This window comes from Dermochelys coriacea, chromosome 1 (genome assembly GCF_009764565.3).
Source record: "Dermochelys coriacea isolate rDerCor1 chromosome 1, rDerCor1.pri.v4, whole genome shotgun sequence".
Classification (NCBI taxonomy): domain Eukaryota; kingdom Metazoa; phylum Chordata; order Testudines; family Dermochelyidae; genus Dermochelys; species Dermochelys coriacea.
Genome location: NC_050068.2, coordinates 160581913 through 160726091, shown reverse-complemented (window position 1 = coordinate 160726091; position 144179 = coordinate 160581913). Strand labels below are relative to the sequence as shown.

At 42.3% G+C, this 144179-nt stretch overlaps 1 protein-coding gene and 1 long non-coding RNA gene across 7 annotated transcripts; both read right to left on the bottom strand.

The window, feature by feature from the left end:
- Positions 1-33132: 33132 nt before the first annotated feature.
- On the bottom strand, positions 33133-108415 carry LOC119844149. 5 transcript variants are annotated; one of them, XR_006278625.1, is made up of 6 exons: positions 106289-108415; positions 58560-58749; positions 39595-39717; positions 38767-38900; positions 36061-36109; positions 33133-34192 (listed from the first exon to the last, which is right to left on the bottom strand). It is a non-coding gene; the product is annotated as an uncharacterized LOC119844149 (long non-coding RNA). The 5 variants fall into 5 exon arrangements; XR_006278620.1 differs by having other exon boundaries at positions 33133-36109; XR_006278626.1 differs by lacking the exon at positions 39595-39717 and having other exon boundaries at positions 33133-36109.
- A 10665-nt stretch (positions 108416-119080) lies between these two features.
- PSMG1 (proteasome assembly chaperone 1) lies at positions 119081-142050 on the bottom strand. 2 transcript variants are annotated; one of them, XM_038414723.2, is made up of 7 exons: positions 141645-142050; positions 138826-138935; positions 134925-135076; positions 134244-134306; positions 130081-130279; positions 129327-129463; positions 119081-119293 (listed from the first exon to the last, which is right to left on the bottom strand). In XM_038414723.2, the coding sequence occupies exons 1-7, from the start codon at positions 141770-141772 to the stop codon at positions 119219-119221; spliced, it is 864 nt and encodes a 287-aa protein (XP_038270651.1). In that variant the 5' UTR covers positions 141773-142050; the 3' UTR covers positions 119081-119218. The 2 variants fall into 2 exon arrangements, with proteins under 2 accessions (XP_038270651.1, XP_038270661.1); XM_038414733.2 differs by lacking the exon at positions 141645-142050 and adding an exon at positions 141342-141498.
- Positions 142051-144179: the final 2129 nt, after the last annotated feature.

Below are 144179 nucleotides of genomic sequence, written 5' to 3'. Positions count from 1 at the left end.
TCCCTGTGCTACCCCTGGCTACACTGCTACTTTTAGCGTGCACGTGTCTGTCTGTCGACCTGTGCTGGGCACAGGGTGACCAGATGTCCTGATTTCATAGGGACAGTCCTGATTTTGGGGGCTTTTTCTTATATAGGCACCCATTACCCACCACTCTCGTCCCGAGTTTTTACACTTGCTGTCTGGTCACCCTAGCTGGGAAGCACATTGCAAGCTGCAATGTAGACATGCCCAGAGAGTCATTTCAAATCAAAACAAAATGGACAAATTACATAAAGGAGTGCAACAAAGAGAAGCACAGTCCAGATGTTAGATAAACTGTCACTTTAACAAAACAAAAACAAAACACACAACATTTTTCAAGGAACATTTTGTAGGCAACCTCGTTGGGCGTCCCAACAGAGAGGCCAAATGCTGAATGGGCCTTGGAGACTGAATGGCCATTAATGGCCATCAGAGGTCAAGGCTCAGGCAAACTAATGGTTTTACTAGACCACACACTCACACTTCATGCTTTGGAAGACCCACCACAAGCCAAAAACGTTAACTGCTTCAAGATTCAGCAAGGAGTATAACCCATCTACACTCAGCCCTTCCCCTTACTTAAAATTCCAGATTAATAAGCACCTCCACAGAAAGGGGGGAATTTTACTTTGACTCACAGGGTAATTATTATTGTTTATAAGACACACCTACTAATTTTAGACTGGATACAGGCATACATGAATCATGGGCATGGGACAAATTTGGACACAATGAATGGAGCACATAGCGAATCTTGAAAATTGCAAAGAAATTTATTGTTAATTATTCATTTCCACCCCTAGGTATGTGATTAAACTGTTACTCAAAACTAAAAGAGGATACTGGAAAGGTTTACAATAGTTCCCTTTTTAAAGGGGTAACCTATAAAGAAGTAGAATGTTTTGAAGCCACTGAATACAGTAACTCCTCACTTAACATTGTAGTTATGTTCCTGAAAAATGCAACTTTAAGTGAAACAATGTTAAATGAATCCAATTTTCCCATAAGATTCAATATAAATGCAGGGGGTTAGGTTCCAAGGAAATTTTTTTGGGCATTATATATTGTATTATTATTATTATTATTAATATTATTATATAATATTATTATATAATATTATTATTAATAATATTATATACAATATTATTGTATATAAAAGGCATTATATATTGTACTGTATTGTGGTTGCGAAGTATCCCTGGCTTACCCCACACAGGCACAGCCCGCTGCAGGCAAGGACACTAGGAAGCACCTTCGCAGCAGCAGTGCCAGCTTATCCAGAGAAGAACAGGCACCAACTTTGCCAGGGAATGCTCCAGGCCCACCTCTTCCCATCCTTGCTCCACTCCAGGCCCACCTCTTCCCACCCCCACTCCACCTCCTCTCCGGAGCATGCTGCATCCCTGCTCCTTCCCCCCCACCCAAGTCCTAAGCACCGCCAAACAGCTGTTTGGTGGGCTTAGGACTTTCTGGGAAGGAGGGGGAGGAGCAGAGACGCGGTGCTTCCCTGCTCCTCCCCCTCCCTACCAGAAAGTGCTAAGCGCTGCCAAACAGTTGTTTGGCAGTGGGGGAAGCACTGTGAGGGAGGGGAGGAGGCGGAGAAGAGGAACTTGTGCAGTGCTCCCTTGTAAAGTTGCTGCTCTTCCACAAAATCTTACATGCAGTGGACAGAGCAGACAGCCAAACGACGTTATAAGGGAGCATTGCACAACTTTAAAATGAGCATGTTCCCTAATTGAGCAGCAACGTAACTTTGAAACAACATTAAGCGGCAGGACTTTAAGTGATGAATTACTGTACTGAGGATCCAGACGCTGCCCTCAATCAATGCATGCAAATACTTATGAAATCAGTAGGAGTTTGACAGCAGATGAAAATACATAAGGGCCTTACGCTGTAAAAAACAAAAAACAAAAAAAAACAAGCAGTAAAAGTAAGTTTCACCTGACATTTTGTATCATGTTTTTCATCCAGCATGATCTCAGAGCACACTTCAAGTTGCTTCAAAACTACACAAACATGCACAGGAATCCCTGAAAATACAGCCACATATGATGTTAAATATAATAGACCTGATTCTCACTCACTCATTCTTACTCAACACTCTGGCAGTGCAAAGATGCCTTAGAGTGTGTGTGAATGCTTACACTAACTGTAGGAGGTAGATAACCAGAAAGTTGAAAGCAGAAAGCCAATGGGAATTTGGCCAGGACATCGGGGCTAATACTAACGATATTGTCATCTCCCAGCGCTCAACAATCATGAGATTTTTATTTTATTTTTTTAAATAATAAAAGAGGGTGTTTTTCTTTGCCTTCTGGATGCACCTGGCCACAATTCTGAGCTTTTCTTTGCAACCATGAGATCTAGACATTTACTTTTTCTTCTTAATGAAAGCCAAGATTCTCCCATAATCACTTGACTATAGGAGCCGGGGCTACAAGGAAAACATTAAATATCATGAGACTTACAATAGAATTGTGAGAGTTGGCAACACTTGTTCCCTTGCCAGAAATAGCACAATAATACAATTGGTCTCTCTTATTTTTCCTCCAAAAGATGGGCACTCCCCACAGCAGCTCTGCTCTCTCCGCTACAACACTGGTTCAGCATTGCCTCAAATGGAACAGTGTCACCAGCACTTCTTGCAGCACCCTGAATTTTCCTTGAAGGTGCTTCTTCAAGGTATTCACCAGGCCTTTCCCTGCTTAGCCTATGAAAGCCGGTGAGATCACAGCCCACAGTAGTATGGTCACCTGCAAATTAAGATTATTGTAGTACCTAAAGACAGACCAAGAATGAGACCCCATTGTGTTAGTCACTGTACAGACATTTCAGGGTAGCAGCCGTGTTAGTCTGTATTCGCAAAAAGAAAAGGAGTACTTGTGGCACCTTAGAGACTAACAAATTTATTAGAGCATAAGCTTTTGTGAGCTACAGCTCACTTCATCTGAAAAAGTGAGCTGTAGCTCACGAAAGCTTATGCTCTAATAATTTGTTAATCTCTAAGGTGCCACAAGTACTCTTTTTCTTTTTGTACAGACACAGTAGTAGATGGTCCCTGCCCTGAATAGCTGACAAGCTAAATAGACAAGACAGACACAGGGGAGGGTGCCAGGCTATAACATACAAGCAGAGAGAACAATGTGATGTTAGGGCCATGTCTATTTAATTTTTGGGGTGAGATTTTGTTGAGAGGGAATGGACTAAACAGAGAGACAAAGGAAGGGAGAGGCAACATTGAAGGGATGGGGTGAGGAGACAAGACAGAGGACAAAAAGGAGGGAGGAGAAATGGGGAGCATAGACGGCAGATGGAGGTGAAGAAACTATCGGGGGGATGGAGCAAACAGCCAATCAGCATAGAGGAGAGAAAATCCAGAGTCAGAACTAGGACATCATCTGTGCTTGGGTCCTTGCTGAGGCTGCTCCTCTGTCTGCTCCCACCAGCTCCAGTATCTTTGGTCCTTGGTGTTGGCTCCTCCCTAGAATTTCTTTCTTCCAAGCCCATGTGGCTCAGGGGAGGGGGCACCATTTGCATCCTAATGTCCCTGAAGGGGAAGAGGGTCATTCCTGCACATTTCTAGGCCCTGCACATTCCTAGGGAGTGCATGGGAAGGGGGGAGTGGTAGTCCCAGCTTGGCCCCATCTAATGAAATTGTTATCCTCAATAAGGGAATTGCTTTTACAAATGGTGAATGACTAATATTTAAAAGGAAGAAAATAAGGGAGATAACGTATGGTTAAGTACAATGGAACCTGTCACCGCCCAGTGGCAACACTTCATCTCAAGCAATGTAAAACAGGTTATTTGTTGCTTTATCTCCATTAAATGTCCACTCGTTGGCCACTGAGTGGCCTGAGGAGCGGTTCATTTCAAGCAGATTTCTGTTATTTGGAATTCATCAGCATGGAGGTGGCAATGCTATTTGTCCCCGATGGGGAAGAAGCCATGGCAGTTAGCTCTAGTACAGCCAGTCAATATTTTTCAAATACAAAGGTTTTTTCATTAAAAATAGGTGTCCTTTCTTCAGACATCTTTTCTTTTCAACAAAAAAGTCAATCTTGTCAAAAAACTGAAAAATGGCATGCTCTTTTTTAAAAAAAATTTTTAAACCCAGTTTTTTTGAGAAAAAAGAATAAATTCCAATAACCATTTTGATAACACTTTTCAGAGTAGCAGCCGTGTTAGTCTGTATTCGCAAAAAGAAAAAGAGTATTTGTGGCACCGTAGAGACTAACAAATTTATCTGAGCATAAGCTTTCGTGAGCTACAGCTCACTTCATCCAAAAGCTTATGCTCAAATAAATTTGTTAGTCTCCAAAATGCCACAAGTACTCCTTTTCTTTTTGATAACATTTTTGATCAAATTAAGAATATTATCTATATGAAAAAATGGGTCAGTTCTGAATACTCCAGAACACAAAAACATTGAAAATTTTCCCATGAAAATAATTTTTTCACCCACTCTAGTCTCTAAGATGCCACAAGCACTCCTTTTCTAATGACCAGCCATTCTGTGTTTATGGAGCAGGAAAGAAAGAAAAGCTATCAATACTGGATCTGTCTAATTCTGTGGGTTGGAGGGCTAGAGAAAGAAAGTATTGCTGCCTGATGTTCTTCTCATGGTCCCCACACTATCCTGCTTCTCTGGGGGTAGGAAGGAGAAGGAATAAGCAGTGGCTGCCTGATTTTCCTAACTCCAAATTCACCACCAGTCAATTTTCTTCTTAAATCTTTAATAAAAAGATCTCTATGTTTGTTGAGGCACTGGATTAGTTATAGGGTTCACTGTATTTTATAACTGGTATTTTAAAGAGAAATGTTTTAATTTGGCTTTATTTTAAAGTCAGTTTGTTGGTATGGAAAAGGGCCCATTGAATTAGAAGCATGTTTATTTCTATAGAAGCAAAGAACATCCCTGCTGAAAATGCCTCCTTTAACACATCTGAAAACAAACATCCGATCACCAGCCATTCAACCCTCTCTATTCTCTGGCATCGTAACAGGAGCAGGAGACAACACAGTTAATGGCATACAGGCAGATTCAGAACAGCATGTAATGCATATTGACTGGGTATGATTCATTTTACAGGCTATGAACCACGCTAAATAGGAAGAGGAACTGGATTGGTTCATCAGAGTTTGGAGTTATGAGGACAGCCAAAACAACAGGTCATGGGTCAACCAGACACACTCCTCTTGTTTTTATAAAAACAGTGACACACACCACACATTACTTTGGTAATTACAGGCACCTGGCCATCACCCAATGCATCCATGATAACCACACAACTCCGCCAGTGTTGTGTTAGTCAATTGATCCTCCCACCAGTTGACTGTCCAACTGCCAGATTAAAAGATTAACATTTTAAAGAGCTAAATACTGAACTGGATTCTGATCTCTGTGGGACTCCAAATGCAGAGCCCCTGGTTGTTTGAGGGGGAGAGCAGGAGGACATAATACTCTAACAAATATCTGAAGGGTGTAAATGTTGGATCATATTAAAGAAGTTCTGTATTAAAATCACAAATGAGTTTGATTCCCCATAGTTTAAATTCCAAGGTATTACTAATTAAGAGGTTTCTTGGGTTTTGGTACTGTTTCTCTCCCTGTGTGTGTGAAACTTGCAAGCTGCTCATTGTGTTAGTGCATTCTAAGACAGAGTCTGTTCTCAAAGCAATTCTTTGCAACAACAACTACTCACACAGAGAGAGACTCAAAGCAATACTCGGTAACAACAGAAACAGCACCCAGAGACTCCCCGCCCTTTTGTTGTATTCATCTTGCTTTGTTAAGAATTGTGATTAAAATAGAGATAGAGGATGGATGTGGATGGATGCTTGGTGTGGATAATAACTGAATGATCAGGGAGGTGCCAGCCTAAGAATCCAGTGTCCATCGGCTGAAGAAGGCGTCAAGTGGAAATAACCCAAGGACCCCCAGAGGGCAGACTGGAATCCACCCAACAGCCTCAAGAGTGGGAGAACCAAAGAACAAGATAACATCTGGCAGCACGGAACCATCAGGAATATGCCATCTGCTGATTGATTCAGCAACAGCATGATGAAGCAATTCCCATAGACTGGCATAGGAAGAAATTCCTATAAAAATGGACTCTAGAAAGTGAGAACTTTGGGATCTGATTCTGCAAACCAACTTCCAGGAGCATCAGATGAGCATCTGACAAGGCCCTGCTCCCTCCTCATGTCCAGGCCACCTGGCCAGTGGCTTGGCATGAGCAACTCTAAGGCTGGTAACTATGATAACAACCTTGCAAAACCTGTGTGTGTGTGTGTGTGTGTGTGTGTATGAATGTGTGAATAAATATGAGATTGAATGGAATGTTATAGCTATGACTAACTGCTTACTATGATTCTTTCTGTATTCACAATAAATGTGGTATTTTGCCTTTTCCCTTTTAATAAGATCCTGCTGGTTTTTATTTTATTGGTATAACAAACACACAGGATTGACAGCAATTAGTTAGAGTTGTAGGAAGCATAAATTTAAGAGCAGTAGGATGGCATTAAGAAAAGGAAAATTTAAAATGAACATCCGGGAAAGCATTCTGAAAGGGAACTTGAATTAATAGTAGAATAGTCTCCTAGGAAAAACAGTGGAAGCCCCCATGCTTGGGATATTTAACATTAGACAGGACAAATGTACAAGAGGGAACTCACAGTGGCAGGAATCAGAATGTAGTGTACGAGTCTTTTCCATCTCTAATTTCTAGGAGACAGGTTCTCAGTAAATCAGCACAACTCCACTTACATCAATTGATATACACCAGCTGAGAATCTGCCCTATGATTCGCTATATTGCGACTGCCTGAGGGGGGGGCAAAATACCATGTTCAGCTGTGCCAAATCAGAATGGCAGGAAACAGATTTTTTTTTTTAATTCCATGCGAGGCTGAGTAATTAAATAAATAAATAAATAAAGGGGACAACAGTTCCTCAACAGACATTCAGCTACCTCTGCATGTAGATATATATTGTCAAAACATTTCTTATAAGGCATTTCCTACTTGTATGCCTTTTATTCTGAGATACCCTCCCCTTCTTCTTCCCCTGGGCTCTTATCTCCTTGCACATGTTCTGCCTCACAAGAAATAACCATAACAAACTGTGATTTATAGCCAACTTGGAAAATGTGATGACGTCCAGGGTTCCATTTGAATTCCTTTATGCTTGCAAAGTTTAGACACTGTCCTAAAAGCTGCCAAAGCATTCTTAGCAGGAAGTCAGCAGAAAAGGAAAGATAAGGGTATTGCTGGGGCTTGGATACATTCCTTGCCATGTGTTTTGTTTTCTTCCCTTTCATGCTTTAATATTCAACTAGAAAAGAATCTTCCCTAACTTAAGCTTCCTGTTCTTCCCCTCCACTTTCCCCAAAACAAAAAACAAAACCAAGCAGTCTCAAATATGTTTTCTTAACCAAAGCTAGACCAGGGTTAGGGAGGTGTTCAGAGAGCACCAGGGGTGATGATCCAATATGGAATTTTTTAAATGGTCATTTAAAGAAAACTTGTACATGATTTGGAACTATTAAGCTGCACACACGGTTAGGTTATACCATCATGTGATACTGCTACTGTTAATCTCGTGCTCAGTTGCCCCCACCTTTCCCTCCTACTTGCTGTTCTGCTGACTCGTTATATCATGTCTTGAATTAGATTGTAATGTTTTTGGGGTAGGGACTAAAACTGGTAGGGAATTTTTTTGTCAAATCCTTATTTCAGCCAAACCAAAACTGTAAAACAGAGTCCGGTTTGACAAATTTCCCCGAGTGGAACAGGTCAAGAAAAAAACTTGATACTTTCAAAACAAAATGTGCAAATGTCCAGTTCAACGTAACTTTTTGTTTCAAAATGTAAACTAAATTGACTGGGGGAAAAAAGGGTTTTTTGGAAAAAAAAAAGGTTGAAACTGGAATGAAACATTTTATTTTAGAAATTGCAAAATGTTTTGATTGACCAGAAACCAAAAAGGTTTTCAGTTGGTTACTATTTTTGAGATTTCGGCCTTTCCTCCCAACTCATGATGGAAAAACATTTTCAACTCTCAGAACTATTCCCAGGATGTGAAAACTATTTCCTGACCAGCTCTAGAAGATCCACCAAATGAACTTGTATTGCACAGTGGGGCCCCTCTCCTGGTTGTGTGCCACTGTAGTTATAAAATACTTGAGACACAAGGTGGGTAAGGTCATATGTTTTATGGAAGGTTGGTGAAAGAGATGCTTTTGAGCTACACAGAGCTCTTCTTCAGGATCTCATCTCTTTCACCAACAGAAGTAGGTCCAATAACAGATATTACCAAAGCCACCAGCTAATATCCTGGGATCAACAAAGCTACAACACCACTGCAAAATAAAATATTTATCTAAGAATCATCTTGGGCCAGATAGCCCAGTGCAGTGAGGCTTCTTTCCACTGCACCACTTACCTAAATTGGCCCAGAAGCTGATATAACTAGCTGGTATAACTAGCTAGTATAACAGGAAGAATCTCCCAAGCAAGAGAGTGATCTTCCAGTGGCACAGAGATGATATATGGGGTGCATATGCCACATCCCCTTCTTTATTAGAGGCTTGGAAAGGGAAAAGGGTATGATCGGAGGAAAGAGGACGTGGACAGGATGCCCCTGTGCATCATAGGAGCATAGGACTGGAATGAACATCCTAGGTCATATAGTCCATCCCCCATTCTCGCAGAAAACCCCGTCATATAATCCCCTCATAAACATATCATGTTCGTTCTTAAAGCTAATTAAGTTGTTTGCCCCCCCAATACTCATATTGAGATGCTGTTCTAGAACCTCATCCCTCTGATGGTTAGAAGCCTTTTCATTTCCAGCCTCAATTTATTCATGGCCAGTTTATATCCAATATACATTATTCTTGTACAAATATTTTCCTTTGACTTAATTAGCTCTTCTCCCTCTATGGTAGTTACATCTCTGCTGTATTTAGAGAGTGCAATCATGTCCCCTCTCAACTTTCCTTTTGCTAGAATAACCAAGCCACACTCTTTTAGACTCTTCTTTTAGACCCCAGTCCCACAACTTGCACCCTGCCGAGTTCAGCCATAGCCATGGATCTGGACCACTGAGAACAACAAAGTCACCCACCAGTGAAGAGAAAGATTTAAAATGTCTTCAATTTACTCTTCTCCCCATTGCCACCTGAATAAAACTTGCAAAACCTGACTCTGGTTACCACTAAAGTTGCCTTTCCTTTTCACACCTACATTTGGTGGCACAAATAATTTCTGTCACTCTCTTGTGCCCTAGTACGTGTGGCCTCATTTTTGTTCCTGCCATGACTCCTGGATGCAATCTACGCCATTTAGATGTCCAAATACCTTACTAAGAAACCCAAGTGACAGTAAACTCACCTGCAATTATCTGAGCTCACAATTGTGTGGGTACAAACAGGGAGGCTCAGTGAAGATCTTACTGATTCTTTGGCCTACAGAAACTAGTGCACTCAGGCTGCTAACTTATGCTTACACTTGTACATATTGTGCAAAGCATGTTGATATGTTCCTCTCACTTACATAACAATCTTTCTGCCCCCACACAACCATCAAGTACAGTAGGTTACTTGTAGAACACCGTCAATACTGCCAAAAGAGATGAGGAGTATCCATTCAAACAAACAGCCCTAATTTGCCACAACCCTTTAATTTTCCACAAACTGTTGCATGAGCACATTTGTCTTCATAAAATCATCTGCAGAAACAGAAAGCATTGCAAATGCCCACCACAAATATGTATTTGTACAAATGTCATTGGTGGAAGTGTTCATGTAGCTGTCCTTAAAGTTTTTTGCAGGTGTGACAAAAATCACACCATAGGAACCATGAATACACAGACAATAGTCATGCTGCAGAGTAGAGCTGAGCTCAGTAAGGTTCGGGACTATTTAGAAAAGCTGGATGAGCACAAGTCCATGGGGCTGGATGCGCTGCATCCAAGAGTGCTAAAGGAGTTGGCAGATGTGATTGCAGAGCCATTGGCCATTATCATTGAAAACTCATGGCGATCGGGGGAAGTCCCGGACGACTGGAAAAAGGCTAATGTAGTGCCCATCTTTAAAAAAAGGGAAGGAGGAGGATCTGGGGAACTACAGGCCAGTCAGCCTCACCTCTGTCCCTGGAAAAATCATGGCGCAGGTCCTCATGGAATCAATTCTGAAGCACTTAGAGGAGAGGAAAGCCATCAAGAACAGTCAGCGTGGATTCACCAAGGGCAAGTCATGCCTGACTAATCTAATTGCCTTCTATGACGAGATAACTGGCTCTGTGGATGAGGGGAAAGCAGTGGACGTGTTGTCCCTTGACTTTAGCAAAGCTTTTGACATGGTCTCCCACAGTATTCTTGCCAGCAAGTTGAAGTATGGGCTGGATGAATGAACTATAAAGTGGATAGGTTTCAGAGTAGCAGCCGTGTTAGTCTGTATTCACAAAAAGAAAAGGAGTACTTGTGGCACCTTAGAGACTAACAAATTTATTAGAGCATAAGCTTTCGTGAGCTACAGCTCACTTCATCGGATGCATTTGGTGGAAAAAACAGAGGAGAGATTTATATACACACACACAGAGAACATGAAACAATGGGTTTATCATACACACTGTAAGGAGAGTGATCACTTAAGATAAGCCATCACTAGCAGCAGGGGGGGGAAGGAGGAAAACCTTTCATGGTGACAAGCAAGGTAGGCTAATTCCAGCAGTTAACAAGAATATCAGAGGAACAGTGGGGGGTGGAATTAGAATTAATTTGCAAACTGGATACAATTAACTTAGGCTTGAATAGAGACTGGGAATGGATGAGTCATTACACAAAGTAAAACTATTTCCCCATGATATTTCTCCTCCCCACCCCACCCCCCACAGTTCCTCTGATATTCTTGTTAACTGCTGGAATTAGCCTACCTTGCTTGTCACCATGAAAGGTTTTCCTCCTTCCCCCCCCTGCTGCTAGTGATGGCTTATTTTAAGTGATCACTCTCCTTACAGTGTGTATGATAAACCCATTGTTTCATGTTCTCTGTGTGTGTGTGTGTGTGTGTGTGTGTGTGTGTGTGTGTGTATAAATCTCTCCTCTGTTTTTTCCACCAAATGCATCCGATGAAGTGAGCTGTAGCTCACGAAAGCTTATGCTCTAATAAATTTGTTAGTCTCTAAGGTGCCACAAGTACTCCTTTTTTTTTTTTATAAAGTGGATAGAAAGTTGGCTAGATTGTCGGGCTCAACGGGTATTGATCAATGGCTCCATGTCTAGTTGGCAGCCGGTATCAAGTGGAGTGCCCCTAGGGTCGATCCTCGGGCCAGTTTTGTTCAATACCTTCATTAATGATCTGGAGGATGGTGTGGATTGCACCCTCAGCAAGTTTGCAGATGACACTAAACTGGGAGGAGAGGTAGATACGCTGGAGGGTAGGGATAGGATACAGAGGGATCTAGACAAATTAGAGGATTGGGCCAAAAGAAATCTGATGAGGTTCAACAAGGACAAGTGCAGAGTTCTGCACTTAGGACGGAAGAATCCCATTCACCGCTACAGACTAGGGACCGAATGGCTCGGCAGCAGTTCTGCAGAAAAGAACCTAGGGGTTACAGTGGACAAGAAGCTGGATATGAGTCAACAGTGTGCCCTTGTTGCCAAGAAAGCCAATGGCATTTTGGGATGTATAAGTAGGGGCATTGCCATCAGACCGAGGGACATGATCGTTCCGCTCTATTCGACATTAGTGAGGCCTCATCTGGAGTACTGTGTCCAGTTTTGGGCCCCACACTACAAGAAGGATGTGGAAAAATTGGAAAACGTCCAGCGGAGGGCAACAAAAATTATTAGGGGACTGGAACACATGACTTATGAGGAGAGACTGAGGGAACTGGGATTGTTTAGTCTGCGGAAGAGAAGAATGAGGGGGGATTTGATAGGCGCTTTCAACTACCTGAAAGGGGGTTCCAAAGAGGATGGATCTAGACTGTTCTCAGTGGTAGCAGATGACAGAACAAGGAGTAATGGTCTCAAGTTGCAGTGGGGGAGGTTTAGGTTGGATATTAGGAAAAACTTTTTCACTAGGAGGGTGGTAAAACACTGGAATGCGTTACCTAGGGATGTGGTGGAATCTCCTTCCTTAGAAATTTTTAAGGTCAGGCTTGACAAAGCCCTGGCTGGGATGATTTAGTTGGGGATTGGTCCTGCTTTGAGCAGGGGGTTGGATTAGATGACCTCCTGAGGTCCCTTCCAACCCTGATATTCTATGAAATACTTGATCTTTTGGTTCAGCGGCTGAAATGGCTTTTTTCCCCAAAAAATGGTTAATTTCAAACAAACTACTTTTTGTGTATGTTTTTCTTCACAAAATTTGTTCAGGTCACATTAAACAAAACAGTTTGTTTCCACATGAAACGTCAAAATGATTCATGTAGAAAATGTCAAAATGAAGTATTTTGACTTTGACAAAAGAATTCCACATTTTATTTTCAAACAAAATTAGTTGCCAAATTCAACCTGAATTCAAGAATAGTTTCAGTCACCCCAAAACAGAAACTTACTAGTTCTTTGAAAAAGTTTCACCCAGATATTTTGAATAATGGGGTCAGCAACCCAGACGCTGAAATGCATTCACAAATATATTCAGCTAACAAATAAATTGGTCAGAATTGAAGCCTGCTCCTGGATAATTTGTGAAGAAAGGGGTTAAATATGTCACATAAATTACTTGCTAAAAATAGATCCCCCAGCTTTAGTCATTTCCATTTGTCTCTGTGCTGCTAGTAATATTGGCACAAAAGACAGCAGAAGCTTTTGTTTATTCTTCCTGCTTCTAGTCCTCCAGATGTTCAAGTCAAGTTCATTTTCTTTAAAGTTTTATTTACATATTTGATGAAATCTCAGCCGAATGCCTAAACTGACTAGAGTTACTGTCATACTGTAAGATGACCATCTAGGTCCTGAGAGTTCTAAACATGCCCAGCACATCTTTCCAGCCATCAAGTACATAAATAACTCATTCTATTCAGTAATGTTATGCCAAAGAAAAGGCTCCCACAAAAATGTCCTCCCACTCCCAACCAGTGGCAAACACCACCTACCAGAATTCAACTGCTTGCAGAGGAGGAACTAAATCATTTGTTTTCCTAGTTAAAGAGTGCTTAAATCAGAACCAACGAGGAAGGCTGCACCATTTAGCAAACAAGCTTATATTAAATGGACTTGCTGGAAATGCTTTTACTTGATTTCTGGAAAAAAAAAACAGATGAAGTATATATCACAAATAGCACATGGTTCAACTTGTGTCATTGGAATTGGGGCTGGGGTTCGACATTTGCAGGGAGAAGCAGAGTCCTATCCTCCAGTGTGATTTGCTTTTAAATACCTTATCTTTTCTGCAATCCAGTCTATTCCAAAGATGAAAATGAGCCCTTCAAATATATTGTCAGAGCCCCAAGAATAAGACAGCATGGGGGAGGAGGGGATGATTTAACAATTCCCAAAGAGTGGGTGATCTCCATTAGCTCCATAAGAAACAGAGATTTCACCCCAACATTTTCTATGAAAGCAAGCACCAGCACAATGCAATCCTGTCATGTTAACCCTTGAGTTTCTAGCAAATAAGTGGAAATTGCATCAGCTGTAGACTTCTTCCCAACAGCAGAGAGTCAAAGCCTTTTCTGTGGGTGAGAGATGGGAATGGAGAGTAGACGTTTACAGATTGCAGGTGGAATGGATAGCAGAAAAAGGACAGCCAGAGAACTGGAACCCTGGATCAAAGACGTAATAGGTTATTACTATACAGCATTCAACCCTGTTTGGTGGACAAAGCTGTCATCACCACAATACATTGTGCTGTTGAATGGCTCTCAACTGCTACTAGTTACCATCTCTTCTGTAGTTCCCTTAAATAGAAATATATTAGTCCCCAGCTCTATGGTTCAATAATTATACCCCAGTGGCAGGGCTGGATTAACTCTCCTGTGGGCTGGGGCTATTAGATTTTGTGGGAGCCCTGTATACAAGTCTTTTTTCTGGGAGGGATTTTGGTGAGGGAGGGGACTGTGGCAGGGGATTGCGGTGCAGGAGCAGGTGTGGAGTCTGGGAGGGAGTTTTGGTGCAGGGGATTGGGGTGCAGGAGAGGGTGCAAGGCGCAGGCTCCGGGCGGGAGGCGCTTACCCCAGTCGGCTCCCAGCCAGTGGCACAGCAGGGCTCAAGCTGCCTGCCAGCCTGCCATAGCCCCATGCTGGTCCTAGAAGCGGCTGGCTGCTAGCACGTCTGTGCGGCCCCTGGGGGGAGGAAGGCAGCAGGTCTCCGTGCACTGCTTGTGCCCACAAGTGCCACCCCCGTTGCTCCCATTGGCTGGGAACTGGCCAATGGGAGCTGTGGGGACAGTGCTTGGGCAGTGCACAGAGGCACCTCCCCCTGCCAGGGGCCACAGAGACATGCTAGCAGCCAGCTGCTTCTGGGACCAGCATTGGGCCATGGCATGCAGGCAGCCTGCCTGAGCGCCCCTTTCAGTGGCCCAGAGATTGCTGCTTGGGATTTATTTTTGCAGGGCCCCGGGCTGCAGCCCCTAAAGCCCGTGGCTTAATCTGGCCCTGCCCAGTGGAATGGTAGGGAAAATGAACTGTGCATTTCAAGCCTGTTAGGAACATGTTGACCAGATTTCCAGTGAAAGTTACCCTTTCCCTCACTGGAAACATCAGGAAATTATTCTTTATTAGTAGTATGACAATAGAGCCTAGAGGCTTCAACCAAGAGAGGCAACGCTGAAGCCTCCCTCCCCCAGGCCCGCAGATTTAATGATTGCTGGTCTGCCATTATCTTTACTATTACCAAGTGCTTTCTACTGCCCACTTCTGTTGCACCTCACAAGCTAATGGAGTCCTCCACAGTTGTCCCATGATTTCCTACAGGTTGTTGCCCACTTAGTGTGATTAATAAACAAGGTGTCAATAGCGGCTGCAATTCAAACAGTTGAATCTTACATGCTGGTTACTGGGCTTGTGAAATGGAAATAATACTTCTTTTGCCTGTTCTTCAGAATGGAAGCCCTTTGGAGCAGCGACTGCCTGTTGCTACATGCCTGTGCAATGCCAAGCACAATGACCCCTTGAGCGCAGTGAGATTGCGGGACACAGCTCACGGTTGATGTGAGCACTACACCATCATTGCTTATCAGGCACTTCCATGACATTCTCCCACTGGATGTGGAGCCATGCTCATTTTACATCTAGTGGCCCTGCACTAATGAGGCCTTTGTGACTGTAGGAATGGCCTGCTTATCTATGTGCTATCTTTGAGTTTAATTAGATCTGTTCCCTGCAATTCATTTTCAGCCTGTTACACAAAAACATCACAGGCTGAGGACTGCCCCAGATGGTTTTCACACTGGTCCACAGTTTATCTTGCTGGAGCTTGGCCTGTTTCTCAGTTCTAGAATGCTACCATATCGCCCTTTCATCGGGACAGCAACCGAGCAGCTGCAACAGTTTAAAAGAATTGCGGGCGTATTTTGTCTCAGGGGTCTCAATGCTGCTGAGTGAACTCTACTTCAGTACTCCAGGGTAGTTTCTGAATCAATGCCTGGCACCTTGCCAACATTGCAAATGACTGGCCAGAAGTTTCCTTTAGCACTGACTCAATTAGCAGTCTCAGAGCTAGGATGAGATGGGCAGCTCCTGGTGTAAGCCACATATCCATGGCCAACAAGAGTTTGTCGCAAGATATGCTGATGTTCATCCCCATCTCAGACCCTTTAAATCCAAGGCCATATGGGGGCCCTTGGCAGAGCCCCAGTCTGGGGCTTGTGTTGTCCACAGCTTTTCAGATTGGAAAAAGTGAAAACCTTGCGACATTCTGTCTGTTTCTAATAATTTTTAATTGAATCTCATCAAAATGTTTCTGCAATGTCAGCTCACGTTTTGTCTAGTGAGTCACACTGATATGCCAGCTAGCTGCTATGCTGGGTGGGGACAGAAGGACTAGCTACCCTCAGAACTTTGTATTTATGGGGCCTGATTCTCTCCTGCCTTTCACCTCACATCATCAACACCTATGCAAAGCAGTTGTAAAATATTACCTTTCCGACGTCGGAGCATCTACACCAACTACGCAGAGGTGCAAAAGCCTATACAAGGTGCAGAGTAGGGGAGAATCGGGTTCATGATTGATAAAGGTGCAGCCTCCTGCAATTTTTTTGAATATATTTGTTGGATATTCATTCTGAAATTCCAGTGCAATGTACGAGGGGGCTAGATCCAACTCCCATTGAAGTCAGGGTGAGCTGACCTCAAAAGGGAGCTAGATTAGGTGTGAGTTGCTTGTATTGCTATATTTCTATTGACATGTGCATGTATTTGTACCTTAATAGGTACTTAAAATACATTCTAGAATGTACTTAAAATGAAGCCATTGGTCTTAAGAAGAATTCTTGCTGGATCTCATTAAAACTTTCATAGCACCATATTTAAAAATAAAGAACAGTCCTCAAGGGAAAGCTCTTTTCTCGAAAAGAAAAGATCAAATAAACCACACTTACTTACCAGCTACTACATAAAGTGATTCTCACTTCTTAAAATACCAGAGTACATGCCTAATTAGATAATAAATGACATCAATAATTATTCCAGATAACGAGATAGAGGAAGGGAGAACAGAGAATTTCACACACAGACATGGCTTGATTTCTCTGGAAAGTTCACTACATTCTTCCACTTATGTCATGTCCTAGTAGAAAGTAAACATGACTATACGTAGCTCTAAGGCAATATAAAAAGAGTGGATTCTTTTTTAATAGACTTACAGTTAACTTACTCTACCAAGAAGCATTTTCCATAAAGTGCTTTGAAGGTTGTTACTTATGATTTGTCTATAATACAGCAAACTGAAAGAAGCAAAAATACAGTGTTTACTTCCTGCTTCCCCCAAAAGAAACTATTGATAACTACACACTTCATTAACATAAACAACTTTTCCTGCCTCTTCTCAACAAATTTCCTCAGTTCTTTGAGGCTTCTGGAAGTATGTTTGGCTTATATCTTTGTAAACATGACTAGACCAAATATTCTTCTCTTACGCAATTCACTTTTCCTTTTCTTCTACTTATGGCATGTGGAACACACTTGGGCTGATATTCACCCCTGGGCAGAAGGCCTGAACAGGGCATGCTTGGGACTGAAGTGAAACTTAATGGTGCATAGACTTTGTTTTGGCCCTTTGCCCAGCAATGAATAGAGCCCTTTGTGAGTATATACAAAGAAAGCACCCTGAGGTCCTGTCTACACTAGGAAATGGTTTGCCAGTGTAACTAGCAGAGACACAGTTTATACCAGCAAAGACTTCTTTGGCAGCATAGCTTACACCAGGTCCCCAAACAAAATAAGTAATACCAGTAAAAGCACTTTTTTGGCTGTCATAACTGCATCTACAGTCAGGATTTTGCTAGCATAGCTTTGATGGTTACACATATGATATATTTCTCACACACACACACACACATCTATGCTGGCAAAACTTTTAAGTGTAGATCAGGCCTTAGTAATACTAATTTTTGTTACGTGGCAAATATATGTACACCTTTATCTAGCCCAAAAGGCGAGCAAAGCTTCCACTTAGTCAACCTTCCTCAAGGTTAAAGAGAGGCCCATCAATGCCAATATTCTCAGCCCCCAAAATTGACCTAGTCTGAAAGTTGCCCCATAGGGCAATTACTAACCTAAAGATTCTAGTTGTGTGTGTGCACATGTATGCGTATATGAGAACGCTCTGGGTGGGAATGTTAAGCCCATCTTTGCATCAGCACAAAACAAAACAAACAACAGAAAATGAACATCTGAGTTACTATGCTATTCAATGAAAGAAAATTGATGCACATGTTGTGATAAAAGATAACACAATGTACATTGATTTTGTTCCAATGAGATGCACGAGTTTGTTCTTGGTCTTTGGATTTCATGCTGCAGAGAAGACTTGTTTAAAAAAACAACTGAAATTCTTAAAGGTAGATCTGATGAGATGCATCAGTTGTTGGATTGTGTGCAGTAAATGAGAAAAAACAGACATGCCACTGCTTGGGATGCTCTCTACTACGGCAGGGAAATACAGAATCTGGAGGTCAGATATCGCAAGTAAGAAGGAAATAATTTGCAACTATTGTTTTCAAATGTATTAAAATATAGACATTACAAATACAAAAATATTCTGCTAATCATTTGTAATCAATATTTCTGTCTTTCCAAATTTTTTCATTCTGCATTAAAGTGGGATCTATGGGGCCACATCTTGAAACAGCATTATAAACTGTCCTTTACTTGGGTTGTTTACTTTTTCACACTCAATATACCGAGTTGCATAGTTTGTGTGGGCTACCACTTGTGCATGCCACTGCTAGCATTTATGCCCACAAAACCCATTTCCTCTGCATTTTGCATGTGCAAGTGGGTTTGCAAATTCTGTTAATTCCTAGTGATTGCTTTAAAAAAAAACAAACCACAAAACAGGGAAGACAAGACTTTGACATTTTTAAAGATAAAAGACAACAAACAAGTTTTGTTTGTTTGTTTTTTTAAAACCCGCAATAGTACACAACCCAAGCAGAAACCAGCTAAGGCCTTCTTTATACCTCAAAGAAGCATAAAAAAGGGCACAGATCCAGTTCTTCCTCCCCCCACAAAATGAAGGCCATGTTCTGAAGATTTGGTCGCCAGAGGCCAAATCTTTATACCTTACCATAAAAATAGAACTCTACTGAAAGATCCTTTAAAAACCGGTTTGAAATAAGAGCTAGGAGTGGCGAGCACTTCTAATCCTATTCTCATACATTGTTGCTATCTATCATTTTCCTTAACACCAGATAAATAAATGCCATTTTGAACCCAATAGTGTTCCTTTCACCCCCTCAGTGGAATGCCTGCATCAGGCTCAGATAAAGCAATTCTCTGTGTTTTGCATAGCTTCAGTCTCTCTTGTACCACAAAGCTCTAATTATATGTTGCAATAATAATAAAATATGTAATAAGAAGAAGGATGTTGGTAAATTGGAGAGGGCTCAGAAAAGAGCCACAAGAATGATTTAAGGATTAGAAAACATGCCTTATAGTGATAGACAGACTCAAAGAACTCAATCTAGTTTACCAAATGAGTAGGGGCAGGAGTGAGTTGATTACAGTCTATAGGTATCTACATGGAGAACAAATATTTAATAATTGGCTCTTCAATCTATCAGAGAAAGGTACAGCATGATCCAACGGCTGGAAGTTGAAGCTAGAAAAAAAAAATAGACTGGAAATAAGGCATAATTTTTTTTGGACAGTGACAGTAATTAACCATTAGAACAATTTACCCAGGGTCATAGTGGATTCTCCCTGTTACTGAAGTAAGGCACAGAAGCTGCACTTTACTTTTTCCTGTTTTCACTCTGCCTTACTACAGGACTCCACATTGTACCCCGACCTCAAAATCAAAGAGACGAGGCAAGGCCAGCAGGTGAGTGGTGCATTGGTTTCAGCAAAGGGACACTTTCCAGGCTAAACTTAAACAATAAATTAAGCTGGGGAGGGTTATATGTCCCTCTCCATCAAGTCATCTCTCATTCACATATTGCATGCTAATCAGAGACACACCCTCTCTGCATCCCTACCACTGCTAAACTATCCCCTCTTCCAGCCATCTCTAGTTAATGTGTTCCCTCCTCCCCCATCCCAAGGACAATTTCCCACACCTCAAGTTTGCTAGCCTAACAGTTTGGTATTCAAATTATTGTATTCAAAAGCTGAAGTCTTTGAATGGTAATGTCAATGAGTTCTTGAAGCCCTAGATATGTACTTATGAGCACATTTCACCTCAGGTCCCATGGAAACAGTTCCTACAGCATCAGAATGAATCCTCCTATATGAGTTTATAGCAGGGAACAACAAACAATTTAACTCTCTTGTACATTCAGAATGTATTCTCACTCCACATCTCACATATATATCATGTCATGTACAGACACAGTCCCAAGGCACAAAGCTTGGATCCAAATTCAGATCCAAACTCAACAAGAAATGGATTCAGACCAAAACCCTTGCAGTGTCCCACTTCAGAAACAACATGAAGTCCACTAGGGACTTGGCTATTGGTGTTGATTTTACATGGAAGGCATTCAGCTACTATGGTAATGGGCAGTAGTATAAAACAGAGAGAAAGACACACAGATGTGCATCAATTTTCAGGTATGAGATAAGAAGTATATCTGGCAGTGTCCTATACCTGGATGCTTCAGAGCAAGGCAGACATGACCTCCTTAATTCCCCTCCCCAAAAAATGTGCATGGACAATTTTGAAATACATTATATGGGGCCTAGGGGCCTTCCTTCCTGGCCCCAGTTTACAGCTATGCACCCTCTGGTTGTGCATAAAGACTGTACTTCAAATACTGTTTAAATATGAATATACATAGAGCAGTAAATACCAGTTATTCTACCTATTTTGTTCCTTTGCACTGCTCACTACTGCATCTTGGAAATGCCACCTTGAATTTCACTGCAATAACATTTGGGTGGGGCCTGGGGAGGGGAGGAGAGGCTCTTCTAGTATGATACTTCAGCCAACCACTGTCTTATGTGGACAGGACACAGCCGCCTCCAGAAATAACAGCTTTTCCTATTCTATAGAAAAAATTTTACACTCATCCTAAAGCAATGTAGGACAGTGTGGCATATTTCTGGCCTATCTCTGTAGTTCCAATCTGACACTTAAGTAGGAGCATAAAATGTAAGCACTTTGATAGGATGACTCTTTTGACCTCAATGGGACTACTCTCAGCTTAAAGTAATTCACATGCTTAAGACAACACAGAAATGGGGCCTATATTTGCAAAGCTACATGACCTAACTATTCCTTTAAAATAATGTATGTGTGATACTGAGCAGGCTGACTGACAGAAGAATGGTCTGCGGCAGTGTGTTAGCACACAAATATTGAGTTTTCTTACATCTGATTGACACACCACCTCTTCACATCCTATGTCGGTTGAAATCACTGTCATGTAAAATTAAAAAAAAAACAAACCATCACCACCACCACCACCAACAAAACCTAGAAAGCTTTCAAAAAAATGTTCTGATTCAAAATCAGTGGAAACAATTAATATACCAATGTTGTCACTGGATGTTTCCCTTTGAAATAAACCAAAACCATCTAAATCACAAAGCCAGGTCTAGGAGAGAAAAGTTGTAGTGATCATTAAAATATAGGGGAGGACGGGAATTCTCAAGTAAGTGAAAACCTTCCTTTAGAACATCCAGGACGAAAACAAAGATTCAAAGAAAGGTAGCAGTGTTTCATCTCATACAAACACCCACCCAAATGGAAACAAGTAGTTATCATAACATGTCTCATTACACACTCACTGTGACCACTTCAGCTGATATGTTGCTGCCATAGAAAACAGGTATGCAAAGTACTTTACAAGATTGCGCAACCTGGACTGAGCAAGTAGCTATAAACCTCAGAGAAACAGCTGGGTGGGACTTTTAATATCAAATTTGCATAGAGGTCAAAAAGAACCAACTCTAACTTGTCCCTAATTTTGAAATCTCTTTATTATCTCCGCTGATTCATTTGTTCTGTTACTTATTTAGAAAGTAACAAGCTGCATGCTGAAACTCTGCATCCAAACATTATAAGCACACAGAAGTACTGTTTTGATTAACAGCATTATAAATATTTTCCAGCAAGAAGAAAAGTTTCACAACATGACATATTCTGCAAGATGATCACAGCAGAATATGTATTATATTAATCACATGTTCCTGTGATGCCTTCATGGCTTACAGGGTTAGTAACTGGATACAGAGCTTTTCAACTACTAAGTCACTGCTTAAAACTCAGCCCAGATGACTATTTACAGATATGAGTTGATGATCTCCATCTAGTTTCCAGCAGAAAGAAAACATTCAAACCACAAAAATCAACAGCTTCTTGTTCCTTTGTGGTCAGTTACAATAAGCTCTTTGAAGAGGGACTGTCTTTTAGTGCTCTTTGTACCGCACCTAGTACCATGTGGTCCTAGCACATGCTTGGGGCTTCTATGCAAACAGCTATAATAATGATACTAATAAAGTATGGACATGGAAATGATTTCTTATTATAATAGGTCTGAGTTTCAACCCATAGTTGAAAGGTCTCAGAAAGTTATGAGCAATTGGAAACAGTTAGCTCTGTCATGTAAGTACACGAACATGGAGACATTTCTATGACAACGTTAGCAAGAGCTCTGCAAGGTATTCTGTTTATCTGGCTGGAACTACATGTTGATTGAATCAAACTAATATTTTGATAAAAGAAGTTAGTTCAGATTCTGTAACCTCTGTGTAACCCTCAGACCTTTGTAGGACATAATAGGCCTTGTTGTCAAAAAGTCAGACATGCCACTGTATTCCTAACTTATACCTGCAAATATTGCCATTGTATGTGCAAATCTAGTACAGGTGTCCACATAGCGCAAGTTAGACACATAATTGCTATTGGCATGGAAAACTGCGGTAAGTGCACAGTTTTGCGCATATAATTGGGCACAAAGGGAGCAGATCAGATGATATTGATCTTCAGTGTGTGTCATATGTCCCCACCAGGCCCAAGCCACAAAGCTGGTGACAGTCTGTTACAGGCTCGGGCTAGAGACTTTGTCTCTTTCACTCAAGCTATAGAGAGTCTCATGCTTTCAGGTCTGAAGACTGTGGCCCTGTCCAAAGTGGCACCCACTACAGAAGCAGCACATTCTAGCATCCTTTGCTGGCCAGTACAGCTAATCAGCACATAGGGAAGGCAGAACGATGGCTCAGCCTCATTAACAGTGACTAACACCCAAGGAGGGTACTAGCGTGGAGGAATCCTCATGGTCAAACAAATGCAAAGACTGCAGGTGTGTCCAGGCTGCACAGGGGAAGCCTGGCGGATGTGGGCATGGGAAATCTGCCATGAATAAGGAAAATGATTAGACACATGGACAGAGACAGACACCCCACCCTCAGAAAAATGGGCAATTATTGACAGAAATATAGGATGAGAAGGGACCTTGAGTCATCAAGTCCAGCCCCCTGAGCTGAGGCAGTACCAAGTAACACTCCACCTTCCCTGGCCAGTGTTTACCCAACATTTTCTTAAAAATCTCCAGTGAGGGGGACTCCTCAGCCTCCCAGAGAAGCCTGTTACAGAGCTTAGCGATGCTTATAGTTAAGAAGTTTGTCCTAATATCCAACCTATCTCTTCCTTGCAGCAGATTAAGCCCATTACTGCTTGTCCTACCTCCAGTGGACACAGAGAACAAGGGATCACAGTTCTCTTTATAACAGCCCTTTATCTCTCTGAAGAGGTGTCAGGTCCTCCCTCGGTCTTCTCAAGACTAAACATGTCCAGTTTCTTTCGCTTTTCCTCCTAGGTTAGATTTTCTAACCGTATCATTTCTGTTGCTCTCCTCTGGACTTTCTCTAATCTGTCCCCACCTTTTCTGAAGCATGGCACCCAGATATGGCCATAGTCCTCCAGCTGAGGCCTCATCAGTGCCGAGTAGAGCAAGACAGTTACCTACCATGTCTTATGTACAACATCCTGTTAATGTCCCCAAAAATGATTAGTCTTTTTCACAACTGCATCACATCACCCACTCATTCAATTTGTGATCCACTATAAACTCCAGGTCCTGTTCAGCAGTACTACCACCTAGCCAGTTATTCAGGAAAGAGGAAGAGATTTCAGATACGACAGATCTATAGGTTAGCAGTGGGATTTGTCCCAGCGAATGAATCTAAGACAATACATTTATAATGAGATTAGCATTGCAGAAGTAAAAATCAGTGTTGCACAGTTAAGAACTTTAAAAATTGCTTTGCCTGTTCCCCATAGGTTCTATTTCCAGTCACCACTTCTTTTTAGACCTTCAGTTTGTTTGCGTTGGTTGTCATGGAGAGATAGCATTACAAAGACTTACTGGAGAAAAGTCATTTCAGCAACCAATACAGCAAAGATAAACAGAGCCCAGTAGGAAAATTAATTCTTTTTCTTGCAATTCAAAGAGAGAGAGACCGATTGCTATAGGATTTCTGAATTAATTTATCTGTGCACAATGTATTTACAACATCACGATAAACCCACTCCTTATAAATTTGTTGCTGTTTTAAATTAAATGTTATGGTTAGACAGAGTGCAAACACATAACATTAACAAATTAATAAAGCACTCAGTGTACCAGGTGACATTTACCTAATAAAGTAGCTGTCTCCACTAAATTACACTGAGCAGGAGAAGAATGCGACTACGTGAGGAGGCTGGATGCGTACATTTTCTGGTTTTAGCTCTTCTGAAAGCAGAATTGGGCCCAGCATGTTTAACATGGAAGCCAGGCGAGGAGAACTTTTCCATAATGAGTACAGAGAAAGAGGTTCTGGAGAATGCCCGGCAGCTGGACCTGGTTTTGGGAAGGAGCTACTGAGCCTGGCGAACTGTAGAATCTGGGAAATGGGGATTTTGATTTGAGTTAACACTGAACTATTATTTCAATACACCAGAACCCCAAGGAGGGGATGACTCAAAGGACAAATCTATATGCTATTATTGGGGACCCCAGGAGAGAGAAACTGAAGCAACAGCAAGGTATGATACTGGATTAGGCTAGGCCCTGCTGTGACAACCACCAGAGAATTCCCCTGGTGTAAAGCTGGTGGGAGGGACTACTGCACCAGTCTCTCCCAACCCCAAGCTAAGAAGGAGCAAAAGGGAGTGACACAGTGGTGCTTCTCTGCACCAGTCTTCCTTCCATGGGCATAAGATGGAACAGTCAAGGGCTGCACCAACTCTCACCACGCTGAGGCAGACCAACCCTCAGGATCGGGGATCTGTAACCCACACCCTCCCCTCTCTCCTGTGCAAACAAAGGCTGAGGTCCAATGTGTTTGAGATGCCTTCCCACCCCCAGTATTAAAAAATGACTTTGGCAATGCTCTAGGTAGTCTGGCTTTCTATTATATCTTGTAAATTAACATTATGTTGTTTAAATCAAGGAACACTCTCTCCCACCTGAATTTCCTTTTTCACAATAGCAGTAGAAACCTGGACTTCCAAAAGTATGTTGTGGGAAGAGTTGGATTTGGGATTTCCCATAAACCAGAATGAGAATAGGATGTTTGACACCTTTTGGCTGTTAACAAAAATGGAGCTGCCCACATGGTGATAGGGCCCCATCCCACTGAAACCAATAGTAATTTGTCCTTTAACTCCAGTGGCAGTTGGATTGAGTGTTCAAAGTGCACCAGAAGTGTCTAGGAAGTGCTGTTTGTTTTCCATAATACTATCCCGTCTTACCATGGAAAAGTTCTGATGTGTCAGTTATTTGCTCTCTTTTTTAATCTTCTCTTTTGAGTCATTCATTTTCAATAGTTTAAATAAAAAAAAAACACGTTACATATTCCTGAAGATACCATATGGAAAAACAAACACATTTCCCCATTTCAAAGTGACATTCTGAAAGTGAGCAATATGCCCTGTGAGAACTAACAGGAACTTCCTACTGTTTTCAGTTATGAAAACATACTAATTATGGGTACCACTGAGCAAATGCTGGGACTTCCTCATTTTTTAAGCTTGAAAACCATAGGGACTGACTTTGCTATCAGAATCAAGCTTTTATCCACTATTCAGAAGTTTTACACAGCTGTAACTCCATTGTCATCAGTGGATTTACTCCTGATTTATAACTGGGTGAGATCCAAATTAGGCCCAGAAGGAATCTTGACACTTCAACCCTGGGAACCTTCTACAGGCTTCAGTAGCAGCTCCTAACATGAAACCTAACATGAATAAAGAAACTAGTTACCTGATTGTGAGATGGGGAATCAGATGTATTGAATTCATAGGGACTGCACTAAGCATGATCAGAAAGAACTGGGACATCCTCAGAGTCTAGGGGTAGGGCTTTCAGAGGTAAACTGGTCACACTTCCATCGTTTACCACACTTAAAGGGAAACAAATGTTTCTTGCATATGCCTGATAAGAGCATTGACAGTTATTTGCAGGCTCTTGACAGTCAGCGCTCACTTTTGTCACTCTAATTCTATTCATAGCCTGTTTGTGGATACAGATTAACCTTCTGGGATCTCTCCTTCACCTCTGTGCTGCATCATCAGCATTTGGTGCCTAAATACTACGGTTATGCATTACAGATGCAATAGATTACACAGATTAGCTTTATGTTTGTCTGTCACATGGTGTCTTTGGTTAGCAGGGTCATACTTTTATAGATTATAGACTGCATACAACCTCCTAATAAATACATTGTGGAAGTCCATTTGTTCATGAGTTTAAAAATTCTTCTTGGCAATAAACCTATCTTGTTAGACTCAGTACAGTCCAAACACCATAATTCCCTTTTCTTCAGTGGTCAGATAAATTTTCTTGGCACATAAATGAAATACTTAACATTTCTGTTGGACTTTGTGTATTCAGAAGTACTGTAGAGCAAAGCTGGGGAAACAGGATTTTTCTGTTTATTGGCAATTTTAAAATCATTTCAAGTAAAACCAAAAATGAACATTTTAACTGAACCAAAGAGTCAAAAAAAAAAACCACCACATTTTAGGTCAAAGTAAGTGTCTCATTTCCTTTTTGAATAATTTATAGTTCTGAATTTTTTAAAGAAAAAATTTAAGAAAATTTTAAAGTGAAAAGTCATTTCAAAGCAAAAATCAAAATCAAAACCAAAACATTGCAAAAATGTCTAAAATGAAACATTTTGTGAATTCACATCAGTTTCACTGAATCGTTCATATTGAATAAACACACACAAAATTTGGAAAAATCAAAATGTTTCAGTGTCACCAAATCTTCACTTTTTACTGAAAAAAAACTTTTGGCTGAAAAACATCACCCAGCTCTACTGTACAGATAGACATTCATTAAATTATCCCCACACTCCTAGCAGATAAGTGAGTAAACAATATTCCACTTTTTCTGATGTGAAAACTGATACCAAACATTAAGTGACATGTCTAAGGCCACAAAGTGCATCAGTAACAGAACTGAGATTTCACATTTGGGGACAATGTATACCTTCAAATCAGCGGCACTGTGATGGGTACCCACATGGCCCCACAGTATGCCAACATTTTTATGGCTGACTTAGAACAACGCTTCCTCAGCTCTCGCCCTCTAATGCCCCTACTCTACTTGCAGTACATTGATGACACCATCATCATCTGGACCCATGGAAAAGAAGCCCTTGAGAATTCCACCATGATTTCAACAATTTCCATCCCACTATCAACCTCAGCCTGGACCAGTCCACCCAAGAGATCCACTTCCTGGACACTACGTTGCTAATAAGTGATGGTCACATAAACACCACCCTATATCGGAAACCTACTGACCGCTATTCCTACCTACATGCCTCTAGCTTTCATCCAGATCATACCACACGATCCATTGTCTACAGCCAAGCTCTACGATATAACCACATTTGCTCCAACCCCTCAGACAGAGACAAACAGCTACAAGATCTCTATCAAGCATTCTTACAACTACAATACCCACCTGTTGAAGTGAAGAAACAGGTTGACAGAGCCAGAAGAGTACCCAGAAGTCACCTACTACAGGACAGGCCCAACAAAGAAAATAACAGAACGCCACTAGCCATCACCTTCAGCCCCCAACTAAAACCTCTCCAACGCATCATCAAGGATCTACAACCTATCCTGAAGGATGACCCATCACTCTCACAGATCTTGGGAGACAGGCCAGTCCTTGCTTACAGACAGCCCCCCAACCTGAAGAAAACACTCACCAGCAACCACACACCACACAACAGAACCACTAACCCAGGAACCTATCCTTGCAACAAAGCCCGTTGCCAACTCTGTCCACATATCTATTCAGGGGATACCATCAGAGGGCCTAATCACATCAGCCACACTATCAGAGGCTCGTTCACCTGCGCATCTACCAATGTGATATATGCCATCATGTGCCAGCAACGCCCCTCTGCCATGTACATTGGTCAAACTGGACAGTCTCTACGTAAAAGAATGAATGGACACAAATCGGACGTCAAGAATTATAACATTCAAAAACCAGTTGGAGAACACTTCAATCTCTCCGGTCACTCGATTACAGACCTGAGGGTGGCTATCCTTCAACAAAAAAGCTTCAAAAACAGACTCCAACGAGAGACTGCTGAATTGGAATTAATTTGCAAACTGGATACAATTAACTTAGGCTTGAATAGAGATTGTGAATGGATGAGTCATTACACAAAGTAAAACTATTTCCCCATGTTATTTCTCCCCTCCACCCCACCCCCCACTGTTCCTCAGATGTTCTTGTTAACTGCTGGAAATAGCCTACCTTGCTTGAGCATAAGCTTTCGTGAGCTACAGCACACTTCATTGGATGCATTCAGTGGAAAATACAGTGGGGAGATGTATATACACAGAATGGGGCCTAGGTCAGAAGTGACTAAAAGTCTTCTTCACTGGATAATTGTTCGGTGGCTTTTGTTAAATGGGCAAATGGTCTCATCCAGTTCCAAGTAGGCAACTATCCACCCCAGAAGTGGGACTATGTGGCCATCCGAGCAGAGAGGTAGAGGACTGAATGGGCACAGAAAAACTGTTCTTGTCTCCCTGGAGGTATTCTCTCAGGTCAGGTTTGACATACATTAGCAGTACAGAATGGGGAAACTTGCATTGCTGTGCAGTGATTAAAGCAAGTGAATGGAAATGGGGTTCTATTCCCGACTCCAGTGTTGATTCACTGTGTGACCACAGACAAGTCCCTTACACTAGCTGGGTGAGAGTGTTGTTCCCTCACCTCTGAGAGGGGGATAACCACCAACACTTCCATTAAGCACTTTGAGATTCTCAGGAAAAGGAGCTATAAGCGCACTGCCTGTTCTTTAGCAGTTGCAGGGATAAATAGTGGGCTTCGGTCTCCAGGGGTGTGAATCCAGCACCTTCCACAAGCATTATATTCAGTCAGTAAAATGGGGGGTGGGGAGAATACAGAGCAGTGGCAGAGGAGAGAGACAGACAGAGACAGAGAATGATTCTCTCTACAAAAGAAAACTAGGAAAGTTACAGAATACAATGCGGATGCACCAAGGACTGAAGACACTGACCAGGAAAAGAGGAAATTTACAATAAAAGGGTGAAACTAAAAGGGGTGAGTTTGTCTTGGCAGTAAAGAACTATGGGGTAAAGGGCCAAATTGTGGTTGGTCCCTGTAGGCTGTGCTGGGAGAGAGGGAGTAAAGAGTACAGTCCCTCACCCACCCCATCCTCTCAACACAGGTAGGGCATAGTCACCTGAACACAAGCATCACTTTTGATTAGGACATCTAAATGCCCTATGAGAGATGGGGAGGGAAGGGAGAAAGCAGGGCTGCAGCCCACCCTCATGCACATCCACCAGCTGAGCTCCAGCACCAGAGGGGACCCTCTCTGAGAGTGGCGCTTTGGCTACACTCTCCAGGAGAAGCATTGTGCACAATTGCTCCTGGAACTCTCCTTGGAGCAATGAGCTCCGCACTACCTCCAAAGCAGGGCTGTGGCTAATGCTACTGTTTAGCTCAGAAGGAGAGTGAAAAATAAATTATTAACTAAGGGATTTTTTTTTATAAATCTAGCTATATATAGTGTGGGTAAAAGGACTATGAAGGCACGTGTAGGACCCTGATGAAGGAGGTAAGAGTTCAGATAGCAGAAGGTAGGGGAACAACTGAAATATTCAACAATTGTTGCAGTCTTCAGCACACAGATAGAGGAAGCAGCAGGAGACCTGGTGAGATAAATGCTTGAGTGGATCTGGGAATAGCAGGAATTAGAATGAAATAAGATACAAGTGAAAACATACTTTGCTGATTTACAAACATTAAAATCAGTGGAGTCAGATGACAGTTATTAAGGAATGGGTTAAAAAGTATCACAACCATTTGTCATCAGTTACCTTTGAGCAGTTATGGAGAGCAGGTGAGGTAATAGAATTGGAGAAGGATAAATTTAATATAAGCCCAGAGGGGAGAAAGTATATGATATGAGAAATCACAGGCCAATTAATACGAGCTAAATAGTAAGAAGCATTTTGAGGAAAAAGAAACAGCATGTTCAGCACCCTGGTGCTTATCTTTATCTGATCCCTTGCTTCTCTAGCTTCCACACACCCGCCCTCCCCCCCACACCCCATTTTGCCTTCACATTAATTTTAAGATTCTGGTTCTCATTCTAAATCTTTCCATGCTACTGGCCCACCCCATCTGCAATCCCTTATAATTGAAGATGAACATATATTTCACAACAAATTTAGCCAATGATACCATCTGTTTCTGTTAATGAAATATTCAACAGCACATCAGTTTCCAAACATGATTTCATTATTCAAAAGTTAAACATTTTTTGTTTGCCAATTTTTGTGCGTGGTTGTTCATAAACCATTCTGTGTGAGTATTTTTATTTGCTAGATCAGTTGTGTTAGTCAGGATTGGTCACATAAGTCGCGTTGTATTGTTTCTATTTCCTGATTGGATGAAAGTGCAAACAATTTGGGTGCAAATATTCACATATGAAATATGCTCTTGTTTCTACAAATACTTGTACCTGCAACTTTGAAATACTCTTTCCATGAATGTTCATGCCAGTAAAAGGTGATTGTACTAATGTTCACAGGGAGCAAATGCAAAAGGGATGCAAGCATGGCTAAGCAAATTCATTGAAACATTTGTGCAAATACTCATGGATTACCCCCCCCCCACAGTATTTACCCAGCTCTATCATCATCCCTTATCTTTCTTCCTCTCTGCTCTGAAATCAGTTTTCTTCCAGCATTTTCTTTCCCGAACAGTTTCTTTCTATGTTGGTTTTCTTTCCCCCCACCCCCCTCTTTGCCCATAAACAGTTTCCACTTTCAATTCATTCCTCTACTTTATTTTTTCTTGACAATCGTTTAGCCAAAACTTTCTTTGTTCCTTACCCTACTCTTACTTATAGCTTAATCTTTTCCTTAGAATGTTTGTTCAAGATTGAAAACAAATAAGAAAAAAGATCAAACTTTTTTATTGTAACATTTTAAAATAATATTTATAAAAGATGTTGACCAAATCCTCTCAAAAATGTAACCCCAACAATACATAATAGAGAGCAGGGGTTATTAAAAAGCAAAATCATATCAACACAACTTTTTTAAATGTAATCTACCACATTTATTAAACAGGCGAGTATAATGGCAAACCTGGTGGCTGAACTTTGTAACTTTGTCCTCACCCATAACTATTTCACATTTGGGGACAATGTATATCTTCAAATCAGCAGCACTGCTATGGATATCCGCATGGCCCTACAGTATGTCAACATTTTTATGGCTGACTTAGAACAACGCTTCCTCAGCTTTCGTCCCCTAATGCCCCTACTTTACTTGCGCTACATTGATGACACCTTCATCATCTGGACCCATGGCAAAGAAGAAGCCCTTGAGGAATTCCACCATGATTTCAACAATTTCCATCCCACTATCAACCTCAGCCTGGACCAGTCCACACAAGAGATCCACTTCCTGGACACTACAGTGCTAATAAGTGATGGTCACATAAACACCACCCTTTACCGGAAACCTACTGACTGCTATTCCTCCAGCTTTCATCCAGATCATACCACACGATCCATTGTCTACAGCCAAGCTCTACAATACAACCGCATTTGCTCCAACCCCTCAGACAGAGACAAACACCTACAAGATCTCTATCAAGCATTCTTACAACTACAGTACCCACCTGCTGAAGTGAAGAAACAGATTGACAGAGCCAGAAAAGTATCCCTATTACAGGACAGGCCCAACAAAGAAAATAACAGCACATCACTAGCCATCACCTTCAGCCTCCAACTAAAACCTCTCCAACACATCATCAAGGATCTATAACCTATCCTGAAGGACGATCCATCACTCTCACAGATCTTGGGAGACAGGCCAGTCCTTGCTTACAGACAACCCCCCAACCTGAAGCAAATACTCACCAACAACACCACACAACAGAACCACTAACGCAAGGATAGGTTCCTGGAACAAAGCCCGTTGGGACAGTCTCTACGTAAAAGAATAAATGGACACAAATCAGACGTCAAGAATTATAACATTCAAAAACCAGTTGGAGAACACTTCAGTCTCTCTGGTCACTTGATTACAGACCTAAGAGTGGCTATACTTCAACAAAAAACCTTCAAAAACAGACTCCAACGAGAGACTGCTGAATTGGAATTAATTTGCAAACTGAATACAATTAACTTAGGCTTGAATAGAGACTGGGAGTGGACGGGTCATTACACAAAGTAAAACTATTTCTCCATTTTTATCCCCCACTCCCACCCCCCACTGTTCCTCAGACATTCTTGCCAACTGCTGGAAATGGCCCACCTTGATTATTACTACAAAAGGTTCTCCCTCCTCCCCCACACTGGTAATAGCTCACCTTAAGTGATCCTTCTGGTTACAGGTGTATGGTAATACCCATTGTTTCGTGTTCTCTATATATATAAATCTCCCCACTGCATTTTCCACTGAATGCATCTGATTAAGTGAGCTGTAGCTCATGAAAGCTTATGCTCTAATAAATTTGTTAGTCTCTAAGGTGCCACAAGTCCTCCTTTTCTTTTTCCTCAAGTAAAGCATCCACTCTCCACCAATTGAGAAGCAGAGATTTTGCCCAGATACTGTTTTTTCTCTAGGGTAGCAGAGATTGCTGTGAACCAAGAAACCCTTTTAAAACATTGCTGTTAAGCTTTACAATCTGACAAAGAGAGTGATTCTTAAGTTTTAAAGCTCATCACATTCTCCTATTAAATAGTGAAAAATGTCCTACATACCCACCTCCTTTGCACTCTAGCCCTTTGTGGTATTGGAAGTAATGAAAACAAACACAGCTCATATTTTCATTGGTTCTGAACTTTTCATTTTGTATTAATTTTTTTTTTTAACAAGAGGTAAACACAACAAAATACCGTTCATTTAGAGCATAGATTCTATCTCTTAAATAAAGTTGGAGAATCATGACAAAAATTGGACAATTTTTTGAAATTTTTTATTAAGGCAATGTTATGTTAAATGTTAACATACTACAATGTACATTATTTATTCAGGATCAGTTTAATATACAAAGAACCTGGCTAAAGATTCTGGCTTGCTGGCTGAGGAGCCCTCTTCCTCTGAGGACACTCAAAAGGGTGGCCAAACTCCTAAATATCTATTGTCTTTTTAGTGCTTTTCTTGTGTACAGAATTGGTATGAAAACTTTTCAGTTACAAGAACATTCCAGATTTTACTATATCACCAAGAACATTCCATATTTTATTACTATTTCATAGGCAGAAGTGACATTTTCCCCAGTAATGTGTAATAAAGAGTCTAGCTGCTAACAATAAAAAATAAATTAGTCATTCTGTTTAAAACATAGATCTTTTACTGGAGCATTGAATAAGCAGATCAGAAGATCTCTAGACATCTGGCATTTTGTAATATGATGAATTTCTTTAACACTTTCCTCCTAAAACCATCCAATTCTTGGACACTACCACCACATGTGCAAGTATGTTCCCCTCTCCTCTCAACCCCACTAATAGAGCACCTCCCTAGTAACAAATATATGATGGATCTTAACTGGAGTCAAATGCAATCTGCACAATAAATTAACAAAAAAAAATTATGACCTACACATATTGATGATGAACTTCCCCCTTCCCATAACCAGACCCACTCGTTCAGATCCTTTTTCTCCCCAAATCTCTCCCCCATCATTTCGCCTGGATTGTTTTCTTGTCAACATCTTTTTCGAACAAAATTCTTATTTATATATAATCTTAGAAATTAAGCCTTTTGTTCCAGCTGGCTCTTGGGTAAGGACAATACCATAGGCTTACAGAACTCATATAGTAGTTATTAGACGTGTTTTTAATTTATTGTTCTTGTTTACTGTTCTCTGTAGAGATGCCTGGTTTGGAATCAGCTGTGTGATTAGCTAGTTGAATGAAAGAATATATCCAGCTAGGTCATATATTTGCCTTTGTGCAGTTCACTCAAATTGCCTGACAGATTTTTCCATTGTATCTACCTCTATACGTGTGGTCAGGTCATCTAGCAGTCTCTGGACAGACAGGGAGTAAGAGACAGGAATGAATATAGTCTTTAACTTCAGCATTAATCTCCCTTCTTTTCGAATATCCAACTATTTTTTTAAAACCAGAAAAGTACTGATAAATCCACAATTGTTTACATAATATTCAAAGAGTGTAAAATAACCATCTTCCACCACAATGACTTTTTATTTTCAAAATTAAAACAGATGCCATTTAAAAAAATAAATTAATGAACAAAACCACCAATAAATCTTCAGGTCTGATCACCCTCCCGGTTACACTGGTTTAACAGTGCAGTCAATGGAATTATACTGGTGCAAAGCATGTAACAGAGTGAAGAATCAGGTCCTTTATTTCAAATAGAAAAGAAGAGGGTGGGGAGGACTTTCCAAGTTACATGTTATATAAAGGGAACGTCTGCTTTGCTAATGAAAGGTGTGAGCTGTAGAACGAATGCCCTTCAGATAAAATGTATGATGAGTCTTCCTGAAATGCCCCACCCTGGTGTTATACTGTCAGAAAACTGAATGGCAAGTGAGAGCATGCATGATATAGTCTTTTTCATTCATGTGAAACACCATCAAGGTAACTTTATGAGCCAAGTAGTACTCTGGTAGCCCCACTGAAGCAGAAAATATAGCTACTCATGCACAAGAAAAAAAAAACTTCATTGTGAAATGGCTCAGGTTGCCACACACCTGACATAACTGACAACCAAAAAAGCAAGGAAAAGAAAGTTAAGCTAACAGTCCATATCCTCTACTACTTCACTTACAGGCGTGCACCTTACCTCAGCTACTGACCACCACTCACCACAAGCTTGACTCTTCCCCCCCAGGAATGCTAGCCCACACTCCTCATATTTTGCAATACGTGTCACTTTACAGAGAGCGCTGTCTGTCAGACCAGAGTAAAATATAAGGTAATGAAGTATTCACAGGAAAATAGCATGCCTCACTTTCATGGCATCTGCATGTATAAGAAACTTTTTCATAATTTTGAGACTCTGAGGACCATGCTAAATGAATTGTGTGTGAACACTGTGTGAAATTTCACTCCCCACCCCACTCTAAAAAAATATTTTGCCAATTTTGACCATCCCTAATTCAAATGTACATATTCTGAGTTTCTTGTATTTAGGGGCTTAAGTGGAGGGTATCTTTTAATTATATTTTATTAATATTTTGAAGACAACATATTGTTATCTGTACTTGAACATTCTTACTGAAATCATGTTTGTGAATATACCACCATCTATATTTACAGCACATTTCTCTCACACACCCACACACCAATATTCAGATGTAAGCTAATAAGAGTACACACACACACACACACACACACACACATACACACACAAAGTTGCTTGGATTTACCTAAATTGGTTTAAAATAATACTGTTAAATTGGTGTGACTTCCATGTTTAAAGAAGGTCTTGCGTTAATGTATTCAGTTATCTCAAATATGACATACTGTGATGTCTCCCACCAAAAGTTTAACTTCTCATCCACAAGTGTGTTTGCGGTAACCACATCTATTTAGTACCAGTGGCATGTCATGGAGTTAACCTCATCAACTACTTTTATAGAGTTAAGATTTAACCAAGCTTCTGCTATCAACAGCAGCAAAGATCCACAAGATTCTGTATTTCTCTCTTACAGACAGACAAACAAACTTCTTAGTCAATAAAAAGAAAAGTCCAGTTTATAGTTCTTAGCAGAACTGTTAGGTAGTTGTGGATTTAACAGCTTGCAGGATCAGCTAGTACAATACTTAAGAGAAACCACAAAAAGCCTCATTTTCATAATCCACCATCACTTTTACCACTTGCATTTAAAAGTAATACTGCACTTCTGTGCAGTATTTGGAAACTTACCAAGTGTCAATCCATTTACTTTTCTGTACTTTTCATGGTCCGTTTCCTTCTGAAAAAAAAAATCAATAAAATTTAGTCACCAAAAAAAGCAATACAGCTTCATTTTATTTCTTGAAAGGTCAGTAATGAGACTTTGGACAGTCCAGCATTTTTATTTATTTTTTATTTCTCCTCTTCAATTCTCTTCTGCAGAACCTCCCCTCCTCCCCCCCCCCCCACCTGCCCAAGGTCCTGGCAGTGGCCCTAACTTTGTCACTTCAATAAAACTCTGCTGCTAGGGAGCTGACTGGCGGGTGCTGGGGGCTATAGTCAGTGAGCAGGCACAACTAGGACCACTATATGGTTAGCTCTGAAGTTCACCAGGCCTGGGGATCGTCCCCAAGGTCTTATCCACAGAAGTAAATTCTGTCCTCCCTGCTTGTAAGTGCCTCTCTTTACACATGCATTGTCATTTACAGGCACAAATCACGTGAACACGAAGCGAACGATTCACATATACAAGTTTCCCTATTTGCACACACTAAGACCTGTTTGTTTCAGGCCAATGGAGGACTCTGCATGTGCTCAGAAGCACTTAAATACTGTTCACGCCATTATTTATTGTTATTCCCCTATGAGAATCTGGTACCTAAATTGTTCTGTGTACAGTGCCTAGCACAATGGGATCCTGGTCCCTCACTGAGGCTCCTAAATACTACAGTATTACAAATAATATTAGTAACTAGAGCGCTTTCCCTTTGATTCTATTCTTTCAGCACTTTGCGTTTTTCATTCTTACAAATGAGGAAACCCACTCTATTCTGCTGTGATGCTGTATGGTGACATCATACCATAGGGTTGTACATGGTGACCTCGCTTATGATACTGCATCAAGTCACCATCATTCCCTATATGTCACCTTATGCACGGGACACAAATGCATTTCTTGAGCATAGTGACAAAATGAACAGAGAACAAAGAATGACATTTCCTTTATTTTATTTACCATTCTTTTATCCAGGTAATCTCCAGCTCAGACTACTAGCATCCACCCCTCTCCCCCACACACATCTTCCCCCAAAAAATTACCATTCTCCTGCCTTATTCCTAGCAGCATATATCTCAGTTCCCAGCCATCTTTACCTTTGAGTTAGTTAGTCATCCTTTATTCTTCCTTTAGTAAAGCTCACCACACATCCACAGAAGTCCTAATTAACAGTTACCTGTGGAACTCATTGCCAGAAGATGTGATAGTCAAAAGTATAACTAGGTTAAAAAAAAACAACCTAGTAAAATGCAAGGAGGATACATCCAGTAATGGCTATTAGCCAAGATGGCCAGGGATGCAACGCCATGGTCAGGGTGACCCTAAACCTCTGATTGCCAGACAGGGAAGAGCAGGGTGGATCTCTCCAATGGCCCTGTCCTGTACACTCCTGCTGAAGCTCTGGTATGGGCCACCATTGGAGACAGGATACTGGGCCAGATGAACCATTGGTCTGACTCAGCATTGCAGTTCTTATGTTCTAATACACAAAAGTACACAGCAGACAAGATACTTTTTGTTTACTGCCCCCATGATTTAAAGAAAGCTGGTGCGTTTTAGGATTCAGCTCTCTGAATAAGCTTACCCCACCAAGAAATCATTCTGACACCTGTATGATCAGGTCTCCCAGATCTAGAATAGAGACCATAGTCCTCAAGGTTATGGCATTCTACATGTTATGACCACAGCCTTTACACAGCCCCTCACAGCAGGGAACCCCATACACCAGCAGACTAGCGTCAGGTGGGGAAGCCTTTAAAAGCTGCTTCGCTGTTGAGTGCCAGCTACTGCCAAGCTCCTTCCCTCACTTTCACAAAATTTAAAAGGGACAAGAGCCAGAGACTCTATGGAGTTCACTAAGGCCTTTGGCCCAGATCCTCAACAGGTGTTTAGGCACCTAACTCCCATTGAAACCAACCTACTTTATGTGAAAAGTGCTCAGATAGGCAACAGTACAAATCCCTAGGAAACCCAATGCATAAGTACAACATGCCTCCCTGGTGTAAGGAGTTCCACACTGCTAGCACAAGTGATGTCTCTGAAATAAAAGCTACAGATATAAATAAATCAGCAATTCTGAGGGAAAATTTTAAAGGCACAAAGGGCAGCTAGGCACCCAGCTCCCATTGGCTTTCAACTCTATTCCTTACCGAAATATAGCATATTTCAAGTATATACCGACCTGCTTGCAATATACTAGCATGTTAATTCTTTGCTCTTATGGAAAAAGTTTGATTCAGGATTCATAACAGAATGTACTCAAAAGCAACAAATCCAAGGATGCAAGAAAGATACACAAGCTGCTTATGAAAATCATTTTATTGTGAAAAGTGTTAAAGGCATCTTTAAATTGCTCCTTCCTGGCAGGGTGCACTAGCAATTTGCTTCCATCCACCACATTTCAGGTCAGGCTACTGTAATTTTTGCAAATCAGTTTTTAAACATTTTTTTTTATTTAAATGGTGTCTCACACTTTGTTTTGAATTCTGTGTGCACCCTAAAAGTGGCTTTCTGGATCCTTTTCCAACTTGGCTTCTGCAGCAAAGTGTGGAACATACAGTATTTAACTTCATGAGACTGTAATTATTAAAGGACCACTGCCACACGCTGGCAAACTCTGAAATATATGTTCTCCTGAAGCCTTACTAACTTCTATTTCTTTGCCCCTCTTTACTGCTTACCAAAGTATTTGTGTGGAAACAGAAGGTCTCTGTTTTCAAATCTGATTTCTCTTTCTGCCTGATTCATTCAGTGATGTTGTACTAGCCCGTTTGTGACATCAGCATTCATCATCCCAAAAGCAGCTGTAGTGTCACTAAAACGAGAGTGGCTAAGTCAGGCAAAAAGAAGGCTTGTTATGTAAAACCAAACCTAAATGGTTATACCATGAATATCTTCATAATAAGTCAGCAATGAGTGGAAAAATAACACAGAACAACTGAATTTAATGGGATTTTGATGTTCTAAAGATCCTTTGGTGTGCAGCTGTGGTTCTTCAATGACTCATTAGCTTCTGAAAAAGTTCCCTTGCCATTTTATGAGGATAGGTTTCAGAGTAGCAGCCGTGTTAGTCTGTATTCGCAAAAAGAAAAGGAGTACTTGTGGCACCTTAGAGACTAACAAATTTATTAGAGCATAAGCTTTCGTGAGCTACAGCTCACTTCATCGGATGCATTTGGTGGAAAAAACAGAGGAGAGATTTATATACACACACGCAGAGAACATGAAACAATGGGTTTATCATACACACTGTAAGGAGAGTGATCACTTAAGATAAGCCATCACCAACAGCAGGGGGGGGGGAAGGAGGAAAACCTTTCATGGTGGTTAGTCTCTTTCATTTGTTAGTCTCTAAGGTGCCACAAGTACTCCTTTTCTTTTTATGAGGATAGTAACTGTTCAGGGATAGTTAGCTACAGAAACCTCCTCAAGGAACTTCACTTTGTCTCAGTGGTACCCTTTCTGATTATGTGATTAAACAGGTCTTGAAGAAATAGCTGCAGTCTCACCTTTGTTAGTATGAGAAATGTCATCTGATTAACTCCAGCTTGGATTTACACCACATGGACATTGGAGCAGAGCGCCCTCTGTGTTCTCTGTCATTAGTGACACTCTGGCATAAAATTTCTTATCTAAAGAGAAAGGTCTCATCTCAGTCATTCTGCTCTCCTACTAGAGTCTGAATGACCAGTGATATCAAGGTTCAAGCCATAGATGTGAATCTAAGGTGAATTTTGGTATCAGTTTTAACAGCTTTTGGGCAGATCTTTACACTCATAGTTTATATAATTTGTTTTACTTGATTACAGGACCTCAAGGGTCCTACTTCAATGGCATTACTTTGCTTTTCTATCTTTCCCTGCTACCTACTAGCTCCCCCCACTCCCCCCCCACACACACCCCACTTTTTTTTAAAAAAAGTGTAAATACTCATTAGCCTTTGTCTTGATTACACACTTCCCCAGAGCTATCTTTTGGGTTTCCTACATGCTGCAGTAAGGGCCTGATCCAAAGCCAATTTATGTCAATGGGGAGTCTAGTGACCTGGATCAGGTTTTAACTATGCTTGTTTGGCACCTACTTTTGAACAGTATTAAATTCATTTTTAGTTTTTTTGAGGTAACCAAGAATAATTTCATTCTCAGATCTGTTTGAAGCAGCCATCGTTCTTTATCATGTTTGGGTCCTGTTTAGGTCAAAAGTCAGAAAAACTTCATCAACTCCAGGCTGTATCTTATTGTGAAACACCAACCCTATAAATGGGGGAGAGGGGTTAAATACAGATGAAAAAGCAGTCTGGAAGATTGCTTGCCCAAATCCTCTAAAATCTGCCACTGATTCAAAGTTTTAGTTAGTGGTATAATTAGTATCTCTTCTACTACTACCACCATGTATTTAAGAATGTTAATAACAGATGACAAATGGTGCAAAAGTGTCAGAATTTTTAAATGAATTAATTTCAGCTGTTCATGATCACTTTGTCTTCACTGTCTGCAAATATAGTAAAACAATTAACTAACAGGAATGTTCAACAAGACAGCTAATTACAAGCCGGAAATGAAAAATACATGGAAAATAAATTTTTATAAATTTATAGTCAGGAGTGCTGGCACCAGAAACCTGGTTGTGAGTGTTGTGCTCATCCAATCAGGTAAAAGAATCAGATCATGGGTCCTGGATACCTAAGCAAAACAGTTCAACTCTTTGAAATTCAAACATCCACAATGAAGTGCTTCCAAATAAGCTACAGCCCAAACTTTATATGGTGCATAATTCTGAACAAATGAATTAGAGAAAACAGTGATCTGTTTGAGGACGACTTACAAATAATTCATTTGGTTCCACCTCATCTCAGTTACGTTCTCTGCAGTAGGGTTGGAACAAAACCATAATTGTGCCCGAGAGGGCTCATAAAACCTACAAATGCTGCTGCTATTGTAGAAGTATCTGAACACATTAGGTTTTTTCCAGCATATTCCTCCCCCTCTGCATCCATTTCCCTAGTTTTCTGTTTAGTGCAATATGGTCTTTTCTGACTAACCCTCTTAAGGCTTACTTGTTCTTGTTCCTGGTTCATATGCAAACCCATGAAATAACGTCCACAAAGTCAGAGTCCTCCTGTTCATAAAAGATGTCACTTTCAAAGCAAAAGGAAATTGCTGCCCGCCTCTGGTTGTTCTTGGAGACTGAAGAATGCTTTATATATAAACACTGCGGTTATATCTCAACATTTATTCATCCCTGAATATTATCATAAGATTTGAGTGCCTTTAGACACTGATTTTCTCCTGGGTAACACATTTACCTAAATAAGAAATGCAACATATTTAGAAAGTTGCAAATCTAGACTCAGTGGACCGATTCTTTGCCACCTGGCACTTTGTGGAGACATTACACCTGTGCAAAGTGGGTCCAAAGTGCTACCATATGAGAACGATTGGATTCTCCCTGCACTGTGCGCAGGTGAGAAGGAAGGATGAGGAGAGCGCGAGGGGAAAAAGCCTCGAACTTGGGAGGCAAGAGTGCAATTTCCTACTCAATGGCCAGCTTCCTGTGTGACTCTGGGCAAGCCACAGTCTTTGTGCCTCAGTTCCCTGTCTGTATAAGGGGAACAACAGCACTACCTTACCCCAGAGGGTGTTGTGAGGATAACTACACTTATGATTGTGAGGTTCTCAGATACTATGGTGACGAAGGCCTACGAGTGCAAGTTGCTACACGAGCTGCAAAACAGTGGAAAACTAGGGCCTCAAAAATATTGTGTTTTGCCTCTGTGCTTATTTTAAAAGCTGCTGTTAAAAAGGATCCTGTAATACCTGGCAAATTACAAGCTTGCATTTTTATTCAAGGAGTCAGAACACCAAAGATCCACTCCTCAATAGAGACCCTCTCATGGGCTTGTGTCTCACTGGGTTTGTTGGTAAGTCTCCCTGGGTTCAAGTTAGGACATGGTGTATCATGGATGGGGAAGTGCCTGCCAAAGCTAGAAGGAGCAGGGTTTTTACTATTAATCTCTAAAGCCTTATGATGGAGCGTTCCTTTCAGCTGAGAACCTGGTGCTTGTGCCGTCATTCCAAGCTCTCCTTTCATTTGTGTTTTTCACCCAATGTTTACAGCAACTCGCCCTCCAAAGTTCTTCCCTGAACACAACCCATCAAGTCACTGCTCGTGCGCCCTTTGTGCAGGACTTTTAGGCCAGAGCTCCACTAGAAACACACAGATAGCACAGTGTCAGTTAGGGCTATGACTTCCTCCAACATTTCTCCACTGGCAAAAGCCTATCATAGGTGCAGTTACACTGGCATAAAAGTGCTTTTAGGGGCAGCATATGTTATTTCACTTGCCGGAATGGTAGAAGCTATACCCCCCAGAAGCACTTTTTTGCCAGTCTAAGCTGAATACGCAAGGATGGTATTGGTGATGTAGCTACAGTAGTGAAACTTAAATATAGACAAGGCCTAAGAACTTCAGCTCCCACTAGGAGTTGGTAGAAATCAATGGAATTTGTGCTCCTAAATCTTGTAAGCATTTTTGAAAGTCCCTCCTAGAAGCATTACAGAAATTACATTTCTCTCTCTCTGCCACATTTGTAAAAGCCATCAAGCAATTCCTCGCTGAAGATTAAAAAAATCAAAGGGGAAAAAATGGTAATTTGTGGGAAGAGGAGGACAGGTTCCTTTTTTCTTCTGTGTCAGGCTGAAATCCTACAATGTGCAGTCTGCTGTATGTTTTGTTAAATCCAGTTTTACTTTTTTTTTTTTTTGTAACTTCTGGAAAATTGCAGACCTCTTATACTAAGCAGCTACTATTTTGAGAAGCTTAAATTATTTTTGTAAGGATTTTATGAGATATTTTCTTTTTTTCAATGTCAATGGCACAGTCGCTCTTTATGGAGCTTGGCGTACGCACCAACGAGTTCTTTGATGGCTGCTGAGTCCAACGCGCAAGTGACAGTCCCATGCACAGGTAGGGCACACCTATGCACTAGCAATATTCTGAATCCAAGCAGCAGACTCTTTCCTCCTCAGATGCCGGCCATCATAAAGCTTGATCCAGTCTACCTTGCAATGCCTTGCTCCATCTGCAAGTGGACTCCGCCAACCAGAGCAGCATTCTGTACTCCTTTCCCAATCATCCACAGAGATTCTAAACAGGATACTAAGTCATCCTTGCAAGCATCCCAAAACCTGTGCAGCAGTCTGCCTCTTTCTAGACCATTCATGAGCTTCAGAGTACAACACACTTTTAGGGATCCTGTAATCTGGCATTCTCTTGACATGTCCAAGCCACCTGAGTCTTTGATTAATCAACGTTCCCATGAAACACATACTAGCACAATTTAAACATTTCCACATTTGTCACCCTGTCTTGCCATCTTATTCGAAGAATTTTACACAAGCATCGGATATGAAAGCAGTTTAGTCTTTTGATATGTTTGACGCAAGTGGTTCATGTTTCTGAACCATATAGAAAAGAGTGGATAAAAATCACATCTCATAAATACGGATTTTCACTTTAGTTGACAATTAATTATTGTTCCAGGCTCTGTCTTGCAAAAGAGCCAAGTTCCTGGCTGCTTTACTGACTGTACATGCTAGTTCAGCATCAAGATCTACATTGCTGATAACAGAGCCAAGGTGGAAAAATTGGTCAACAACATCCAGATGAATACTGTAAGGTGATATCTGGAATTGGTTCCGAAAAGCCTTGGTGCATGATAACAGTCTTCAAGCTTATTTCTAGCCCAAAGATTTTGCATAAATTAGAACTGGCTACTATGTTGTAGGGCATCAAGACAGTGAGCCACAAGGGCCAAATCATCCACAAACAGATCCCTTATGATGATCTCCTTCACCTTTGTCTTAGCTCTGAACCTTGCAATGTGAAGCAAACCTCCATGATGTCTAAAGTGCTAAGATAGGCACCCTCTTGAACATCACAGAACACATATTGAAGCAGGAATGAGAAATGTTAAACAATGTAGGAGTCAATACACAACCCTGCTTCACTATATTGTTGATGTTAAAGGAATCAGACTCTTGGGTTCTCATACATTGCCGTTGCGTTCATGCTGTCGTGTAAAGATTTCACTGGGTTTAGCAATATGGGTGAACAACCTAGCTTCTTCAGAACAATGTAAAGCCCTGTCCAACTGCGTCAAAGCTTTTGTTAAATCTATAAAAGCCACATACAATGAAATGTTTCCCTCTGCACTTTTACTGCAATTTTCTTACAGAAAGGACCATATCTATGGTGGACCTTCCCAAGCAGAAGCCACACTGGCTCTCAAGATAGATTCTCCCAGCTAGAGTTTGAAGTCTAGGTAAAAGAATACAGTTTAAGATTTTTTCCCCCCACAACATTAAGAAATCTCTCTCTGTGGTTATTACAATCACTTCTGTCTTTGTTTTTATAGAGTTAGATGAAACAAGCATCCTTAAAATCTTGCGGAACAGTTTCTCTGTTCCAACAGAATAGCAATACCTCGTGCAATCTTTGCAGCAAGTCTTTGCACATTTTGTAGAGTTCAGCCAGTAAACAGTCAGATCCTGAATCTTTGTTGTTGGAAAACTTTTTGATGCGTTGTTCAAGTTCCTCTAATGTAGGTTCAGTGGAGTCATAACTTCAAACCCAGGCAATTTGCCTAACATACTTGGTCTACTATAGATTCCCCTGAGTATATCATTCCATAGTGTTCAATCCACCTCTCCAGTTGCTTCCCTTTATCAGTTATGATATTGCCATCTAGATCTTTCAGCAGAGCTGTCTTGTTCTTTAATCAGCCCAATGGCCTTTCTAATGCCCTCATACAAACTTCTGCTGTCACCTGCACCATCCACCCGCTGGATATGGTCAGATACCCAGCCAAAAATTCTTCACCACACCTCCTGGAAGCTATTTGAACAATCTTACAAGCTTCTCTTAGGTTATTGAGGGAATCAGTAGTAGGTGATCAGGGCAGATCTTTTCCTCTCAATGAGTGGCAGCAGTATGTCCAAACGGTCTATTAACTGTCAACATTTTTTCCTAGTACTCTTTCAAAAAAAAAAAAAAATCTTGATTGACACATTGTTGATACTTGTCTTCAAGACTTCCCATGCATCTGAAGCAGTTTAATTCATTTCAGCTGTCTTTGCCATTTCATTAAAAAGCCATTTCTTGACAGGATCATTGATTTGGCACAAGACAACATGAGATTGTACAGCAGGTTGATTACGTTGGATCGTCTTTGCTGCAAAATGAAATTTCAAGCTGACAAGAGTGTCATCTGTGTCATAGTCTGCACTTTGGAAGGATCATGTATTCAAGAGATCTTTCAAATATGTATGTCTTGTCTGTACTAAGTCCAGATAATGCCAGTGCTTGGACCTCAGATGTCTCCACGATGTTCTTCTGATGTTACCAGCAAAGAATGTGTTGGTCACCAATAAGCCTTGCCTGGCACAGAGCTCAAGAACTCTCTGACCCTTCCCAGGTCAGATCTCAGCATTGGACCCAATTCTTGCATCGAAGTCTCCAAGTAATAGGATGGGTTCATTCTGTGGAATCCAGACAATCAGTTCTTCCAGCTGTTGGTAAAAGCTATCCTTCTCCTCGTCACTAGCCTGTAGAGTTGGAGCATAGACACTGACGAGGTTGATGAATCCCTTCTGTAGACTAACTCAAAGTGTCATGATACGTATGAACACTGCAATTGGAGCTTCACACAATGACATACAATCATTTCTGATAGCAAAACCTATTACCGTACTCTCCCCTTATGCCTTCAGGTTTCTCATGCCAGTAAATAGCGTAGTCTGTCCCCCTTACGAAGCCTGTGTCTGAGAGGCGAGTTTCCGAAAGAGCTGCAATCTCAGTTCTGAAGCATGCAAGCTCGTTACTCAACACAGCCATTTTCCTCAAATCCAAATTCAGATCAAAGTCATATCCAAGGGTCCAAATATTCCAGCAATTCTGTTTATTAAAAAACAGTTGAGCCAGGATGTAAAACAATGAGGCAGGGCTTGTTTGACCTACCTTTTCTAGGGCCACCCTCACATGAGGTAAGCAGGCCATCCCAAAACAGGGCTGCTTGGAAATCTCGGTACCTGCCCCAGGGCCCTTTAATCCTCTCACAGATTCCTACGACCATCTTGCCAAGACCTGCAGCACACACACAGCTAGGCAAAGTTATGGAGGAGCGGAGGCTGCCATAGACCTGTTGTCATCCCCCTTTAGACCACTGAGCCAGAATCCAAAGGCCAGAGTGAGTCTGAATGTCCAATGGCACAGAGGTCATAGCTTCTGCCAGAGAGCAACCTAGATATGTAGGTGTGACATAATTAGGCCTCTTAAATAAGTTTTAAGAGCTTCTCAGCAAAATTAATGGGTGTGCATATGCATGCGCACACTTCATTTATTTCAGAGTGCCATTTAATCTTCTATGCCAATTTATTGATAAAGTATTTATCATGTAGCATCTGGTTGATAAAGGTCCAATTTCCTCTATTAGCACAGACTGAATTCATAATACAACTGCAGTCCAGGTGCTAATGAATGATGCTCGTAAGCATCCATTGCTAAAACCAGTGAAATATTCATTCAATGAAGGTACTGTATACTTGCTGATCCCTTTAATTTCATTAAGAGCTACAGGGGCTCAGCACCTCTGTAAATCAGCCTAAAAGTGTATTGGTTCTATAACCAGTTCATTCTCTTAAGCATTTTCTTCATGATAAGAAAACAGTAATATACTTGAGAAGTGTTGGGTTTTTGATTATTTGGACAACGCTAGTGGAAGAGAATTCTTCAGATGCATTAATGCTCCAATTATGTAACATTTAAGTATCTGCTGAAATCTTTAGACTTTGTCACAAATCAAACGATCTGATTCGAGCTTATCCTAGAGAATTTCAGTTTTCTTGTTTCCTAACATCCATAAATTTGTGAACCCTGTTGATTCCAGAATAGTTTTTACAAAGCAGAATCTAATAAAGCATGTTAATGTAATGACCTTCAACCCAGGTCATCAGCAGGATATGAACCTCAGAGCTTTAGCACTGAAGCACAGACCTTTACTAGCTTAGATAAAGGAGTCACTCCCTTAACAGCCAGCTAATAGGCAGTTACCTCCCTGTAGTGGCAGGTCCACATAGAGGATATGACATACACTTTCGAAGCATATTACATGATTGTTATTATTTGAATATTAAATTCTAGGTTAGTTTATCCTGATACTATATTTAATGATAAATACTCCATAGTTTGATAGGACCTCAATTTGAGGTGGCCCAATATCCTAGACTGTTGTAGTTTTGACTCGTTATCTGAAAAGTTTCAACTTTCTAACTATGAAAATTCATAACTTTATAACAACTGATGTTCTTACAATTTGACTCATTTCATTCATCATATTGAGACTAAAAAGGAAAAGCCAAATCTGAAGACCATAGCTGCATTGTTCCTTACTGTATGTACGACTGTGTAAGAAATTATTCCACAAATTGCGCTATTACATTGAATTGCTTGACAAATGTATAGTAATAGCAAGACACTAAAATAAAGTATAAGTGGACAAATTTAGCATTTGCTTTCCAGCTCCATTCTGTGTGCTTTATTCCTTATACTTAATGTTGCAGTCATACTATTTTTATGTAGCATTGCCTTCTTTAAATAAAAGTAAGTGAAGGGCCAATGGAGCTTTTAAGTTTTATTATCTGGATCTGTTTGGCTTAATGCCCTCAACCTGGAACTCAGCTGCCCTAATTTGTGGACGAAAATTTAATTCCAAAGCTAAAAGTACTTCAGAGTCCCATTCCTTCTCTCTAACTTCAGAGATCAATCAATTTTTTTTAAACAAGATGAGCAAATTCTACTCAGCTTGGACAAAAGAATTAAATGCTCAGACATTTCAAATGACTATTGTTTTACTTAAAACTTGGCTTACTCCTTAGCTCTCAATGAGATCTAGAAAACAAGTAGATTGAACAAAATCACTTCAGCCATTATTGAATCTGCCAGAGCAAAATTTCTCAATGGAATATGGGTGGGGAAGAGGTTTTTTAGGCTCATTCACCTGCCAAAGCAAACATTTTCTTCACACAATGCCAGTTTAGCCTGTGGAAGCCACACTGCAAGATGCACTTGAGGCCAAGAGCTTAGCAAGATTCAATAAAAGGGTTACCTAGTTAGTTAGATGGATAAGATCATCCCTAATTACAATACTAAAATTTTGAAAAGCTTTAGAGGGGACACAAACTGCAAAGCTTCAACTCATAAGCCAGCCTCTAATTCTTAGGAGTGAGAAAAACTTCCCCTGGGGGCAGACTATCCCACTTAATGAAATAAAAGCAAGAAAAAAATGTATTTGCTTAAACAGTCTCATCCCCAGAATTTTGCATGATGGGTTTTTCACCCTGTCCATCTGTCATAAATATAAAGGGAAGGGTAACCATCTTTCTGTATACAGTGCTATAAAATCCCTCCTGGCCAGAGGCAAAACCCTTTCACCTGTAAAGGGTTAAGAAGCTAAGATAACCTCGCTGGCACCTGACCAAAATGACCAATGAAGGGACTTTCAAATCTGGAGGGGAAGGGGTAACAAAGGGTTCTGTCTGTGAGATGCTTTTTCCAGGAGCAGATCAGGAATGCAGCCTTACAACTCCTGGTAAGTTAGTAAGTAATCTAGCTAGAAATGTGTTAGATTTCCTTTTTTGTTTAATGGCTGGTAAAATAGCTGTGCTGGATAGAATGTATATTCCTGCTTTTGTGTCTTTTTGTAACTTAAGGTTTTGCCTAAAGGGATTCTCTATGTTTTGAATCTGATTACCCTGTAAGGTAGTTACGATCCTGATTTTACAGAGGTGATTCTCTTACCTTTTCTTTAATTAAAATTCTTATTTTAAGAACCATATTGTTTTTTCATTGTTCTTAAGATCCCAGGGTTTGGGTCTGTGTTCACCTATGCAAATTGGTGAGGATTTTTATCAAGCCTTCCCCAGGAAAGGGAGTGTAGGGCTTGGGGGGGATATTTTGGGGGAAGACATCTCCAAATGGGTTTTTTCCCTGTTCTTTGTTTAAAAAACACTTGGTGGTGGCAGCATACGGTTCAAGGACAAAGCAAAGTTTATACCTTGGGGAAGGTTTTAATCTAAGCTGGTAAGAATAAGCTTAGGGGGGTCTTTCATGCAGGTCCCCACATCTGTACCCTAGAGTTCAGAGTGGGGAAGGAACCTTGACACCATCTAACAGCTCTAAGAAGAGATATCCCCATAGCTGATCTCAGCTCAGATTACTTTGCCATAGATGGTCAGACTCTCTCTTCTAATCTCATCAAAAAAGTCTATCTTGTCCCTGGCCTATACTTCTTAATTTCTCTCATTTACTTCTGCAAAGCATTTTGCAATGCCATTTGTGTGAAAGTCATTATGCAAAGTAAAGTTGTATTGCATATAGTTTCCCCCTCCCCCAAGCATTAAAATTTCATTGAGAACAACGGGAGTCCTGTGCATGCAGGAAGGGTAGATACTGGAGCTGAAATCCAGATCCAAATGCAGAATTTTCTCAAAGACTCCCCAGATCCTCTGGGAGGTGGCAGGGGGAAGAGACATTTACACGTGACTGTTTCCTTCTGGGCTTTATTTCATTATAACTTTTAATTTCTGTGTGCTATAAAGTAGCAAAAGATCCCTAGATAGGCAGTTTGACTGAATTCCTCCTTCCATCTCAAAATGTTGTTATACAATATTTTGATGGTCCTTCTGTTTTTACTAGAGCGTACATGATTCACAATTCAGTTACGAATAGATCACTTGGCTTTACTTCTCAGTCTGAATTCCATAGCAGACCTCCTCCAACGCAAATAGAGATACTCGTAGAGATCTGTATTTATGAAACCATAAGTATGCATAAACCAAAATAAGGAGAGAGACATAAGTGTATTAACCCACCAGCAGTATTTGCACATTATATGTTTAATATGGCTGTTGCTTATATCTGGAAGTTTTCAATAGAAAAGATTACTGCACACTGCTACAAGTCTAACCTTTACAAATCAAATAAAAAATATGGTGGAATTTAGAGAGGTTTGGCAGACTGGAAAAAAAAAAATCTAAAGTTTTGACTTGTTCCCTGGTATGAGAACTTGGCATTTTGAAGAGACAAAAAAAAAAAAATCAAGAAAATCCTGGAATAGAACTGAGGGTTTAAAGAAAGCACAGCTGAAAGTTTTAAGATTTAAATGCTGTGAATAGGAAATTAGTCTCCAAAAGGAGGTATATGCTTTTTTTAAAAAGTCATGTAAACTTATTTTCTGATTATAAAGTTCTGAACTGAAAAGCCATGGCTCCTGGTAGGAGAATCATCAATGAATGCCTTTTAATGTTCTCCCTCATTACTAACTGTAGCAACACTGCAAGAGTTTACAAAGTAGTTGAACTCACACAACTATGTGCCAGCAGTGCTTCAACATGCTTAGCTGCAGCCCACAGGCTAAATGGAAACCAGACTGGAAGCTCTCCAGCCCCACAGGGCTTGCCTTCCAGAGGGTCTGCAATTAATTAAGACCGAAGGGGAGCTCTGAATAACCCTCTTGTGGAGCAAAATACACACAGTCAAAACCCAGCTGACAAACACAACAAAATTGACTTCATGGTTTCTTATGAGAAAACCATTAAATGGTTTGAGAAATGAAGAAACACTTTGTTCAAGTCACTAGTGTGAATGCAATATATTCAGATTACAAAGCAGTACTACCTGGTTATAAATATCATATTGCTTTATCCCTGGATAACCAGGTGTATAAAAGCCAGTAATAACACATTAGGTTTTAAGTTAGCATACAGTACCTACTATTATATTTTCACAGAGTTCACTTATTCTTTTTTGTAAGGGCTCAGATATTAGAAAATCTTTCCAATTCAGCAGGCACCAAGGAAAGTCTCATCACCTGATACACTGCTACAGTGCATTGAGTTCTTTACTCATGTTATTCGGTTATGTAAATGGGTATTTTTAAATGAATACAAAAGTTTAACAAAGGAATGTGTCCCCTTTGCACTGATGAAATGCCTTCTCTCTTCCAGAGTCAGAAGAGCATGTTGAAGGGGAAAATAAATCAAATCACAGGTTGGTTAAACATTCCAGCATTAAGACACAGAAAATGTGCCACATTTGGGGTTTAAGAAGAGTGAAATTTAAAACTCTTCCCTAAAGCTAGAAAAATCTAGCTAGGAGAGGAAAAATCTAGTTAGGAGAATCCCAGTCCTAACTCTGAGTGAAATTCTATGGCCTGTGTTACGCAGGAAATCAGACTACATGGTCCTAATGGTCTCTTCTGGCCTTAAAGTCTTCAACCTATAATACACTTACTGTGACACGGCATTTTAGATTGCTTCTCAGTCAGAGCCTGCAAGAAGGTCAGATGAATGTAAGCCTATCTATTATGCACAGCCCATGCCTGTTGATAAAGGACTCTGAAAAGGCTGATTCGAGAGTTACTATGGTGTTCATGAAAGTGATACTGTTAATGCTGGCTGGAGCAAGCAGGATGCAGGCAGCACATAAAGGCCTGGCCCAAAGTCCATGAAAGTCAATGAAAAGCCTTAGGAATCTCAGTGGGTTTGGGTTTCCTACTGTGTAACCTCTCTCTTAGAGCCTGATCCAAAGCCCACTGAAGTCAGCAAGAGTTGTCTGGATCAGGCCCTCAGCTCTGTCAATGTGCCCTAACCCATTGTGCAGCTCCCTTGAGATGAGACCATGAATTTAGTTGTCACTTGTGACCTAATGCAGCATTTGAACAGAGGACTCCACAGGGGAAAGACTGCCACTGACAAGAAATGTTGCTGGCCCCCTCTAAGCAGCCTGAATTAATACCATTGCTAACATCCAACATGCAGGAAATATAAAACTATATTATATGAAAGCATAAACAGCACAGTAATTTTCCATGCATGTGTGTCAGTTCTCAAACCAAATAAATTCTTGTGAACATACTGTACCTTCTCTGGGATCTCAAAACAACGGTACCTTATTTTCCTTCGTATTTGGACCGTAGCTATGATGGACTTTTCCAAATTCAGCTCCATCCTCCTCAAAATCTGCGCATCAGGCATGTTAAATCTTTTACAAATTCTACCAAATAACTTCCTCACTTCCAGAACAAATAATTTAAAAGAAAAAAAAATCTCTTGCAGCCTAAAGGAAAACTAAAGCCTTGTCTCACAGTTATTAACCCTCCGCAATTCTGAAATCTAGCTTGCCAGGGAGATGAAAGTGCAAATTCAGTATTAGGTTCTGTGGGTTGCATGCAAAATAACCAGCCATAGTTTAACAAATATTGTATAAGCCACCCTGGGAAGGTTTGCACTTGTCTTCACTTTCAAAGGCCCTTCTTGGTCCATCACCACCATATCTCTCATTTGGCATCGAGCTTTCAGTGCTCATCTCCGATCAGCCTAAGATGCTGGCCTCCACTGCCCACTTGTTAATTTTTTCAAGCAAGTACCTTCATGCTTCCTCCTCCCATGCTGCCCTTCACACTTGGGAGGCACTCCCCATAAACATCCACAAAGCTACCTCATTATCCCCCTTTAAAAAAAATTTCTCCTTCCCCATGACAAAATGTAACTTCTGTCAGCAGCTAAAAGAGCTGGCTTCAGTTTTCGAGGGGATCCCTCTAAAGACTAACACAGGCTCAAGCCTTCACCCAGACACCTGGGAAATGATAGATGGCACCCTGGGTGGGCAGTACCACCCCACTCACAAGCACAGAGTCCTGAGATTTAAAACAGAAGTTGACTGGAGGGGAGGGGGCAGATAGGACAAACAGAACAAACTTGGAAAAGCCAGCAACCAAACACATTAACGATATTAGGTAAGACTCCCACCCTATGAAAGTGTCTTAACTATAGTCCCATCCTCAGTCCTACTGGTACTTGAGTGGCTAACACATTCTAACCACTTCCTTGCTCCTCCAATCACAATTGGTTGTTCTGGGTTTCTGGAGTCCAAGGATTCTGGAAGGTCAAGTGGTGACTAGGGACTCTCTTGTCTGATCCAGCTGAAGTGATTTCAGCTTTAATTGCTGGGTAGGGAGGCCCACACCAAAATCCCTGCCATAGGTGCTGGAACTAGTGGTCTGGGGGTTGCTGCTGAAGTGGTTCCCATTATATACAGGGATTACAGTTTAGTTCAATGGCTCTCAGTATCCCCACTGTACCAATTGTTCCAGCACCCCTGATCCCTGGTGCTGTCTCCACATCTTCAGTCCAAGCCAACTCAGCTCCTCGCTCTCCACAGTTTTATGGTTGGCTTGACTGGGCTCAGCTATTTAGAGAGGGATCAGTGATATTCAGGACCCTAAAGTGAATCTTTACCACCAGAATAGCACTCCCAGTGCCAGCAGTCTTCTTCCCCCCACCCCACCCTCCATCCTACCCTTCTCTACTTTTAACTCTGTCCAGGCTCCCTTACCCAACCGGTCCGGACTGCAATCTCGGTTAGGATGACCCCAGGCACATTCGGTGTTCCTTTCTTGTCCCTTCATTTCATTTCATTGCCTGCAAACTCAAAACTTAACTGTATTTTAACCAAGATGCCCCACAGCATCACAGAACAAATGCACATGAGGCCTGGCCAATTCAGGTTGTCTACACTAGAAGCACTACAATTGTGCCACTGTAGTGTTTCCAAAGGGATCTTCCAACACTGTAGTAAATCCACCCCCTTAGGAAGTGGTAGCTGGATCACTGGAAGAATTCTTCCATCAACCTAGTGCTGTCTGCGCTGGGGCTTAGGTCGGCTTAACAATGTCTCAGAGGTGTGAATTTTTCATACCACTGAATGATGTAGCTGGGTTGACCTGACTTTCCAGGATAGGCCAGCCCCTTGCTCCGCAACCAATGCCATCAGAGAGCACTGTCCCCTGTGGAGTGCTCAAGCAACTCTGGGCTGCTCTTTTCCCATTTCACCAACGGATGTCCACAGTAAGGTCTACTCCCTATGGCTTCAGGCCATAGGATCCACACAAATCCTAGTAATGGTTAGGCTGCTGATGAGCTGCCTGTTATGCTGACCAATTGTCTCATTGTTTCTTTGTACTCCCTGCCTATGTCCTTGGGACAGGGGCTATCCTTTTGTTCTGTGACTGTACAGCACCTAGCACAATGGAGTCCTGTTTTGTGACTAGGGCTCCTAGATGTTATAATAAATAATGGAGTAATTAACCTCCAAGAAGAAAGGTAAGGCCTAACTCTTCACGATGTCCTGCCCACCTTACAAAGCCACAACAATCTCCATCTATCTGTATACTGAAAAGACGGTATGTTCTTAGCATCCCACATTGTCAATATATACAATATGACCAGATGCTCAGATACCATAGTGATGAGTTAAGTGTAAGGGTCTCAGAGGGATTTGTTATTTTCCTTCCCAAACGTACATTTAGGGCAGGGTCTGGCTTAGTATCGGTCTCGTACAGTACTGAGTTCCCTGTTGATGCTTTACGAATACCGGTATTGATAAATTATGCTACTGCAAGTATCAACGAGTCACTAGTAAAGACGACTTCTCCCTCCCCCACCGTTCCACTTACAAGATTTCTTACTTTCTGAGTTTCATTTACTTGGTCTATGGAGACAACGAAGCAGAATAGTATTTCATGTGCAAACACATTTATACTTTTTAAATAGACTGATATTTTTGTCTTCCTGAAGAAGACCGGATGGCTGGAGTTGCTGTAAAGAATCCAATAAGTCAAAGTCTGAATTACAGAAAGTGTGGCTAATTCATATTATCATTAAGGATGAGATCTATCTTCCATTCTAATCTTCCTTTCTTTTCCTCCAGTTGCTCATAACTCTGTCATACTAGTTCATTTTGGGCTGTTGTTCTTGTTCTATATGGGGGAGAGCAGAGGGAAATATTAATCAGGAAACTTTGCACATGTATAGTTGAGACTCCAAAAGGCAAAAATATCACTCTTGGCTTATTTTGCAAAGATCATTGAGATCTGCAGCCAAGTTGGAAGAAAATCAGGTCAGTAGTTTTTTCTTTAAAGTTATGAGCACATAAGTATGGCAGATGTTGTGATCCTACCTCTCCTATTGAACTCACCCTGCAAGCAAGAGTTGTATCACCGCATAGAAATGCGGAGTAAGTTTTTATCCACTAGCATATAAAAGAGAGGCTGTTATGAGCCTCTGGCTGGGTGGAGTTAGGGGCAGAGACATGGGAGACCTGAGAGAAATCCTACAAACAGCAAGGTTTAGGGAGAAATCTTTGAATGAGATTCATGTTTGATTTACCTATAAAACCACATCCCAGGGGGAAAAAAGGAACTTTGGGGCTTTGAATAGCATGTGTTTAGTATTGGGAGCAATGGGGTAGTGCCACCTGACTCTCCTCTGATGTTCTGACGCATTGCTTTGATGTTAGGCAGTTAGAGAGGGCAGCACTAGTCAAGAGACCTTTGGAAAAAGAACGGGATCACGTTCAGATGAATAATTATACACACATTCATTAATGAAGGCTAAACCAACACAAGAATGGACTAGTACCTAAATAATTTTATTGGAGAAAAGTGGGGCATATATTGGCCTCAAACGTTCAAAAGGCACAAGTGATTTTGGGTGCCCAATCTAAGACACTGTAAGGGGGCCCATTTTCAGTGGTGAGTGCTAAGCACTCTCTGATAAATCAGGGTCTTTTAAAGGTGTCTCAAATTGGGCATCCAAAAGTCACTTGCAAACTTGGTATGGTGCACAGGCAAAGTTTTAGTAAACAGGTTCTCCCAGCTGATTTCTGCATGGTGCCTCCCTCAACTATTTTTAAAAAATTAAAGACAGCACACTCACCCACACATCACTCGGTCCAAACTATGCCGAGTCCCTTTAAAAAGGATGAATTCAAACTGGAGCAGGTACAGAGAAGGGCTACTAGGATGATCTGAGGAATGGAAAACTTGTCTTATGAAAGGAGACTCAAGGAGCTTGGCTTGTTTAGCCTAACTAAAAGAAGGTTGAGGGGAGATATGATTGCTCTCTATAAAATATATCAGAGGGATAAATATAGGAGAGGGAGAGGAATTATTTAAGCTCAGCACCAATGTGGACACAAGAACAAATGGGTATAAACTGGCCACCAGGAAGTTTAGACTTGAAATCAGACGAAGATTTTTAACCATCAGAGGAGTGAAGTTTTGGAATAGCCTTCCAAGGGAAGCAGTGGGGGCAAAAGATCGATCTGGTTTTAAGATTCTACTTGATAAGTTTATGGAGGAGATGGGATAATGGGATTTTGGTAAGTAATTGATCTTTAAATATTCAGGGTAAATAGGCCAAATCCCCTGAGATGGGATATTAGATGGATGGGATCTGAGTTACTATAGAAAATTCTTTCCTGGCTGGTATATCTTGCCCATATGCTCAGGGTTTAGCTGATTGCCATATTTGGGGTTGGGAAGGAATTTTCCTCCAGGGCAGATTGGAGAGGCCCTGGAGGTTTTTTGCCTTCCTCTGTGGGGCATGGGGCATGGTTGACTTGAGGGAGGCTTCTCTGCTCCTTGAAGTCTTTGAACCATGATTTAAGGACTTCAATAGCTCAGACATGGGTGAGGTTTTTCATAGGAGTGGGTGGGTGAGATTCTGTGGCCTGCGCTGTGCAGGAGGTCGGACTAGATGATCAGAATGGTCCCTTCTGACCTTAGTATCTATGAATCTATGAATCTATGGACCCATGGAAAAGAAGCCCTTGAGGAATTCCACCAGCATTTCAACAATTTCCATCCCACCATCAATCTCAGCCTGGACCAGTCCACACAAGAGATCCACTTCCTGGACACTACGGTGCTAATAAGCGATGGTCACATAACCACCACCCAATACTGGAAATCTACTGACTGTTATTCCTACCTACATACCTCCAGCTTTCATCCAGACCACACCACACAATCCATTGTCTACAGCCAAACTCTACAATACAACCGCATTTGCTCCAATCCCTCAGGCAGAGACAAACACCTACAAGATCTCTATCAAGCATTCTTACAACTACAATACCCACCTGCTGAAGTGAAGAAACAGATTGACAGAGCCAGAAGAGTACCCAGAAGTCACTTACTACAGGACAGGCCCAACAAAAAAATAACAGCACGCCACTAGCCATCACCTTCAGTCTCCAACTAAAACCTCTCCAATGCATCCTCAAGGATCTACAACCTATCCTGAAGGATGACCCATCACTCTCACAGATCTTGGGAGACAGGCCAGTCCTTGCTTACAGACAGCCCCCCAACCTGAAGCAAATACTCACCAGCAACCACACACCACACAACAGAACCACTAACCCAGGAACCTATCCTTGCAACAAAGCCCATTGCCAACTCTGTCCACATATCTATTCAGGGGACACCATCATAGGGCCTAATCACATCAGCCACACTATCAGAGGCTCGTTCACCTGCGCATCTACCAATGTGATATATGCTATCATGTGCCAGCAATGCCCCTCTGCCATGTTCATTGGCCAAACTGGACAGTCTCTACGTAAAAGAATGAATGGACACAAATCAAACGTCAAGAATTATAACATTCAAAAACCAGTTGGAGAACACTTCAATCTCTCTGGTCACTCGATTACAGACCTAAAAGTTGCAATTCTTCAACAAAAAAGCTTCAGAAACAGACTCCAATGAGAGACTGCTGAATTGGAATTAATTTGCAAACTGGATACAATTAACTTAGACTTGAATAGAGACTGGGAGTGGATGGGTCATTACGCAAAGTAAAACTATTTCCCCATGTTTATTCCCCACCAGCACCCCCCACTGTTCCTCAGATGATCCTGTCAACTGCTGGAAATGGCCCACCTTGATTATCACTACAAAAGGTTTTTTCCCGCCTCCGCTCTCCTGGTGGTAATAGCTCACCTTAAGTTATCACTCTTGTTACAGTGTGTATGGTAACACCCATTGTTTCGTGTTCTCTATGTATATAAATCATCTCCCCACTGTATTTTCCACTGAATGCATCCGATGAAGTGAGCTGTAGCTCACGAAAGCTTATGCTCAAATAAATTTGTTAGTCTCTATGGTGCCACAAGTACTCCTTTTCTTTTTGCGAATACAGACTAACACGGCTGCTACTCTGAAACCTTTCATCTTGTGATTACTCATCATTGGGGCACAGTAACCTGGAGCATGGACTGCAGTGAATGTGCAGCTTACAAGCAAGAAAGAGATGGAAGTTAAAAGCAAAAGAAGTGTCCAACACTGTAGAAAAATGCCTAGTAAAAGAACTCACACGCCTGCTTATTTTGGCCATAGTTTTGCATGGGAGTTCAACACAATGTACTGGTGTCTCTTTAGCGAAAGGCTTTCGTGGAACATACATTCAGTTCTGCACATTGCATAACCTGTTCTGTTCTAGTTAAAATTAAACCCACCTTTAGAGGATGACAAATTAAAACGTTAATATGTAGTTCTTTTAAAGCAACTGACCTCATTCTTCCTTTGTCTTCTGTTGTGCAATCAAGTGCTGACCAAAGTGCGTTGCGGAACACAGTTCCTTCCAAGGAACAAAGCTTACAGATTCACATCCTATTTCTGAGGCTTCTAGATATCTCAGCCACAGAGACTGTAGTGTTTTGTCATCTGTCTGTAATTGGCTTTCACAAGAAGCATAAGCATCCTAAGAAAAGCAAACAGAAGAGAGGTTGTAAACAACACTAAACAATTAATATACAGTAAGTGAGAATGGCACCTATAGTATACATACAAAGCATACCTATAGCATTATTATTAAAACAGGAAGCAATGTGGTCTAGTGATTAGAGCATGGAACAGGATTCAGGAGACCTGGGTTCCTGGCTCTGACACTGGCCTGCTTGGCCTTGGCCAAGTCACTTCACTCCGACTCAGTTTCCCCATTTGTAAAATGGGGATGATGACACTGAAAAGCAGTTTAAGCCCTACTGATGAAAAGCACACTATAAGAGCCAGGTATAATCATCACCCTTGCCAGCCAGGGACACACAAGGTTTGTATTTTACAGATTAAATCAAATCCGTTTTGTAATGCACCTAGAGCACAGAGTTTGAATCTGGAGGTGAACTCTGTGCAAGTTATCCTTTGACTAAAATATCTATTCCTTTTTCTTAATTATATGATCTAGGACACAAGATGTGAAAAACTGGCTAAGCTACTATCAAAACTTCTCGTTCCTTATTTTCTAAAAGGAAAAATATTTTTCCTATCTATACCACTATATATTTTCATTGACTCCTTCTAGCATCAAAAATCTTTTACTAAACGGAACATAGTATAAAAAGAATCTAATGCTACTGGTTCAAATTCAGCTCAGGTCTTATGACTGGCAGTTGTTGCCATCTGATGATTGGTTGATGACTTATGTGAAATGAGTTTGGTGGCCTCCATCAAGTTCCCAGTGGACATGTGTACACATGACAAAAATAATCAACACTAATTAACAACATCAGTGGCAAACTGAGCAGAGAAGCCAAGAAAACTGAGCTGCCTACACATCTTCCATGGCCAGAGCTGGTCACGGATAAAGTGGCAGAGACAAATTTGCAGTGCCATTGTCCTATGCTATCTCCATAGGCAGAGCACTGCAGTCTCCAGGGAGGTCAAGCTGGCACCTTTCAGGAACGGGAAATTCACATAAAATATAATGGCAGCCAGGTTAGTCTTTTTATAGGATTCAATCATCTGCTAATCCAAAATCAAATCTGCCTGCTCCAGCCTCCATCAAATAGTACTGGTCATTTCCCAGAGCTACTACAGCCCCCTAATTGAGATCTCTGAGTTACCTCCTCTCAATTCTAGAGCCAAATATTTGAAAACAAGTGAGAGTGAAGTTGTTGTCTGTAAATATTGCATAAGCCTATCAGTGGAGCTCATGTTTCTATTACCTGAATGCACCGCTTGCTTGTGCTGTGTGTGAACTGAACAACTGAAGTAAAAAAGGGACTATTGTATGTCAGTTAGCCCATAAGAAAAAAGTGAAGGATCAGAGGTCATCACAAGAGGAAATCTGGGCTAAGCACTCTAGGTTTTCCCCCCTCTCTGCAGGAAGGGGCATGATCCCAGAGCGCCATGAAGTCTTGTTTAACCTTTGACCTTATCAACCAACACTCAACAAGCACTTAGATCAATTTTCTCCCATGTTACCAGAGGAAGAGAGGCAGAGAAGCTGCCTCCTCTAACTTCATGTAACATTTTAAGATCGAGGTAGTTTTTTCACATTTTTTTGTTTTTCAGCCTGATTCTGTTTGAAAGAGACGTCTACATGTTTGTAGCTCAGATTTTTACTGTGATTCTATTAAATCAGCATCAATAAAATGAATTACACTGACCAAGCCCATAAACTCAAACTTAGAAATGCATAGTGAATCCGGTTCATCTACTCAGAAATACATGCTGTTTCTTTGTGCAGGGATAAAAAAGTGTCCAAATGATCAAACACATTCATTACAATTCTGTTATTTTGTAAATTTGGGACCAAAGATTTCTCATTCCCTCCAAGAGACTATTCTGCCAGACGTCTGTCTGTGGATGGTATAATTCACAGGGTTTGATAATCATTACATTTACAGTAAGAAACTTACTAAAACAAAGTTGCACCAGGGAAGGACTAGTGAAGAGTGGCAGACTGTTTCATGCCTTCCTTTGCTTTATAGTGATGGGTAAATGCGTTTTCTCCCATGTACTATCCTAATATTGTTCTGCAGATGGAAAAGAAATATTTACCCTCTTTTTATTTATTATCGATAAAGAAAAGACACACCACAATTGGAAAAATTTATATTACTGTAGAGATGGTGGGTGAAATCCCATCCCCATTAACTTTAAAATGGTGCCAGGATTTCACCCAGCATTTCAGAGCTAGAATGTGGCTTTAGGCCATAGCTCGTGTTGTGGGAGGCATAAGGATGGCCCACTCATGAGGAATTCCAGCGGATTCAGCAGTTGCTCTTTATAGGATTTTCTGGTAGAGGGAATGCTGGAGAAGCAGCTCTGCACCTTTTCATGGCTATAACCTGCACCCTCCAACCCCACCTATGCTAGGACTGCTACAGTGGCCAAGGGTCCTCATCGTGTCTCCCTGCCCCCTTTGGATAGACTAGTACTATCTGCTAACACTAATATTCAGAAGAATTAGAGTAATACTGAATAGCACTGACTTCCCTGCATTCAGCAGTGATTGTGATGGAAATAAAAATTAAATGCTTAAGCAATCAGAGGCTCATGAGCTAGTTTTCAGGTACACTGGGGATTAGGGCAAGGGAAGGAAATTAGCAGGAGATGTAGAACCAGTCAAGAAGTTTGTTCACCAATCCCATAGTCTCTGAAGCAGAAACCTTAGCCTACTGCTGTTCAAATCACTGGACGTTTCCCCGTTCACTTCAATAGGAGCAGAATCCGGTCCAGATGATTAAGTGGCTGAGATGGAGAAGTTATTTTCATTGTGCACTAGCCATACTCATCAACAGGCTACTTTTGCCCACAGGGATAGCAAGACTAAATGCAGCAAGTGACAGGTACAAATAGAAATGTTTGTTTCACACATGGGAGCATTCCTGGGACATCACTCAACTCAGAGCCAGCAGCTAATTTATTGTTACAGATACGCTTGCAAAGAGAATCTAAAGATGCTTTGACAGTTGTCTGGCTGTTAAGAGCCTTGGAAATAAAAAGGGTGGTTATTGTATTAGACTCATTTTCCTATACATGCACAAGAGAAAAATGTACCCTGCTCTTGATACATGGTTTATAGAGAAAGCTTGCTGACTGCAGTTTTCCATAGTCTGTAATTGGATAACACGAACGTGTGAATGGGATCCATGACTAAACTTATATAAATCAATGGTTTGGGGGTCAAAATGAAGGTTATACAAGGAAGCCAAGAGAGGAGAGCCAGAAAAAAAAAAGAATTGGAAACTAAGGGTCAAATTCTGCTTGCAGTTACACCAGTGAAAGGTGTAACTGGCAGTAAGAGCTAGCCAAAAGTGAATGTTAAGAATTAAAGAAACAAAAACATACATGATTCAAAGGTCTGAATAAAAATAAGTTTGCCATAAAGGAGGTTGACCAATATATTCTGGCTAGCATAATATGTTATATGCATTATGTTCATCATATGTACATTAGTATGCATTAAGCACAAATAGTATGGCAGGCTAAATTGGGCTATCCCTTTACTGGTTTCAGAGTAGCAGCCGTGTTAGTCTGTATTCGCAAAAAGAAAAGGAGTACTTGTGGCACCTTAAAGACTAACAAATTTATTAGAGCATAAGCTTTCGTGAGCTACAGCTCACTTCATCGGATGCATTTGGTGGAAAAAACAGAGGAGAGATTTATATACACACACACAGAGAACATGAAACAATGGGTTTATCATACACACTGTAAGGAGACCCAAGATCCATAAACCTGGAAATCCTGGACGCCCCATCATCTCAGGCATTGGCACCCTGACAGCAGGATTGTCTGGCTATGTAGACTCCCTCCTCAGGCCCTTCGTTACCAGCACTCCCAGCTATCTTCGAGACACCACCGATTTCCTGAGGAAACTACAGTCCATTGGTGATCTTCCTAAAAACACCATCCTAGCCACTATGGATGTAGAAGCCCTCTACACCAACATTCCACACAAAGATGGACTACAAGCCGTCAGGAACAGTATCCCCGATACTGTCACGGCTAACCTGGTGGCAGAACTTTGTGACTTTGTCCTGACCCATAACTATTTCACATTTGGTGACAATGTATACCTTCAAATCAGCGGCACTGCGATGGGTACCCGCATGGCCCCACAGTATGCCAACATTTTTATGGCTGACTTAGAACAACGCTTCCTCAGCTCTCGTTCCCTAATGCCCCTACTCTACTTGCGCTACATTGATGACATCTTCATCATCTGGACCCATGGAAAAGAAGCTCTTGAGGAATTCCACCATGATTTCAACAATTTCCATCCCACCATCAACCTCAGCCTGGACCAGTCCACACAAGAGATCCACTTCCTGGACACTACGGTGCTAATAAGCGATGGTCACATAAACACCACCCTATATCGGAAACCTACTGACCGCTATTCCTACCTACATGCCTCTAGCTTTCATCCAGATCATACCACTCGATCCATTGTCTACAGCCAAGCGCTACGATATAACCGCATTTGCTCCAACCCCTCAGACAGAGACAAACACCTACAAGATCTCTATCATGCATTCCTACAACTACAGTACCCACCTGCTGAAGTGAAGAAACAGATTGACAGAGCCAGAAGAGTACCCAGAAGTCACCTACTACAGGACAGGCCCAACAAAGAAAACAACAGAACGCCACTAGCCATCACCTTCAGCCCCCAACTAAAACCCCTCCAACGCATCATCAAGGATCTACAACCTATCCTGAAGGACGAGCCATCGCTCTCTCAGATCTTGGGAGACAGACCAGTCCTTGCTTACAGACAGCCCCCCAATCTGAAGCAAATACTCACCAGCAACCACACACCACACAACAGAACCACTAACCCAGGAACCTATCCTTGCAACAAAGCCCGTTGCCAACTCTGTCCACATATCTATTCAGGGGATACCATCATAGGGCCTAATCACATCAGCCACACTATCAAAGGCTCGTTCACCTGCGCATCTACCAATGTGATATATGCCATCATGTGCCAGCAATGCCCCTCTGCCATGTACATTGGCCAAACTGGACAGTCTCTACGTAAAAGAATGAATGGACACAAATCAGACGTCAAGAATTATAACATTCAAAAACCAGTTGGAGAACACTTCAATCTCTCTGGTCACTCGATCACAGACCTAAGAGTGGCTATACTTCAACAAAAAAAGCTTCAAAAACAGACTCCAACGAGAGACTGCTGAATTGGAATTAATTTGCAAACTGGATACAATTAACTTAGGCTTGAATAGAGACTGGGAATGGATGAGTCATTACACAAAGTAAAACTATTTCCCCATGGTATTTCTCCCTCCCACCCCACTCCCCACTGTTCCTCTGATATTCTTGTTAACTGCTGGAATTAGCCTACCTGCTTGTCACCATGAAAGGTTTTCCTCCTTCCCCCCCCTGCTGTTGGTGATGGCTTATCTTAAGTAATCACTCTCCTTACAGTGTGTATGATAAACCCATTGTTTCATGTTCTCTGTGTGTGTGTATATATAAATCTCTCCTCTGTTTTTTCCACCAAATGCATCCGATGAAGTGAGCTGTAGCTCACGAAAGCTTATGCTCTAATAAATTTGTTAGTCTTTAAGGTGCCACAAGTACTCCTTTTCTTTTATCCCTTTACTATAATTCTGCTCTCTTATGTTAAGTATCCCATAACACCTTACATTAGCTGAAGCAAGCATTTGGCATAAGCAAATAGGAAACTTGTAAAAAAAAAAAAAAAATGAAGATACATTCCTTCTACGTCTTAGTACAAGCTAGGGGAGGTACCTAAATGGACCAGTACCTGGAATGCTAGTATCCAAAACAAAGATAAGGAAGGAAGAGAACAATAAGTTAGGAAATTGGGACAAAACTGATGTGTTCGATTTTAGTGACATGTAAATAGACATATAACTTGAAAATCATCATGTAAATACCACCACATGAAACGTGCAACTTCGGGAGCACATTTTCAGTGTAAGGTGAGCGTAACATCACTGCATGAGATGGCTTCCCAGAGACTGGTATCATATAGTACAGGAAAAAAGTCCTGTATTATTGACTTACAGCAATAAACCTGACAGACATTGGTTATTTGATCTCTTGAGTATAATGAGCCATCAATGTATCAGCAACAAGGACAATGGTTAAAAATACAGCTCTGCACTTTTTAAGATACATATGGTTTGATTCAATGAGTAACACAGACAAGGGTGTGAAGTTTAAAATTTGTCAGGAACAAGGCCCTGATCCTGCAACCACTTACACAAGTCCTTTACTGAAGTGGGTAGTCTCATTCACGCTACACTTTTCTTCTCAGTCACTTTGCCTCTCATCACACATCCAATGCCTACACAGTTTGAGATCCCCTCAGGGCAGGGATTTTGTCTTCTCATCTTTATATAGAGTGCCTAGAACACTTCAGATGGAATCTGAAGACGCATCACCCAGCATGAGTAGAGAGCTGTGAATTGCACTTCCCCGTAAGGAACTTGAAAGCAAGTGAGAGAAGGAAGCTGCCCCAAAACAATGTTGCCTTGAGAAAGAGAACTGGAGAGTGCATGTAGCACTGGAACCCCTGCCCTTCCCATGGTTTGCTTCCATTCATCTCTGCAGAGGTGGCACTCAACCCCTGCATACCCAGGGATGCTGGAACAATTTTTATAGCAGGGGTGTTGAAAGCCATTGCATAAAACTGTATACCTTCTATATGGTTGAAGCCATGCATTCGGCTCCTATTATTACATGAAATCATGGGGTGCTACCATACCTCCAGCACTCCTAGGTCAAGCACCCCTGTGCATACCACTCCCATCACTGATTTAACAGAACTATGCTGGTTTCACTCCTGGGGGGTGCAGGGAAAAAAGGGGGAGCTCTGTCACTAAGTGCTGGTTTTACCTCTTTCAGAGTTATGTCACTAAAACAATAAGAAATTTTATGAAAGGTTATACAATTACACTTTAGCCATTTGTAAAGACAAACCACTTCAGAAATCAGTCCATAAAACCAAAGGCAAGGTGGTTTCATCTTTCAAGACTAGCATTTCACAGATATGGCGCCAAATAGTCCTGGAGAAGCATCTTACCTGCCCCAGCATCAGAATGCATCCATTACCTCAGTTTCCCTTTGAAAGCCAGTAGCATGATTTGCAATTTAGTCCTCTGGACAAGTCAAAGAGAGTCCTCACCTCCTGGGATAAATAGAGTGGGGGGAGGGGGGAGAACCCCCACCCTGCAATTCATTCTTGGCACTACCCAGGCTATAGCCTTCACCATGCAGTGCAGGGCTCCAGGAGTCACTGTTGATCCTCTTCAGGGCAAACAGATCAATATTCCTTTGCCCCTCAGCGCAGGGATCACACGGTTCTTCACCCAAGTTTCACAGGGATTTCCAAAACCACCTCTGTAGGTGGCACTGTAGGGGGGCCCTCCCTCTATGGCAGCTGTCCCTGGTACTCTAAGCTATGTCAGTCCTCCACCCAAAAAGGAATATTACCCTTATAGTAACTGGAGTTCTTGAAGATGTGGGGTCTGTACGGGTATGCACTCTGCATGTGCTTTATGTGCCTAGGACCAGAAATTCTTCTATAGCAGTGTGCATTGGTCTGCACCTGTGCCCTTACACCTCCTTGTGCTGCAAACCTAGGGCATTAGTAGTGACGCAGACCAACCACCTTTCCAGTTCCTACTCTACCACAAATCACGTGAGGGTCCAAGCAGTGTGGAAGGAGGATGAGTCACATAACATCAACAGGAACATACATCTCAAAGAACCTCCTTGGACTATGAAGGAAGGAAGGTTACTTACCTTTAAGTGCTTGTCCCTATGGGCAGTGGGTTTATCAGGCAGCAGGTTTAAAAAACAGACAAAAGGAAGTATTTCTTCACACAGTGCACAGTCAGCCTGTGGAACTCTTTGCCAGAGGATGTTGTGAAGGTCAAGACTAACAGAGTACAAAAAAGAACTAGATAAATTCATGGAGGATAGGTCCATCAATGGCTATTAGCCAGGATGGACAGGGATGGTGTCCCTAGTCTCCTGTTTGCCAGAAGCTGGGAATGGGCAAAAGGGGATGGATCACTTGATGATTACCTGTTCTGTTCATTCCCTCTGAGGCACCTTGCACTGGCCACTGTTGGAAGACAAGATACTAGGCTAGATGAAACTTTGGTCTCATCCAGTATGGCCGTTCTTATGATGTTCTTCTTGTGGGTATTATAAGGAGGTGGGTGAGGAAGAGCTCTGTACTACAGTTTGGAGGATTGCTGACCTGAAAGAAGCATCCTGCACGGAGGTTTGAATCAACAAATAATGCCTGGTACATGTGTGGATGGAACTCTAGGTTGCTACTATACAGATCTCATTGTAGGACCCCCTGCAGGAATGCCATTTGGGGCCACCAATGGTGCTTGTGAAATGAGCCCTGAAGGATGGAGGATGAGCTCCAACCTTTTTATAAAACAGAGTAGGATGCAACTAGAAACCCATTTTGAAAGCCTCTGGAGGATACTGCCTCCCTGCTATGGAGATGAAGCCTTCATCTCCATGTTCCATCAGGGGATGGAAGAGACACAGCAACCTTCTAAAAGCCTGTGTCCTACCTGGCTAGAAAACCAGAGCGCTATGCACATCTAGGGAGTGGAACTTCACGTCTTCCTTGTGAGCCATCAGGTAAAATGCTGATAGACGACGCTCCGATTTAAATAAAAAACAATATTAGAGAACACCTTGGGAATGAACTTGGGATGCAGTCTCAGGCATGCTTTGTCTCTGTGAAAGATGGTATAAGATGGATCTGCCCTACGGCCTAAGTTTGCCTTACAGCCAAGGTACTATCAGTGTAGATATTCTTCCTCGTGGCCAAGTGCAATAGGGAGCAGGAGGCCAAGGGCTTAAGTGGTGGTTTAACTAAGGCAGAGAGCACCAGGTTGAGAGCCCAGGCTGGCACCAGTCTTGGCACACACCTGGGAAGGGTCTCACTGTGACTTTTAAAGAATTTTACTGCTGTGGCATGGACGAAAATTGAGCCAGTTGGTCCATCAGGCAGTGGAATGTACTAGCTGCTAAACACACCCACAATTAACTGAGAGGCTTGAAAATTTCAACAAGAGGAGAGATAGTCCAGGATAAAGGGAATTCTAGCCCCCTCTGGATGCTCATGGCATCACAGGGAAAAGTGCTTCTATCTGGCAGCATAACTCCTCCTTGTAGAGGGCTTCCTGCAATTAAAGGATGGCTTGGACTGCCTTCAAGCAGGATTTCACTAAGTCTACTGCCCATCCAAAAAATCCAGGCTCTCAGATTGAGGGTGCCAGGTTGGGATGCTTGATTATGCCTGTTCTGTGACAGTAGGTTTGGAGATGTCTGGTAGTGAATGCATGGATGGGCGGCCATCTGTAGAGCCAGCGGGAACCAGAACTGTGTTGGCCATCAAGGAACCATTGATATTATTGTCACCTAACCCATCTTGATCTTTGAGGGTGCGCGGTAGGAGGGAAACCATACATCAACAAGTCTGACCATTTCACTAGGAAGCCACTCACTCTGGAGCAGCATCCGTGCGTGTCCCAAGAGCAGTGAGCCAGGTGCTTGCTGTTTGCATGAGTGACAGAGAAGGTCCCAAGATGGGAATCCCCATTGATAAATATCTTCTGAATCACTGACAAATGGTGCTCCCATTCTCAGCCGTCATGAAAATGCTTGCTGAGGCTGTTTGCTTGAAAGTTAAATTACCCCCGGTATGTGCACTGCAAAGAGGGTGATCTGATGTTGGATGCACCAATTGCGAAGTTTTATCACCTCCTTGCAGAGACTTGCTCCCTTCTATTTGTTTAGATAAACAGTGGACATGTTATGCAACCTGACCTGGACAGGAGGGATCAGTTGAAAGGCAAGAATTGTTCGCATGCTCTGTGTATGGCTCGAAACTCAAGGAGATGGATGTGGAGCATAGACTGCTGTGGAGTCCAGGAAACCTGAGCTACATGTTTATTCAGTGTGCTTCCCAGCCTAGAAGGAATCTGTGACGAGGGTTCTTGTGGGCGTGATGGGTACAAAGAGAACCCCACACAAACATTGTCTCTCTTCTCCCATCAGGGGAGAGATGCCCAGATGTTAGGCGGAAGTGAGACTCTCTTGTCCAAAGAGTACACATTTAGGATGAAGGCCTTTCTCAGCCAAGCCTGGAGGCTGCTCAGGTTAAGTCTGGTGAAAGGGGGGGGAGGGGTCACATATGTGCACAATACCATGTGGCCTAGGACCACCAAGCAGGACCAGAATGTCATTTTAGGGCTGAGTCTAAGATGGATGCTGAGTTCTTTCATCGCTAGGAATCTGTGCTGAGGGAACCAGGCCCTGGCCACCCTTGAGTCCAGGACTGCTCCTATAAATTGTATAGTCACTGGGAGGAAGGGGGGCGGAGGGGGGGTGAAGTGGACTTTCCTGAGTTTACTTGAAGACTTAAGGAGTGGCAAAGGTTGAGCAGCATAGTGAATGTATCAAGAAGTGTAGGGAGCAATTGACCAGAAAAGGTAAACAGTAGTTCTGATGGCACAGGCGTGTTGTGACTATAACAATGACCCCTCTGTAAAAGGCCTTGGCGCTATGGAAAGACTAAAAGGGAGCACTCTATACTGAAAGTGCTCTAAACAAACCCACCATAAAATGAAGAGATGTCCTATGCACCAGGTGGATATCTGTATGAAAATAAACATCCTTTAAAATCAAGATGACTGCAAACCAGTCATCAACAATCAGGGAGGGAATTAGAACTGGGGTCAACAAATGAAATTAATAGGCAGCAGATTTAAAACAAACAAAAGAAAGTATTTTTTCCACACAATGCACAGACAACCTGTGGAACTCCTTGTAAGATGATGTTGAAGGCCAACACTATAACAGGGTTCAAAAAAGAACTAGATAAGTTCCTGGAGACCAATGGCTATTAGCCAGGATGGACAGGGATGGTCCCCTAGCCCTCTGTTTGCCAGAAGCAGGGAATGGGTGATGGGATCGATCACTTGATAATTGCCTGTTCTGTTCATTCCCTCTGGGGCACCTGACATTGGCCATTGTCGGAAGACAGGATACTGGTCTGACCCAATATGGCCATTCTTATGTTATTATAGAGGCTACAGTAATCATCCTGAATCTTGAGTGGCAGAAGACGACATTCAACTATCTTGAGATCCAGGATGGGTCTCCAGTCCCTGTCTTTTTGTGGGGATTAGGAAATATTTAGAGTAAAATGCTTTCTCCCTGTGTTGAGGAGGTACCTGCTCTTAACCCCCCAAGCCAAATCAGGGAGTCTACTTCCTGTTTGAGAATCCTCTTGTGAGAGGGGTCCCTGGGGAAAAAAAAGGGACATGGAAGGGCTCATGGGAAGGAATAGACAGGAACTCTGTCGTGTAGCCAATGACGTGCAAGACTCAGTCTGAAGTTAGACGTTGCTGCATTGGAAGGGAAAAAGACCAGGCAGCCACTGAACGGAGACTGGTTGTACTGGGACTGGTTGACAGCTCTTGAACATCCCATAAAAATGCCTTCTTGTTACGCAGTTGGGTCTAGAGAGGGGGATGATGGTGGGACAGGGTATCTGCCACATTGTACCCTCTAGCACTTTTTGGGGGGTTCATAGGGTCTCTGATGGTAGAATCGCTGTGGGGCTGACCAATACTCTGAGACACCACAACATAGGTATTTTCTGTGAGATGAGGCACCAGGATGCATATTTCCAAGGATAAAAGAGGGTGGCATGAGTGTGAGAACTGACTTGGTCTTTTAACTGAAATGGTTGTTATCCTTGATGGCGAGATCCTCTATCACCACCCAAACTTCCTTGGGAAACCTCATTGACTGCAGCCAGGAAGCCCATCTCATGACCATCGAGGTCACCATAGAGAGAAATGCCATGTCCACGGCATCAGGTGATGCCTGAAGGGATGACCTGACTATTCATTTCCCTTTGTCAAGGACAGCGTGGGATTTGGGCTTACATTCCTGTGGTAATTTATTGGTGATCTCCAACAGCTTGCTCTAGTTAATAAAGTCATACTTTGAGAGCAAATGCCTGTTAGTTTTCAATACAAAATACAGCTGAGGAAATTCTTTCTGCCAGAGATTCAATCTCATGACATCTTTGTTTGAGGGATTAGATCTCAGTTGGTGTAGTCTGTTCTGTTCCATGACCACTTGTACCACCAGACATTTTGAGTTTGGGTGAGAATAAATATTTTGTCTCCTTTAGGGATAATGAAATCTTTCCTTCCAGCCTTCTTGGGGGTGGTAAGGTCACAGGTAGTGGGTGTGCAACATATGTCCTGAGCAGCTTCCAAAACAGCCTCATTAATAGGGAGCAGCTGACTGGAGAACATTCAGGAGCTTGTGTAGGATCTTGAACTTCCTCCAGCAGGATCTGGAGGATGTCAGCCATCCCTCTCAGCAGACTTGGTACTGGCTGTAATCATCCAGAGGGGTAGGGGAAGCTGGCACCACTGCCTCATCTGTGTCAGTGGATCCAGTAATACTAGGTGCTCTGGTGGCTCCTAACTTGCTTGTTCCTTTTCAGACCCTCTCCCTATCTACTTCAGCATAGTCCCACAGGCTCCTTGTCATCCATGCTCTTTTCTCTGGTCTCAAACAAACCCTCCCTTCACCCAGAGAGATCGTTAATAGCCACAGCTCCTTTCCTGGCTCACTTAATAGGTCTACACTACAGCTGGGAGGCGCTTCCCTTCTCGAGCAGGCAGATGGGCTAACTCTGCTCGAGCTAGCATGTTAAAAACCATCAGTGTAGCCAGGGGTAGTAGAGATGGCAGCTCAGGCCAGCCGCCCGAGTACAAATTCACCTGGATATTTTGGTTACATACTTTAGCAGCTAGCTCAAGACACCACCTGTGCTACCATAGCTACACTGCTATTTTTAGCATGCTGGGTCAAGCAGAGCTGGGGCACATCTGTCTACTCAAACTGGGAAATGTGCTACCAGACGCAATGTAGTCATACCCTTAGTGGTAAGCGCCACACCAGGTCTTGCCTCAGTACTTGTCTCCCCCACATTGATTATGGAACTTGCCTTATATAGTCAGTGTTTCAGATTCTTGACATTTTAATCACGAGTTCCATGATATTTTGGGGTTTTTCTTAAGGCTCCAGCTCCTGGTGTCATGAGATCACTTGACGCACCAATTTCTATCCCTCATGGTTACAGGAAAAAAAGCTTAAAAATATGACCACAAAAGGCTAAAAAGCCAGAAAGCAAATAAAAAAAGAACTCATAATAATTTACTTAATGTAGTATGTTACTGCAATTTATTGGATCATTTCAGAAAAATAAGCTTTTTTAAAAAAATATGATTACTACTTTTTCCCCCCAGTTCTGTAAGACTGATGAAAGGCTGCATATAATACACAAAATATTTGTCTAAACTACTACCACAAAGCAATAACTGTATCATCAGGCACTAGGATAATTAAGCACGATTCAAAAAAATACTGAAAAGCACATTTTAGATCATCCTAACAACGAAACCCTAAGCAATTTTCTATATGTATGTGAGCACTAGTACGCAATATGCATAGTAGCAGCATTCTATGAAATAAGAATTGTTTTATTGTGCCAGTCGTTACTCCCCATAGAGGAGGCTATAATGCAATTATGAAAAGGAATTTGGGAACTATTTTCAGCAAGTGCTTGATGAGAAAAGGCATATGTGGAGAAAGAAATATAGCCTAAATGTTGTGCTGTCTTGGAGATTCCCCCCATCCTTCTCTCTGCTCACACCCAGATGACCAGTAAAGAGCTTGTTCATTATTTAGCCCTGGACAGACACATCAGTTTAGAAATACCATGATGTTGCATAACAAAGCAATGTGTGACTTGTGTATTGATGACATACAAAGGATTCAGCCATTCAACAATGAACTGAGAATGGAATACTCTGTGCCTTCGTTTTGATGTTTATCTGGTAACTGAACAAAGGAGTACAGAGTAACAACATACCTGAATAGCTGTTTCTATTAACATGTGATTTTTTAATTAATTTTTTTTAAAAGGCTGTCCAGCTGTGGAATACTGTACCCTCATTCACTGCATTTAGGGTCTCTGATTTGCTGTCCAAATAATACATGTAATATTTTCATGCTGGTTAAAAGGACTTAAGTGAAAAAAGAAGAGGGGAAAAAGCCCAAATACACCCCCTGGATGAAACTTTTGCAGACAAGCCAGGACGCTAAAACACATGTGTCTCTTTGTATGAGCTGAAACCTATTTTTGCTGGGTTCTATGGGTTATTCTAGAACCCAAGGTTTTCCAAAAACGTCAGGCAAGTTTACCACAGCAATTAAGCTGTCTACCATCTGTAAAAGTTTTAGCCAAGAGTTTTCTTAAATATATTTCAGGGAGAAGAAAAACCTTAAAATTCTTTCAACTTTTTGCCTAGCATTCAAGTCCACATACACTAGGTACTGCAGAGTTGGCTAGTTTTTTTTGAGGACAACTTTTTCTTCTAAAGATTAGTTGTGCACTGTAGTTTTATACTGTGAGTAACATGCTGAATATGAATTATTTCTTAAGAATAAGAGCAGTGTTTCCTAGGAATGGAGAAGTAAAAACTTTATAGGAAATTCAGCCAAGGCTCTGAGATTAACACTGTTCATTCTCCTCCCAAGTGGAGAGTTATTTTCAGAAAAATAGTCTTGAATTTGCCACACTGTATTTAAAAGCTCCCTCCATGTAAATAAGGGCACTCAAACAACAATAAAGAATACAGTCCAGAATTCTAAAGAACATTGGGAAAATCTTATGCCTTCTCAGCAAAAGTTTAGAATACCTTATGGCCCAACTAGCCCCGTCATGGGGAAGGTTGAAGGGTATATTTTACTCCTTCTGACCATCTTGGCTTCAAGCCTGCTGATTGTTTCCAGTTGCCTGTGTATTGCTGGTGTTATTTTTTCCCACTCTTCTTTATGAAAACTATTTCAAAAGGCACCAAATCAGTAACTTAACTCTCCCTTTTAAATACAGATCGCATAGGACAAATAATCAGCCAACCTCCTTACATACCTCTTTTCCTAAGCACATATACATTGATTATGTTACAGCACTTCAAGAACTGCTGGCTGGTGGTTTAGAGACATTTTATAAATAAAAATCATTATCCCCAATGTATTTGACAACACAAAGTTTACCCACTTGTGAACATTAATGGCCTGAATTTTCAGAAGTGATTTGGGGAGGCTTAGTGTTTGAGACACCTTAAAAGAGTTTGGATTTGTTTTAAGTGCTGAGCACCCAACCTCTGAAAATCAGATGTCTCCTAAAAGTGCCTCAAGTGGGGCATTAGCCCCAAATCAGTACTTTTGAAAATTCAGACCTGATTCGCACTTGAGCCTTGTCTTCATGAGGGAAGTGGGGAGTTTTTACACACTCTAACATTGCCAGTGCAGTGGAAGGCATGGGAGAGGGGATTTTAGGGTAAATGAGAAACAGGCCTGATAGCAACACTTAAATGCTTCACACAGGGTTTGGAAGAGTATTTAATTAACATACGTAGGGGCTTTGAGATCAGAGGCCAAAAAGCGCTATTTTTATATATAAAAACGCAAAGTATTATTTCTCTTTCAAATGCATATGCTGAATTTTGGGAGAGTGAGATGGCAGCACTGAAACAACAACGTATCAACCAAAGTGATTCTGGGGCTTATGTTACACATTTCTAAAATAATGCAACAGTCCAGGGTTTTTATTTAAAAGTTTCTTACTGTGCAATTTTTCTGTTTCTTATATTACATTTCAACTAAAAAACAATTAGGTCTGTTGGACACATTTCTCCCTAAAGTATCAGAAATCCAAACAAACTGAGGCCCTGATCCTGCATGTACTTATGCACACACAAGTGGTCCCATTGCATTCAGTGAGAATACTCATGTGCATAAAGTTACACATCTCCAGAACTATAGCCTAAGTCTCAAGCACTATGAAATAATCCTTGTAGGGCACTTTGAAATCTATAGATTTCAGAGAGCTTTGCAGAAGTAGGAAAATATCATAATCCTTAATTTACAGATGGGGAATTGAGGCACACAGAGAACTGAAATGACTTGCCTATGGTTACACATCGGGTCAATGGCAGAGCTAGGATTAGAACTCAGGTCTCCTAACTCCCAGGTCAATGCCTTATTCACTGATGTTTCTTTAGTTCTAATATATTAGAACAATTCACATTTAAAAAAAACTTAGTGGAAAAGCCCCGTTATATCTATCCTGCCTAAACTGAAATAGCACAACTTGAACCCTTGCACTAGCACAGTGGTCAGTCTCCCTTTACCACATGCAGTTTTGTTTCTGATGGAATATATTTCATTTCTATTCTCCTATGTTCCTTAGTCTGGGTACGTGACATAACATTATAGCCTATTCACAATACACACTGTTCTCTTCCTATGCCACAGCCATCCCATCAGCCAATCTCTTGGTAACCTGCAGGGTGAGGGCTGTGTCAGCGATCCTTCTGTCATCAGGCAGACGGATTTTGTTTGCCACAGTTGGCGCGTATATATTGGCAAAGGTGATACTTTTAGCCAACTCTGTTTACTGCTGTCATTCCCAGCACCATCACTCAGAGGTCCTTTGTGAGATTCATTATCACTGACCAATGACTATGAGGCAGTGTCTCCGACTTGTATAGCTGTGAGCTACAATCTACAATACCAGGAATACCATTTTTATGGGATACATTTCAATGCAGTTAAGAGTGAAGCATGATTGAAATTTATTTTGAGTTGGGATGTTGAAAGCCACCCAAACACCACATTGTGAATTAGTCTGCTAAGCATCTATGTTCTATGAATGCTGTATCTGCTGTATTCTATGCCTGCACTAGCATGCTGCATTTATTAGCCTGATATATTAATATGAACTGTGACCAAAGAGGAATTAATAGAATTGAAGCCAAAAGAACTATCCCAATTTACACTGGGCAAGAATACAGCCCTATGTATTAGTTTCTATTAAAAAAAGGCACCATTATAGTACTAGAAGGATTCATTTCTCCCCTAGGTATCCATGCATACACAAAATATTACAAATACTACAGGTTATTTGTGGCAGCATTGTCAATGCACATAGCATTTAACAAGCAGAAAAGACAGACATTTCTGCCCTCACAGGCTTAACAAGCCACAGGCCCAGTCTTGCTCCCACTGAAGTCAGGCCCAAAGCAATACCAGACAAACACAAACTAGAGGACACCAGTTCAGGGAAGGGATAATGAGCAGAGATCAGGATTTGAAGGAGGAGACGACCCAGGAGAGGAAGTGGGATCCTGTACCAAGCACAGGGCATGGCAAAAGGAGGAGCAGAGAAGCAAGTACAAAGAGGGTAAATAGAAGCAATAAGGTAAGAGTGTTGGGGTCAAAGAATGGGAAGAGGAAGTGAGATCAGGGAAAGAACATGAATTTAAACAGGATGATGGAGAGTTTAATTTGAAGTGGTAGGAGACAGGAGGACAATGAAGCAACTCAAGTGAGGGCAGGAAAGGCCTGGAGGTGGTGGGATCTGAGTGACCAGTAAGACAGATTACTTTAGACAGGCATTTGGGATAAAGTGGAGGAGGTAGAGGCTGGCAAGGAAAGAGGCGTAGTATCTTCTCAGAGAAAGTCACATCCCTCCAAGACAGCCTCTCAGGACACCAAGAACCATACCTCAGACACAGGCACAGCAACAGAAAATCTCCCCCCTTGCTAAGTTCACCTCACTTGCACAACAGGAAGCCCCATAGTCCTAGAAGCACTGCAGGGAAAACAAGTCATCCCCTGCAATTCTAATCCATTCTTTTGTTGGGTAGAAGAGAATGAAGAGCCCCTTCCTTGAGGGGGGAAAGCTACGTCCTCATTTCCCCTTCCTCACAAATCATTGTATTGCCTTCAAACACCATCACCACAACACTTCGTGGATGATAGGTTTCAGGACTGGAGAGGCTGTGCAGGGAGTGTGCCCCCTTTACAGAGACCAGCTCTGTGATGGTTGCCTGCAACACAGCATGCAGGGTGACTATGTGAGCCAAAGAATCCCTCCATTGCATGTATGCTTAGTCTTGTCTGTTCCCTCAGCAGAGTGGGTGCAATAGGGCCAGAGAGGCAAGAGTTCTCTCCACTGCCACCTGCAGTTTTCCCCCCTTCCCAGCTAAGATATTCAGGCAAGGAACCAGTGACTGGATTTTCCCTTAGTGATATAAAGCAGGATGATTCAGACTAATGCCTCAACCGTGCTAACCAATGTCCACCTTCTCAATTCATCTGGGCCTTCTCTAACTTGCACTGGAGCCAGGCTAGGGGTTGGAGCACATAGATCCCACCTGAAGTCAGAGCATATGTAGTAAATTGGACTCAGCCAGCCAAGCCTCACCAGCACTTGTCATTAAGATTAGCCACTGATACTGTAGACAATGTCTGGTCCACAATGCTCCATCCTTTCCGAAAAGTCCCTCCTTAAAACCCATTGTGACATGGGACTCCATAATGCTTTATAGAAATATGCTTATGAATGTAAATATGACATAACTGGAATATGTTTTATGCTACATATGCCATGTAACATATCTCTGCAAACGTAATGATCTACTGCAGTGGTTCCCAAACTCATTCTGCCACTTGTTCAGGGAAAGCCCCCGGCAGGCCGGGTTGGTTTGTTTACCTGCCACATCCGCAGGTTCGGCCGATCACAGCTTCCAGTGGCCGTAGTTCGCTCCTCCAGGCCAATTGGAGCTGCTGGAAGCAGCGGCCAGTACATCTCTTGGCCTGCACCGCTTCCAACAGCTCCCATTGGCCTGGAGCAGCGAACTGCTGCCCCTGGGAGCCGCGATTGGCCAAACCTGCAGACGCGGCAGGTAAGCAAACTGACCTGGCCCACCAGGGACTTTCCCTGCACAAGCAGCAGAACAAGTTTAGGAACCACTGATCTACTGAATATATTAATCCTATTTGTATGCATGTATCGTTTTTGTATTCGAAGTTATGATTATTGGCTGTGTACTTGTTTGATTTTAAGTAGCCTCAGTGAAGCATTTGGTCAGCTTCTTGAGAAAAGACTATTCTCAGTAAGTGCCCAGTCAAGAAACCCTTAAGCTAACAATAGACTTTGATAGACGCCAATCCAATCTGAGCTTTCCTGGGAACATTCCTGTAGATAACGAAGTCATGCATGGACATGTGAATTGCCCAGATGACTCCAAAACTCCATCTTGTAGAGGGAATTCTACACAGGGGGAGGGAGGGGTTTCCACCCACAAGAAACTATATAAATCCCTGAGAGACCCCTCCATTTGGTCTTCAGCTGCCTCAAGAGGTAACCTCTCCACCCCCAAAGGATACCTGAAAAAAAACTGGAATAAAGGACAGTAACTGAGGTGTGCGAGTGATTGCTAGACCCAGACTAGAAGCAAACTAGTCTGTAAAAGAAGCTTATTGGAACATCTCAGAGGGTGAGATTTCATCTGTAAATCACTTTCTTACTGTATTAGGCTTAGACTTGCATGTTTGATTTTATTTTGCTTGGTAATTCACTTTGTTCTGTCTATTACTTGGAACCACTTAAATCCTACTTTTTGTATTTAATAAAATCACTTTTTGCTGATCAATCAATCAATTAATACCTGGGGGTGGGGAGAGAAAAAGAGCTGTCCCCCTCTCTGTCTCTCTCAGCATCACAGAGGGTGAACAATTTATGAGTTTACCCTGTGTAAGCTTTATACAGAGTAAAACTGATTTATTTGGGGTTTAGACCCCATTGGGTATCTGAGTGCTGGAGACAGGAGCACTTCTTATGCTGTTTTCTGTTAAGCCTGCAGCTTTTGGGGGATGTGGTTCAGACCTGGATCTGTGTTTGTAGCAGGCTAGCATGTCTGGCACAACCAGGCAGGGCTCTGAAGTCCCAAACTGGCAGGGAAAACAGGCCCAAGTAATCTAGGCACATCAGGTGACAGTCCCAAAAGGGGTTTCTGTAACTCAACCCGTCACACCCACTTCTGACAGGAAATTGATCTTCCTTTTCTTTATAGCAATATCGTCTGCTTACTGGGGTTTGACACCCACGCAGAGAGAAAGCAGACATGATTGCACTCAGCTGCAAAGAGCAGGGAAACAGTCCGTGGTTATCATGCCCTTTCCACTGGCAATATCTATAGACCCCGCAAATATGATCTGCAGATCACAGAGTGGATATGGATACAAATTTTGTATATGCACAGGGCTCTAGGTATCTGGAATGTACAGTCTTCCACATGCTGATCATACTATACAATGGATGCTTGAACAAAATGGGCCCAATTTGATGCCATGCTCCTTGTGTAGTAACTTGCACCAAAGTGAGTGTAAAATGCATTTTTAGACACTGTGCACTGGTTGCAAGTAACTACACAAGGTGCAGAGCATCAGAGAGTTGGGTCCAAAGTGCCTTAGTTCCAGATTGCAGTATTCCCTTCATATTACCATGCATTATTTACCTATTTGTTCTCGTGGAAAACTCTTTTCTTCAAAATATTTTTTTTATTAAGAAGCAGAACCATACGCCTAAGTATCATTTCTTTCATAAATAAAACATCTAATCTTGAAAGACTGTACCATTACTCTACAGATGTGTGTTAAGTGATTGTCAAAATGAATCTACTCTGAGCATTTAAAATTTGTGAGCAGGAACACAGCTGAGAAGGAGAACACATTTTAGACAGTGAAATCAATAATGGTGTTCTCTGCAGCTGAGTCCAGTATATGAAAGACACTGTGTGGTGTAAAATTACTGATAGCATTAAATTCTTTTGTTTGGACATTTCACTTTGGACAGTTTAGTGCAGTGCAGAAAATACACTTTTTAGTTTTGCTGAACATATCTTCATTGATCTGTCCATAACTACGCCTTATTCTGAGTTAGAAGTCATGAGTGTGTACTGATACTAGTTTAAGTTCTTCCTTCCAAAGGGGTGCAATGAATGCAGTTCTAGGTCTGGAGATCAGCTTTATTCTGATCCTGAGGCATCAAAATTCCTTGGAAACCAACCAAAGACACTTAAATGCTTTCTTTTAATAAGCCTCTATTTGGCATCCTTTGTTATATGACATACATTTAATGTGGTGGGTTGTCCCTCCTAGAATTTTGAAGTAATCAAGGGATTTTGAGATTGGAAAATTCCACAGGATCCCTGAATTGCACTCCATTCTTTGAGTATGTCTGAGCAGAATGTTATCTCCTATTGTGTAGGTAAGCCACTAGAAGGAGATGACAAATATTGTCCTGGAGCAGCTGTGTCCAATGCAAGGCCGTGTCTATATCAATCTGAATATTTTGGACCCTATTCTCCTCACCTACACCAGTTCCATGCTGGTGCATTTCCATTAACTTCAGTAGGTTTACTCCTCATTTATACCACCAAGATCCCAAATCAGCAAAGCACTTAAGCGTTAGCTTAACTCCAAGAACTTGAATAGTCAATAGAGCCTCTATCAGAGCACTGATCAAAGGGCTCTATAAGGACAAGATAAGATTTTGCTCTTAAAAAGGGACACTGTCAGATTAAAATAATTTACACACATTTCCATATTACTGAAAGGTTTGACTGGACAGGTTGCCTTATGGAAATACAATACTACCTAACTCGAGCACTGAAGACCGAAGTTTCCTTATTGATTCTGCTGCTATCTCCCCCTTCCCCCATGACACCCTATACTATAATGGTCACCATTTTTACAAGACTGATACATTTTGTACAAAAAGAACAGGAGTACTTGTGGCACCTTAGAGACTAACAAATTTATTAGAGCATAAGCTTTCGTGGGCTACAGCCCACTTCATCAGATGCATAGAATGGAACATATGGTAAGATATCTAACTACACACACACACAGACACAGACAAGTTGGAAGTTAACTAATTAGCCTCACAGTTTGTATGGCAAGATGAGCTATTATCAGCAGGAGAAAAAAAAAACACTTTTGTAGTGATAATCAAGATGACCCATTTAGACAGTTGACAAGAAGGTGTGAGGATACTTAACATAGGGAAATAGATTCAATATGTGTAATGACCCAGCCACTCCCAGTCCCTATTCAAACCCAGGTTAAATGGTATCTAGTTTACATATTAATTCAAGCTCAGCAGTTTCTTGTTGGAGTCCGTTTTTGAAGCTTTTCTGTTGCAAAATTGCCACCCTTAAAGCTTTTACTCAGCGGCCAGAGAGATTGAAGTGTTCTCCTACCGGTTTTTGAATGTTATAATTCCTGATGTCCGATTTGTGTCCATTTATTCTTTTGCTTAGAGACTGTCCAGTTTGGCCAATGTACATGGCAGAGGGGCATTGCTGACCCATGTTGGCATCATCGCAGGCATTGGCACCCTGACAGCAGGATTGTCTGGCTATGTGGACTCCCTCCTCAGGCCCTACGCTACCAGCACTCCCAGCTATCTTTGAGACACCAACGACTTCCTGAGGAAACTACAATCCATTGGTGATCTTCCAGAAATCACCTCCTGGCCACTATGGATGTAGAAGCCCTCTAAACCAACATTCCACACAAATATGGACTACAAGCTATCAGAAACAGTATCCCTAATAATGTCACGGCAAACCTGGTGGCTGACCTTTGACTTTGTCCTCACCCATAACTATTTCACATTTGGGGACAATATATACCTTTAAGTCAGTGGCACTGCTATGGGTACCCACATGGCCCCACAGTATGCTAACATTTTTATGGCTGACTTAGAACACCCCTTCCTTAGCTCTCGTCCCCTAATGCCCCTACTCTACTTGCGCTACATTGATGACATCTTCATCATCTGGACCCATTGAAAAGCCGCCCTTGAGGAATTCCACCATGATTTCAACAATTTCCATCCCACCATCAACCTCAGCCAAGACCAACCCACACAAGTGGTCCATTTCCTGGACACTACTGTGCTAATAAGCGATGGTCACATAACCACCACCCTATACCAGAAACCCGCTGACTGCTATACTTACCTACAGCTTTCATCCAGACCACACCAAATGATCCATTGTCCACAACCAAGCTCTAAGATACATCCGCATTTGTTCCATCCCCTCAGACAGGGACAAACACCTACAGGATCTCTATCATGCATTCCTACAACTACAATACCCACCTGCTGAAGTGAAGAAACAGATTGACAGAGCCAGAAGAGTACCCAAAAGTCACCTTCTACAGGACAGGCCCAACAAAGAAAATAACAGAACACAACTAGCAGTCAGCTTTAGCCCCCAAATAAAACCTCTCCAGTGCAACAAAGATTTACAACCTATCCTGAAAAATGATCCCTCACTCTCACAGATCTTGGGAGACAGGCCAGCCCTTGCTTACAGACAGCCCCCCAACCTGAAGTAAATACTCACCAGCAACCACAGACCACACAACAGAACCACTAACCCAGGAACCTATCCTTGCAACAAAGCCCGTTGCCAACTCTGTCCATATATCTATTCAGGGGACACCATCATAGGGCCTAATCACATCAGCCACACTATCAGAGGCTCATTCACCTGCACATCTACCAATGTGATATATGCCATCATAAGCCAGCAATGCCCCTCTGCCACGTACATTGGCCAAACTGGACAATCTCTACGTAAAAGAATAAATGGACACAAATCAGACGTCAAGAATTATAACATTCAAAAACCAGTCGAAGAACACTTCAATCTCTCTGGTCACTCGATTACAGACCTAAAAGTGGCTATCCTTCAACAAAAAAACTTCAAAAACAGACTCCAACGAGAGACTGCTAAATTGGAATTAGTTTGCAAACTGGATACAATTAACTTAGGCTTGAATAGAGATTGGGAGTGGATGGGTCATTACACAAAGTAAAACTATTTCCCCTCCTACTGTTCCTCAGAGGTTCTTGTCAACTGCTGGAAATGGCCCACCTTGATTATCACTACAAAAGGTTCTCTTCCCCCCGCTCCCCCCGGCTCTCCTGCTGGTAATAGCTTACCTTTCCTGATCACTCTTGTTACAGTCTATATAGTAATACCCATTGTTTCATGTTCTCTGTGTATATAAAATCACCCCACTGTATTGATCCGATGAAGTGAGCTGTAGCTCACGAAAGCTTATGCTCACTTAAATTTGTTAGACTCTAAAGTGCCACAAGTACTCCTTTTCTTTTAACCCTTGAGGCCTCAGCCGAGTGCTAGTTCATCATTTAGCAGTAAGGCATTCCCTGGGAAATATCCCACCCTCTTCCACTCTCTGACTTCACCACCTCAACCAAACTTCACAATCATCATTGCTGTGTACCCACCCCCCATTTCCATTAATTGTTGGGGGAAATTGGATTCGCTTAACATCGTTTCGCTTAGTTGCATTTTTCTGGAAGATATCTACAATGTAAAGTGAGGAGTTACTGTAGTTCATGTTTTAATCATATTGCTGTTTACTGTAATAAAGTTTTGAGTGGGTATGATTTAACTGTTGTGCAACCTACTAGTGATGACTATTTCTTTATTTTACTAGGATATGTCCAAAAGCACAGAGATACTGAAGAAATTAGTGACAACCAATGAAATTCATAACAACATCTATACGTAAAGATAAAGTGGACATTTATCACCAACCAGGACATTCAAGTCTGATGTGCACTTTTGTAACTCCAGTTGCTTATTTGAAGATATTTTGGAATTATAGCTGCTGCTTTAAAAGTGGAATAAATCCTAATAGATTTTTTTTTTATATATATTTTGAGCTACTCTTTATTAGTGCCTAGAGTGGCTTTACACGTCAGATTTTCTTGCTTCACTAGGTAGGAGTATATTTTTAACAATTTATTAACCCAAAGACGACGACTTTGGGAAAAATGTGCATTTCATCCTCTAAGTGGATCGAATGACTTGTTTTAAATATACACATGCTATATTCAAAACAGAAAAGTAGGTTTAATTGATATCTAATGAAGTCATACTTTGTTAAATTTATTTTGAGTTATAAAAGTTGAGTTGTCTTAAAAATCTTTGTGGCTGATCTGAATAAAGATACTCGGAAGTTCTCAAATGTTATATACAGAATATTTATATGTTAAAGACATACATTGGAAATTTACTAATGCAAATGGTGGAATCCTGAATTTTATATTTACGCCTAAGTAGAAGTGGTAGGAACATGGAATCAACTATCTGGAAGAAGGTGAAATACATGACTCCATTTTTTCTTCCCTTTGGAATTTGCCTGAATATTTTAGCCATCTTTCTCTTACATGAAGAGAAATGATACTTTATGGTAGTCATAAATTTTGCAGGCCAAAACTTTTCTTAGGTGACTCTTGGGTACTGCAGTAATACAAATAATAATCAAAACTGACTTTAATATTAAAAGTCTCTCTACATCCGTACAATAAAAATTTGCTTCAACCATTTTAACTAGTCCTCGCTTATAGACAGCCCCCCAACCTGAAGCAAATACTCTCCAGCAACCACACAACAGAACCACAACCCAGGAACCTATCCTTGCAACAAAGCTTGATGCCAACTCTGTCCACATATTTATTCAAGTGACACCATCTTAGGACCTAATCACATTAGCCACGCCATCAGGGGCTCATTCTCCTGCACATCTACCAATGTGATATATGCCATCATGTGCCAGCAATGCCCCTTTGCCATGTACATTGGCCAAACAGGACAGTCTTTACGCAAAAGAATAAATGGACACAAATCGGACATCAGGAATCATAACATTCAAAAACCAGTAGGAGAACATTTCAACCTCTCTGGCCGCTGAGTAAAAGATTTAAGGGTGGCAATTTTGCAACAGAAAAGCTTCAAAACCAGACTCCAACGAGAAACGGCTGAGCTTGAATTAATATGCAAACTAGATACCATTAACTTGGGTTTGAATAAGGACTGGGAGTGGCTGGGTCATTACACATATTGAATCTATTTCTCCATGTTAAGTATCCTCACACCTTCTTGTCAACTGTCTAAATGGGCCATCTTGAACATCACTACAAGAGGTTTTTTTCCTCCTGCTGATAATAGCTCATCTTAACTAATTAGCCTCTCACAGTTTGTATGGTAACTTCTAACTTATCTGTGTGTGTGTGTGTGTGTGTGTGTGTGTGTGTGTGTGTGTATACACACACACACACACCTTACAATATGTTCCATTCTATGCATCCGATGAAGTGGGCTGTAGCCCACAAAAGCCTTTGCTCTAATAAATTTGTTAGTCTCTAAGGTTCCACAAATACTCCTGTTCTTTTTTGCAGCTACAGACTAACACGGCTGCTACTCTGAAACTTGTCATTTTGTACAAAGTATGCCTTGTGAAGTGTCATTTGAAAAGTCATATTCTGCTGAATATCATTGTCCTGTTAAAATATGTATAGCAAAGTTATAAGATTCCACTGTAATGATTGTTATTGAAGTATTTGTAATTTTATATAATAAGGCAGAAAATATCATATTGCCTCTATATAAATCCATGGTTCACCCACATCTTGAATACGTGCAGACGTGGTTGCCCCATCTCAAAAAAGATACATTGGAATTGGAAAAGGTTCAGAAAAGGGCAACAAAAATGATTATGGGTACGGAATGACTTCTGTATGAGGAGAGATTAATAAGACTGGGACTTCTCAGCTTGGACTAAGGGGGGATATGATTGAGGTCTATAAAACCAGGACTAGTGTGGAGAAAGTAAAGAAGAAAGTGTTATTTACTCCTTCTCATAACACAAGAACTAAGGTTTCAGAGTAGCAGCCGTGTTAGTCTGTATTCGCAAAAAGAAAAGAAGTACTTGTGGCACCTTAGAGACTAACAAATTTATTAGAGCATAAGCTTTCGTGAGCTACAGCTCACATCCGATGAAGTGAGCTGTAGCTCACGAAAGCTTATGCTCCAATAAATTTGTTAGTCTCTAAGGTGCCACAAGTACTCCTTTTCTTTTCACAAGAACTAAGGGTCTCCAAATGAAAATAAGCAGGTTTAAAAACAAACAAAAGGAAGTGTTTAGTTACACAATGCAGAGTCAACCTGTGAAACTCTTTGCCAGAGGATGTTGTGAGGGCCAAGACTATAACAGGGTTCAAAACAGAACTAGATAAATGCATGCAGGCTGGATCCATCACTGGCTATTGCCAGGATGGGCAGGGATGGTGTCCCTAGCCTCTGTTTGCCAGAAGCGGGGAAACGAGCAACAGGGAATGGATCACTTGATGATTAACTGTTCATTCTCTCTGGGGCATCTGGCATTGGCCACTGTCAGAAGACAAGATACGGGGCTAGATGGACCTTTGGTCTGAACCAGTATGGCCGTTATGTTATGTTCTAGGTAACACCCACAACCTGTTTTTCAGAGACCAAGACACACTTGCACCCCAGATAGGTGTTAAAACTCCATCAGCTACTTAAGCAGCCATCCTCCAGAAAGCAGGGAGGGGGAAGGGGGAGAAGGAAAAAAGGTGTAAACAAGAAATTTACATTTCATCACAGGGACAATTCAAACCGCTCATCCACAATGGAGTGTGTGTTACCATGACTCAGCAAGGATGTTTCTAGCACAAGAAAAATTAAATTATGCAGAGCATGAAGATACTTCACCTCTTCTCCCCCATCTCTCTGCTTACGAGATCAACGACTCTCACAGAAGCCGAGCTAAGAGGGAGGGGTCCCAGACTGAAAGGAGACCCATCCTGTGAAATTTACAACAGCACATGGTGAGACAAACCCTTCTTGTCAACTGCTGGAAATGGCCCACCTTGATTATCACTACAAAAGGTTTTTTTCTCCCGCCCCCCGCTGGTAATAGCTCATCTTAAGTTATCACTCTCCTTACAGTGTGTATGGTAACACCCATTGTTTCATGTTCTCTGTGTATATAAATCATCTCCCCACTGTATTTTCCACTGAATGCATCCGATGAAGTGAGCTGTAGCTCACGAAAGCTTATGCTCAAGTAAATTTGTTAGTCTAAGGTGCCACAAGTACTCCTTTTCTTTTTGCGAATACAGACTAACACGGCTGCTACTCTGAAACCTTGGCTTTTATGTTCACTTAGTTTGTGAAGTTAAGAGTAATATGCAAGCGAATATCTATTTTCTTTTGTAACCAATTCTGACTTTTATGCATCATTTGTAATCACTTAAAATCCATCTTTCTATAGTTAAAGATATCTTATTGTTTTATCTTTATTGTGTTTGGATTAAAGTGTGTAGGAAACTCCATTTGTGATACCAAGACTAGTGCATGTATCATTTTCCTTTGATGAAATTCCAGGCTTTCTATGAGCTTGCATTGTTCAGTAGTGTGCTGGACAGTACAAGATTCACATTTCTCAGGGAACAAGATTGGGACTAGAGAGCTTATAGGTGTTGCCCTGTATGTAATTCATGAGTGACTGGTCTGAACACTCATGTATTTAGCTGGGAGTGAATTTTCATGCTGAAGGCTGCATGAGCAGGCCAGCTGTGGCTGTTCTAACAGCAAAGCAGTGCAAAAGGCACCCCAGGCTAGAGCCTTAAGGGCACACAGCTGTTCAACATTCCAGATTGTACCCTAGAGATCGTCTCACCTCCATTGCCCCCCCACTACCTGGGAATAGGGGCAGCACAACAACCTCCAAAACACATCCCAGTAGCATTCAGCATAGTCAGTTTGACTAGTCAAGTTCCAGACAATACCTACTGCCCATGCCTCACCAACCCTCTGATCTCATCTTTATACAACTTCCTGTTGCCTTAATGGCTACCTTCTGCAGCTGTTAATGGCCCTTGATAACACCACTTAGTTCCCAAGTGTTGAGTATATTCATCCAAAAGTACAAACTAAACCCTGGTCGAAGAGGGAGACGAAAGCAACCCAAACAGAAATCCAGGCAGCCTGCTAAAGTGCTCAGCCATCAGGTCACACAGCCATAGCTTAGCACTTTAGATTGGTAAAGCTAAAAGAATGTTGAAACTCTAGTTTACCTTTTCCACTTACACTATTGTTTAATCTTTTCTCCCTGTAGACAGTGAAAAGTGACTAATCCATTTCTCTTTTGTTTGGTCAGTTTCCAATAAGTAACTCACCAGTTCTCATGCATTTGAACAGGCCCAATTGCAGGACTTGGTCCCAAGAATTTTTTTTTTTAAATCACAATTTTTAAAACCAATGTACATCCTACGTATGTATATTGTAGGAAATTAGCTATAAATGTTCCCCAGTCTTAACAATCACAGAGTATATGCACAGTTTTGCTATGTATTTTCTAGGGGTTGTAAGGGTTAATAATTCAGTAATTTGTTGATCTGAAAAGGGAAAATACCCTGTAAAACAGGGCTACTAAGACCTCATTGGTTCAGGAGCCAAATTAGTGATCAACATTATCCAAGAGTCACAGTAGTGTGACTTGTTTCAGAGTTTCGTTTATTATAGTATTATATAGTCATACATAAACAGTATAACAGGGGGAATTATATATATTAGTCTCAACAAAATGACTGACCAAAGTATTTTATCAACTACAATTGGTTAACATAGTAAAAGCATCCCAATTGATTAATAATTAAAATTTTAATATGGTGCTGCAAATCGCTGCAAGGGTCACATTAAGAGCCACTTGTGGCTTGCTAGCCTCAGTTGGAGTATCACTGAGGTAGAGCCAGAGGGGACATAGGTGCAAAATATAACAAGGTATATGGATATGGGACCTACACAATTTAGCAATATTTGGTCAAACACAAAACTCCCATTGATTTCTTATCATAGACTATCAGGGTTGGAAGGGACCTCAGGAGGTCATCTAGTCCAACCCCCTGCTCAGAGCAGGACCAATTCCCAATTTTTGCTCCAGATCCGTAAATGGCCCCCTCAAGGATTGAACTCCCAACCCTGAGTTTAGCAGGCCAATGCTCAAACCACTGAGGTATCTCTCTCCCCATTTCAATGGAGCGGGATTGGACTCAAGCAGAAGCTTTTTAAAAGACAGCAGTATTACTTTTCAACATTGGCTTTGTGACAGGTTTCAGAGTAGCAGCCGTGTTAGTCTGTATTCGCAAAAAGAAAAGGAGTACTTGTGGCACCTTAGAGACTAACAAATTTATTAGAGCATAAGCTTTCGTGAGCTACCTGGATGTGCTTCTTCTTAAGACTGATGTTTTGAAGCAGCAGTGGAAAATAAAAGTTTAGAGCTGGTTGGAAATTATACAAACAGATTTTTTGGTGGAAAATGAAAAGCCATTGAACCCAAAAGGGTCTAGGATGGAATTTCCAGTCAAAGTGAGAGAGGGAAATGCCAGAACAGTCAATAACCTAGCAGGTGACAGCACTCACCCTGGATGCAGAAGACACGGGTTCAAGTTCCAGCAAAAACCATTTCCTGCCCAACTCTAAGATCTATAAACCAGTGCTAATGCATGCTACTTTTTATTGGTGTAGGTATACACAAATAAGTTTAGGTTAGTGTGAGTTTTAAGACAGGTTGTTTAAGTCCCTTATTGCAAAGATCATTTTTAAGAGTTAGTCAAAAATTCATAAGTTGCTTTGTTGTTGAAACGTGGCCACTCCAAAAAAAAAAAAAAAAAAAGTTTCACAAAAAGAATATTCCCCCCGCCCACCCTCCCCCCAATGAAATTTTCACCAAATATCACAGAAAAATCATAATTTACCAAAAATCCTCATTTCAGTTAACAAAGTATTCAAAAACCAATATCAGTGAAGATTTTGGTAAAAATTTATAACTATAGTGGAAAATGAAGAATGGGTTCATTTTGAATGCTGCAACACAAACTTCAAACTGGATTTCTTTTCAAAAAATGGGGAAATGATTTTTGGCAGCTCAGCTCATTTTCAAGAAGGGCAAAACAATCAAAAACCACACATCAATAGATGCCTAAAGCTAGACCTACAATAAAAGTAGTAGAGTCAATTTTATGGCTTCTTTTCACAGTGCAGTTTTTAATTTGCAGCTCATTCAAATCTATATAGCACAGCGCCATCTGATGGTAGTTATAAGCAATCACTTTTGGCTAGAATATTATCCTGCCTAGCTAACTGAGCATCATGATGCACATAACGCAATATAAAATTACATATGTACAGTTTACACTGGGCACAGACTAAGCAGCTGCTCAGCCTTTCTATACTTCTAATCAGGGTCAAATTAAGGTAATCCAAGGCTCCATGCATACCACTATACAGGCCCTCCTGGTTACTCCCCCCGAATCCTATTTGGTATGACCATTGTAGAGGGGCATCTGTCCCAGAGAGCATCCACCTCAAATATGGCAGCAGGGCCTCCCCCACTGCTTACCCCAGAAAATGGAGTACATCCAGACCCATTGCACTCTTCTCCTCCCGGGCAGATGGAGGGTCTGGGGCACCCCAGGCAGCTCTTACCACAGCCCGGCTCTAGTTTCTGGCCCGGGCAGGGCTCCTGCATGTATCCTGTTTTTGATTTTTGAAAAGGGGTCACCCTACCAACAGGGCATTCTGAAAGCTTGTTGAGATCAAGAATCTCTAGGGCAAACCAACCTATTTGATCCAACATCCATGTTGGAGGAAGCAAAATCCATGCAAATAGCTTGACGGTGGTATTAATGCCTCTGAAGTACTGGACATAGATGCTTTCTGCCTCAGTCTAATGATCTGTGAAATGGGCTTTGTTTTTTTCTATGAAGGACAGGCTGAATTGTACTAGCACAAGCTGCTGAGTTAAACAGAAGAGGCCCAAAGACCAACCAGAATGTGTTGGTGGAAACTCATAGTGCTAGCTACTTATAAAGCACTATTGTAAAAAAGTTAATGTGTCAAACTTGCTTAAAATCTGAGACTTAGACCCAGAGGACTCTACCATACTTACAACATGTCAGACTAATTGTAATTTACATTTGTATCACTCTGTATTAGAGGTGCTCTGCTTTTCAGGGAAGTTAATTTGATGTGTAATATTTGACTGACCACAGTTTTCTACATGAAACCCAAGTGGCTCTGTTCTACTGAATGGTGCTTTTGCTTTTATATTATATCATACATGCACACAGTCAATGGAAAAAGTGTAAAGAGATCTGTGGCATGTCATCCTAACATTGTTATATATTGAAAATAGTTTCAGCTTCCTCTCTATAGCATAGTCTGGAAATAAAACATATGGAGTTTGCACGACTGCCGATTGGATTTTGATTGCTCTGAAATGTGGCCAAGTTTCAAGTGGAGAGTGCAGCCTGAAAGGAAATACAGTAGACACTAGACAATTTATTTGTTTTGAGTGGGGAACCTGGCTGACAGGCTGCTTCTAAGGTGGCTAACAAGAGCAACATGTTCCCATATGGAAGCCATATGGTGAAATCAGCCTGTATCTAAAAACATGGCACAGTATATGTACCATGGCAGGGGGAAAAGCAAAGTCCTGTAAAATTGGTGCCAATCAAAAACAGCAAAATGTTGATGGAGAACACTGATAACTAAAATAGTTAACATACCAGCAGGTTTTAGATTAAATGCTTCTCAGAGCCATACAGTGAAAATGCAAATATGAGAGGCCCACTTTAAAAAGTAATGGTGAGTCTAGATTTGCACAGATACCACTAAGGTCTAGATTGTAGCTAGTCCCAGATAAATTATGACATCCGTAAACATTTGGTGTGAAAAAAATAATGAGTTTCAAAATATACGTATTAATAAAAATCTGAACATATACTTTGAAGCATAAATGGGTGAATAAGCCCTTCCCCCGCCAAAAGTACTTGAGTGACTATAATGTTAACAGAGGACACACTAATCCCTGAGAAAATTCAGAGATTAGTAGAGTTTATAGCCTCACAAGCAGAATCCTTGTAAACAACTTTAAGGAAGAATGAAAGATTCAGCCAAAGTCTAATTTAAAATGCCATTGCAGTCTCACCGGTCATATTATAAATATTTGGAAAGGCCTCTAAATACAAAATTACTGTTGGGTTTCTAATTGCATGGGATTGTCATACAGGCAAACAGCACAATATTATGTGTTAGGCTTACCACTGAAGTATGATGCGCTTATTTTACTAAAGGATACGCTCCTCAATAGGCAAAACATGTACTAAACAATACTACCCTCTTGTGGTGAAACTGTAACCTAACATTTCAATAGAATAAACCTTCAGATTCACTTAGCCTCAAACTGTGGGTTGGGACCCCAAAGTGGGCCACGACCGCATTTTAATGGGGTCGCCAAGGCTGATGTTTGGCTTTGGTCCTGGGCCCCAGAAAGTCTAAGCACAACGGCTTCAGCTCTGGGTGGCAGGGCTCAGGTTACAGGCCCCCCTCCTGGGGCTGAAGTACTGGGATTTTGGCTTTGGTCCCCCTGCCTAGGGCAATGGGGCTCAGGCTTTGGCCCTCCCCACCAGGGTGGCGGGGCTTGGATTTTTGCCCCCCATGGTGGGGCTCAGGTGGGTGCAGGCTTTGGTTCCCCCCTCCTGGGGTCATATAGTAATTTTTGTTGTCAAAAAGGGGGTCATGGTGCAATGAATTTTGAGAACCCCCAACAGTCAATAGCTCACACTATTAGTTCACTAAAACAACCTGCATTTTCAGAACTCCACAGGATGTATTCTCAATTTTAAAGCTGTAAATATCGTATAATCTTCCCTTCAGATTAAGCTGTCATACAGTGAAGACTCATCTTTAAATTTGTGCCTTAAAAAAAAAAAAACACTGCTAAAAACAAAGTAAATAGACAGTAAGGCATTTAAAGAAGGTGAAAATTCTAACCCCAAAAGAAGGAAAGAAGAATTCAAGAGGAGGGAACATGGATAATTTTACTCAGCCAGCAATCTGGGGGGTGGGGGTGGGGGAAAGAAATCATATAGTTACATAACAATTTGAACTGCTAACACACACTGAAGTGTTTCAGAAAGTACCATTAATTGCAATTGTGTTTCTTAGCTGACCACAGCTTGTCCTTGTCTACACTGACTGAAAAGTTGCAATCAGCATCACAGTAGCCAATTTGACTCTTCGCAGTCATGTTCTAGGACAGTAAGATTTTGTAGTGGAGACAAAGCCTTAGAGAAATAAAATACAAGGAAATGCTATTATGTTATTTTAACGATATGATCCTATTTTCCCATTACATTTTAAAGTGTTATCTTGTAACTGAATATGTTACGAGCCTAAAGCTAGACAGAGGACTGAAATGGCCATTAAAACAGATCTTTATAGTTCTTAGTGGTAGACTAAAAATAAATAAATAAACAAACCCCACCACACATCAAAACTTTTTCCCTAAATACAAGATTAAGCTGGTTTGTTTTTGGTAAACTAAGGTTTGAGAATTATTCCATATGCAACCATATATTGTTTTGTATATTAAGCTGTTGTCATCTGCAATACATTAATGGCAGCTGGAAGTAAAACATCTTCCATGATTAAAGATTAAAAAGGTAAGTCAAGTATGATTTAGGTACTAAAAGGCTGATCCAGAGACTATTGAAGTCAATAGCTTATACATTTACTTTAGTGAACTTTGCAACAGATGCTCTCTCAGGACAATAGATTTAATTACCATTATTATAGATGATACATATAAAGTATTGGGCTTTACACTGTGGCAACATTTCTGGAGATACGTTTGTCAAAAAAACATGTTTGTTACTCTCACCCCCAGGTGTCATTTGCAATGTAGTGGAGAATCTGAAACTGGTACATAGAACTAGACAGAAGATTGTCTCATTATGCAGCTGGAAAATACAGTGCTTTTGCTAACTCCTGAGATATTTTACCTTGGCCATATGTATATATGGCCAACTGCTTAGTTTGAGAAGAGGTAGGCAGCATAAAATTCAGTGCAGCATGTGGTCATAATTAAAAACACATGAAAGCCCAAAGACCAGCTCCAATGTTAGTTAAACATTTTACAGAAGAATTTTAAGAAACCAGAGAGGATTTTTAGAGCAGATTGTCAAAGTGCTCTGGATCTTACCTGACAGGGAAGCCTGGAATGTTGAACAGTCTTTCCTTGACCTGGAAAGGTGATTGGGGAGAGGACTTCCTAAGGGGAGCTGAGCCCCAGCTGTAAATCATTAGCTGAGGAATCCTTACACACAAGTAATGCCATTGAAGCCAATGCACCTACTTATTTCTGAATGAAAAAGTTTGCAGCCTGGGGCCCTTAATCTGCAGAGATAGTTTGCTCGTATTTACTTACATTTCAAATATCAAGATCAACAATGGCTGAATTCTATTACACTGAACAAGAACCTGGAGAGGACAATTGAGATGCTTTCTTGGCAAACTAAAGCACGTGTGGCACAGAGTCAACACTAATAGTCTTTAGATGTCAGCAATTAACATTCTGAACAAAAGTCTCTTCCCAACATGCCATTTAATTCTTCTTTCATAATTCTGGATTCAGCCAAACCTCAGGACGGTTTCCTCTAATGAAAGCATAATTAATTAATGGAGTTCTGTGATCCTAGGAGTCCCTTCATACCAACTGGCAAAAGGCACAACCAATACACTGTTAAGGTATTTAGTCAAACAGTGTCTTGTAAGTGGTCATATAAAAACTGGTGACATGCTGATCATGAATATCATTGTGTGAGGTATACTTATGTATACTGGGAATACATTTTTAAACTAAAAGTTTTGGAAGTACAGTATTTGATAAACAAGCCTGCCCTAGAAAAAGGAATGGGGGATTTACCAATCTGCGTTGATTACAAGCAAAGGACAAATTAAAGTACATTTGCATCTAAGGTAAACAATGTGATAAGCCAATCCAAAAATCAAATTGTCCAGAGGATGAAGGAGAGGGCATAGCATCCACATATCAACTGGGGAGAACTCCTCTCTAGTGTATGCACTTTGAAGGAATGCATAGCAAAGGTTTATGGACTATACAAAGAAAGTGAGAGAATCCCTTAGAGCAGCAGTTTTCAACTGGGGGTCCGTGAGCCCTTTCAGGGGTGCCATGGGACCCTGTGGCTGAAACCCAGAGCCCAAGACCCAGCACCTCCTGCCATAGGGCTGAAACTCCGAGCCCCAGTGTCCCTCCCCATGGGGCTGAAAGCCACAAGCACTGGTTTCACCCCCCACTCCTCCTGGAGTGCCAGAGTGGGGCAGTCCCCAAGAGAGCCCTACACACACACTCCTTCCTCCTCACCCCACCCCCTGGACATGTCGGAGGCGGGAAGCTTGATTCGGGTAGTGCAGGGCAGCTGCTGCTCCGGCTGGTGTCAGCCATGGCCTTCCTCATCTGCTGCTGGTGCCTAGGGTTGCAGCTCTTCCTCAGCTCATTCAGCCAGTAGGAGCATCCCAGGCGGGGGAGCCCTCCTGGTGCACCGCTCCTAGCTACCCCCTGCCTGCATCCTGAGCAGTTTTCAAACTTTTTGAGCTGAATTCCCACCACACACAAGCCAGGCAGGCTGGGTGGTCTGCTGAGGCGAGTCAGGGGGTAGAGGTGGTGCTGCCTCCCTGGATTCTGCTGTGCAGAGCTGGCCCGAGCCCTGCCAGCCTCTGCCCCCCTCCCTCCAAATGGAAGTCAAACTACGCCTATGCCTGACCCCCCCCCCCCAAACCACCACTGGGCCCTGGAGTTTTAATAGCATGTTGAAGGGCGCCTCAGACAGAGAAAGGTGGAGAACTCAACTTAGAGGACAAGTGGTCAGCACCCTTTGATTCTGTGAACAATGGACTCAGCTACCACATGAGATGAAGGTGCGGAGTTTGATGCAAGTAAGAAAACTGCTTAGGCAGAGATTGTAACTTTCTAAAATTAAGTTTTAGACACTAGAAAGATTGTTTTGTTTGTAACCATACTGGGCCCATTTTCTCTTGCTTAGTATCACTTAAATCTATGTTCTTCGAGTGATTGCTCATGTGTATTCCACAATAGGTGTGCATGCTCGCTCCGTGCATTTATGCCAGAAGTTTTTCCCCTAGCAGTACCCATAGGGGAGTGCCCTAGTGACCCCTGGAGTGGCGCCTGCCTGGCACAGTATAAGGGGAGCTGCGCGCTCCCCCCACCCTCAATTCCTTCTTGCCGGTGAAGGTGCGTTGGAACTACTCTGCTCCAGCTTTGCTGTAGCTCGTCCCCACAACTGTTTGTTCGGTGTTAGTACCTATAGTTAAAAGAAAAGGAGTACTTGTGGCACCTTAGAGACTAACAAATTTATTAGAGCATAAGCTTTCGTGAGCTACAGCTCACTGCATCCGATGAAGCGAGCTATAGCTCACGAAAGCTTATGCTCTAATAAATTTGTTAGTCTCTAAGGTGCCACAAGTACTCCTTTTCTTTTTGCGAATACAGACTAACACGGCTGCTACTCTGAAACCTACCTATAGTTAGTTAGCTGTTTAGTTAGTCAGTGAGCCCGGGCCGGGACATGCCCCACCCCCTGGGGTTTAAGTCATGCAGCTCTCGTAGGTGTTCTGTGCCAAGAAGTGACCCACACACAGATCGTTTGCACTGTTTGGGAGAAACCCATATCACCAAAAGGTGGAAGACTTACAAGTCGTTTAAGCCTCGGACCAAAAGAGAAAGGGACATTAGACCCCAGGCCATCCTGCTGGAGTCGGCACTGATCCCGACTCCGGCACACCACTCTGAACCGGTACTCAGCATCACGGCGTCGGTACGCAGCGACCCTCCAGTGCCATCGACCAGTCGACACTGCTCCCCATCCACAGGGCATGCCAAGAGAACTAGGAAGACTCCCTCTTCACAGTGGCACCAAAGGAAGTCTGGGACAGAGGCTAGGCCCATGTCAGGCCCCAGGCCTCTGACTCACATTGAGCGGAGTAGTCCAGCCCCTTCAGAACAGGCTTCTCCAGATGCCATCCACGCCTGAAGCCCTCCAGGTGGCCTGGGATGTTATGTCCATGCCTGTGCCCAGAGCACTGCCAATGTCAGCCCCATGCTCCAGAGGCAAGCCGCCGCTGGGATCTCCGCAGTCACCTCCGGCCTGGTCTCGGTCAAGGGAATGTTCCCAATGCCGTTCGCTGCCCAGCTACTGTTCGGGGCACAGCCCATGTGGGTCGCCCTTGACGCTAACTGTCAGGCTCGGTTCCAGCCAGCTGAGACTCTTGGCACCGCTCGTCCTCAAGGAGCGAATATCGATGGGACCGTGGCAGGCGTCGCCAATGGTCCTAGTCTTGGAGGGGGTACTTCAGTCGGTCATGGCCCAGTCATCGATGCCGTTCCCAATTGGACTCCTGCTCCAAGTCTCTGACAAGACATCGCAGCCCCGGGCGTCAATCGCTGGCGTCTCACCATCGCGCATCCGCCCGTCCAGGCCATTCATGGAGCAGCTGTTACCATCGGTACTGGTCCTCCATGTCGCAGTCCCATGGCTGATGTAGATCCCGGCACCACCACTCCTCCTGGTCCAGAAACAGCAGCAGATCTTACCCCAGCCCAGCCTCCATTTATAGCCATCCTTTGATGGGCCAGGCCAGCCAACCCGAACAGCTGGGCCCGCCGGTGCCACAGCAGGTGCAGTGGCACTAAGTGTTTTGACCGGCTCAGTGGTACCAGTGGGCACCGTGGTCTCTGGCACAGCCCCCGGTGGGAACTCTCTCTGTGGCTGGAGCTTTGGAAGCACCGTCTGCCTCCCTCTCCAGATCCCTGAAAACGTACATCCTCTGCACCGTGCCCGGAGTCCAACCAGGTGGTGGACCTCCAGTGCCAACCAATACCCAGAGCACCACACCGGCCCCCTCGCCCTACCCTCACTCTGCCCCACAGGAGGACTTCAGGGCCCATCAAGAACTCTTAAAGAGGATGGCAGCAAAGCCTCCACCTCCAGGCAGAGGAGGTAGAGGAGCCCTCAGACTCCCTGTTTAATGGGATGTCCCTGTCAGCATCGGGTCAGGTGGCCTTGCCTCTCCATGAAGGGGGTGGCTAAGATTTCAAATGCCCTGTGGCAAAGCCAGCCTCGTTGGCCCCCATCTTTAAGAAGGCGGAACACAAGTACTTTGTACCCACTAAGGGGCATGAGTACTTGTATAACCACCAGGGAGTTGGGCTCCTGGTGGGTGAGTCAGTCAACCACAGGGAACAGCAGGGTCAGCCAGCCCCAACCCCAAAGAACAAAGACTCTCGGAGACTGGACGCTTTCGGAAGGAAAATGTATTAGTCTTCAAGCTTCCAGTTATGAGTGGCAAACCATCAGGCTCTCCTGAGCTGGTACAAATTCAATCTGTGGGGTTCCCTGCCCAAGTTTGAGGACTCCCTCCAGGAGTGCAATAGGAAGGATTTCAAGGCGCTAGTGGAGGGAAGGGGCCGTGGCTGCTAGGGCATCCCTGCGGGCAGCCTCGGATGCTATGGACATGGCCGCATGATCCATGGCCTCCGCGGTGTCCCTGAGATGGGCGTCATGGCTCCTGCTCTCTGGGCTGTCAGCAAGGCGCAGTCTTCCATGCAGGATCTCCTGTTTGATGGGAAAGCTCTGTTTGCAGCGGAAACAGATTCATGCCATGCAGCCTTGTAAGACTCCCACATGACCCTCCAGACTCTGGGCCTCTATGTCCAGGCTCTGGCAAAATCTAAGTTCAAGCCGCAGCAGACTCCCACCCAGGGCACCCTCCCGAAGTATAAGGCTGCCCATAAGAAGCAGCGGGACTATAAGAGATGCCCACAGAGGCAGTCTTAGCCTGTCCCCCAGCTTGGGTCCTCCAAGGGCAAGCTGGCGGGGAAAAGGCGCTTTTGAAGGGATGCTTGGGGGCACCCCACCAGTCCTCATCAGGGATCCACCCCCAATAAAGCTCCCTTTCTCCAACCGGTTGTGTGCTTTCCTCTTAGAATGGTCACGGCTAACCTCGGACCAATGGGTCCTCAACACCATCTCCTGGGGTTACACTCTCCAGTTGACTTCCTCCCTGCCCAAACACCCCCCGCCCCAGTCCCCCTTGGGGGACCCCTTGCACGAAGCTCTTCTCAAGCAGGAGGTGGGGCGGCTCCTAGGAGAGATAGAGGCAGTGCCCAAGGAGTTCATGGGCAAGGGATATTACTCCCGTTATTTTCTTATCCCATAGGCCAAATCGGGGGCTCAGGCCCATCCTGGACCTGCAAAATCTGAACCAGTATATGGTGAAACTCAAGTTCCGCATGGTTTCCCTGGCTTCCATCATCCCCTCCCTGGATCCCGGGGACTGGTATCTACAGGACACGTACTTCCACATCCACATATTCGAGGGGCACAGGCGCTTCCTCCATTTCATGGTGGGACAGAATCACTACCAATTCACGGTCCTCCTGTTTGGTCTGTCCACTGCCCCCGGGTGTTTACAAAATGCATGTTGGTCGTAGCAGCCTACCTCAGACAGCAGGGGGTCCAGATATTTCCCTATCTGGATGATTGGCTTGTCAAGGGCACCTCCGGGTCACAAGTGAGGGATCACATGGTGCTCCTCCTGTCCACATGCACCGCCTTGGGCCTTTTGGTAAACACCACCAATTCCATGTTAGTCCCAGTCCAATGCATAGAGTTTATCAAGGCACTCCTGGATACAGCGTCGGCCGTGGCCTCTCTCCCCAGAGACAGATTCAAGACCCTGAAAGGTCTCATTGACTCAGTCACAAGGTTCCCAGTGACAACAGCCAGGGTTTGCCTGCAGCTCTTGGGTCACATGTTGGCGTGCACGTACGAGGTCCATCACACCAGACTCAGGATGAGGCCCCTCCAGCTCTGGTTGGCTTCGAAGTTCTCCCAGGCCATGGACAGGATGGACAAAGTCCTCATCGTGCCGGACTCTGTGATCATCTCCCTATGGTGGTGGTCCACCCCAAACAACATGCTCCAAGGGGTCCCATTCAGGGACAGGGCCCCGTCATTGGAGCTGGTGTCTGATGCATCGGACGTGGGTTGGGGGGCCCATATGGGGAACTTTCAGACCCAAGCCCTGTGGTCGGCTCAAGACCTGACCCTACACACAAACATCAAGGAACTCAGGGTGGTGCAACTGGCATGTATGGCCTTCCACTCACACTTGGAAGGCAAGGTAGTCAGGGTCCTCACGGACAACACGGCCTCAATGTTCTATATCAACAGGCAAGGCGGGGCCTGATCCTCTGCCATGAAGCCCTTGGGCTGTGTGACTTCTGTCTAGCCCACAACATCCACCTGAAGGCCTTCCATCTACCGGGTGCCCAGAATGAGAGAACGGATTGCTTGAGCAGGGATTTTTCCTCACAACATGAGTGGTCCCTCCACCTGGAAGTGGCCCACCGGCTCTTCCAAAGGTGGGGAACTCCCCAGGTGGACCTATTTGCAACTTGACAGAACTGGCAATGCCCCCGGTTCTGCTCCAGTGGGGGCCTGGGGAGGGGCGTGATCTCCAATGCCTTTATACTGTCCTGGTCAGGCCAGCTTCTCTACGCCTTTCCCCCATTCCCTCTAATCAGCAGGGTCCTGGAGAAGATAAAGATGGACAAGGCCCGGGTCTTCCTGATTGCCCCAGCGTGGCCCAGGCAGCATTGGTACGGGACCCTCATGGTCCTGGCAGTAGCTCCACTGTAGCCATTGCCGCTCTGCCTAGACCTGCTCTCTCAGTACCAGGGCCGCCTCCTCCACCCCAACCTAGTGGCTCTTCAGCTCATGGTGTGGCTGCTCAGTGGTTACGTGGAGAGAAAGGAAGTGTTCAGAACAGGTTCAGCGCGTCCTCCTCGAAAATAGATGGCCCTCCACTCAAAGTGCTTATTTGGCGAAGTGGTCCTGGTTTTCTAGGTGGGCGGACCAGGGTGTCTCCACTCTGGCTGCCCCGATCCAGCTTATCCTTGGACTACCTCCTCCACCTGAGGGCCCAGTGCCATTGTCAGTCAAGGTGCACCTGGCAGCCATATTGGCCTTCCATCCGCCGGTGCAAGGGCACACGGTATTTTCCCATGCTATGACTGGCCAGTTCCTTAAGGGTTTGGTCCACCTTTTTCCATATTCTAGACCCCAGGTCCCACAGTGGGACCTAAACCTGGTGTTGGCTCATCTCACAGGGCCCCTGTTTGAACAACTGGCCACATGCTCCTGGTCTCACCTCTCATGGAAGGTGGCCTTCCTGGTTTTAATCATGTCGGCCCTGACCTCTGAGCCACCATACACGGTGTTACATAAAGACAAGGTCCAGCTCCACCCACACCCCGCATTCCTCCCGAAGGTGCTCTCTGCCTACCATATGAGTCAGGACATTTTTCTGCCAGTCCTCTGCCCTGAGCCTCATGCGTCCATTGAGGAATGCCATCTCCACACGCTCAATGTGTGGCAGACTCTGGCTTTCTACCTTGAGTGGACCAGGCTGTTCAGAAAGTCCTCACAACTGTTCATTGCCTCGGCTGAGCGTGTGCGAGGGGCCAGCCGATTTCCACTCAGCAGCTTTACAATTGGATCCCTTCATGCATCCGTTCCTGTTATGAGCTGGCGGGTGTCCCCCCGCCGCCCATTGTGAGGGCACACTTGGCTTGAGCACAGGCCTTGTCAGCTGCCTTCGTGGCCCACGTCCCTATCCAAGACATATGTAGGGCCGCCACGTGGTCTTCGGTTCACACATTCACCTCGCGCTATGCGATCATCCCCCAAACCAGGGATGACGCAGGTTTGGCAGGGCTGTCCTCCATCCTGGGAGCTTGTGAATGTCTACCCACCTCCAACACATATATGGAATCACCTATTGTGGAATACACATGAGCAATCACTCGAAGAAAAAAAAAAAAGACGGTTACCTTTTCCATAACTGGTGTTCTTCGAGATGTGTTGCTCATGTCTGTTCCACATCCCACCCTCCTTCCCCTCTGTGAGAGTTGTCTTGCAAGAAGAAACTGAGGGTGGGGGGAAGTGCACAGCTCCCCTTATACCGCGCCAGGCAGGCGCCATTATAGGGGTCGCAGGGAGTGCTCCCCACCACTGCTAGGGGAAGAGCTTCCAGCACTGGTGCACATGGCGAGCACACACACCTATTGTGGAATAGACATGAGCAACACATCTCAAAGAACACCAGTTACGGAAAAGGTAACTGTTTTTTCTTTATAGTAAAACTAAGAATAAGTTTATTAATAAACCAACTCAGTGCTGTGTATAAAGGTAAAGAGCCTGTCCTCAGTTGGGCTAACAGGCTAGTTTGTCTGTATGCTCTCTCTTTGGAGACAGCAGACTTAATAGTTTCTGAGTGTCCAGAGAGGAGGACTGGACACTGCAGAGACATCTCTGGGGTTCCCTGAATGTTACCTGCAAGGCAAGGTTGAGACTGGCAGAGTCTCAAGGAGTTTCCTGGTAAAGCAGACTGGTATGTCAGGGAGTGGTCTCACAGTTTAAGCTTCAGCAAAGCTCTCTCTTGCTAAGGTTGAGAGGTAACAGTGATTTATGGTTCTGGGCTCCCTAAAGAGCGCCTCAGTTTCATGACCAGAAACGGTCAAAAAGATGGTAAAACCCAGATCTCTTTGGGTTTCATAGAATTATTACCCCCAAGAGTGACGATGGGGTGGGTTAATGGTCATATGATCAAAAAACATGACCATGCTACGAAACATCACTGCTAATACATCTGTACCCAAAGCTTATTTAGAGAGAGGTTTTCAATAAGAGAACAATTAGCTGATTTGCAAAACAGAATTTGTTAGAGATACATTAAGTGCTTAGGGTGGTTGAAACAAAATCCCCATCACCTGTCTTGACCCAACATACATTATGGACATGCTACATATCTGAGGGCCCTACACAATCTAATTCAGACCAAGTGATTTCATGGGATTGCTGTATACAATCACAATAATTCTATGTACAATCACCATGTGAATTTTAACTTTAACATTTTCTGGCTTATAAGGTTATTAGACTTGTTCTGGGGTGTTAAAAACCACCCCACCCTGACCAATATAGCCATGACAACATAGCCCCAAATGTAAATGCCACCATGTCAATGGACAAATGCTTTTGTTGACATAGCTACCATCATTCAAGGACTGGTGTCCTACACTGGTTGAAAGACCCATTCCAATGTTGTAGGCTACATCTCTACAACAGGGTTATGCCAGCATAGCTATTATGATGTAGCTATGCTAGTACAGTCTCTCTCTCTCTCAGAGACATACCTTAGTCAAGATAGGAATTAGTCCTGGACTCAAAGTTGTTGTTTTTTAAAATGAAGAAAAGTACAACTGTTATAAAGGAACTACATCTGCAAATACACCAAGAAAAAGCTTTGAAATGTAGTTTTCTTGAGCTTGTTTTCTTTCAGAAAGATATTTTGCAATGTTCATTTCAGGTTTACCAAGTACCAATGTATTCAAAGGAGCCTTTTAAAAACACAGAGAAACAAACAAAAAATAAAACAGCACTCTCTCTCCCCTAGCCCCAGTTCAACAAAGCACATAGGTCTTTGTTAAGCACGTTTATGTACTCAAGAACCCGTAATGGATATTTTGGCAACATTCATGATGATGTAAATGATTTATCTCAGAGACCAGAATGACTGGTCCTGGCAATACATATCCTGGCAATTTTAAACTAACGCTTATATGTTAGAAAACAAAAAAGCCTAGTCTACACTAAACAACATTAAAACAAAAACAAACTTTTTCCTATGCTGGATCCTTGTAAGCCGAGTTTCAGTCCAGAAAAATTTTTACCCTTTTTTTTTTTTTTTAAATACAGGTGAACCATAATTAGAGCTAAGTCTTAATCACTATTCAAGTCAGACATCTTCATCTTCTTTTCGTTTGCTCGTTGCACATGTGTGAATGGATAGGTCTGATAGAATATTTGGAAATAAAATAGAACTACTGTAGTGACCTTTCATTATTATACTGTGCACAAGGATGCTATGAACACAGTAGATTTCTATATGATCATGGGAAAGTTTTGTATGCACAGGTAATTACAGGGAAGGCAAGTCCACACCATCCTTGCCAGAATTGTGAAAAGCATCCTTGCTGGTGTAAACCACACCCCCACTCAGTGTAGTGCTCTTTGCCCCTCTGTATGTGCCCTATCATCGCTAGAAGTTGATGAGCCTGCTGTAGTATTGGCAGCAGACCTGGGTGTTTTAGATCAGGCAATAGAAATTCATGCCAGGTACAATTCTCACTGCAAACAAACTAGCTCTGTGTACACTATTAGAGTGGCTAATAGCCTCATTATAGTTGAGAGCCCACAATGTTCAATTTATATAGTAGCTCACTCCATGTGGACCTCTCCTATAGAGGGCACAAGCAGCACTGTGATTTACATCAACATTGGCTACTGATTCTGAGCACTTGAGACACCTTGGCTTCAATTTTCAGAGGTGGTAAGTACCTGCAACTACTATAGACTTCAACTTGAGCTGCAAGTGTAAAAATCAGGGGACAAGGTGGGCAACCAAAACTGGGGTGCTCAAAAATCAGTGGCCTGTGTTGAAAACTTGGGCTTGGATGTCAAATTTTTTCTTTTTTTTGCGTCATAATGAAGTGTTTGTACAATGACTTCAATGATAGGGCCTAATTCATAACTGGGGATCCATAACCCTTACCATAGTACACATAGTAAGAGAGCAGGGATGTCCAACATGTGGCCCACAGCCTGGATATGGTCCCAGGACTCCCGTGACCATTCTCTCCAGTCCATAGCTTGCCCAGTCCACTTCAAAAGGGACCTGCTGTACAGCTCAAGGGCTTGGAGAGAGCAGGAGAGAGTTCACACATAAGATTCTGGTTTCTGTACCCAATCACCCTACCATAGCCAACCAGTGGCTTTTTGAGAAATCATCACTATCACCATGGCTCAGAGGGGACTACGCTCCAGTCCTCTTTCTGCTGCACTCCCTGCTTCTACAAGTGCTGTTCTCATAGAATTGGGTTCTCCCACCAACTTTGCGGCTAAGGCTGAACTCCATAGCATTCCCCACCTATACCCACAATGAATAAAGGAAAGGGATTCTGCAAAATGGGGAGGTGAGTGATAGGGAAAAGGCCACATTTACCTCAGAATGGGGATAGAGGAAGACAAATGTGAGCGGGGAGAAAAGAGAAAGTAGGTAGTGAGATTTTCCCCAAAGGGATGGGGAAAGTGTGTGGGGAGTATATTTCCTAACAGAGGGAGGAAGGAAGATAAAATGCATTGGGGTGGCAGAGCAATTCATGATTTTATTGCAAGCCTTGTGATGTTTGGTGATTTTCTTAAAGCCCCCACTCCTAAAGTCATGTGATTACATGAGAATGTCAATTTTCATAAACAAAAGGTTCAATTCATCTTCATTTAAGGAAAAAAGCTTGAAAAGGTGATCCATGTATACCTCAACCACTCAAAAAACCAACAAGGGAAATAAACCCAAGTTTTTTTTGTGTGTTTTTTTTTTTTTGCAGCCAACTCATGAATTTTGAGAAACTTGAGGTTAGGAAGTTTGCATAAATGCATTTACTTTTTAACAGTGTCTTTAATTGTAGCATTTAGCTTTGCTCGCTAAAAAGCTACATTCTGCAGTCAAATAAGAGTGCAAAATGTGCTTCTTACCAGCAAACTTTTCATTCCCAACTCCCAGACTGAATGAAAGGGTAATGTATCCCTTACTTCAGAAAGGATTTGACACCCCCAATCTAGCGCATCAGGGTCATTTCTTTAATCTCAGAGAGGGGACTAGCATAGAAAAAAAGTATCTGGGCTACAAACAACAGCTGAGAAGAATTACTAAAACAAAATAAAGAGGCTTTTATCTTTTAAACCCTGAAATACTTCTGTCCAACCACAGTAATGATTCAAACATCTCATCCCATTGTGAGCACACCTCTAAAAACCAACCACAACAATGGATACCGTTTCCTGTATCCACTTCCTCATACAAAGAATTCTAATTCTTTGAAACAAATATGCTTTGAGTTATTTTTGTAAGGGTCATGTTTAATATAGGTTGCCTAGTATGTAAAACACACCAAAGATTTAACATCTGCTACAAATAAATGTACAGAGGATCTCAAATTCTTTATTTTAAGATTAGGATAGAATACAGGTGGTCAAATTATGAAAATATGGTTTATATTCAACACTCCTGCATTTTCAGAATGTGCATCAGATTTTAAAGTAATTATAGACACTATTAAACAGTCTGGCAACCACATGTCAACACCAGAGACTATCAGGCTGGTTTGCTGTAAATTCTAATATTAAAGGCCACTTTTCAAGACAGGCACATGCATTATTCAATCTCACAGCTGTGGAAGCAGGCTGCCCTGCAGAGCCATCTTTCAGCAGAAGATTGTGGCTGGAATAGGGTAGACTCAATGTTAAGGCACTTACTTCTCTTCTGATATTCCTATGAATGTTATTTTCCTAGGAGCCCCAGAAGAACATTAATTAGGAAAAACCATTGCAGATTGATCTTACTTAAGTAGTAAGATTTTACTTGAAACACACAATATGTGGACAAAAAGATAAAAGCTGTAAACCTCAATTGATCCAGATTCTTGGTTCAGGAAAAAAAAATTCAGAAGCAAAACTAAACTCAATCACAGCTGAATTAAGTTAAATTTAACATTAAAGCACCAAGATTACCATTTTTACTTATGCTGAGTAGTATCTTAGCATAAGTACCCACTCTCACCTCTAGGGCACTCTATTGTGCCTAGTCATGGAGACTTCATCTTTGGTACCCCTTATTGGGGTCTCCCTCAGACCCATATCCTCTTTCAACTGCCTCTCTGAGTGCTCTGTGGTTTAGCCCTCCAGCCAGGTTAAATTAAAAAATCTTAAATTACCCTTTTGGAGTAATCTAGTAATTCCAATAAAGTCCCATCAAATCTTCAATCTGCTAGCCCTTCAGCCCCTCTCAGACAGGTCCCTTGATGGCTCTATCTCAGGACCTCCCCTACTACTCTTGTACCAATCTTTCTGTTACTTGTTTGATTAACCCCTATCCCAGGACTTCCCTCCACAAAAGTGGGCTCTCTGAGACTAATTATAAGACTTAGCTCCACCTCCTCTGGCCAGGAGGCAATTAGTTCCTCACTCTCCAAGTGCAGAGCACAATTAATAACTACAGTTCTTTCCCTTGCCTTGCAGGTGATGAGGGTTAAGCCCCACCACACTTACTAATTATTCCTATTTTTAGTAAGGTATTACTTAACATGACTAAGGATTGACAGACTCTGACCAAAACCAAATAACACAGGAAATACTATACCAATTGTATTATTTGCTTTTATATTTAATCCAATAAATACTTCCATTTTTTTAGTTTACTTAAACCAGCAGATAAATCCCTTGTCTGCTGCACTAAAATGTTGCAGAATTCAGGGGGCTTTGCAGGAGAGGTGAGGTGAAGCTTGCCACATAGTACATGGGGCCTTGCCACTAGCTTACTTTTTTATATAGCACCCAGAACCTCAGACAATTTGAAAGGTGTCAAAACTAAAAAAAGAATGTAAGTGATTTGCCCAAGGACACACAGCAAGTCAATAGCAGAGGCAGGTGATGTCAGGAGTTGACAGATACTAGCCTCCTTCTCAAGCCACTTAATTACACCATCTCACTCTCTCTCTCCACACACACACACCCTCTTTGTGTCAGAGGGCAGCATGCTGACTATAGCACCTTTGGGGATCTGCAGGGCATATTTTAGAACTTCAGTGCTACACTGTACAAGTATTGAGCAGAATGGTTCCCATTTATCAGTGGTTACGGGCTTCAGGTTCAGCCACTACAATCATTTTCTGGACTTAAGTGAGTACAGATAACTCTAACAATAAACTGCATAGGGTAAATATAGTTACTCAGGCTACATCTACAACTTTTCGCAGTGTGTAGACTACACACCCTGCATGCCCACTTACCATGGATATAAACAGCAGTGTAGGCGGTGAGGCATGTCTTAGATGAGTAGAGTAGAACAGTGCCGTGGCAGGTGGCATAGGCAGGGAAAGGCTGGGCCTCCCCAAACAGCCCTGTTTGGCCCTGCCCATGCTCTACACCCAGGTCCCCCACCTGCTTGCAGCTTGGCCCCAGCCAATGCAGGCTGCTCCTCTTCCGGGAAGCCTGCTGGGGCTGTGCCACCCAATGCTCCAGGGCTGGGGGAGAGTCCACACACCACCTGCTCACCCAGTGCTCTGGGTCAGGGGGGTGCCCACCCCTGGCGCTCTGGGGCAGCGGGGGGCACTTGCCACCTGCCCACACGGCGCTCCGGGACTGGGCGGGGGGTTGGCAATATTCATTCTGGCATTTCCTAACTTATGAGTCCTTGATTTTGCAACCTTTTAGGCCTTTTTAATCCTTAACTTTGTGTTTCCTAATTTTTATGATTTATTGACCAGAGTGATCTTTAACTAAACACTTTTTGTTTGTGAATTGTCTATTTTTAACTGAATTTTTTATAAATGTTCCATTTCATTAATAAAGCACACACATTCATTGTCTCCAATGTTGATTTTGTTGCTGTTATCTTTGTGAAACTTTTTTATAAATGGAACTCCAGTTTTCCTGCTGCTGCTCAATGATATTTTTATTTGTGCATAACAGAGAACAGGGAAGAGGGACTCAGAGCTACAATTCCCCACTTTGTAAGAAGCAGATACTAAATTGCAGCTCCCCTTCCTGTGTATTGTTTATCTTCTTTTCATGTAACCCTTTTAAGGAAGGTGAACAACTGACCTTTGAAAGGAAACAGTATAACTTACCGCAGTTCAAATACAATCTCCTTTGCTTTCATTACAGCTCCCTCTTGTGATCCTTCTCGGTAATGACAGGTTTCAGAGTAGCAGCCGTGTTAGTCTGTATTCGCAAAAAGAAAAGGAGGACTTGTGGCACCTTAGAGACTAACAAATTTATTAGAGCGTAAGCTTTCGTGAGCTACAGCTCACTTCATCGGATGCATTTGGTGGAAAAAACAGAGGGGAGATTGATATACACACACAGAGAACATGAAACAATGAATTTATCATACACACTGTTAGGAGAAAAAAGAAAAGGAGTACTTGTGGCACCTTAGAGACTAACAAATTTATTAGAGCATAAGCTGTAGCTCACGAAAGCTTATGCTCTAATAAATTTGTTAGTCTCTAAGGTGCCACAAGTACTCCTTTTCTTTTTGCGAATACAGACTAACACGGCTGCTACTATGAAAACTGTTAGGAGAGTGATCACTTAAGATAAGCCATCACCAGCAGCGGGGCGGGGGGGGGGGGAAGGAGGAAAACCTTTCATGGTGACAAGCAAAGTAGGCTATTTCCAGCAGTTAACAAGAATATCTGAGGAACAGTGTGGGGTGGGGTGGGCGGGAGAAATAACATGGGGAAATAGTTTTACTTTGTGTAATGACTCATCCATTCCCAGTCTCTATTCAAGCCTAAGTTAATTGTATCCAGTCTGCAAATTAATTCCAATTCAGCAGCCTCTCGTTGGAGTCTGTTTTTGAAGCTTTTTTGTTGAAGGATAGCCACTCTTAGGTCTGTAATCGAGTGGCCAGAGAGATTGAAGTGTTCTCCAACTGGTTTTTGAATGTTATAATTCTTGACGTCTGATTTGTGTCCATTCATTCTTTTACGTAGAGACTGTCCAGTTTGACCAATGTACTTGGCAGAGGGGCATTGCTGGAACATGATGGCATATATCACATTGATAGATGCGCAGGTGAACGAGCCTCTGATAGTGTGGCTGATGTGATTAGGCCCTATGATGGTGTACCCTGAATAGATATGTGAACAGAGTTGGCAACGGGCTTTGTTGCAAGGATAGGTTCCTGGGTTAGTGGTTCTGTTGTGTGGTGTGTGTTTGCTGGTGAGTATTTGCTTCAGATTGGGGGGCTGTCTGTAAGCAAGGACTGGCCTGTCTCCCAAGATCTGTGAGAGTGATGGGTCATCCTTCAGGATAGGTTGTAGATCTTTGATGATGCGCTGGAGAGGTTTTAGTTGGGGGCTGAAGGTGATGGCTAGTGGCGTTCTGTTATTTTCTTTGTAGGGCCTGTCCTGTAATAGGTGACTTCTGGGTACTCTTCTGGCTCTGTCAATCTGTTTCTTCACTTCAACAGGTGGGTATTGTAGTTGTAGGAATGCATGATAGAGATCTTGTAGGTGTTTGTCTCTGTCTGAGGGGTTGGAGCAAATGTGGTTATATCGTAGAGCTTGGCTGTAGACAATGGATCATGTGGTATGATCTGGATGAAAGCTGGAGGCATGTAGGTAGGAATAGTGGTCAGTAGGTTTCCGATATAGGGTGGTGTTTATGTGACCATCGCTTATTAGCACCGTAGTGTCCAGGAAGTGGATCTCCTGGGTGGACTGGTCCAGGCTGAGGTTGATGGTGGGATGGAAATTGTTGAAATCCTGGTGGAATTCCTCAAGGGCTTCTTTTCCATGGGTCCAGATGATGATGTCGTCATCAATGTAGCGCAAGTAAAGTAGGGGCATTAGGGGACGAGAGCTGAGGAAGCGTTTTTCTAAGTCAGCCATAAAATTGTTGGCATTCAGTGGGGCCATGTGGGTACCCATAGCAGTGATGCTGATTTGAAGGTATACAGCATTGTCCCCAAATGTGAAATAGTTATGGGTGAGGACAAAGTCACAAAGTTCAGCCGCCAGGTTAGCCGTGACATTATCGGGGATACTGTTCCTGACGGCTTGTAGTCCATCTTTGTGTGGAATGTTGGTGTAGAGGGCTTCTACATCCATAGTGGCCAGGATGGTGTTTTTAGGAAGATCACCAATGGACTGTAGTTTCCTCAGGAAGTCAGTGGTGTCTCGAAGATAGCTGGGAGTGCTGGTAACGTAGGGCCTGAGGAGGGAGACTACATAGCCAGACAATCCTGCTGTCAGGGTGCCAATGCCTGAGATGATGGGGCATCCAGGATTTCCAGGTTTATGGATCTTATGGCAGATAGAATACCCCAGGTTGGGGTTCCAGGGGTGTGTCTGTGCGGATTTGTTCTTGTGCTTTTTCAGGGAGTTTCTTGAGCAAATGCTGTAGTTTCTTTTGGTAACTCTCAGTGGGATCAGAGGGTAATGGCTTGTAGAAAGTGATGTTGGAGAGCTGCCTAGTAGCCTCTTGATCATACTCCGACCTATTCATGATGACGACAGCACCTCCTTTGTCAGCCTTTTTGATTATGATGTCAGAGTTGTTTCTGAGGCTGTGGACGGCATTCTGTTCTGCATGGCTGAGGTTATGGGGCAAGCGATGCTGCTTTTCCACAATTTCAGCTCGTGCACATCGGCGGAAGCACTCTATGTAGAAGTCCAGGCTGCTGTTTCGACCTTCAAGAGGAGTCCACCCAGAATCTTTCTTTTTGTAGTGTTGGTAGGAAGGTCTCTATGGGTTAATATGTTGCTCAGAGGTGTGTTGGAAATATTCCTTGAGTCGGAGACGTCGAAAATAGGATTCTAGGTCACCACAGAACTGTATCATGTTTGTGGGGGTGTATCTGTACGAGTTTTTTCATGAAGTTGACAGATTTCCACTCTATACGGCTAAATTCAGTGCCTTGCATAATGACAGGTTTCAGAGTAGCAGCCGTGTTAGTCTGTATTCGCAAAAAGAAAAGGAGTACTTGTGGCACCTTAGAGACTAACAAATTTATTAGAGCATAAGCTTTCGTGAGCTACAGCTCACTTCATCGGATGCATTTGGTGGAAAACAGCAACCACACACCACACAACAGAACCACTAATCCAGGAACCTATCCTTGCAACAAAGCCCGTTGCCAACTCTGTCCACATATCTATTCAGGGGACACCATCATAGGGCCTAATCACATCAGCCACACTATCAGAGGCTCGTTCACCTGCGCATCTACCAATGTGATATATGCTATCATGTGCCAACAATGCCCCTCTGCCATGTACATTGGTCAAACTGGACAGTCTCTACGTAAAAGAATGAATGGACACAAATCAGATGTCAAGAATTATAACATTCAAAAACCAGTTGGAGAACACTTCAATCTCTCTGGTCACTCGATTTACAGACCTAAGAGTGGCTATCCTTCAACAAAAAAGCTTCAAAAACAGACTCCAACGAGAGACTGCTGAATTGGAATTAATTTGCAAACTGGATACAATTAACTTAGGCTTGAATAGAGACTGGGAATGGATGAGTCATTACACAAAGTAAAACTATTTCCCCATGTTATTTCTCCCGCCCACCCCACCCCACACTGTTCCTCAGATATTCTTGTTAACTGCTGGAAATAGCCTACCTTGCTTGTCACCATGAAACGTTTTCCTCCTCCCCCCCCCCGCTGCTGGTGATGGCTTATCTTAAGTGATCACTCTCCTTACAGTGTGTATGACAAACCCATTGTCTCATGTGTTCTCTGTGTGTATATCAATCTTCCCTCTGTTTTTTCCACCAAATGCATCCGATGAAGTGAGCTGTAGCTCACGAAAGCTTATGCTCTAATAAATTTGTTAGTCTCTAAGGTGCCACAAGTACTCCTTTTCTTTTTGATCACTTAACATAAGCCATCATCAGCAGCAGAGGGGGGAAAGGAGGAAAACCTTTCATGGTGACAAGCAAGGTAGGCTATTTCCAGCAGTTAACAAGAACATCTGAGGAACAGTGGGGGGTGGGGTGGGGTGGGGGGGGAGAAATAACATGGGGAAATAGTTTTACCTTGTGTAATGACTCATCCATTCCTTGTCTCTATTCAAGCCTAAGTTAATTGTATCCAGTTTGCAAATTAATTCCAATTCAGCAATCTCTCGTTGGAGTCTGTTTCTGAAGTTTTTTTGCTGAAGGATAGCCACTCTTAGGTCTGTAATTGAGTGACCAGAGAGATTGAAGTGTTCTCTGACTGGTTTTTGAATGTTATAATTCTTGACGTCTGATTTGTGTCTATTTATTCTTTTACGTTGAGACTGTCCGGTTTGACCAATGTACATGGCAGAGGGGCATTGCTGATACATGATGGCATATATCACATTGGTAATTGCGCAGGTGAACGAGCCTCTGATAGTGTGGCTGATGTGATTCTTCTCGGTAATGTTATGTTAGTCTAAGGTAAATCAGTTATGGAAGGCAGCTGTTGCCACGTTTCCAGGACAACCAAGGCAATAGTGACTCTCCCTTAGTGTGCAAATAAACTGGAAGGAAGGTGAGCAGCTGATTTGTCTCTGATGTTACAATATTACTGCTCAAGGAGCTGCAAATGTGCATGGGAGTGAAGAGTGAGGAGAGAGAAACAGGCCTTTCCAAAGTTGTGGTTTTCCCAAATTTCCTAAAAACCCAAGAACTTTCAAACACCAAATAAAACACTTGCCATCAACTCCACATGCAAATTAGTGGGTAAAATTTGGTTGAAGTCCCCCAAGGTGTGTTTATAAAATGGGTTCCAAAAAAAGGGGAGACACAGAGGTACATACCCTATAGAACAGAAAATTCTGATGCAACCTTAACTATGGTGTTGTTACCGGGAGACCAAAATTCTTAAAATTAGAGCATTATATGGCCTACCTCTGGCTAATGAAAATATTTTTAAAGACAGTGTTTTTATTTCTATACATTTAAGGGCCCAATCTCTTCAGGTAGTTGTTCATGCTAAAATGAACACAAGCACATTAGAAATAAAAATGAATGAGAGTCAAAGAAAGATCACTGCAAAAGGAAAAAAAAAGATTGCATGTTTTCTTACATGGCTTTTTAGTCTGCTATTATTCTCAGAATAGTGAAACATAATCGAATGAGTGCTTGGTAAGACACAGTGAAGAGTATTCACACACAAAAAGCTGTGGTGAACACAAACGCACACACAAACTCAGGAAACTCACTCCTGCAGTTTTTTCAAGAGACCCTGTTATTCCCAACAGTGACCATTACCCAAGAGGTACCTGTTCAATACAGTGGTGTGTGTTTGTTTTAATCTGCAGGAGGGGTTGTTAGGAAAAAAATAGGGATTTATCTTTTTAAAATGCCTACACATGCCTAGAGAGCATAGGAGGTCTAATATACGTTAATGAATAAATAAAATGTACCTACTACACTAGCTTGGAATAAGGCTAAAAAAGCCAACTAAATGTACAATTTGATTTAAAAAAAGGAGAGTCTGCTATATTTCAGTACTTATCAAAGTAAATACTCTTTGCATAAATTCTCACACAGCTGATGCCAAAGAGGAAGAAAATATGGGGAAAAAGTGTTAAAGAGGGTGTTGAGCAGTCTTTTGGGCTGAATCCACATCCCCTGTGCACTTCTCTTCACATACGCTACGGCAAAGTCACGTCATACTTGCTGCTTCCTGATGCTTAATACAAACTGTGCAAACACACTGCTGAAGAGAAATAGCCAAATTGGGCACTATTTGAATTTAAATTGTATGTTTAACTGTTTTATAGCAGCTCTTTGTAAACCACAAACCAAAGAATTGCCTGTACCTATTGCCCTAGAAGGATGATGTGGTCCTGTCGAGTATGCTTCTTACTCTATTGTGTGACCAGCTCTGAGCTCTTCCCACTGTGGTCTCTTTTCCTCCAATAGTGGCTGTCTTTATCCTGTGACAACCTCGCAATAGCTGCCCAGGCCTCTGGGTCAGCAAACTTTATTTTTGTTATTTCTTTGCAGGCCTGGTCATTCACCTGCAACTTGGTCAGAAGGGAGCAGAACAATTGCTCACTGGGTTCAGCAGTTATCATGAGACTCTTCTGCCCGCCCCTCTGTTCTTTGTATTAGCTCTCTATGAAGTAATGGGTTCATTTTAAAGTCTATGAGGTGGTGATGAAATAACCCAGTTTTGTCAACAATATGAGTATGAAATAGCTCTTCCCTTGAAATGGTCTAGGAGATAGTCAGACCAGAGCGATTTCAATATCTGAAATATCCTAATCAGCCTCAAATGCAAGGTGGACAATATGACTGACAGTGGAAGCTCTTTGCAACCCCTTGGCTATAACCCAAGTAGCTACGTATGTTCTTTTTAGCAACTGTTTAAGGTAGGAATCTGGTTTTAGAAATGTACACATTTAAAAGCCTGTATGATATAGCTTTTTTAAAAAACATCTCAACAAACACTGTATTCTATATTGTCACATACAAAAACTATGTTACAAAGACTATGTTTAAACATTTATTAAGGTTGCAGAAAGTCAAGCAATTGAAAGTTAGGAAATGCCAGAATCTAGGTTGCCCGTGCAACCTCAATTTGGCCCCCTTGTACACATAATTATAACAGTCTAATTACATGGTATTTTTTCCCCTCAGTATCTAGGATAGGCAATGTTCTGGATCTGAAACTGCTGTTCACAATGTTTTTATCCTCATCATTCAATTAGTGCATTATTTACCACACATTATCCATAGCCTGCAATTACAGGCAGGAAAAGAGAAGCATTTAGTTCCTCAGTCTTTTCTAGGGTATTCATCATGATAGTAACTGAGGGCTTCCTCACAAGATAAGAGACAATTATTATATATATGGCAAAATTAAGGTAAAAAGACTAGCCTGAGCAAGACACATTGAAACAAAGCCATGACTGGAACTCATTCCTGCTGACACTGCTACCTTAGTACAAAGGGACTGATCACCCATGGCTCCTATCAACTTACGTTGCAGTTGTAAATACTCAGCACTTCTGTTCATCAGGCCCAGGTATCTTATTTTATGTTTCATCCAGAAAACAAGGAACACACAATTAGTGGCCACATGCCAAAATTGTGTCTTGCATGACTTGCTTAGCATCACAATGGAAGACTGTGACAGAAGTAGGGTTAGAAATGAGTTCTCCTATGTGGGATTCACCTGCCTTAACCATAAGACCATCATCTCATTTCCTGCAGTCTCCTACCTTGTTTGCTAACACATCTTCCAACTTCTAAAGCAAATGAAGCTGAAATCCTACAACCAACTTCCTTAACTACCACATTCTGATTCATTCCTTGGGCACTCTCCATCCTGTTCTTAATGAGGCAGGGGTCCTTTGGAAAAAAAATAGTATCCAAATATGTAATTCAAGACTACCCTCATGAATTTGCACAAGGGGGCTGAATTAAGGTTGCATGGGCCGTTCCTTACTTTTGAGCGCCTGACTTTGCAACCTTAATATGTTTTTAAGCAGTTTTTGCTGTGTAATATCCCATAGGTTTTTTGTTGTTTTTTAAAGGAAAAAGGTAAAAAATATCTGTAATTGTAACAACCCCTCATCATGCATCACTGATAGTGCTTCAACTCTGACTGTCCAGCACTACAGGACAACTTGAGCTACAGGACTAACTGCATTAGCTGGGAGCATGACAAGCCTAGGGTGTCGGAAAGGTAGAATGGCCTGCTGGAGACAGGCATGGTGATCAGGGAGAGCTTGCACCCAAGAGAGGGGATAGGCATGGTGGATCCAACATCGAGTGGGCTGTTGAAGGAACCGTAGGCTGGCTCTTTTTCTCTTCCCTACCCCAAGAGATTTAGGGAGCTCTTTATCCATGTGATGTCCAGGTGGAAGGGGAGAGAGGTGCAGGGGCCACATACTGGGTCTGAGAGGTGGAGTTAGTGGCAGGAGCCTCACCCAGCTGTTTGTTCCAGGGAGTCCCAGTGCAGCGTGAGCTACTATGGCCACAGCTTTGGTGGGAATGTCAGCCCAGTCCTAAATCAGAATGTTCATGTTGCTTTTATTGTGGTATGACGAAGCAAAAGCAGAGAAACGGTGATTTTCTAAAGTTTTATGTCGCAACCAAACTTGAAAGAATTTCATGGGACAAAAAAAAAAAAAAAAAAGCTCTGGAGCCAGACAAGTGCCTTTCTCCCTGCTGAATTTCAAAGGCCTGCTGCAACCAACATAGGAAGATGTTATAGCCTCTCACACCAGATTGCAAGTATCTTATAACAACGTTGGGCAACTTGTAACCAGGGCTGGCTGCCAGGTCCCCCTATAATAAAACTTGTAAAAGAAAGCTCTTCCAAGTTGAGGCAGGTGTTTGGGGGGGTAGGAGAGGTGGAATGGGTTGCAAATTTTGTGGGGGGAAGGGAGTTTGTTAAGCTGCTGCCTCTGGAATCCATGTTGAAAAAGACTAAAGGATTTTTTAAAAAGCAAATCACTGTTCTGTTTTCTCATAGTGGAGATGGAGGATATTTTGGATTCACAGAACATGAGCTGATGCCAATTGAAGCTAATAGAAAGAGGCTTATGAACTTCAGTTGGCACTGGATCAAACCCATATAATATTTTCAGGCCACTAGTTTAAATCTGATCTCCTGCATGGTCAAGGCCACACAACTTCACTCAGTAATTCATTCAGTGAGATAAATTTGAACTAGAGCACATCTTTTATAAAACATTCAGTCCTGATTTGAAGATTTCAAGTTATGAAGACCCTATCACATCCCCTGATAAGTTACTCCAAAAAAAATAAGTCACTCCTTGTTAGAAATACAGTATATACTTTATTCCCAGTTCTAATTTTTCTAGCTTTGATTTCCAGTCTTTGGATTTATCAGAGGTCTTTATTATGAAGGTGTGTGTTTTTTTTTAAATACATAATTTTTCCTTTTTGCTTAGTATAAGCTGGGAGTAAATTCAGCTGTATTTGAGGAACTATTTTGAAAAGTTGCAAACTACAGTGGTAACGAAGACAAACACTAGAAATATACTTTCTATTTCTATAAAATGCTGGTTTTCAACCTGTGGTTTGCAGAACCCTGGGGGTCCACACACGCTGTCTAACAGCAACCTTTTGCAGACCTCTTACCATACGCTACAGGGGTTTTCAACCAGGGGACTGCAGACTGTCTAAAATTTCCAAAGGGGCCCACACTTCCATTTGAAATTTTTAGGGGTCCACAAATGATAAAAAGGTTGAAAAGCACTGCTGTAGAAGTTTACAAGTATTGTTATTTATTCAAGGTTTTCCTCTGCAATCTTCAATTTACAATAAATATTCACATTTGAAATGTATAAGCAAGCAACTGGGATAGCCAATGAACAATTCTTTCACGGCAAAAATATTTTCATCTCGGTCATACCTAAAAGCAATCCTAGAAACAGGTTTTCTTCAAACTAAGTAAAATTTGGTGAAGTAAAAAAAGGTCTCCTCACTTATATAGCGGTGGCCACTTGTTTTTCTGAGCTCTAAACTCTTAATATAGTAACAGTACTTTAAATGAAAGCACCCAATGACGAAAGGCTTTACACTAATAAAATTTGCTGAAGACTTGGTCTTACCTTCATCAATCATCACACTATAAGGCCAAATATAGCAGGGGCAGTTGAGATTCTAGCACAATACAAAGTGAGTCAGAAGTTTCAGAACCAGGCAAAGTAATGCAGTTAAGACACAAAACCTGTACTGTTACAAGTATTCCAGTGAGCTTTCACCGTAAAAAAAAAAAAAAAAATTAAACTGACTATGCTGAGAACGATCTAAGCCACAGCAGACTCAATGTAATCTCTCTTTCCTGTAAAATGATGCAAATACATTTTAAAGTTCTCATTGTAGTAACAGCACTCTGATGCAGTTGGCTACAACAGAATATTAACTCTTCATGCGACATTTACAATTATGATTTTGAATACATGGTGAGGGATAATATACAGTTAATGTACCACCACTTTATGCCAATTCCAATATTTAATTTTAAAAACACAGTCAGAAAAATATTATAAGCGATAGGTTCTTAAAATATTAACCTCTAAAATCATTTTAACTTTAAATATTGAACATTTAAACTATTTGCTTCTCTTTGAATATTTCCTATTCAGCATAAAGGTGACTGTTGTTCTTATTACTCCTTTTTCAACTCAGTTAAAATGGTTGAAGCATATTTTTATTGTATGGATGTAGACAGACTTTTAATATTAAAGTCAGTTTTGGTTATTATTTGTATTACTGCAGTACCTAAGAGTAACTTAAGAAAAGTTTTGGCCTGCAAAATTTATGACTACCATAAAGTATAATTTCTCTTTATGTAAGAGAAAGGTGGCTAAAATATTCAGGCAAATTCCAAAGGAAAGTAAAAATGGAGTCATGTATTTCACCTGCTTCCAGATAGTTGATAATTCCATGTTCCCACCACTTCTACTTAGGCGTAAAAATACAATTCAGGATTCCACCACTTGCATTAGTAAGTTTCCAATATATGTCTTTAACATATAAATATTCTGTATATAACATTTGAGAACTTCCAAGTATCTTTATTCAGATCAGCCACATAGATTAAGACAACACAACTTTTATAACTCAAAATAATTTTAACAAAGTATGACATCATTAGATATCAATTAAACCTACTTTTCTATTTTAAATATAGCATGTGTATATTTAAAACAAGTCATTCGATCCACTTAGAGGATGAAATGCACATTTTTCCCAAAGTCATCGTCTTTGGGTTAATAAATTGTTAAAAATATACTCCTACCTAGTGAAGCAAGAAAATCTGACATGTGTAAAGCCACTCTAGGCACTAATAAAGAGTAGCTCAAAATATATATAAAAAAAAAATCTATTAGGATTTATTCCACTTTTAAAGCAGCAGCTATAATTCCAAAATATCTTCAAATAAGCAACTGGAGTTACAAAAGTGCACATCAGACTTGAATGTCCTGGTTGGTGATAAATGTCCACTTTATCTTTACGTATAGATGTTGTTATGAATTTCATTGGTTGTCACTAATTTCTTCAGTATCTCTGTGCTTTTGGACATATCCTAGTAAAATAAAGAAATAGTCATCACTAGTAGGTTGCACAACAGTTAAATCATACCCACTCAAAACTTTATTACAGTAAACAGCAATATGATTAAAACATGAACTACAGTAACTCCTCACTTTACATTGTAGATATCTTCCAGAAAAATGCAACTAAGCGAAACGATGTTAAGCGAATCCAATTTCCCCCAACAATTAATGGAAATGGGGGGTGGGTACACAGCAATGATGATTGTGAAGTTTGGTTGAGGTGGTGAAGTCAGAGAGTGGAAGAGGGTGGGATATTTCCCAGGGAATGCCTTACTGCTAAATGATGAACTAGCACTCGGCTGAGGCCTCAAGGGTTAAAAGAAAAGAAGTATTTGTGGCACCTTAGAGAATAACAAATTTATCTGAGCTTAAGCTTTCGTGAGGTACAGCTCACTTCATCAGATTCATACAGTGGAAAATACAGTGGGGCGATTTTATATACACAGAGAACATGAAACAATGGGTGTTACTATATAGACTGTAACAAGAGTGATCAAGAAAGGTAAGCTATTACCAGCAGGAGAGCCAGGGGAAGAGACCTTTTGTAATGATAATCAAGGTGGGCCATTTCCAGCAGTTGACAAGAATGTCTGAGGAATAGTAGAAGGGGAAATAAACAAGGGAAAACAGTTTTACTTTGTGTAATAACCCATCCACTCCCAGTCTTTATTCAAGCCTAAGTTAATTGTATCAAGTTTGCAAATTAATTCCAATTCAGCAGTCTCTCGTTGGAGTCTGTTTTTGAAGTTTTTTTTGTTGAAGAATTGCCACTTTAAGGTCTGTAATCAAGTGACCAAAAGATTGAAGTGTTCGACTGGTTTTTGAATGTTATAATTCTTGACGTCTGATTTGTGTCCATTTATTCTTTTACATAGAGACTGACCAGTCTGGCCAACGTACATGGCAGAGGGGTATTGCTAGCACATGATGGCATATACCACTTTGTTAGATGTGCAGATGAACGAGCCTCTGATAGCGTGGCTGATGTGATTAGGCCCTATGATGGTGTCCCCTGAATAGATATATGGACAGAGTTGGCAACGGGCTTTTTTGCAAGGATAGGTTCCTGGGTTAGTGTTTTTGTTGTGTGGTTGCTGGTGAGTATTTGCTTCAGGTTGGAGGGTTGTCTGTAAGCAAGGACTGGCCTGTCTCCCAAGATCTGTGAGTGATGCATCATCTTTCAGGATAGGTTGCAGATCCTTTATGATGCGTTGGAGAGGTTTTAGTTGGAGGCTGAAGGCGATGGCTAGTGGCGTTCCATTATTTTCTTTGTTGGACCTGTCCTGTAGTGGGTACTCTTCTGGCTCTGTCAATCTGTTTCTTCACTTCAGCAGGTGGGTATTGTAGTTGTAAGAATGCTTGATAGAGATCTTGTAGGCGTCTGTCCTGTCTGAGGGGTTGGAGCAAATGCGGTTGTATCGTAGAGCTTGACTGTAGACAACGGATTGTGTGGTGTGGTCTGGATGAAAGCTGGAGGCATGCAGATAAGTACAGCAGTCAGCAGGTTTCTGGTATAGGGTGGTGTTTATGTGACCATCACTTATTAGCACCGTAGTGTCCAGGAAGTAGATCTCTTGGGTGGACTGGTCCAGCCTGAGGTTGATGGTGGGTTGGAAATTGTTGAAATCCTGATGGAATTCCTCAAGGGCTTCTTTTCCATGGGTCCAGATGATGATGTCGTCATCAATGTAGCGCAAGTAAAGTAGGGGCATTAGGGGACAAGAGCTGAGGAAGCGTTTTTCTAAGTCTGCCAACATTTTTATGGCTTACTGTGGGGCCATGTGGGTACACATAGCAGTGACGCTGATTTGAAGGTATACAGCATTGTCCCCAAATGTGAAATAGTTATGGGTGAGGACAAAGTCACAAAGGTCAGCCACAAGGTTTGCTCTGGCATTACTGGGGATACTGTTCCTGATGGCGTGTAGTCCAGCTTTGTGTGGAATGTTGGTGTAGAGGGCTTCTACATCCATAGTGGCTAGGATTGTGTTTTCAGGAAGATCACCGATGGATTGTAGTTTCCTCAGGAAGTCAGTGGTGTCTCAAAGATAGCTGCGAGTGCTGGTAGCGTAGGGCCTGAGGAGGGAGTCTACATAGCCAGACAATCCTGCTGTCAGGGTGCCAATACCTGAGATGATGGGGCGTCCAGGATTTCCAGGTTTATGGATCTTGGGTAGCAAATAGAATACCCTGGTTGGGGTTCTAGGGTTGTGTCTGTGCGGATTTGTTAACACACTGTTGTTAAAGTAGCCTCATGCTCAACAAGGCAGCACGAATGGAGGGAGGGGAGACAGCATGGCAGAGACAGACACACGCATTGCCCCTTTAAGTGCGCTGACCCCACTCTAAGTACATTGCCTTTTTAAGTAGATCAACAAGTTGAGATAGCAGCTGCTGCTAACAAGCTTCCCCCGGAGCCCTGCTGTGTCCCCTGCACTGCTCTGTGGAGCTGGGTGGGGGGTGGCAGGAGCGGGGGACACCCTGATAAGCACCCCTCTTCCGCCCCACCCTTTGGACAGAAAGCAGTAGGCTCCTGGGAGCAGCTCCAAGGCAGAGGACAGGAGCAGCACACATCAGTGGGGGGAGGGACAGCTTAACTGCTCAGCAATCAGGGCCATCCCTAGACATTTTGATGCCCTACACATCTCCTCAGCGGGTGCAGGAGGAGGCCTGAGGGGCAGGAGAGAAACCAACCCACAGCACAAGCCAGCGGATCAGAGCGAACTGGGGCTGGGTTGCTCCACTTCCTGCCGCCAGGTGATTGTAGGGTGGGCCCAACCCCGCACTCATGGGGCGGCGGGAAGTGGAGTGACCTGGCTCCAGCCTGCTCCGCTCTGCTCCCCTGGCTCCCAGCCTTGGGACTTGGGGAGCAGAGGGGAACTGTCCCCCAGCACTCACCAGCGGCACAGCTGGGAGATGGTGGAGCAGAGTGGGCTGGGTCGCTCCACTTCCTGCCATCCAGTGAGTGCAGGGCGTGCCTGATTCCTGCTACAGTCCCCCGTGGATGTAGCTCAGGGGTGGGGGCGGGGCTGCAGGAGGGGGGGCAGGGTTGGGGCAGAGCCGGGGTAGGAGGAGGTGGGTTGGGTGCATAGCAGGGGAGGGGGCTTTGGGAAAGAAGCCGAGCAGGGGAGGGGGCAGGGGCAGCTTTCCTGGCTGGTTCAGCTGCCTGGGGGATTGGGTTGGCTGCTGGAGCAGAACACAGCTGCATAGGGCACCAGGAAATTTGCATATGAGTAAGGACGGCCCTGCTAGGCAGCTGCCGCACAGGGAATTTACGGGGACTGATGGGGGGCTACTGGTCCACCCTGGTTCCAAACCTCCATGACTAGCTCCAATGGACTGCTCTTTCTGCAAGCAGTGGACAAAGCAGGTGGCTGCCAAACAACTTATAAGGGAGCATTGCACAACTTTAAACGAGCATGTTCTCTAATTGATCACCAACGTAATAATGTTAACTGGGACGACTTTAAGCAAGGAGTTACTGTATAAGTAAGAGTCAGGTGTTATGAAAGAAAGCAAGTATCTAGAGAGCCAGTGAAAGCTCCAAAGGTGTCCAGTTGAATCACACACCGGGACTTGTTAACCTGTATTCCCCCCCCTCAAATAGTAACACCCAAAAAAGAGAAGAGGAAGGAGGCTGTATTTTTATTTCCCCTTATACAAAATTCTAATATCAATTTAGAAGCCTTGTTGGATCCTAAAATTCATAGGTGGTGTCTGAAAGCTGGAATTTGCGTATCAGTCACAGCTGAAACCTGAGCATTTCAAAGATTCTCCTACCAATCACTTTTTCCATTTAAACTCAAGTTCAACCGACAAAAGCAGGGCAAGTACTTTACAGAAGCCATTCTGTAAACATGTTCATTCAAAACATTTTAAAAAAAGAAAACTCAACTTTTTGTTTGCTGATGGAGACTAGTGGATAGAGCATTGGACTAGGACTCGGAAGACCTGACTTTAGGGGACTTTGGCTCCTAAATTCCTTTTGAAAATGAGATTTTGGCTCCTAAATCAGTTAGGAGTTACAATACGGAGCATACCAAGGCCAAAATATCTTTAAAAATCTGGCCCTTTATGATTAATATGTCCCTGAAGTTTGTACTCTTTCAACTTTAAAAGAATTTGATACAACTAAAAAAATTAATGTTTTCAAAATAATGTTTAAATGAGATCTAGAATGGCTCTCATCTGATACACAGCTAATAGAACAACTAATTTTGACTATGGATGCACAGTGGTAAGATATTAGCTCACGGACCAGTAAGGAACATGAGTAGCTTAGAGGCTTTTAATAAGATCTATAGGAAGTTCTAATTACAAGAATCACTTGAAGTTATTCCTTTAAACACCAGATTATAATAAATTCAAAAATGAAATGATTCTTGTGAATCTAGAGCTTCTATCACAGAAGGAAGCAGCTTAAGGAATTTAAGCGTTCCAATTTCTAAGGTTTATATTCAGGAAGGTCTGTTAATCCAAGTTTGTCTCTTTCTCAAATACAGACGCTCCCCGACTTACACAATCGTTCCGTTTCAGATAGCCTCGTGTAACCCGAATTTTACGTAAGTGAGAAACGTATGTTGTGCAAGCATAAAAAAACCTAATTACAACGAAAGTATTGCATTTATACAAGAATGGCTATACTGGGTCAGAGCAAAGGTCCAGGCAGCCAGTATCCCGTCTACTGACACTGGCCAATGCCAGGTACCCCAGAGGGAGTGAACTTAACAGGTAATGATCTAGTCATCTCTCTCCTGCCATCCATTTCCACCCTCTGAAAAACAGAGGCTAGGGATACCATTCCTTACCCATCCTGGCTAATAGCCATTAATGGACTTAACCTCCATGAATTTATCCAGTTCTCTTTTAAACCCTGTTATAGTCCTAGCCTTCACAACCTCCTCAGGCAAGGAGTTCCACAGGTTGACTGTGTGCTGAGTGAAGAAGAACTTCCTTTTATTTGTTTTAAACCTGCAACCCATTAATTTCATTTGGTGGCCCCTAGTTCTTCTATTATGGGAACAAGTAAATAACTTTTCCTTATTCACTTTCTCCACACCACTCATGATTTTATATATCTCTATCATATCCCCCTTAGTCTCCTCTTTTCCAAGCTGAAAAGTCTTAGCCTCTTTAATCTCTCTTCATATGGGACCTGTTCCAAACCCCTAATCATTTGAGTTGCCCTTTTCTAATGCCAGTATATCTTTTTTGAGATGGAGACCACATCTGTATGCAGTATTCAAGATGTGGGCGTACCATGGATTTATGTAAGGGCAATAAAATATTCTTCATCTTATTCTCTATCCCGTTTGCTTTTTTGACTGCCGCTGCACACTGCGTGGATGTCTTCAGAGAAGTATCCACGATGACTCCAAGATCTTTCTCCTGATTAGTTGTAGCTAAATTAGCCCGCATCATGTTGTATGTACAGTTGGGGTTATTTTTTCCAATGTGCATTACTTTATATTTATCCACATTACCTTTCATTTACCAGTTTGTTGCCCAATCACTTAGTTTTGTGAGATCTTTTTGAAGTTCTTCACAGTCTGCTTTGGTCTTAACTATTTTGAGCAGTTTAGGATCGCCTGCAAACTTTGCCACCTCACTGTTTACCCCTTTCTCCAGATCATTTATGAATACATTGAATAGGATTGGTTCTAGGACTGACCCTTGGGGAACACCACTAGTTACCCCTCTCCATTCTGAAAATTTACCATTTATTCCTACTCTTTGTTCCCTGTCTTTTAACTAGTTCTCAATCCATGAAAGGATCTTCCCTCTTATCCCATGAGAGCTTAATTTAAAAGCCTTTGGTGAGGGACCTTGTCAAAGGCTTTCTGGAAATTTAAGTACATTATGTCCACTGGATCCTCCCTGTCCACATGCTTGTTGACTCCCTCAAAGAACTCTAATAGATTAGTAAGACATGATCTCCCTTTACACAAACCATGTTGACTTTTGCACAACAATTTATGCTCTTCTATGTGTCTGACAATTTTATTCTTTATTATTGTTTCACCTAATTTGCCTGATACGGACGTTAGAACGGTCTGTAATTGCCAGGATCATCTCTAGAGCCCTTCTTAAATATTGGCATTACATTAGCTATCTTCCAGTCATTGGGTACAGTAGCTGATTTAAAGGACAAGTTACAAATTATAGTTAATAGTTCCGCAATTTCACATTTGAGTTCTTTCAGAACTCTTGAGTGAATACCATCTGGACCCAGTGACTTGTTACTGTTAAGTTTCTCAATTAATTCCAAAACCTCCGCTAGTGATACTTCAATCTGTGACAATTCCTCAGATTTGTCACCTATGAAAGACGGCTCAGGTTTGGGAATCTCCCCAACATCCTCAGCCATGAAGACTGAAGCAAAGAATTCATTTAGTTTCTCTGCGATGACTTTATCGTCTTTAAGTGCTCCTTTTGTATCTTGATCATTCAGGGGCCCCACTGGTTGTTTAGCAGGCTTCCTGCTTCTGATGTACTTAAACATTTTTGTTATTACCTTTTAAGTTTTTGGCTAGCTGTTCTTCAAACTCCTTTTTGGCTTTTCTTATTGCATTTTTACATTTAATTTGGCAGTATTTATGCTCCTTTCTATTTACCTTACTAGGATTTGACTTCCACTTTTTAAAAGATGACTTTTTATCTCCCTTCTTTTACATGGTTGTTAAGCCACGGTGGCTCTTTTTTAGTTCTTTTACTGTGTTTTTTAATTGGGGGTATACATTTAAGTTGAGCCTCTATTATGGTGTCTCTGAAAAGCATCCATGCAGCTTGCAGGGCTTTCACTCTAGTCACTGTACCTTTTAATTTCTGTTTGACTAACCTCATTTTTGCATAGTTCCCCTTTCTGAAATTAAATGCCACAGTGTTGGGCTGTTGAGGTGTTCTTCCCACCACAGGAATGTTAAATGCTATTCTATTATGGTCACCATTTCCAAGCGGTCCTGTTATAGTTACCTCTTGGACCAGACCCTGCGCTCCACTCAGGACTAGATTGAGAGTTGCCTCTCCCCTTGTGGGTTCCTGTACCAGCTGCTCCAAAAAGCAGTTATTTAAAGTATCTTACCTTAATCCTATTGTTATCCTGACACACTGAAGGCTGCATTTTGGTGGCGGATGACAATGGGCTTAATTTGTAGAGGAGGAGATAGACATTACATCATCGGGGTTGTCAGAGGGGGCTTTGGAGGTGGAAGGCTGTGGAGATGTGGACGTTGCAGGCCTTTCAACCTTCCTTACAAACTTATCGAGAGACTGGTTAGCAACCTTTTTCTTCTCTTCATATATCTGTCTATAACAGGCCAGCGTTTCGTCAATGCCTCTGTTCACTTTCAAGAATCGTGAGGAACTGGGGTCCATGTTCTCAAACCTTGCCATTGCAGAGTCAATCTCACGAAATGCAAGTGCCATCTCCTTGGTGTTGAATGTCATGGCTCTTCTACTTCAACTTCATCCAACTTCATTCTGCTCTTTTACTTTTGCTGCTTCTAATTCCATGAGATCCTCATTTGATAATTCAGCTTCATGGGATTTGATAAGCTCATCCACATCACCAACATCAACCTCCAGCTCAAGCAGCTTGGCAAGTTTCACAATTTCATCTGCCACCGCCTCACATGTTTCATCTTTTTTGAAACCTTTAAAGCAATGTACGAACTGTGGGCACGCTTTCTTCCATACGGCATTCTAACAAACTTGGGTAACCTCTGCCCAGGCCTTAGCAATGTTTATGATGGCTTGGTAAATGTTATACAATTTCCAAAAATCACGTAAAGTCTTGCCAGTCTCTCCGTCAGTTGCTACTACTGCCTGTGCAAATGTTCTTCGTAGATAATAGGCTTTAAAATTAGCAATGACACCATGATCCATGGGCTGTAGGATCGAAGTCATGTTAGGAGGCAGAAACACGACTTTTACATTGGGATGAAAATTGTCTAAATGTGCAGGATGTCCAGGAGTATTATCGACGATAAGCATAATCTTGAATGGGATGTCATTTTCTCTGCAGAATTTTTCCACTTCGGGGATAAACAAATTTATAAACCAGTCTTCGAAAAGTGCCATTGTGATCTAAGTCTTTTGATTTGAATAGAAATGAACTGGAAGGGTAGCTTTGCTAATGCCTTTAAACGCACAGGGATCTTCTGAATGATAAACAAGCAATGGTTTCAATTTGCAATCTCCAGCTGCATTACCCTGAAGCAAGTACCAGCCTATCTTTCGCAGCCTTAAACCCTGGCATTGTCTTTTCCTCTTTTGAAATGTATGTTCTGTCGGGCATTTTTTTCCAAAACAATGCAGTTTCATCAACGTTAAAGATTTGCTGTGCTGTATAATCACATTCTTCTATAAGTTTTCGTAATACTTCGGCATACTTTTCAGCTGCTTTTGTATCAGCACTAGCAGCCTCACCACTCTCTTTTACATTGTGAAAATTTGCACATTGTTTAAATCTATTAAACCACCCGACTAGCCACAAACTTTGCATTAGGATCACTTTTTTTCTCTTTATGGTCTTCAAAAATACTTTTAGTCTTTGCTTGAATAATCATTAGGCTAAGGCGCACATGTTTTTGAATCCGATCTTCTATCCACATTGCTAAAAACTTTTCCATTTCATAGATAGTACCAGAACACTGCTTCATTAGGACTGTTGATTTTAAAGGAGCAGAGCCTTTCACATGCTCTTTTATGCGTGCACTATCATTCAAAATACTTTTCACTGTTGAGGTAGCCAATTCAAATTCACGAGCAATTAACGACAGGCTTTGTCTGCCTTCATCCTATTTTCATTTTCATAATCAATCTTCTTTTGCTTACGAACTGGTCCTGCACTCTTGCTATCACTTGGTCGCTTTCCAGGCATGATTTGAATGAAATAATAGGGTGAAACAACAGAAATACAAAAAGAAAAGGAGGACTTGTGGCACCTTAGAAACTAACAAATTTATTGAGCATAAGCTTTCGTGATGTAGCTCACGAAAGCTTATGCTCAAATAAATTTGTTAGTCTCTAAGATGCCACAAGTCCTCCTTTTCTTTTTGCGGATACAGACTAACACAACTGCTTCTCTGAAACAGAAATACAGTATCACTGAAATAACACGAAACAGAGGCTGTGAGAGCGCAAAGCCTTCCCTTGTAGGAGATGCAATGTGCAGAGGAATACAGCAGTAGCACTACAGTACTTTACCTTTCCGTATGCTACGCAATATTTTCCGCAACTCAAAAATTTTATTTATGCCTTATGGAACTTTTTGCATAAGGTTGAATTTGCGTAAGTTGGGTCTTGCGTAACCCGGGGAGCATCTGTACTTTACCTTTAAGTCTTCATTTATTTACTGTAATTAAAGGTTGTGCGCGCCAGGGGCTGGCGGCCGGAACCCCAGACCGTGAGCGGGCTGAGCAAGGCCAGTGGCCGGAACCCCAGACTGGCAGCGGACCGAGCTGCTCAACCCGCTGCCGGTCTGGGGTCCCGGCCATCCAGGCCAGCAGCAGGGACCCCAGGCCAGCAGCAGGCTGGGGTTCCGTCCGCCAGCCCCTGCTGGCCCCGCTCAGCCTGCTGCCGGCCCGGGGTTCCGTCTATCCAGGCTGGCAGCGGGCTGAGTGGGGCCAGCAGCCAGGACCCCAACTGGCAAGGGGCCAAGCGGCCGGAACCCCAGGCCAGCAGTGGGCTGCGCAGCTCAGCCTGCTGCCAGTCTGGGGTTCCGTCCTCCAGCTCCTACCAGCCGGGGTCCCGGCCACCAGCCCCGCTTAGCTCATTGCTGGCCTGGGGTTGTGTTCATCCAGGCAGGCAGCATGCTGAGTGGGGGCGGTGGCCGGGACCCCAGCTGGCAGCAGAGTTCCACTAAAAGTCAACTTGCGTGCCGCCTTTGGCACGCATGCCGCAGGTTGCCGACCCCGGTCTGCAACCTCAGACACTCCAATACTACAGTGACGGAGGCCAAAGAGATAGCACTTTCCACTAATCTTTAAAATTAAGCTTTACCTTGACTAAACTCTTCAGGTTCTTAGAAGAAAGCACAGGCTTGAATGCTTCAATTGTAACTGTGTCCAGTTTGATGACATCCGTGTAACACTGATACAGCACTGCAGGAATCTGCCATACTTGACAATAACTCAGAACTAAATATAACCAAAAAGAAAAAAAGACTGTTACATCAAAGTAATCTAATCCACACTGCATAACAACTCTTTCAATTTAAGTAATATATCATTTTGCTATGGGGTTGCATCTCTGACCATTTTGGCTAATAGCCATTGAGGGACTATCCTTCAAGAACGTATCTAATTATTTTTGAACTTTTATGCTTTTAGCCATCACAACATTCCCCAGAAGAGGGTTCCAAAGGATGACTGTGCATTGTGTGAAGAAGTACTTCCTTATGCCTGCTAATTTCATTGGGTGACTCCTAGTTCAAGATATACTGCGTAACATTACATTTTACGGTATAAGCTGTTAATTACAGAACGTAATTTTTGTATATCTCAGCAGTTTTACATACCGATGTGGAAAACGCCAAGGTGTTGTGAATTAATTTTCACAATGTTATCTACCTGGCTCATTCACTAAATTATATATTGGAAGATAAACTAAAAAGTAGGATCATCTGTTAAACGTTATGCTGTTCAAAATTAACATTCACCACTAAACGTCAATGGTTGGCATAGGACACAAGCATGATCTTGCAATGCAGCAAAAAAAGGATGAATGCAAGAGTATAAATGAAGTTGCATAATACCAGCAGCAGGGAGACCCTGTACAATATTTGGCTGATCCAGCAGTGGACAACAGACTCTCTCTTTGAATTCTTTTGTCTTTAAAGCTTTCAGAAAAGGAGAAGGAAACGTTAAAGTGGATTCAGGAGTTTTATAATCAGTTACAGGACATGTCGAAAGAATGGTTACTTGCAGATCCTCCTCCCGCATACAGCCAAAAACCTGGAATGAAAATATTAATTCCAGCGTAAGTGAGGTTTATGGTAATAAAGAAATGGAGTCCAATTACAGAAGACTGGGTTCATTTTAGTTTAGATGGCAAAAAGTAGTTTCTCTCAGAGTTAAGTTAATTGACAGTTTTACCACACCCTCAAAAACAGGAATTACTGTGTTCTATAGCTTCAATCAAAACAAACTACTAAACAGGAGGAGCTAACAATTACACATCTGTCACTTCTACTGACTTGCTCTGTAGGCTTCAGATTTTTGGCCCTTTCTGCAGAGAAACTAAAATTACTTTTCCTAACGCAAGAGTGGATAGGGAAAGGAATCCATATGAAATCAGAATGATTGCGTAAATTAAGAAAGAGCCTTAGATTACATTTCCAAGTTATATCTATTTGCTAGATACTCCATAGTATCCAATGCTTTTTTTCTTTTTGCTCGTTTCCACATTTTAGATTTCTCATTTTCTCCTATCTGAAGTTAAAATTTGCTGAGAACTTCTAGGGACAGCCTGGGAATTTTTAAGGTTTTTTATTTTGACCTCAAGAAATAATGTTGCAGAAAAAATAGAAATTAGGACTGTCAAGCAAATAAAAAAAATTAATTGCGATTAATCGAGCTGTTAAACAATAGAATACCATTTATTTTAAATATTTTTGGATTTTTACTACATTTTCAAATATATTAATTTCAACTACAACACAATACAAAGTGTACAGTGCTCACTTTATATTTATTTTTATTACAAATATTTGCACTGTAAAAAAATACTATTTTTCAATTCACCTCATACAAGTACTGTAGTACAGTCTCTATCATGAAAGTTGAACTTACAAATGTAGAATTATGTAAAAAAACTGCATTCAAAAATAAAACTATGTAAAACTTTAGAGCCTACAAGTCCACTCAGTCCTACTTCTTGGTCAGCCAATCACTCAAACAAGGTTGGTTCCAATTTGCAGGAGATAATGCTGCCTGCTTCTTGTTTACATTACCAAGTGAAAATGAGAACAGGCATTTGCATGGCACTGTTGTAAACTGGCATTGCAAGATATTTATAGGCCAGATGTGCTAAAGATTCGTATGTCCCTTCATGCTTTAGCCACCATTCCAGAGAACTTGCTTCCAGGCTGATGATGGGTTCTGCTTGATAACGATTGAAAGCAGTGTGGACTGATGCATGTTCATTTTCATCATCTGAGTCAGATGCAACCAGCAGAAGATTGATTTTCTTTTTTGGTGGTTCAGGTTCTGTAGTTTCCGCATCAAAGCGTTGCTCTTTTAAGTCTTCTAAAAGAATGTTCCACGCCTCATCCCTCTCAGATTTTGGACAGCAATTCAGATTCTTAAACCTTGGATCAAGTGCTGTAGCTAGTTTTAGAAGCCTCATATTGGTACCTTCTTTGCACTTTGTCAAATCTGCTGTGAAAGTGTTCTTAAAACGAACATGTGCTGGGTCATCAGCCGAGACTTCTATAACATGAAATATATGCAGAATGTGGGTAAAACAGAGCATGAGACATACAATTCTCCCCCCAAGGAGTACAGTCACAAATTTAATTAACACATTTTTTTTTAATTAGCATCAGCATGGAAGCATGTCCTCTGGAATGGTGTCCAAAGCATGAAGGGGCATATGAATGTTTAGCATACCTGGCATGTAAATACCTTGCAACGCCAGCTACACAAGTGCCCTGAGAACGCCTGTTCTCACCTTCAGGTGACATTGTAAATAAGAAACAGGCACCAGTATCTCCTGTTAATGTAAACAAACTTGTTCGTCTTTGCGACTGGTAGAAGAAGAAGAAGTAGGACTGAGTGGACTTGTAGGCTCTGAAGTTTTACACTGTTTTGTTTCTGAGTGCAGTTATGTAATCAAAAAAAACCCCTGCATTTGTAAGTTACACTTTCACGATAAAAAGATTGCAATTCAGTACTTGTATGAGGTAAATTAAATGCTATTTTAGTTTTCATTTTTACAGTGTATGTATTTGTAATAAAAAAACAACATAAAGTGAATACTGTGCATTTTGTATACTGTGTTGTAATTGAAATCAATATTGAAAATGTAGAAAAACATCCCAAAATATTTAATAAATTTCAATTGGTATTCTATTGTTATAAGTGTGATTGAGCACGGTTAATTTTTTTAATCACAATTAACAGTTTTGAGTTAATCACAAGAGTTAACTGCGATTACTTGACAGCCCTAAGAGGAATACATTTTTGGATCCCTGACTCTTCCACATACAGCCTTCAGATGTTACTACTTTCTACTCTAAGATCAATACACACTTACTAAAAATGGCTTCATTTTCTACATGGTGTTGTGTCATTTTTACAACTGATTAGTTAGTAAAAATGTGCAGATATCCCTCCCACCACCTTCTTAGGATTCATCACCATGAAGAAGACAAGGAACAACATGGGAAATATGCTACAGAAATTCTCTTATTTATGTATATGGTAGCCAAATACTAAATTCCTCCTAAAGTTAGGCAACTAATCCCCCACATTAATGTTTTGTTACCCTATAACTTGAAAACAAAAAGAGACTTGATTCTGATGATTTATGCTTTCCTTGGGAGAGACTCTGTAGTGACTGAAAAACCAGCAAAATTATGACATCACAAGAGATTGAAGGCAGAGCAATAGGGGGGAGAGAGCAGCAGAGGAAGAAAAGGGGGATTTTTAGTCAAACTGCTAACCAAAAAAAGAAAACTGAAATTTCTATTAACATCTATTTAACTGCAATGCCTAATGGAATAGAACACTTGTTACAGATTAGCATGTCTGCTCCATTGATTGTCACACAAGAGCTCAGAACAACAAGGTTCCTAGAACCCCAAGCTAGGAAAGACATGACATTGATGATATTTCTCAGGCAAGCAAACAAACCAATCTCCAATCCTTATTATTATTATTATTTTTTTTTTAATAAGGGTACAATTCAATTTTAAAATCTCTTTGCAAATCTATAAAGCACATTTTATTTTCCTTTCTGCCTCACCAAGACTGCTACAAACTTTTTACACCAGTAATTTGCATAATTTTACCAAACTCATACGATTTTACCTAAGCCTCACAACCTCTGTTGTGTTTGTTAATATTTCAGCTCCCGAAGTTGTGTTTTGAATCTGAGCTTTCATTTAAAAAAAAAAAAATTGTGACCCATGAGATTGCAGGAAAAAATATGAAATATAGGATCTGAGAGTACACTACACTTCAAAAACTAGAAGGCAAACAAAAAGAACCCAATATTTATTTAAGAATTTCATGATTTTGAAGTTGATTACATAATAGTTTCAGACCTGACTCATGCCTTTTGAGTGACTGGGGTCGACAATACTGCAAATTGTTCCAGCAGCAGCCTCTCTGTATGGCAGAATGGGCAGAGTTATAGTGATCGAACAAGAGAGGCAGGAACTGAGCACTTCTCCCTCAAAGAAAGCAGAATACACACTCCTCAGTGAGGACTTTGTCCATGCTAAGTTTCAAACTAGTTATTTTTGGCAGCCGTAGCCCTATACAAGTGCTGTCATACTTTTCTTTCCTAAACAAAAAAAACCCAACCAAAAAACACACTAACCTTTCCATATTCCCGTAACCCAAATGTGGTTAGAATAATTCACCTCTGTTGAAATCAACCCCAGAAAATTTAAGCCTGAAAGGCAAATGTTTCTGAAAAGTATGAGAAAACAGAGGCTCTCTCTATTGGAACTGTTTTAGAAAGTTTAATTACAGCAGACACGATCAGTACCAGCCATAATGGGATTTGACAGAACTTCCTGGTATAAAATTCAAACATTTAGTTTTTTGAGTATTGGGGGGGGGGTGGAAGGGAATGGAAAGCGATATAGAAAATAACTGAGCATTATAAGCAGAGGTGGTGTTTTTCTTATAAGAGGCCCCCCCCACCCCCCAATATTCTTTGCCTAATTCCTGTTAATCTAAATTTTACCTTTTCAAGCCATTGAAATTGCTGATCCTCAGCCACATAGCAATTGCACTGGCACAATAATACCTGAAAAGACAAAACTGTAAACAAGCGATTCAGACAACTCAGTTACAGTCCCTTTCAATATCTTTTTAATATGAGACAGACTCTACATGAACAAGATATTGATTACACTCACACTATATACTACCACCATTTCAATGAGGATTTTTCATCTGCAGCTGGTAAGCAGCACTCTATCTTGCCATGAATCTTCCTTGTATTGTACATAAAGGGCTAGATATTCATCCGACGTAAGTCAATGTAGCTTAATTACATCAGTTTATGCCAACTGAGGATATGACCCAAAATGTTCACAGAGAACACCTATTAGCACTAGACTTTGAGGGTGGGAGTTAACACCTAGAAGTAACCTTGAATTCCATAATTTAGGATAGCTACATGGCAGAACTGAGTACCCTAAACTTCCTGAAATGCAGCGCATGTCTCAGCAACCTCGTCAAGTGAGCTGTCAAATCTATTTTTTTGATGTGGTAAGCTAAGAACATTGCAACCTTATTGGTTTTCTTTGCTGAAAAGACTCACACTCTCTCTCTCTCTCTCTCTCTCTCTCTCTCTCTCTCAACAGAAAATCAGATAGGGAGAGAGAATAATTTTTAAATGCATACATATTATGCCACTTACTGTTGGATCAGATATTAATTTGTAGAACAAACAGAAAGCATCTGTTGGAAGAACACTTGTTGTATTTGATGTTCTGCACCACTCATTCCACAATTTGACAGCTCCAACTGCTTCCCAGCATCCAGAATTCAGAACAAAAGAGGACAGGAAAGCTGTGAACAACATCAGTATTAGTTTATACAGTAATATCAGATATGCGAGACATTCCCATTAAAAAAAAAATCACTGTTTTATACAAATCTCCTAAACTGGATTACTACAGTTTGTTTGGGGTTGAGATTTTTGGAGAAACTCATCATCAATTACACTAAGCTAGTGGTTGCAACAAAACCACAAACTCTAGTGCCCTTTCACCTGGAAAGATCAAGAATGAAAGTAATCTTAAATATTAATGTCATTTAAAAAAAATCTCAGTTAATATTAAGCAAATATATGTTATGTATATTCTAAATACTGTGCGTGTCACCTGGAAATATTTGTTTTTCTCATCAGATACCACAAAATAAATCGAAAAAGCTTGACCCTTATTTGTCATTGAGGCAACAGACACTGTCCACTGTGACAAGTTCCTGTACTGATCCTGGCCCCTTGTCTCCCTGTTTTCCTTAAGCCCTCACAATATCTTTGGTAGCAGTCTGGATGACAGAGAGAACCTTCTCCGTCCAAAATCAGTATCAAATCTATTGCATTTGTTAATTGGTTGAAACTACATGATATGTTCAGAATTGTTTCCCTTTCAGACTCATCTCTCATTATTAGACACTCAACAGAACACGCTAGAATACAGCTATTTCCAACAGCCCAGGGAATGAGTGCTACAGTCATGCAATATAAGCCTCCATCACAGGGATCATGATGTGATTTTCAATTCTGAAACAAATCATACCCAAGTAGCGGAAATTGCAGGAGTGACTATTCAAATAATACTTGCACTTTTGCCTTAATGAGTGAAGCAACTTTTCTTAGCTTGTTAATCCACATCATCATGGTTTTGGTACCAGCTTCTTCCTCAGTACCAAGACTCAGAGCAAGGCTCTGCCTGCTTTTGCCAAAAGTGAACTTCACAATTTACAGGAAGTGATCAAAAGTAGGGCGTGAAGAATTTACCAGACACCACCTAGCCAGAGACTAAGCATATTAATCAGACGCCAATATTAAGAGAGGAATAAGGGGGGCCCGCTCACAAGTAAAATCCAAGGGCAAATCCCTGGTGAGAAAGCCAGATTTCATCCCTAGTTGATAGGAAACGAAGATGCTAGAATTCCTACCCTATTCTGCTCAATGCTCCATTCTCAGAGGCATTGTTTAGACTAGGATTTAAAGGTTTCAGATCACATCAGCTAGCTCAAACTAGCACACGCCTTCAAAAATTCTAGTTAAGACAAGGCAAGCTGTACATTAGCACATGCTAAGCAGGTCAAGCTAAAGCCATGGGGGAAGCAAAAAAGCCCAGGCTTTATCTTGACCAGCTTAGCAAGTGCTAAAGTACAACTTTCCTTGTCTTAACTAGTTCTAGAATGTGAGAGCTAGATTATGTTAGCTAGTTCAAACTCACACTACATCTTTAAACCCTGGTCAAGACTAGATTTAAACAGGGTTCAGAAATTTGAAGTCCCAATCCACCCTTGGGCTGCTGGAAGGAGTTTTTCCTCTTTCCTACCAATTCATGGCTGTTGGGGACTCAAGCTGCAAGAGAGAGGTGTCTTCATTATTCTATTCCCCTCCAGTTTCCTGGCTGTTATAAGGCAGGGCAAGCAGGTATACAGTAACTCCTCGCTTAACGTTGTAGTTATGTTCCTGAAAAATACTACTTTAAGCGAAACGTTGTTAAGTGAATCCGATTTCTCCATAAGAAATAATGTAAATGGGGGGGAGGGGAGGAAGATTAGGTTACAGGGAAATTTTATTTGCCAGACAATCTATATCTCACACACACACGGTATAAGTTTTAAACAAACAATTTAATACTGTACACAGCAATGATGATTGTGAAGCTTGGTTGAGGTGGAGTCAGAGGGTGGAAGAGGGTAAGATATTTCCCAGGGAATGACTAACGGCTAAATGATGAACTAGCACTCGGATGAGCCTTCAAGGCTCATTAATGTTGTTGTTAACGTAGCATCACACTCTAAAAGGCAGCAAGAATGGAGGGAGGAGACAGCATGGCAGAGAGACACACACACATGCACTGCCCCTTTAAGTGACCCCACTCTAAGCACACTGCCTTTTTAAGCAGATCAGCAAGTTGAGACAGCAGCTGCTGCCAACAAGCTCCCCCCATCCTGAGCCCTGTCATGCCCCACCCTGCTCTGTGGAGATGGGGTACAGGAGTGGGGAGAAGGGGACACCCTGACATTAGCACCCCCTTCCCCTCTCCACCCCCGCAGGGCAAGCAGGAGGCTCCCGGGAGCAGCTCCAAGGCAGAGGGCAGGAGCAGCACACAGCAGTGGGAGGACGCGGGGGAGAAGGACAGCTGAACTGCCTGGCAATTGACAGCCTGCTGGACAGCTGCCACACAGGGAGCTGATAGGCGGCTGCTGGTCCACCCTGGTTCCAAGCCCCCACCAGCTAGCTCCAACGGGCTGCTCTTTCTGCAAGCAGTGGACAAAGCAGGCGGCTACCAGACAACATTAAAAATGAGCATTGCACAGCTTTAAATGAGCATGCTCTCTAATTGATCAGCAACGTAACAACGTTAACCGGGATGACGTTAAATGAGAAGTCACTCGATCACAGACCTAAGAGTGGCTATCCTTCAACTAAAAAGCTTCAAAAACAGACTCCAACGAGAGGCTGCTGAATTGGAATTAATTTGCAAACTGGATACAATTAACTTAGGCTTGAATAGAGACTGGGAATGGATGAGTCATTACACAAAGTAAAACTATTTCCCCATGGTATTTCTCCCCCCCACCCCACCCCCCACTGTTCCTCTGATATTCTTGTTAACTGCTGGAATTAGCCTACCTTGCTTGTCACCATGAAAGGTTTTCCTCCCCCCCCCCCCCCCCCCCCCCCCCGCTGCTGGTGATGGCTTATCTTAAGTGATCACTCTCCTTACAGTGTGTATGATAAAACCCATTGTTTCATGTTCTCTGTGTGTGTATATGAATCTCTCCTCAGTTTTTTCCACCGAATACATCCGATGAAGTGAGCTGTAGCTCACGAAAGCTTATGCTCTAATAAATTTGTTAGTCTCTAAGGTGCCACAAGTACTCCTTTTCTTTTTGCGAATACAGACTAACATGGCTGCTACTCTGAAACCTGAGAAGTTACTGTATCCCTACTCGTCCCAAAACAGATTATTTGCATTCCACTGAAAAAATTTTCAGGGCCTGCCTTTGCTCATACTCTTAGCTTCTGAGTGGCAGACTGAAATTGACATGAGCGATGTAGTCATCTTTATGGGATGATTTGCATTTTTAAAGAAGTGTCAGATAACCACATGGAATAGATGCTTTTTTAAAAATGTATTTTAAATGCTACCTTCTGCAGGTATCGAAAGAAATAAAATAAAGACACTTTATGGCAAAGCAATGTACAACTGCAGAAATATTGGTGCTGTCTGTCTAAAGACTCATTACCTCAGTTTACAAAATGGAAACAATTAAAATCCCTCCAGAGGATGGTCAGAATGCCTCTGCAGGAGCACTGCAATTCTCTACCCATTCTGCCAGGCACCAAGATTGCTGCTACTCTTTGCATTAAAGGGAGTTTAACAGTCATGGTGAGACCCAAAGCAAAATCAAACATGTCTTCAAGTAGAAAAGCGCTATTTTAGAACACACACCTTCCCCATGTTCCTACTTGTTACTGCTCAGTATTTAAAAGTTACAATGGGAGCAGGGGCAAACAATTGTATAGCGTTTCTAAAGCCTTTCTCTCAGTCTGGACCACTTACCTACAGCGTTATGTCCTATCGCCAATATAAACTTAGAGCAAGGAAACTGCTCATCTATAAAGCTTCCAGTAGATGCACTTAACTTCGAACTCCAAAGGATGTGGACCTCCCTAGCATAAGAAACAGAAACAGGTTAAATACAAACAAAACAAACAGTGGATGAGAACAGAGTTGTGCAATAACGTTAGATCCATTTAGCTCTCTGTATGATCTAGAAAGACAATAAAAAAAATAGTTCTTGTGAGAATCATCCTGTTTTACACAAAGGAAGGAACACAAGCCAAAACGGGGGAAAAAACAGGTGAAAGAATATTTAGATAAGTTAGATGTATTCAATTCAGAACCTGATTAAATTCACCTTTGGGCATTTAAGTAACTAGCTGGAGTAATCTCTGAACCACCAGCGATTATCTTTGAGAACTCATGGAGGACAGGTGAAGTCCCAGACAACTGGAGAAGAGCAAACACAGGACTGAGTTTTAAAAAAGGGAACAAAGGACTTCGGGAATTACAGACGTAACTTCATCACCTAGAAAAATACTAGAACAAATTATTAACTAATCAAATGGTAAGCATTTAGAGGATAATAAAGTTCTTAGGGCATGGCTACACTGGAAACTTCAAAGTGCTCCCATGGAAATGCTCCCGCGGCAGCGCTTTGAAGTGCAAGTGTGATTAACTCCGAGCTTGGAGCCTATCTACACTAGAGTTTTAAAGCACTCAGACTTCTGCGCTCAGGGGGGGTGATTTTTCACACCCCTGAACCAGCAAGTTACAGCGCTATAAAATGTAAGTGTAGACAAGCCCTAAGTAATCGTCAACATAGATTTCTCTAGAACAAATCATGTCAAGCCCACCTAGTAAGGCTTTTGACACAGTACAGACGCTCCTCAATTTACACAATCGTTCCATTCTGGAAAGCCTTGAGTAACTCAAATTTTGTTTCAGAGTAGCAGCCGTGTTAGTCTGTATTCGCAAAAAAGAAAAGGAGTACTTGTGGCATCTTAGAGGCTAACAAATTTATTTGAGCATAAGCTTTCGTGAGCTACAGCTCACTTCATTGGATGCATTCCGTGGAAAATACAGTGGGGAGATTTATATACACACACACACAGAGAACATGAAACAATGGGTTTTATCATACACACTGTAAGGAGAGTGATCACTTAAGATGAGCTATTACCAGCAGGAAGGAAGGGGGGAAAAGGAGGAAAACCTTTTGTGGTGATAATCAAGGTGGGCCATTTCCAGCAGTTAACAAGAACGTCTGAGGAACTGTATACTCAAACGTTACGCCAAAAAAACCCCAAAAAACAAAAAACCCCTCCTATTTCGGGTCCTGCGTAACTCAGGGAGCATCTGTATCACATGACATTCTCATATGCAAACTGAAGGAATTACTATAAGGTAGGTGCGAAACTGGTTGAAAGACCATAATCTAAGAGTAGTAATCAATGGCTCGCAATCAAACTGGAGAGATTTATATAGTGGAGTCCCACAGGGGTCTGTCCTGGGTCCAGTACTATTCAACATTTTCATTAATGGACTTGGATAATGGACAGTATGCTTATAAAATCTGAAGTGTCACCTGGGAGGGGCTGCAAGTACTTTGGAGGACAAGATTAGAATTCAAAACCACCTTGACAAATTGGAGAACTCCTCTGAAATCAACAAAATTCAATAAAGATGAATGCAAAGTACTATACTTGGGAAGGAAGACATCAAATGCACATCTACAAAATCGGGAATAATTGGCTAGGCAGTAGTACTGCTGAAAAGAATCTGGGGGGTCATAGTGGACCACAAATTGAATACGAGTCAACAATGTGATGCAGCTGTGAAAAAGGCTAATATCATTCTGGGGTGTATTAACAGGTATGTCAGATAGAAACACAGGAAGTCTTGTCCCGCTTTATTTGGCTACTGGTGAGTCCTCAGTTGGAGTTGCGTATGCAGTTCTGAGTATAGGAAAAAATGGATAAACTGGAGAGAGTCCAGAGTAAAAACGTGAAAATAATAAAGTTTAGAAAACTAAGAGGTTAAAAAAAAACTAGGCATGTTTTAGTCTTGAGAAAAAGCAGACTGAGGGGGCTTAAGAGGAGAGACTTGATCGTCTTCAAACACAGTTAAAGGTTGTTACAAAGCCTGCAGGTGCGGGAGGGTGGTGGGGGGGGGGGATGATCACTGTAATTATCTTAATCTGCAGCAAAGGAGATTTAGGTTCCCTATAAGGAAAAAAAATCCCTGCTATGAGGATAGTTAAGCACTTAAAAAACGCTTCAAAGGAATTTGTGGAATACCCATCATTGTCCAACCTGTTCTTAAACACCTCCAAACAGCTGTCAGGGATGCCGAGGTATACCCAGTCCTGCCTCAGCACCAGGGACTGGATTAGACGACCTCGAGGTCCCGTCCAGCCCTACATTGCTACGACTCCTGCCTGACACCCAGACGGACAAGAGGGGAGGAAAATAAGCTCAGACCAGAAACTGAGCGGAGCACAGGCCAGCCCGCACCTGCCTCTCATCCGGCCGGCAGGGATCGGCCCCCTCCGCCGGCGCTTTAGACAGACAACGCGGCTCTCGGGCCCCATCCCGGCGTGTCGCCACAAAGAGCGTCCGAGCGCCACATGGCTCCGGCAGCGGCGCTGCGTCTCCCGCCGGGCCCGCTGCTGACACACGGCTGGGGGCTTCTCCCAAGCTCGCGCCCTGCGGCCTCCCCCGCGGGGCCCGCCCGCTCCAGCGGGGGCTGGAAGGGGAGGGTGGGGCGCAGTCCGGCTGGGCTCGCCCCGGCTCGCGTCCCCCCCCCCCCCGCGCTACCTTTTCTTCTCCAGCCCCCGGCGGATCTCGCGGTCCTCCGGCGTCTCCTCGCGCTCCGCCGCGTCGTCGTCGTCGTCCACCCCGGCCCGGGATGGCGCCGCCACCACCTCCCCGAAAAACGTCGCCATCGGGCCGCCCAACCGGCGACAGGGCCTCGCGGAACGGCTCCGAGTCCGCTCCCAACAGCTCGGCAGCGCTGGCCACGCCCCCTCCCCGCGACTGCGCAGGCGCTAACGAACCTCAGACTAGATAGAGCGCCGTGCCCGGGAGGCCCATCCTCGTGAGGTGGAGCCACTCTAGCCCAATCCGGGGCCGGGGTCGGAGAAGGGCGCCGCTCTAGCCCCACTGTGCCCACCGAGCTGCGGAATGGGTGACACCCCCACCGCGCATACCATAGAGTAACCGCCCTGCGCGAGCCCTGCCCCAGCCCCGCAGAAACAGCGGCGGCGGCGCACGTGCCAGCCGGGCTGGGGAAGGGGGAGCGTCGCCCCTCCCCTGCCTGCTGCAGAGCCGGCACGTGCCAGCCTGGGGGGCGGTGTCAGACCGAGTGACGTTTATTCACCCCCCTCGCGCAGCCTCGCTGCGCGTATAAAACGGAAACGGGGGCAACTCAGTCAGCCCCGGGGCGCCCCCTGCTGGCGCCTCACAGCGCGCGGCGGTCTCGCTGGACCCGGCTCTCTGGACCGTCCCTGTGAAATCAGGGCGTCTGGGCACCCTGGCAGCACAGTATGTACAGACAAGCGCTGAGGGCAGGGACTGTGGCCTCAGGTCTCTGTAAGATGCGCAGCCCCCGATTTAGTCCCAGGCAGGTGCTCAGGGAAAGCCGGCCGGCCGCAAGCTGCTGTGGCGAGGGTAGGGGCGCCTATCCCGGAGCTGCCGTGGGGAAGAGGGTGCTGCAGGGAGTCCTCTTCTCCGCTCGCCCCCAGCGGCCCAGAGCACCTTCTGCCCCCCAAAGCCCTCAGCCCCAGCCCAGAGCCCACAACCCAACCCTCTCTGCCAGCCCTGAACCCACCCCCACCCCCTGAATGCTATGTGCTCTAATGTGAAGGTCACGGGTCACCCACCCCCTCCCTATTGGTGTATATAACAAAATTTATTCCACACCTGTGGAGGAAAAATTAGAGGGAACACTGATTGTGGGTCTGGGTCTTGGCCCAGGCTGTCTCTTAGCCCATAGAATAGTTTTTCACTTGAAGAAAATCTGGTCACCTTACTGGAAGCAGCAGCAACTAGGAGTAGTTTCAGCCTGGGAAAGATGCATTTCTTTTAAAAGGGAAGGGAGCGTAGCCTTGCTTTTTAAAATAAATATATACAAAGCGAAAAACCTTTGAGGGGCTGACTTTTGAAACTAAACAAATACTAGAAGTAGGAGAGCTTGTGAGTGAAGTAATATTTTGTATTGGACCAACTGTGGTTGGTGAGAGAAGCTTTCAAGCTTACACAGAACTCTTCTTTAGGTAAGCCTCTGAAAGCTGGAAAGCTTGTCTCTTTCACCAACCGTAGTTGGTCCAATAAAAGATGATACTTTGTCTCGCTAATATTCTAGGACCAATATGGGTACAACACCACTGCATATACAGTATCAGAGTCTTGATTAGGGCAGTGATAAAGCTAGGTAAAGACCAGCTCTCCTAGGGTCCTACACCAACCCCTGCCTTAAATAAGGTATCTATCTTTCTTCATGCAGCCCTCTACCTCATTCACTGTCACTCCTCTCCATGCGATGAGGCAGATTTGAGTAGAATAAATAATGGTATCACAGAGACTTCATAAAACATACATGGAGGTCTGACTTAAGATTGCACATGCAATTTGAACTTTGCAACCTTAAAGGTGTTGGTGTAAAGCTTTTTGTATGCAAGATCCTACAGTGGTAGTTTTATTTAAAATGGTCAGAGACATGTTGATTCTCTGCTTTGTTCATTTGTGTGTGTGTGCGTGCATGCATGCATACGCACGTACCTTGAAGTTTAAGATCCACACCAGTCCTCTACCCCTTCATCTAAAAGGATTAAAAGTCAACCAACTGTTAGCATGTATAGGAAAGGAACAATTTGCTATGCTTTCCACTTGCATATTATTTTCTCTCATTTCTGGAGACAATGGTGGAACTATTTTTGCTAAACTTTTAAGACACACCCCTCTGAGGCTGAGGCTCAGAGCAAGCATGGATAATTTCAGTCCGAGTCAAGTTTGGCAAAAACAAGTGACTGAAAATGGGCATAAGTATAGGCATCATCACCTACCTATCAAAGCATTTTATTCTTGCAAAGTACAGTTGGGCCAAAAAAGTTAATTAAAATTAAAATGACAGTTTTAAATGAGAAGATTAAATAGTTTGTTTCCTGTGAAGCCCTTGAGGAGAAGGCTCAGATGAGTATTATATTTAGAAATGGGTACAGATAATTTCAGAAACATCTGACCCTAGCTATAATCACAACAACTAACACTGTTATGAAGACCCTGTGGATGGTGGAGAGGCTGAAAGACAAAATTTTGTATTGGTATAGATTTTTTTTTATAGGTAAACTAAAG

Coding starts and splice junctions, on each gene's coding strand:
- PSMG1 (XM_038414723.2), bottom strand. CDS start 141,772: ATGGCGACGTTTTTCGGGGAGGTGGTGGCGGCGCCATCCCGGGCCGGG. Junction 130,280..134,243: donor AATTTCAATGGCTTGAAAAG/GTAAAATTTAGA, acceptor TTTTCATTCCAG/GTTTTTGGCTGTATGCGGGA. Junction 119,294..129,326: donor ACCTGAAGAGTTTAGTCAAG/GTAAAGCTTAAT, acceptor TTATTTTACTAG/GATATGTCCAAAAGCACAGA.